Here is a 125,827-nt window from a genome sequence, read left to right as displayed (position 1 = left end):
AGTATTTAATTTTTGTATTACATATATACATGTGCAGACTAATGTTTAAAAAGAACAAACGACGACTAATGTTTAAAAAGAACAAACGACAACAAAAAGTTTAGTTTGAAGGACTAAAGTATAATAAAGGCAAACTTTGTTCCAAAAGAATAATAAAATATATTTTTTTTAAAATACTTTGTGTAGAATAAAAAGCTTCATCTGTTTCCCGTATAATTTTAATGGAGCACAGAGCAACTCATATAAGTTGGAAATTGGAAAAATTTTACGGCACTGTGGCATGAAAAATTAACCAGAATAAAGCCATTATTTGTACCAATATAGCCTGTACCAATATTCAATTAAAATAATTCAGTTCAAGACCTCATTCATTCAAGTAATATTGATAAAGTAATATTTCAATAATCTCCAGATGAAAATACAGTGAACATTCATATTTTAGTACAACATAAGCAGTTTATTGGATTGACTCATCTATTCACTATTTGATTATACTATAACATGGATACTCTATTGTCGATCTATCAATTTAAAAATCAGATGAAAGAAAAGAATAATAGTGAAACAGTAAAACTCCACCTAACAAGATTTATTACTGCTTTTGCTGAAAATGGTAAATGAGCATATGATCTTTAAATTAATCACCCTAAAAGTTCGATAATATAAAACTGTTAATTGAGTTTCTTTTTCATAAAATGATTTAATTTCCAAAAAGTTTGAAACAATGAATCTTTCAGGTATGACAATAAGCCTGAAAAATTGTATAATTAACGGATTGTATCTCAGTTTGAATTATCATATTTTGTGATTTCAACTAGCATTATTAATATAAATAAACAGGTATAGAAATCAGAGTAAATCCGTAATTTCATAATTCACATTATACGTTTGTAGAAAATTAGAAATTCTGAACTTAAACACAAAAAATAAAAATGTCAGATTAAAAAAGCTAAAATTAATGGCACATAAAATAAAATAAAAATTATTTACAATGCTGTAAATGCAAGTTATTAGATTCTATTTGAAAGTAATATGCATATTTACTACATATAACCAATTTTCTTGTACTCGAGTGCAAATGATAAAAATTAAAAAAAATTAATAAAATATTAATAAACACAAAAAAGAGTTGTCAAATCAATGAAATAAATTTTTGAATTAAATTAAGCAAATGCATGGTAATCAAACAATTTACATAATACTTCGTTAATTTTTTTTAAAAAAATACGAAAAATCATTGTTATGGATTAATTCCAAATTAAATATATTTTCAGGCAAGAATAAACGTTTGGATCATAGAAGATGTTAAAAAATGACCTACGCTTGTTCTCGTTGAAAATTCAACAAGCAGTTATACCTGTTCAACAGGTAACATCATAAAAACGAAACGTGAAGGAATCGGGAAATTCCCTTTTCGCACGTCACTTTTGTGTGAAACGTTCATGTTCGCTTTCACCTAACTACCTAGCCATGGAACTGGTCTTCTTGTGTCACGATTCGCGATCGCAACGCTTGAGAGCGTCATCTAGCGGTGAATGAAAATAATTTAAAAAATCAAAAAAAAAAAAAGAAATTTATGTAAAAAACACATTGTTATAACTGCTTTTGTTATAACTGTTATGGATGGTGTTTTCTACACTAGGAAGCGCTGAAAGCTGTATACCGCTTATACCTCCGGGTTACGGTTCCGGGTGTATTTCAAAGCCAATTAGCTCAGGAGTTACTCAAAATCTAGCAACAATGTCAACTTTTTTAACAATATATCTCTAAATAACTAAGACAAATTTTCACTTCAAACTCACTAGAATTGCATAATAACATTAATATCTTATGAAATATGGCGGATTTCAGTTCAGAAATCATCTAATTTGTTTATTTTATTGAAAACAAAATTATCGGTTTGAAAATATCGCCTCGCAGAATAACATGCAGTAAGCAGCTGCAAACTTTCTAACCGGAACTAGAGCAGGCATACAGCTCGAGATTGTTATTGTTTACATTTCTACTGAAAACACCATCCATTGGCGATCGCAACACTCGAATACGCCATCTGGGGAGAGACCGGTTTCATGCCTTTAGACCTTCCCCCTTCCCTCTCCTCCTATTTTCACTACGTGATTTCCCTTTTCTTAATATTTCTCCTTTTTATTCTATATAAATATTTTTTAAAATTCCCGTGATACTTTTCTTTAGAACTTCTTTTCTATGACTTTCCACACGCTAATGGCGAAAGCATGTGAAGTGTTGCCAAAGGTAGAGAGTTCTGATCGACGTCACCTGCAGCTCATTTCGATCACGAATATCTAGAGACAGATTGGCGATCGCAACACTCGAATACGCCATCTGGGGAGAGACCGGTTTCATGCTTTTAGCCCTTCTCCCTCCCCTCGCCTCCTCTTTTCAGTTGCATAGGAATGTTCTACGATATTTTCTCTTTTCTTAATATTTTACCTTTTTACTAAATAAAAATATTTTTTAAAATTCCTGTGATACTTTTCTTTAGAAATATGTTTAATGTAGTTTTCAGTTCTATATAGTTTTCCAACTTAAAAGATTTTAATCTGTATGAAAATCAAGAGAGAAACTAACGTACTTCCTTCCTCTATGACTTTCCACAGGCTAATGGGGAAAGCATGTGAAGTGTTGCCATAGGTAGAGCGTTCTGCTCTACGCCACCTGCAGCCCATTTCGATCGCCAATATAGGAACTCTACTTAGTCCTAACAATATACTTTAAAAATATGAAGTGATTGCATAGTCAAAAAAAAAAAAAAAAANTAAAAAAAAAAAAAAAAATAGTTTACAAAAATAAAATCAATTATATGAAATGAAAAATTGTTTGAATTAATATTATGCAAATGATAGAAACGAAAATTTATCCGGAATAGTAAGATGACAAGGTGTTCTGTAAAGACCTCCTTTAATGTGTATTTTTAGAGAAAAAATGGCATTCCCATTGGGGATCGCAAATTAGTGATTAAGTAAGGAAAAAACAAAAACGCTATTGAAATCAGAAAAATAACAATACAGGAAATCAAATATAATAAACATCAAAACAGGTTTGATTGCGGCATGGCGAGGGGAGCCAAAAAATTGTTTACTATTATCAGAATCCTGTTTTGATGTTTCTTATATTTGCCTTATTTTACTGTAATTTGTCAGTTTTCGAAGAGGTTTTTGTTCCCCGCATTTAATACATACGGTAACAGCTTTACATATATATATGTAAAACTGTTACCGTATATTTACATATATATGCATGCCCTAAATAAGGGCGGGTCGGGGTAAATTCTTCCATTTACATATATATATAGATAAATTATTGCAACCTTTATATATATGCAAAGCTGTTACACACAGATATATATATATATAAAGTTGTTGCTGAGAGGTTGGATAAAAACGGGTCTTAGACAGGGGAAGAGGACATCGATGTTTATTTAAACTTTACAGTCAAAGAACAATTATCCAAGTTACAAACCCTGAGCAAAAATTAGGAAAAATCTCGCAAAATAATCCCGATGCACATGCAAAAAGGGAAGCGTTAGCAATTACGCTTGGTCCATAAAATAGGTCCAGTGTTCATGCATACTTCCAATTATGGAATGAGAAAGATTTTAGTTTGGAATAATAAATTGAAAAGATTTAGATAAAGAAATAACATAAAAAGATTAGTTTAAGCATATATGTATAGAGAGGGAGAATTTTATCCCTTTTCATTTTTGATGAAGTTTTTAAAAATGTACAATAAGAGCGCTCTTTACGCAATACCCTAAATATATGCCACAACTGAATTTACCACCAAAATGATTTAATATTTACTTATAAATGTCACCTATTTTCAGACCATTTATACAAATGTTTGCACTCTAATGTAACATGGTGGTTAAAATAATTTTAAATCTATTTCGTTCAAAAAAAATAAAAAATGTTAAAGCATATAATTACTCTCATTTTAAATGTTTGAATTAGAAATCTTTGAATATATATTTTGAACAATATACATAATGAACTCTTGCGGAAGAGGCTGAAGTTGGAAACTAATTTTCTCATACATTCCTTTATCGAAATGAGATTTCTATGTATACTCATGTAGATCAACAGTGTTAACTTATTCCACACTTGATAAAGTTAACTTTTTTCACTTGAAAGTTTAATTTCTTTTGATAAATTATTTTTTTTGTACATATTTTCTTTTTTTAGTTTTAATCTTTCTGAGCCTTTTTTTTATTTCAATAGGAGAAAAAAGATAAATTATTACAACCTTTTGGATATTAAGAGATTAGATGTAAGGAATAGATCTGAGTTAGGCCAAATGCTCAACCTTTAGAACAAGAATAGATTTATACCAAAGACAGAAAAAACTGAGATAGTATATTTTTATTTATCACCCCTCCATGAAAAATACGACAATGAATAGATTTTGTAACTAAATTTTTTCCTTGGTGTTGCCATCTCCAATCTAATGTCCAACATCATTTGGAAACATCAACCGTATCTTTTTCTATTGCTGAATTCATTCAGAGGTATGAAGTTTGTCAGTAGACCAATTTTGTTGTTTCCTTTTGACTTGCAAAATTTTTAAATCAAAATAATCACGAATTCAGAAAAAAAATTACATTGGCAAAAGATATATTTTATGACCACGTTATAGATAGCAGCACGAAATAAAATGCTCGAAAATTGTGAAATAGTCGTAAAATAACCTACAAGAAAAATTAAAAGAGACAAAGGCAGGCAGAAAGAAAGCTTTTTTCATTTTAATTATGGATTGGCCATAATATACTAAGCATGCATTAAAATATTAAATGTTCATATAATATTATATATATATATTAATCAGAAAAAATTCTACTTAATACTTATATAACAAAAAATTGCTTCCAGGAAATTTTCTGGAAATATTTAAGACATCCATGCTTGTCTCAATATCTTAAACACTTCTATTTTGATTTGATAGAACTGATTCTTTTAAAAAACAATTAATATTTACCAAAAGAAAATATTAGGCAACTTAGCATTGTGGAATGAATTGCTTTTCATTTTCAGAACACAAAACATTAAAAATATTTTTATTAACAGTATAAAATTTACAAATATTTCCTTAATAACAATATTTAGTATTACAAAATTAAGAAAAATACTTAGCATATAGTCACAATAATATAAAAACACAAGTTATATTAAAATATAATCTCAACAAAAATATATAGCTTAGATTATTAACAGTGTAAAATTTACAAATAATTCCTTGATTACAATATTGAGTATTGCTAAATTAAGACAAATATTTAGCATATAGTCACATCAATATAATAAAACAAGTTATATTAAAATATAATCTGAATAAAAATATATAGCTTAGATTATTACCAATGTAAAATTTACAAATAATTTCTTGATTACAATATTTAGTAATACTAAATTAAGACAAATATTTAGCATATAGTCACAACAATGTAAAAAAAAAAACAAGTTACATTAAAACATAATCTCATCAAAGATATAAAATATATAGCTGTTGTAAATATATTTAAATTCATATATAATTTATAATTGTATATTTGCAGGAAATATTTATATTATAGTAAAAAGAGTAAGTCAATAAAGGCAAACAGATAATGTAATAAACGTTCCACAATTAAATTGGTGTGTATAATAAGTCTACTGGCATCACCTGAGATCAAATCCAGGACACTTGTGTTTGTAGCTGTATGTTCTAAACACTGGTGCAAGAGTACATATCTGAGAATTGTAATATTTTTGCTGCTTCAATGGGGAAAACGCTGCAAAAATTGGACCAAAATGCTTAAAATTTAAAACAAATTATAGACAGAGCTCATTCTAGACAGAGAAAAGGGCAGGGTGCAAAAGTTTAAAAAAAGGGCATTATTGTTCTAAAAAGGCAATAATTTCCTTCTATAGGCACTACACGTTCAATTAAAAGACATTGTCAATTAGTAAAAGAATTTTTATTTTACTAAAAGTAGCAAAGCAATCATATAAATTACTAATTTGTATCAATAAATTAACATATATATCGAGTTAATGAGCTAATTAGCTTAGTAATTTATTTAAAATGCATGCATATATTAATAAAATAATAAATGTTTTTAAGTGTCTGTAGTTATGATTTAATAATTAAAATGATTAATAATAATTATGGTTTAATGATAGTGGAAGTAACTGCAAACTTTCAAAGACAAGTGCAACAAGGGGTTGTGATGGATATTTTTCCCTTCCCATATAAATCTATGTATTGACAGCAATGACAAACTAAATAAAAAGAGTTGAAAATAACAAAAGTTTAGGAACTCCATAGCAGAGTTTGGGGGGGGGGATAAAGAAGGACTTAGGGAAAAAAGGGCAAAAAGAGTATAGACTCTATTACATCAGGGCACTAATTTACTTCAGGGGCAACAGGGTGGATTCTTTTGACTAAAAGGGCAGCAGGGCGCTGTGCCCTGCTTACCCTGCCTAGAATGAGCTCTGTTATAGATAAATGTGACATTGAGTCACCAAATCTTAATTTTTCGGTTGGGATTGTGACCTAGAAATTAGGCCGACACCCCTGAACCCTCTACTGTGACGCCTCACTGTCTGCCGACCTTCACGCCTGTGACCTTCGGCAGCCTTTGATGTCAGCACATGGTTTAGTTACTGTATGGTCACCGTTAGTGTTTAATTATGCTTAAATTTAAGGGGTTAGTCAACTCACTTCAATTCTCTCCTTAAGCAATTTTAGTGTTGCTTTTTAGGGAGTTTAACTTTCACTTCCGGCTGTTTATATAAATACCGCCCATTTTTTTGAGCGGGCAGCATTCGATATTTGTTAGCATTCAAAATCTACGATCCTTTAACAGGGATTTTTCATTTCCACCCTTTCCTCTCTTCGAGAGACGGAGTTTTTTTTTGTTTAATTACATGGAGGTCATTATTCCACCCCCCGTGGGTGCGTGAGCTGTCCGGCTCGGCTGTGCTGGAATTCCTTCGCCATGGATTAGTTGGTTTTCTTTCTTCCTTTGGTTTTTTAAAGTAAATCACAAGCGTAGTGAATCCGCATCTCGTGTGCCATGGTGTCTTTGACAAAAAAAAGGCATTCCAATTCATCAAATCAGCCTGGGATCGTGATTGAAAGATCTTGAGTTTCTCGAGTAAAGTGATGATGTGTTCCCTACCAAAGTGTGTGAATTTTCTTGAAAAACCGTGCTGTCTCCATACCATAAAAAAATCGATGTTGTGATTCCCTATGATGTGTTCTATCGAACCTTCTGCAGCAAATAAAAATAAAAGAATCTGTTTCAGTGGTAACCAGAACTCATTTATTCTGTTTCTTTTTTAACAACATTAGTTATTGTTTTTCAACATTTCAGACAGCTCAAAGTAAACCTGCAACAGGTATGTGGAACTCAATTACAATGACATATTGATCTTTTTGTGTGTTTTTCTTATTTCTAAGGGTTATTGCTTGAAATCTTTAAGTACTTTTTCACTTTTGGAGTAGTCACGCGCCATAATTAACTTGTCTTTTTATTTTTTTTCAACCTTGTAACAAAAGTAATTAATTAACTAAATTTATAATGTTTTTTCCAACTAATTTAACTGCAACATTTTGTACCTCACCAATGTGTATTTTTATGTTAGTTATTGAGGCACATCGCATAATTTAATAATATTTTATTTTCGGCCAACTTTTTTTTAAATTTTAACAACAGCAACTTCAAGTAACAATGACCCCACTGGTATTTAAGTTCAGATTAGTCCAATGAATCTTCTGAATAATTTAAATCTTCTGCTTCCTAAATGACAGTTACTTAGGTACAATGTTTCCCAAGGTAATTTAATTTTTTTATTTATCAGAAACTGTAAATAATCTCAACTATTGAAAATATTGGAAAACTCAAGTCAGATTTTGACATTCGTATTGTTAAGTGATACAATTATATTTACAGACTAAAATTATTGATAAATTTAAAAGTTATTTCAAAAATGAATATTATGAAATAGAGCATGACTTTTGACGGCTAAAATAATATCTTAACTCAATAACCAATTAAAATAATTAATAACCAATTATAAAATAATTAATAATTTAAATAACCAATTTAAGTGTTTTACTGCAAAATTTAATTTATTGAATTATGTCAAGAAAAATAGATTACTATATTTTAAATTGTGGGGAAAAAAATTGATGCTAGTAAATAGTTTAATTATGATACAAGAAAAAAAAAATATTTTAAGAACTTTAAAATAGGTTTTTCAGTTACTGTACCTTTTACTTTTTAATAAGATGCTGAGTAATAGTGAGATTTTCATTTAATTCAACATCTATCCCTTTTTTAAGTGAATCCAATTCATCATCATTTATGGAAGATGATGTAATATTGGGATCATCATTTCTACGACTAAAACCAAGCTTATCTGTAAGTTTTTTGCTTTCTCTTGCACTATTTGTTCTACCTGTTTTGAGACCAGGGTCTTTGCAGTTTTTTTCCAGCAACTCTGCTCTGTCATTTCCTCCAGGTTCCTCATCGACATCATCCTCCTTATTATTTTCACTCGATTCTTCTGAAGTATGTCCACTATCAGTTTCATCATTTTTCTTCAATTTTTTCAAAGCTGTGTGAGCACCAGCTACTAACGCACTGCCAGCTACGACAGCAGCTTGTGTACTTCCAGCCAATCCAGCAACTGCAGCACTTTGCATACTAGCAAAAACACTCCCAGATACAATAGTACCCCCAAGAAATGTACTCTGATAAGCAGCAGCCAAAGAACCTCCGACAACACCACCACCAGAAAAACCAATAAGAGGAAGAGCTGCGGCAGTCCCACCAAGAACAGCACCAGATATTGCAGTAGTTTTTAAAGCAAACCCTAAAGAAAAAAAATTATAAATTAACTGAAATGAATGTGGGGTTTAATGGCACTAAGTTTTAGTAAGATTTGCTATGCCAAACTAATAATTAAAAGTAGATAATTAAGTTTATTTAAGTAAGAGAAAAACTATATAACTGCTGTTACTAAGTCTGAGTAGGAAAAAGAGCTTCAGCAAATATCAGGATCATGGGCCTAGTGTTTATCTTATGAGGAAACTATAGCTAGGGACAAATCCTTCATGGCAAATTCTCTTTCATTGACATAATTTAGAATTTAAAGTTTAGAGAAAAGTGAGTTTAAGTAAATCTAAATTAAAATGATATTTAAATGTTTTGTTCAAGTAAACCATTTGTTCAGCATGTGGTTTCAAATACTGAAAAAATGGTTTAAAAACATCAAAATGCAAAAAAAAAAAAAAAATGACAGGATTACACAGTGGGCTCTATTATCACAAAGACCATTTAGCTTTGTGGTTTTACTCATGATATCATTTTAGGTAGAAGTAGAACTGCCTTAATCTAATAAAAGCAGCAAATAAAGTAAGTCTCACTATTATTATTTTTTAAAAAAAGAAAATTTATGGCATAAATAAAATCTACCACAATTTCAACAAGCTTGTGGTAGATAGTTAGAAGTTAGAAAGAGTTTTCAGTTTCATCTACCTTGGTTCAACTATCAATGACAGGAACAATACTAGAAATTAAAGGAAACAAATGTTTTTACTTATACCAAAACTTATTTAAGGACAAACTTTTTATGAAGAAAATCAAGTTGAAGATCTATAAAACAGTCATTAGATCTACATATGGCAGTAAAACTTGGACTCTTAATAAATAAAGAAGAATCAAATCAACTAATAAATGGAAAACTTTGAGAAGAAATTTTTGACCAATTCAAGTAAATAATATATAGTGGCGGTACCATTTAACTCAGGCAAAAAACATAATTTGAATTAGTAAATTCAGATGTCTGAATTTGCTGGGATACATTGAAAGATTAAGTGGTAATAGAAATTGGCAAAAACTTTTGAACTGGAAACTTTTGAACTAGCGATCAATAGGAACACCGAAAAAAAAAAATGGTTTAAAGATGCTATTAAAGATCTAACCACTTTAAATATGAAAAGCTAAAAGTCGAAAACCAAAATGATTTATTTTGGCCAGTCAAAGCTCAAAGCGGTCTGTAGAGTAAATGTAGAAAAGTAAGTAATGTTTTTGACAGGAAAATTATTTACAGAATGAGTTCACTCATACTTTGCTAAACGTTTCTGTAAGTTACACTTAGATTGGATATATATAGGATTGGATATAAGAATACAAAAATTACAATTGAAAATGTGCTTGAAAAGAAATTACAAATAAAAAACTTATGTTTCTGATTTGAAAATTAAACTTTTCATGGTTATAACTTAGTTACAACTAAAATGCTTTTTTTTAAAAAAGTAATAAAATTTTATCGCTTAAAATGAAAAAAAAAACGAAGATAAAAAAACAATGAAGAGTTTTTCTTTATTTTGTATTATTCGTTATTTCTTTAGATTAATATATTGAGCTCAAAGCGAAAATTAAAGATAAAAATAAAATCAAAATAGCATCGATTTCAAAGTAACAGTAGACAACTAAAATTAATTGAAAAGAAAGATTAAATCCCAACAGACAAAAAAAAAAGAAAAAAAAAACCTAGAAGACTNAAAAATCGAAAAAAAAACTTGACAAAATAATACAGAACGATTGCTAAGTAACAGAAGTCCTATTGGAACTAATTTACAAGAATTTTTTATTTATAACAATGGCTTATTTTAAAAACCAATGCAAAAAAAAATCCTTTTCAAACACCTCTCTTGATGGGGCTAATTAAAATTTTTAAACAGTTTATTGGATCAGGGATTAAAATTGCTCGCTATAGTTTACGTCTAAATTTCAGAATCCTAGCACAAACGGTTCTGGAGTTATGAGAGATCTAGCAACATGTTCTCACACCGTGGGCTGACCGAATTACTGAGTAAACACAAAAATTTAATAACAAAAATAAAATAGATTTTCCAAATGGCATGCAAATAATTTAATTAAGTTGGGAAAAAAGAAATTGCAAAAGGATTACAAAAAATTATAGTAACTTATGAGGAAAAAAAAATACCATGCTAATTAATGAAGCCATTAATAAGATATAAAGTAAGTTGTATTTAAAACAATGAGTTTAAACATAGTTTGTTTTTTCCTTGTTAACAAACCATTAACTGACTCCCACGGATTTTAAATAGTTGAAAATAAAAAATTACCCATGAATATTGGCAAAGAGCAGAATTAATTGTGATCCAAATATAAAAGTACACAGTACATTTTTAATTTTTTACATAGAGGGATACCCAAATTAATACTTACATCCAACATCCTTCAAGGTACTACTTTCAGCATCCTGAAACAAATAGAATAATTAGCAAAAATTAATAAATAATTAGTCATACTGATAACAATTTAATTCACATCATAATTTCAGGGCTCCCAAAGGGGGAAAGAGGCCTATTTGTAGTTAAAAAAAGTAATTAGAAAGACCATTTAGGTTTTCAAAATTTTTTAGGATGACCATTAAAATTTTTAAAAATTTAAGAAAATCATTAATATTTAATAAGTCTTCCTTAATAAAATAATAAAAAATAGTTTGAACAGAATTATACCAACAAGAGAAAATTTTTACAATAAGTATCATAAAACAGAAATTTCAAAAAATAAACAGTAAAGTCAGAAATTTTAAAAAATTAAAAGATTCACTGAAGAAAAATTAAATAAAAACAAACCATGTGTAAGTTCTCAAATCTTATTTAATATTTTGCACATTTAAGACTTACAACAGAAATTGAGCAAATAAGAAGTATTAAAAAAAGTTAATTATGTGTAACAGAAAATAGTCAACTTAGAATAAGCGAGAATCAACTTTAGAGAAACTTTTATCGTTTTGTTATAAAGTAAAAAAAAATTTATTAAAGAAACTCTTTTTTATTCTTCCTCTCTTCTACTTTCTTCATCACACCTGGATAATTTCAGTCCCCAGAAAGTAACCATCATTAATAATTTTATCTGGTCTTATCTTATCAATAATCATATTATAATTTTTCAGTATTAACAGATAATGATGTGTCCTAAATTAAGTAGATAATTAACATCTAAATTAAATCATATTACATACATAAATAACTGAATAATCTCTTAAGTTTTAATTGATTATTGAAACCCAAACTGGATCAAACAATCAAATCACAATCCTCCATAAACACTAAAAATTTTAAAAATGTTTTCCTAGTTGAAGATAAGATTTAATATTGGTAATTTCAATAACTTTAGAAAAAAAAAATACATTGCCTAAACAATTATCAAAGATAAATTTCTAAAAGTCCCTTACTTCATCACATTGATAAATTTATGATGATTGATACATTAGTTTTAAATGGTTTTAGATAAAATGAAAACAGGATTGGTAATCAAATTTTTTAAAATGATACATCTTAATCATAAAAGATTTGTCACTACATTTGCTAATAATTTGTATTAGTAGATAAATGAGATATTTTAATTGATAATGCAAAAATATTTAAGTGCTGAAAATTCTGAAAACCACAAATTTGGTCAGATAAATAAAAAGCCTTAATATTCTTAGAGTAAATGGACAGCCCCTTAGGTGCAAATTTTGCGCTTTTAAAATTAAAGCTTAAAGACATGATACAGCAGGTTGTAAAAAAAATAAGATAAAACTTAAAAAACAGTTTTTACAAATTTTATGACATAAAAACAACTTTTCCGTGGAATCATTACGGTAAATAAAATATAAACTAAATTGATATATATTTTTATAAACATATGCTTAGTAATTTTATTTCAAACTGTATGATACTGGCAAATATTAAATCTTGTTGCTAAATAAAAAATTAGTATTTGGACAAATAAGGCATAAGAAAGATTGAAAGTCTTTTGTATCATTATAAAATATAATATATCATAATGAAGAAATAAAATCATTTCATTAAAATAGATTGAAAAAAAAGTTAGGATTGAATTTTATTGTACTTTAATACAGCCTATTTAAGAATTTCTAATCGAAAATTCATTACCACATACAACTTAAAAAACATTTAGTTACAAAAAAACAGAAGTAATTAAAAATTAACGTTTTTATGTGCATTATGCGAGTGCATATCCAGGAACTAAGAAGTGGTTAGGATGGAGTGTCAAATGACAAAAAGTGGTGGTGACGAATTAAGGTAATTTAGGTGGCCACTTTGTTTTATTTATTTGCCATGTGGCATGTGACAACCGCTAATCTTGCATGTAATTCTATTTTTACATTTAGTTTCTTGCCCAATTGTTACCAAAATTCGGCAACTATTTTGACTCGGGAAAAAAATACATTTAATGTATTTTTTTCCCGAGCATTTTTTCAGCAACAAGGTTTTAAATTATTTTAGAAATGCTTTAAAAACAGGTATTAAATTTTTATCATATGAGTTCTCTCCACTGCTGTATTTGTGATTTTTTTTTTTTAGAATATTGTTGTGTTGAAGTACCAATATAGAAATCTTTATATCAAGTTAATTGGGAATCTGTTCAAAAATCTTTGTACCAACCATTTTTTTATTTTTTATTATTATACGAAATAGAGAAAAACTAATTAGTTGAGCAAGAAAATATAACTTTTCAGAACTCTTCAAAGCAGGTTAAATTGTAATATTTTTTTTAATTCATGTAATTTAATTTGAAAGTTCTGCTGGCAAGAAATTTTTTTATTATTTACTTAAGTAGCTTGATAATTAAAAATCATTCATAACTGTTTGTATCAACATATTTTAGCAGAAATTATAAAATCCATTTTGAGAATAAAATATTCTGTTAGAAACTATAAATAGTGATATAACTTCTGTTTAAATAAATGTTCACAAAAAACTTACATTTTTATCTTTTTTATCATCAGACATCTTTATTAGACTAAATTTTCCCCTAAAAATATAATCAAAATTAGGTAAGTTTGTGTGTAATATACATTCACATGAAGTAATATTCTAAACTAATCTGACCACAGTTTATTTTTTATTTTTTCTTTCAGCATACATATGAGTCGATAATGTTTTTAAATAAATAATCTCTACTCATGTAAATTTCTGAAATGGAATACATTTCTGAATCTTTTAAATCTTTAATATATTCTTTCTTACGGAAATTACACATAAAATTATTCCAACAAACTTGATTCTGCATCATAATTTACTTGTAAGTGTCGTTCCTAAATGTAGGGAAAAATGTTGTAATTTTGATCAATTTAAACTTTATATTATTTTTTCACAACAATTTAAAAAACAATACATTTTACATTTACTGTAAAAAATTTTTGTAAAATAAAGAATGTCAAGAACATTTTTTAAAAAAAATTGGTCCAAAGCACAACATGGTACTGCATCTTCGTGAATTACATTTATTTTGATTTCTCTGCTACTGAGCTTGTTTATTAATTGAATGTAGGCATTAAAGTAATTAAAACTTCCTTGGCTTATTTTATTTTAGCTTGCATAAGCTAAAGTAAGTCCAATTAAAAATTCATAAATGTAATATTAAATAATATTTTGTTGAAATATATTCTAAAAATCCTTAATAAAAATTATAAATTACACATGTTATGAGTGTGTGGGGAATTTATTATCGACTATGTTAACCTTCCAATGTGGCGTAACTACCACTACAAATACCAAATAACTAGTATATAAGACATGTTAACTCGATTCTATATTGGGGCACCTTTTAATCAGGGTTGGCAGGTTTTTGACATGTGACAGTTTAAACCATGGTTTAAACCGTCACGTCAAAAACCTCACTGTCAAAAATGTCGAAAATGTCAAAAACCTATATTCATATGTGAAATTTAATTAATACATAAAATTTATATATTTTTTATAAAGGATAGTGTTTCTAAATATGTTCTAGAAAAAATAAATTTAAAATTTTGAAGAAACACTTATATTTTGAATAGTAACCAAAATCTTGTACTTTTGAAAACTCACATCTTTTGTAATATTATGTATTCATTTTCATGTGTTATTGAAAATCTGCAGTGATATTATTAAGAAATTTATTTATAACCAAATTTAGTGTATAGTATAGATTATACTAAAAATTAGACATTTTTAAAGATAAACATTAGCAGTTTTGTACATTAGACATCTTCTTTTAAAGAAAAATCTTTTTAATATTCTTTTAAATCTTCTTAATAATCTTTTTAACATAAGACAATACAAATTTAAGTGCTTTCTGTTAAATACACAGAGTAGTTAGTGTCGATTTACAGTATATTCAGCCTATTCATTTACTATGCTGAAAATTTAGTTTATCCAAATACTTGTGAATTTCATTTTGCTGAATACTATATAGTTTTGTTGAATATCTAAATATTCAGCTGTTGAATAATTACTTCTTGCTTTCAAGATATGCATTATTTGTATTCTTAATACAAGTGGAGAAAAAAAAATTAAGAGATAAAAATTGTTTTAAAATGATAAGTGTAATAATTATAAATAAATATAATAAACAATATGAATTATATTTATCATTATTCACAAATATAACTACTTTTAAATTCAAATTAACATACTGGATAATAAAGATATTCGGTATAACATTAAAATTTTTTTTCATACACTTGTATCAAGTTTGTATTTATACAACATAACTTGTAAGTTCCTTATAAATATTAGTTATATGTTCCTTATATGTCAAAAATGCATAGTAATAAACTTTTAATTTTCTTAAGTATCAAAAAGAAAAAAAATTTTTTTAAATATAAATATTTAAACAATTTTTGTGCAAAATTTTTCTGCACATGCATTTGAATATAAATTTCTGAGATTTTAAATCTGTTATTTTACCTTAATTTTAATTAAAAAATATTTTAAAACCTGCTGATTACCTATAGTATAATTAAATTTTAATATAATGCATGGCAACTGTTGGTAGTTTTGAAGTTTATATATTTTCTTGGCAAACTTCAGTTTTTGACATTTTTGACGGGTTTTTGACGGTTTAAACCAGTATTATACCCTTGTCATGTCAAAAACCACTTTTTGACGTCAAAAACCACTTTTTGACGTCAAAAACCCAACCCTGCTTTTAATAGATGAAGGTTGACATTGTCGATAATAAATTCCCCACAGGTGCAAGCTTGGTAGTATGCAAAATAAAACAATAAATAAAAAAATCAGGAGATTAATTATATTAATATACATGTGCAGACTAATTTTAAAAAGATCAAACAACTATAAAACGTTTAGTTTGCACTACTTAAGTATAATAAAAACAAATTTTATCTTAAAAGAATAATAAAATATACTATTTTTAAATTATATATATATATATATGGATTTATCTCTGTTACACATATCTAAACATGTCATCATAAATCTATGTTAATGTTCTCTGAACAAATTGTAATAGTAATGGCATTTATCATCTTCAAAAAGTTGAGGTAAAATATGGTTTATGATTAATGGTTATGCATGAAGAGAAGTTCATGTCTTTGAATTGTATTTCTTTTTTTAATTTAGTCAATTAAAATTACAATGGAAAATATGATGTAAAAACAAAAACATAAAGCAATGCATTTTTTAAGAAGCATACTCAGCTATAGTCTAAGAAAAATAAATAATGTATACCACGAAATTATTATTTTTTTTTAACTACAACACAGCATGTAATTTTACAACAGGTGAATAAAAATTGGAAATATCTTTATCTTCAAAAGTAAAATGAAATAACTAAACATATTTAATATTCATTATTTTCTGAAAACAAAAATTAACGCAGGAAATAGCTGTCAAACCAATGAAATATGTATGTGAAATAAATAAAGCAAATGCATGACAAACAAACAATTTACATAATACTTCATTTAATTTTTTTAAAAAATGCGAAAAATCATTGTTACAGATTGATGCCAAAGTAAATACGTTTTGAAAAAAGAATAAACGTTTGGATCATAGAATATGTTAAAAAATTACAAGAATATTACTTGTAGTTTAATAGTATTCTTGTTGTAATGGTTTTTGTTTTCGGCAGGCAACGCCAACAAATAACAAAACAGAAAATATCTCCAACTGGGAAGAGGAGGAGAGGGAAGAACCGGTCTTCTAGATGTTGTCCCAGATGACGTTTTCGACCGTTTCGCGATTTTAATGTTGTTTCCTGTTTCAATTGATTTGCTCTTCTTTTTTTATTTTTGAAAGTGCTGTTTCCAAATAAAATAAAAAGTTATTCATACTTTTTGTCTTTAACTCTTCATATACTAATTTTTTATTCTTATGCTGTACTTTTGCATTTTATTGTACTATAATGTCACGTTTTATATTCAAAATATATACGTCTCTACTCATAGAATATCTGTAATAGTTTTGTAACTATGCAATTGATAATGTTTTTCTTTCAAAAATGGGACGTGAGACAAATTACAGTATGAAACACTTGGTTTGCGCTAAAATAGCGTTGTGAAAGTGTGAAAGCGCCGATTTCGAATCAAGTGACGCAGATCACTGATTTGAATCCTGTGATTTTGATTTGTGTATCAAGTCAAGGGATTCAAATCAGTCAAACAATTCAGATCAGTGATGCGAATCAAGTGATTCAAATCATGTGATTCGGAATATTATTAAGAAAAAAGTAATTCGGATCACTATCCGAAGCCATTGATTTCAGATCAGTGATTAAAATCATGCAATTCGGATTAGTATTCGAATCAAGAGATTCAAATCATGAGATTCGAATCCCTCATTCTTAATGAGTGAATTAGATCACTATTCAAGTCAAGTGATTTCAGATCAGTGATACAAATGATGCGATTTGGATCACAATTTGAATGAAGTGATTCGGATCACTATTCGAATGAAGCGAGTTCAGATAATTGATACTAATTATGTGATTCCGATCACTGATTCGAATCAAGTGACTCAACCCAGCGATTTGGATTCGATTATATTCGAATCAAGTAAATTAGATTACTGATTCGAATGATGTGATTCTGATCAATGATTCGAAATAAGTTATTCAAATCCTGTGATTCGGATCACTGATTCGAACCATGCGATTCAGATCACTATTCGAATCAAGTGATCCAAATCAGTGTTTCTAATCATGTTATTCAGATTTCTGATTCAAACCATACGATTAGGGTCGATGATTCGAATCCCTGATTCTTATCAAGTTATTCGGATCATTGATTCGAATAAGGCGATTTGGATCACTACTTGAATCAAGTGATTAAGATCAGTCATTCGAATCATGTGTTTCGGATCACTGCTTTAAATGTCTGATTCTTGTAAAGTGATTCGATTTATGCGTTTCGGATCACAATTCGAATCAATTGATTCATATCCTGTGATTAGAATCAATGATTCAAATCACCGATTCTTATAAAAGTGATTCGGATTACTGATTCGATTCATGCGTTTTGGTTCACTATTTGAATCAAGTGATTCAGATCAGTGATTCGAATACTGCGATTTGGATCACTATTTGAATCAAGTGCTTAAGATCAGTAATTCGAATTAATGATTCAAATCATGTGTTTCGGATCATTGCTTCAAATGTCTGATTCTTGTAAAGTGATTTGATTCATGCGCTTCGGATTACAATTCGAATCAATGGTTCAAATCACCGATTCTTATGAAGTGATTCGGATCATTGATTCGATTCATGCGTTTGGGTTCACAATTTGAATCAAGTGATTCGGGATTTATATTAAGTGACTCAGATCAGTGATTCGAATCAAGTGATTCAGATCTCAATTCGAATAGAGTATTTTAGATCACTAATTTTAATAACATGATTTAATCACTTAAATGCGAATCACTTGATTCGAATGGAATGCTCACAACACTATTCACTTAGATTCTAAGTAAAGTTGACTTACCTAACACTATTTTTCCCTTTATCATATGTCGATAGAAAAAAATTATTAAATTTTTTATTAATGAATTCTTTCAAGTAAAAAAATATACTTATACCCTTCCAATAATTGTTTTATATATGTTTTTAAAGTGCTGGGATAGCCTGGTTGGCAGAACACCGGACTCACGTTCGTGAGAACGGGAGTTCGAATTCAGCCAACATGAAGGACTTTTTTACCCCGACAGATTTAACGTGCACCAGCCACCATTTACTACACTGGGTGTCTTCGACTGGCTGGATTCGAACTCCTGTTCTCAAAACTAATTATACGCCTGGGATTACTGAATTGGACACTGATCATTCTCTGGTTCAAGTAAAAATTACGATCTCTAGATAAATGAATGGGTCTGCCCTATAAACGGGTGTGGCGTGTTTGTGGCAGAAGTCGAATTCTTTACCATAGATGGCACCACTGGAAAAACAAGAACAATCGCACCTCCTCTGCCTTAATAGGCGACGACAACAACAACATATGTGGTTAAATGCTATAAATACTTTTAAATCTGGAATTATTTTTCTTCCCTTTTTTGAAGTGACTACAGATTTCTTACTTAGGATAGATTGAGAAAACTATCAGTACCAGAAAAAAACTAACGGGTGTGTTGCTCATACATTTTTTGTCTGATTATTATATATAATCACTAACACTTCTTTTGGTACATATGAGAAAACCACATTACTCGGTATACTTGACTTGTATTATCTACACTAACTTTTTCTCAAAAAGTTACGGGATAATGCACAGTATCAACTTACACTGTTGTTTTTCAAAGGTAAAGGGCCATTGTTTGGTATTATATATTTAGATATACTTTTAAGATTATGATTCATTGTCTGATCTTTGCTAACATATATTAAAAGGGAAATTCCTACATAAAAGCTTTAGAGTAATAATAATTAAAAAGAAAATAAATGGTTTAACTAAAATTGATGTAAGTACAGAACGCAAAAAAAAAAAAAAAAAAANCCCAGAATAACTTTTGATCTAGTTATCGGGTTCTTCACGCTCTAAGACTTAATAGTATTATACATAACCTATATACAATAACAAATTCGTCATAATAAAATCAAGAAAAAAAATATGAGAAGTTTTAAAAAGATAAAAAAAATATGAAAACGTTTTTTTTTCTATAAGTTAACAGTGAAAAACTTCCATTTGTATACCATATCACTAAGCGATTCTATTGGTTTTTTTTAAAATTTCCTCATTTTTTTTCTAGTGTCCCAAAAACATTTCAAACCTCGTTATTGTTCCTTCACACTTACATATTGATATATACCACCTTATATGCATAATTTTTTACAAAAAGAATTAAAAATGTATATTAAGGGTGGTCATTTATAGTCTGATATTAAGAAAATATATTTAGTTCTAATATATTTTCCCTCATCATCGTGTATTAAGAATTAGAAATTACTGTAACAAAATTTTAAAGGGAAAAAAAAAAAAAGAGAGAACAAGAAACTTCTTAGTTTTTAATTAGAGTTATTTAATAAATAACTCAAACTATCTTAATTGTTAGAAATCTAAACAATCTTGTAGCTTTTGATTAAAGATATTGCAATTTAAAATGTTCGAGCTGATAAATCATTTAGATCAAAAGTTAAACTTTTTAGTAGTGTAGATCATCAATGTTGAAAAAAAAAAAAAAGAAACTTTGATGCTTATGAATTATAACAAGTAACAACAATTTTGATTTAAAAAGAAAAAAAACTTTGTTACATTCACTCTTAGCTCAAAAACAAATGATAAAAGTTTTAAAAAATATTAAAAGTATTTTTAGCACTGTCTCTCCTACACCAAAGAGTCAGTATCTGTACTGAAAATAAATAGCTTTAGTCTCAAGAGCCAACCCCGAGTACTATGCAGCACACAACAGCCCACTTTCAGGCAACGGTCTATGGGTTGGGAATGTTGATTTAGATAATCAGTTAAATAATAATAACTTTTTATTGAGAAAAAGTGAAAATTAAACTAACATAGCACTGAGGAATAAATTTTTTATTTTCAATAACCAAAAACATAAATAATCATTTTTATAATATAACACTTTCCAATAATTTAGAACTTTATTTAGCATTACTAATTAATAATTCAAATATTTAGCAACAAGTTCTAATAATAATATAAAAACAAGTAATATAGTCTTAACAAGGTATAGAAAAACATACAAGATGTAGAAAAAATAGAAGACGCAAGGAAAATATAGCTGCTACAAATATGTTTAAATTCATACATAATTATATATTTGCCAAAAATATTTACGCTGGTAAAAAAGTGTAAATTAATAGACCCATTGCTAATGTAATAACATTTCACAATTAAATCAGTTGTGCGTAAAGTACTTTGGCATCGGCTAGGATCAACCCAAGGACACTTGTCTGCGGTATGTTTTATACACTAAGGAAAAAGCTACACATTAAAGTGTGTCTAACGTTTTAAATCTTTCAGTAGTTATGTAAAAAAGGGTCACCTACCATCATTAAACAGTAAGTGAAAATTTATAACTGAATTGATATTCTCTGTTGCCTTAATGCACCAAAAATTGCAGTAATTAAACTACACACGCTTTAAATTAAAAATATATATACATATATATACATTTCGTTGGAAGTACTTAAAAGTTACTATCTCTTACAATGAAATTCTGTACAAAATTTTATATTTGTAACTTAATATCTCTCAGCGTCATCGAAGCTTTGATTGGCTCAATAAGATAGCAGAATTGAATCTTATGAATAATTTGAATATTCAGTGGACAAAATGGATGGATTGTTACTGAGATACAAATGTTTTTCAATGAAAATTAAACTTTTTTTCCCCATAGAAATTGCAAATAAATAAATAAAAGAAAAATAAAAAAATTATTCTAACAATTTCAGGGGTGAGTAATATTCTTCACTCTTTTGATAGATATTAGGGGAAATAGGTGCCAGGTGCATTTCATTATAATTCGATTGAGAGACTTGTGCATCTAGAAAACTCATTTCTCACTATCAGTCTCATTATTCTTTTTAAATTTTTTAACAGCTGAGTGAGCACCAGCAACTACTGCACTGCCAGCTGTGATGGCAGCTTGTGAACTTGCAGACCAGCCAGCAGCTCCAGCACTTTTTAAAAGCGCAAAAGCACTCCCAGATGCACTTGATTCTTGTGAAGTATGTCCACTATCAGCTTCATTATTTTTCCTCAATATTTTCATAGCTGAGTGAGCACCAGCAACTACAGCACTGCCAGCTACAATAGCAGCTTGTGAACTTGCAGCCAATCCAGCACTTTTTAAAAGTGTTAAAGCACTCCCAGATGCACTTGATTCTTGTGAAGTATGTCCACTATCAGCTTCATTATTTTTCCTCAATATTTTCACAGCTGAGTGAGCACCAGCAACTACAGCACTGCCAGCTGCAATAGCAGCTTGTGAACTTGCAGCCAATCCAGCACTTTTCAAAAGTGTTAAAGCATTCCCAGATACACTTGATTCTTCTGAAGTATGTCCGCTATCAATTTCATCATTTTTCTTCAATTTTTTCACAACTGAGTGAGCACCAGCAACTACAGCACTGGCAGCTATGCCAGCAGCTTGAGAGCTTGCAGCCAATCCAGCAGCACCAGCACTTCGTAAAAGTGCATAAGTACTCTTAGATGCACTTGATTCTAATGAAGTATGTTGACTATCAGTTTCATCATTTGTCATAAATTTTTTCACAATTGAGTTAGTACCAGTAAGTACAGCATTGGTAGCCATGCCAGCAGCTTGTGAACTTGCAGCTAATCCAGCAGAACCAGCACTTTGTAAACGTGCAAAAGTACTCTTAGATACCCTTGATTCTTCTGAAGTATGTTGACTATTAGTTTCATCATTTGTCATAAATTTTTTCACAGCCGAGTGAGTACCAACAACACTGGCACTGCCAGCTATGGCTGCAGCTTTTGTAGTAGCAGCCAATCCAACAGCTCCAGCACTTTGTAGAAGTGCAAAACCACTCCCAGATGCTATAGTGCCACCAAGATATGCACTCTGAAAACTAGCAGCCCAGGAACCTGCTGCAACACCACCAGCAGTAAAACCAATAGCAGGAAGAGCTAAGGCAGTGCCACCAACAACAGCAGATACGGCAGTAGTTTTTAAGGTGAACCCTAAAAATATAATTTTATATATAAACTGAACTAAATGTGGGATTTAATGATACTAGCTCCAAGTAGGACTTGCAGCATTATATAACCTGAATTAGACAATTCCTGAATTAGATTAGACAGAAATAGATGATTTCTTTATCGAAAGATTTACTATTTAGGGATAAAAATTAATATTTAAGTCAGATAAATTGCTTACAAATGGCGAGATAAGTCAGATCATAAGAGAACTAAGGATCATGGGCCTTGTGTTTACCTTAAGATGGCAAACCTCTAAAGAGATTTTTATGCATAAAATTTTTTTGACTGAACTAGTTTTATGTAATTTATAAACTGTCAAGATTTTATTAAATGAAAATTATTTAGAAAACTAAACTATAAGTTCACTTAACTCTGTTACATCCGGATGTTACAAATATTTGGCCACAATTCGGTACTTGACCTTTTTGCTGAATATTTGGTTTGCTGAACGTTTGGCCAAGTATTCTGCCAAATATTTTGCAAAGTATTTATTGTCAATTTTTTTTTGGGGGGGGGGGAATGTGTATAGATTCAATAAATAACAATCTAAAATTGTTTTTTTTTTACACTATACATATACATTATTAGAAATAGTTTCTAAACGTATTTGTTAAGTTCTAAATCTTATCAGTTTATGATCTGAAAAACAGATGGAAATTTGAAGTTTTGAAACTAAGTTACTTTATACTGAACCACGCGTTAGTAAATGTACTTCTGATCTTTTTAAAATTATATCAAGACAAGTCAATTATGTCGTTTTTTCAATACTTTCTTTTTAAGAATTGAGAACTTTTATTTTCGTTTTTGCTATTTTATTGTCACTTTTTCCTAGTGCAGAAAAACAGATAACCTATGACACAGAAAACTGTGATTCTAAACGTTAAAGTTATACTTCAAAACTAAGCACAAATTTTTTTTTCTCCTGTTTCTTTTTTTGCATTTTTTTATATTAACTTTTCATTTTATTAGTATTTTTTATACAACACAAAATATTTAAAGAGTGTTTCAAATGAACGTTATTCATGGACACTTTTTTTCTAAAAATATGGCAATGTGAATAAATGAAATTGATTCAAATTAAATTGATTAGATTTTTAGCGTTACATTTTTTATTTAAACATTAAGATTTTTAAAAACGATTTTTGTTTTAGTTTCTATTCAACTTTTGCTTTTTTAAAATTTTTTTTTTCAATAGAGTTTTTTATTATGATGTGGAAATTAAAATGGTTTTTATTAGACTCTATTATTTTTCTTCACTTTTACTTGAAATTAGAGTAATTGAAAAACTGAGATGTTTAGCTTTTAAATTTTTTTCTCTCCAAAATTAAGATGGATTATTATTTTTTTGACTTTGTTTTTGTTAATAATTTTTTTAATGGGAAATATTTTAATAGCGTGGAAATTTTAAAAGCCTTTATGATAGACTTTATCCCTTTTAACGTTTTATGGGTATTTTTTCCCAGAATTAATTTTACCATTGAAGTTTTGTCTTAAGAATTAAAATACATTTTTTTTCACTTCTCTTTTTTTCAATTTTGCAGTTTTTTTTAAAAAATCGCTGTTAGTTTTTTATTTATCTCAAATATTTCTAATTATCTTAATATATAATTATTTTTATTACTTTAAATGTTTCTATTACATACCTGCCAACATTGAAGAAATAACATAACAGAGATTCTACTAGCAATATTTTTTGGGCTACATTTACAGTTTTGATATACATCATATATTAACATATAATTGAAAAAGAGAAAAGTAAAATTGGAAATAATATAACCATTTACACTTATCGCAGGTAAAACATAATATAGCTATACAGTATTTTATATTAATTAGCTTTATTGTACAGAATTTTTGCATATTTCTATTTTGAACATAAGTAGCTAGTAGTTGATTTGGCTTTGCACAGGAAATTTTTATAAAAGTTCTGTTCATACCAGAAAAATTACTTTTAGTCAAAAGCAAGCTTTCAAGCTTTTCATAAAAAAGTGAAGAGTGAAATTCAGCTCATATTTTTTTTTTTTTTACTTTAGAGAAAATTATCATGCACTTTGTGTTGCTATGCAAAATTCCCTAACATAACAACTGTAATAAAATTTTGAACTGTCTTTCATATAGTTCATTTTCTAGTTGCCTAATTGACATCCACAATGAATGATACTGAAAACAGAATACATTTTTGTTCTGACCCCAGTGGCAGAATTTTATCGAGCTTTCTGCGTCAAAATTCTCTAGCACTAATATCTTTCTGCAAAACACTTTCAATAATAACAAAGATGTATGTTACTTATTTAAGGTAACAAAAACGCTGTGTTTACAAAAACAAAAAAACAATGTAATTTTTTTAATATGTTAATTGAATAGGTAATACTTTTTGATTCAAATATTATGGGCGATATTCTCGCATTTTTCTGGAGGAGAGGGGTGCACTAATTATTTCCTTTTTCGCATTTTGTAAGTCATCATCACATTAAAAAAAAATTAAATATCATGAAATCCGTAGCAGTAATTACTGTAAAACAGATCGACGAGGAAATCGCGAGAATTAGTCTCTTCAGAAAGAAGTTACTCAAATGCATGTTTCGTTTTAGGATTTGACTGTTGCAATAAACAATATCGTATAAAAAATATTGGGTTTCAAAAAAAATAAATAAGTGAAAATTAAAAGCAATAACTGACAAAAAAAATAATAAAAAGTAAATGATCAAAAGCATGATTCCAACTTCCCGTATCGCCTGAAATATATCGGGATATCTAAAAGCTACGTGAAAATCAATGTAAATAACTGCTAAAAATACAATTAAAATAGATTTACTATATTAGCATAAATTGAGCACTTCAAAAAGTAATTATTTAAATGCGCGATTCAAATTTTAAGTGTAAATTTCTGCAAAAAGCGAAGCAAATTATTTTACTTCCAAAAAGAAAAATCTTTCTGCAAGAACTCTATTAAGTTCTGCGACAATGTCGCCGCGATTCTGCCACGGGGGTTCTTACGATTGGTAACAATACAGTGCAAACAAACAAACTTATTGCTGTTAGTAAATAACATACTTGTTATCAGAGAAAAAATTATTCACTGCATAAACAACTCCCAGCAGCATTCACATTAGATCTTGTTTGGTCAGCATAGCAGCGCACAAGAACTACGAAACTGGCCAAATTTGTTGAGGAATAGAAGTATTTTTGCTATTAGAGGATATTTAATCTTTAAAAAAAAAATTTTTTTTTAAATTTCTCCAGAAAATAAGCAGAAATTTGAGTAAACAGGAGATAAGTGTAAAATATAGGAGTCTTCGTTAAAAAACAGGCAATTTTGGCAGGTATGCATTGTGCCCCATATAAATAACATAGCTATGTTTTGGTTATTTTTCAATAAGGTCTAAACTTATTTTTCTATAAAAAATAATCATTAATGCTTTTTTTTTTAAAATGCTGCTATTTGTCAGATTTTTTTAACCTAATATTCGGTATCTAGCCGTTCAGCCAAATCACTATTTGTTACATCGCTAGTTAAATATATACTCTATTCTATAATTTGATGACATGTTGGAAGGACAACAATTTACAAGATTTGTATTTATTTATAACCAATCTATTATATATAATTCTCTTACGTGGCTCCCAAATTTTGGCTGTATTTCTTTTCTGCCGGTGGCAACGTTTGCTTTGTTTTGTTTACGTTTTGAAAACACCAAAGCAGTCTGCCTTTTAATGATGTGTTTCTGATCTAATCTATTATACATAATTCTCTTACGTGGCTCCCAAATTTTGGCTGAAGTAATTTGTACAACTAAATAAGATTCTTTTCACAACACTTAAATATTTACTTTATTTTCTTCATATATCAGTCGGCAAGGAATTCTGTTAGGTTAAAAAACATTTTTCTAAAAAAATAACGAATTCTGAAAGAAATAAAAATAAACAACTTAAAAAATAAAAATGCTGTTGCCAGCCATAGAATTTTTTGAAAGTTAACTTAGCAACATAAATCAAAATGACATAAAAGCGCAACTATATCAAAATTATGACACCTGAGAGCTTGACGTAACAAATCCTTCAGTTCTATAAGTGTTGTATCGCCAAATGCCCTAATTAACAATTGTGTTTTTAAAGAAATTCTATAAAAAGTTTTAAATAAGCAACCTACTTCTACAACTGCTTCTTGAAAAACTTGGCTCATTGATTAAAAATATTGTTTAAATTTTACGATACTAACTTTACTTCTACTTTCATTATTGCTATGACCCTCTTTAATTACATTTTACAACTTCAAGCTAAATTTGAGGACTTTAAGTTGTTTTGTGGTTGAATACTGACATTTAGAAATGTGTACATAAAAAAAATAATATTTAGAGGTTAAGAGTTGCCTCAGAAAAATTTGAATTGTTGACATTGAACTTAACAATGGAAACAATCGTTTTTGTGAAAAATTGAATTGTATTGTTGACATCAAAACTAAAAATATTGTGTTTCAACTTAACAATACTACCTTAATTTATACTTTAGAATTGCCTCGGAGAAATTTGAATTGTTAGCAATGACTTAAACAAAAAGTTTTATTTTAACTGACAAATACTATATTATAATTTTAACTTTTTCTATGACTATACTCATTTTCTTACTCTTTTCTTTGTTTTTTATACATTTTATTTTTTTGTGATAAAATAAAAAACTTATAGTTGTTCTGCTTCTGAACACTGATGAAAACACAAAATGATGGGCTTCATCAACAATCAAAAATATATACATTTATTTTACAAATTCCATATTATTAAGGTGGCGCCCTTCAGAGAATTAAAAATACAAAATTATCTTCATCAAAGCCGATGCTTTACATCCGGCGTTCAGTGGCAGACTACTATTTCATATTGTTTTACAACACATGGCTTTAGCCCTCTGGTGGGAAAGACTTTAAAACAAAACTTACAACAGTTACTTTTCTCAACAACTGAAATTTAGGATAGTGTGATTAAGAAAAATATGAGAACTGCTTGCATTTTCAAATTAATATTGAAATGTACAGGTTTAGAATTTTTTACAGTGAAAAGTTTTCGGAAAAGTATGCAAAAGCTGGTATTCAAAAAAATATGCAAAAGCTAGACATTAAGAACGTATCCAATGAGCGAGCAAGGCGAGCATTGGATTGCGAAGCAATCCGAAATGAACTGCGAAAGCAGTTCCGGGGATTGGCGAGCGCCAGGGAGCAGGGGGCGAAGCCTCCTAGTATTTATAAATTTCTATAATGAAAACTCTTCTCATTGACCACGCTGAAGTAAGTCATATTATGAAGAATTATTATTTAAATTGTTTCATAAACAACTAAACACATAAAAGCAATCATTTATAATATACATACTTAACTTTAAATAAATAGTAATATATCATAAAAATTTAGTTTATACAGTGATTCTTACAAAAAAAAAAAATCAAAACTGAAAATGCTATCACATTTAAATATGAGGAAATTAACTCCTTGTAATGAATAAAAACATTCAGCCAAAAAGCAAGCTAATCAGATATTACACCAATAAAAGAGGTTTTCAACTAGCTTCTTCCATGTTGTTACGTAAAGCTAGTGCACATTGTTTGAAATTTTTTAAAATCCGTTTACAAGTTTTTTAATCCGTTTACAACAGACATTTTTGCGAAAAAGGAAAGGTCTACAGAACTGTTAGGTCTGAGCAAAAATAAAATGAAGAGGAATGTGATACAAACTAGAAAAATATGAATTCAATGAACTCTTTTAAAAGAAATGTACAAAGGTTATGATATTTTGCTATCTTTTTGAAGATTGAATACGCCCAGGATTCTCTAAATTAAAAATCGGAGGTTTTGTTAATCTTACTTCATTCATAGAGAATTTAGGATGTTTTACGTTTATTGAGCGGTAACAGCAAAAGGAATAATGATTTGAGTAACTTCTTCCAGACTTATGTTAATCATTGACTCACTGTCAATGGGGAAAAAAAGGTTTTTTTTTTTTCAAAGCATAAAAATGTGTGGCTGCAGTTTTAGGAGTGATTTTGGTGAATTAAAAAAAAGAAACAAAACTTCAGTCACTATATCAATATTGGAAGGAATGGTTCAATTTGGTGTTAAAGCAGTCTTAATGGGTGCTGAAATAACATGGGGTCTATGGAACAGCAAACAAGACTCCATTATAAAGGAATGGTTGCAGTAATGGGACATCATATTAAAAAGCGTATACTGTATATATAATAATAATTGTAAATTTTACTGAGTAAATTTACAGTGGAACCCGCTTAAAAAGTTCCCTTTTAAGAAGTTTTCCCGCATAAGAAGTTATTTTTTAAAAAAACCAATTACCATAATGTTAAATTTACTTTTATAAGAAGTTTTTTTCCTGTTTAAGAAGTTTCCACTCCTAATTTCAATTTTTTAAAATTTTATTTAAAATGTCTTATTTAGTTTTAACTTGCCCTTACAAACACATGTATGGGTACTGACCACTGACCTTCATCACTCCTTTGTTACAAAGAAAGGTGACTTATCAGGAACAGGTGTGAGCAAAGGAATGTGAACCTTTAGATGAACTATGAAACTGATAAGAATGTAGGGAATAGCTTTGTCATTGTGTCCACCTTAAATGAATAGCCTGGTGACTCACGAACTTCACTGCTGTCCACACCCATTCAATAACTGAAGAGAAAGATACATCTAAACATTTAGCAGCATTTCGTTGAAAATTTTCTTAGTGTAGGCGCTTATGTTATCTTAAAAATCATCGTAAAAAGTTTGATTTTTGTGGAAAATGTCCTGTAAAGGCATTAAGCGTAAAGCTCTATCTATTGATGACAAAGTAAAAATTTTAAAAGCTGTTGACAGCTATCCTCAATTAACACGAGTTCAAATAGCAAAAAATTTAGATCTTCCTGTTACTACGTTAAATGGCATTATTGCTAAGAAAGACATCATCTTAAACTCTTCTTGTTCCGGTGCATCCCAGAAAGTAAAAAAAGTGAAGAAAGGAAAATACGAAAATATTGAAGAGAAACTGATGATATGGTTTAAACAAGCAAGATCCGCCAACATACCTGTCAACGGAACTCTTCTTAGAGGAAAAGCATTAGAGATTGCGGAGAAATTGAATGTTGATTTTACGCCTTCCAATGGATGGATTGATCGGATGAAAAAAAGAGCTGGTCTAGTTTATAAAACAATTAAAGGAGATTGTAACAGCGTTGATTTACAAGAAGCTGAAGAATGGAAAGCTAAATTACCTGAAATTATTTCAGGGTATCAACCAAAGAACATTTTTAACATGGATGAATGTGGACTGTTTTTCAATCTTTTACCAGATAAAACTTTTGCCTTTAAAGGTGAACCCTGTCATGGCGGAAAAAACAGTAAAGAACGTTTGACAATTTTAGTTGGGGCCAGTATGAATGGTATAGAAAAATTACCGATTTTAGTTATCGGTAAATCGAAAAAACCAAGATGCTTTCGAAATGTTAAGTCACTGCCTTGTGATTATGACAGTAATCAAAAATCCTGGATGACAATTAAAATTTTTGAAACGTATTTGAAAAAATTAGACAGTAAGATGCGAAAAGAAAAACGAAACATCATAATCTTCGTAGACAACTGCGCTGCTCATTCCAAGGAGAATAAGTACACTAACATCAAGTTGCAGTTCTTACCACCAAATTCTACTTCTGTTCTACAACCAATGGATCAGGGAGTTATTAAGGTATTTAAGCAGCATTATAAAATGCGACTTGTGAAACGGATGCTGGAAGGACTTGAAAATACTGGAGAGCTAAAAAAAGTCAATATGTTAGAAGCGATTGAGTTAATTGTATCAGCATGGGAATTAATAACACCATCTGCCATTGCTAACTGTTTTCGGAAAGCTGGATTCTCTGACGGAGATACAACTGAAGAATATCTCTTAGAAGCTGAATATGAAATATCAGATGAAGACGAAGAAACAAACGTAAATTTTGTTAATGATTGGAAGTCATTCAAAAATAAACTTAATTTCACAGCATCGTTTGAAGAATATGTATCCGTTGACGACGAAATTTTACCTTGTGATATGCTGACATTAGAGGATATTTGTGATGTTACAAATGATACAGAAGAATTCAGTGAAACTGAAGAAGATATTGCTAAACCACCTAGCTTTTCTGATGCCAGGAAAGGGCTGGATACTTTTAGGAAATTTATTTACACTGTTGAAAATGTAACCCCGGAAATGTTTAAATTTTTACAGCAGTTGGACAATTTTTACTTAAAGGTAGGTGAGAAAAGACAAAAACAAACCACTTTACACGATTTTTTCTCACAGAAATCTAGTCAATTATTGTAACAACGTATATTACATTGTAAGAAACAAAAAATAAAGTAGGTTACTTTGTTTTTATTTATTAGCAATTTTTTTTCTAAATGAATATTAAAATTCAATATTTATTTCATTAGGCTGAGAATTTAATATAAGTTACACAATTTCAAATTTTTTAGTTTTTTATTAATGTGTTTTTAAGTTTCACCGTTTAATAAGTTTTCCCGTTTAATAAGTCGTTTCTTTCCACTCCCTTGAAAAACTTCTTAAACGGGTTCTACTGTATATTGTAAATTAACATGTACAACAAAGAACAGAAGGACAAAAAATAAACACAGACTATTGTTAAGTTCTACACCTCCATCTACAAAATTAGATTTGAATTTGCATACCTAAACAAAGAAGAATAAATTAACTAAACTTCATAATTAACTGAAACATGTAATAATTAAAATCTGTGGAAAATATCCAAGCTGATCGTAACGAGTTAAGTAAGTTAAAAGCTGATGTTTCAGTTTTTTCTCCTTCCAGATTTTGTATAATTTTTTTTTTTTTAAAATTAAAAGGGTAAAAATTTTACAACATGTTGTTTCCATAGCATCTAATTTTGGAATACTAAAAAAGAAAAAAAAAACTTTTTTTTTTCTTCCAAAATTGCATATAAAAATTTTAATGAAGTGGAATGAAAAAAATTTATAAAAATATTAAATTGTAGTAACTTGTGGCAAAAATATCATGCCAATCAATGAAGCCAAAAATATAAGTTGAATTTGTAACATTGAGTTAAAAACATTAGATTTTGTTTCTTGCTCAACTGTACCTCCTGGGCAAGTAGAAATTGTACTAAAAACCACCCCACACATGCTGGCAAAAAAGCAGAATAAACTGTGATCAAAATCGGTGGACCTATTTTTGAGTTAAAAAAGTACACATAGATTTTCTATTTTATATATATAGAGAGATGTTCAAATCAATACTTACATCCTACATCTTCCCAGGTTATGCTTTCACCATCCTGAAACAAATAGAATTTTAAATAAAAATAACAAAAAAGAATGATTTGTTTGGATCATAATTCAATGCACATTGTAATTTCGTAAGTTGTTATGTTGTTTAAAATTAAACACAGTAATGTATATTAAAAGTACGCACTAATCCAATTCAAGAAGTCATAAAAAACTTCCCAATTACAGAAGCCTAGGGATGCTAACTTTCAAATTATCTATCCATAATCATAAGCACATAAAACATTAACAAAATTAAAGTTAGAGTAATTTCAATTTGATTTTAGATACCTCTTGATAGTTAAGGGGGAAAAAATACTTTTAACAGATTACTACAAATATGCTCAAAAATCACAATTTTTATAGCTTAACTGTAATCTTGACTAAAAAACCATGATAATTACAAACAAATCGTAACAGTTGGTACCACTGGATCTCAAAGTACACTGATAAAAAAAATTAAAGGAAGAAAATTTTTTAAAAGAAAAAAATAATAAGTAATGCCTATATGCAAAAAAGGTATCAGATGACAGCCAAGCTAGCACTTTGCCGACATCTCTGCCTGTGACGTCGTAAGGCATAGGCCCGTTTGTGTAGAGGTAACTCATATGCTAGTCTAAGCTTGTAACATATGGGCATTTTGAAACATCATAGCTTAGCCCAATCCTTGTTTATTGAATTTCTTTGTTAGTATAGCTAGTTGTCATTGCTTAGACCAGTGGTGCGCAAACTTTTTTCGACTGCGACCCCTTTTTGGAGAGAGAAAATTTTTGGCGACCCCTAGAGAAAAATGTTCACAAATACGATGTATATTTCGCGCATTTCTTTCGTTTCATCGAATAAAAACATCATCATATTTGACTCATATTAATTTTATTTATGATTTTAAGAAAATACTTTTTGTATAACACAAAAATCAGTAATTGCCCTTTAATGAGATGTATGTGGCTGCAAGTTTCTAATTATCTTATCGATGTTTGGATGTATGTTGCTAATTGCAATTCCCATATCATCCTCAGGGTTTAAGCGCGAGTGGTATTTAGTTTTTATTGAAACTAGTTTGCTAAATCCAGTTTCACATAAATACGTTGATGCAAATTGTATTAACACTCTGATGGCATTTTTGCATAAAACGGAATATTGTTTTTCCACAGATAGCCAGATGGAGAATACATTACGCATTACAGTCAAAGAAAGAGTGGACAGCATGAAATTGCAATTAAACAGTGAATGACGGCCCTTCACTCTTTATATGTACACTGTATATTATGCAGCATGCAGGGATAATGTATTTCAAAAAAACTTGGCGACCCCTAGTTTGCGCACCACTGGCTTAGACGATGCCACAAGATAGCAGATAGTTGGAAGTCTAAAGGTAGATCAATCACAGGCAAACTGATGTAGGGACTTTGGGGTTTCTGTGAAATCTGGTGTTTATTCAGTGAAAACAGTTCAGAGATAGAAACCTGGTCAAGGCCACAAAAGAGTAACAACACCTACTCAAGACAGTTATTTAAGACTTTTAAGAAAAAAAAAGAGATAGGTCCACAGCAGTGACCTAACTGTCTCACAACCTGTATATTGCAACAAGAACATTTATTTCACAGAAAACAGTCATCCAGAGACTTAATGCAGGTGGCCTGTATGCCAGGTGAAATGTAGTCTGCATCCAGCATTGACTGTGAACCACAAAAAGGACTGACGCCTTTTAATAATACACATAATTATTAGAAAGACATTAAGTGTTTTTTTTATAGATATCAAATATTTTATTTATTTTTCTTTTTTTGATATTGGAACACCTTGTTCTTCTACCTTCAGAATTAAATCACGAATTTTAAATATTTTTTTTAAGCAAAATGTAAGCAAAGTTCGCCCAAGGTCAAGAAAACTGAGATGGGCACAGTCGGCCTTGGCCCTCTTAATGGGTAAGCAAAGTTCAGACTTCGGAATATCTTTAAGCAATTTCGGATTTTAATGTCATTCTTCTCTTTACTTTTCTCAAAATTTTAAAATTCTATTCTAAGGGCATATGCTTAATTTGTTTACGAGCATTCAGTTTTGCAAAAATTTGCCAACTGTTAAGTCTAAAAAAATAAAATGAAGGAAAATATTATTACAACATGTTATACCTATAAAATAAACCACCTCTCATGTCACTTCACAAAAATTTTTAAGCAAGAAAAGTGTATTTGATGAATTTATGGAACCCTTTGAAAGGAAATTTACGAAGGTTTTGAGAGCATAACGAGGCAATCAGGGTTGGCAAGTTTTTGACACATGACAGTTTTTACTGGTTTATACCATGGTTTTTACCGTCATGTCAAAAACCCCTCTGTCAAAAACCGGTTTTTTCCGTTTATACCATGGTTTTTACCGTCATGTCAAAAACCCCTCTGTCAAAAACCCATAGTTTTGGTAAAACTGTATTTTTATTTGAGTTTAACTGCTTATAATTTAAAATTAATTCATTTTTGGGCAATAAAATTAGAAAAAAAGTTGTTAAAAGATATTTAAGAACAGATTCTTGCATTTTCCCAACATGATTATATCAAAACATACTATTTGAAGTAAAATATTAGGATACTAAACAAAATTTTCAACATTTCCAAGCATCATTTTGTTTGGCATATTACATTACTGAAGAATGTCAAGTCATTCTTGACTTAGAGTTTGTTAGTAGTTACAAGTTTTGAAAGTTTTGTTTAGCTTATTTCTAATATTTAAGAAATGCCAAATTTTAAATTCTTCTTTTTAGTTCTTGAATTTATTAATAGTTCCAAGCTTTTTTGTTTGTTTGTTTATTTCTAACAATTAAGAAGTGCAAAATTTTGAATCCTTTGCAAATCAAGCTATAATAATAAAAGTAAGTATCACTATTTTCAATAAGTATATTGCAATCTTTCTATATGAATGTATATCCTTCTAAAGAATACGTGTATATAGTTGCAAAATCAATAGCAATCATTTGCAACATTCATTTATAAAGGCAATTATGTGAAAATAATATATTGTCCGCTATATGCCATAAATTAATGAAAACAGTAGGTTTTTGACGGTTTTTTCCGGTAAAAACACAGTTTTTACCACTGTCATGTCAAAAACCCAACCCTGGAGGCAATATACAAATAAAATCTTCAATAATCAAAAGTAATAGATATTTCACACACGTTTTAACCATTATATACAGGCCCCCTTAAGTTAAGAACAATTGGTGGTCTTGTCATTCTTTCTTTATTCATAAAATAAAATTTTCCATAAATGCTTACTTTCTTAACTTTTTCATCATGAGGCATCCTTGTTAAGCTCTGTTTTTCGGCTAAAAATATAATCAGAATGAGGTTATGGAGAGTCTGTAATATATAACTAAATAAAAAATTATTTTAAAAGAAATTAAACTGCACTTCATTAAACATATGAATATATAACACAAAAAATTAGTCGGATGATGCATTAATAAGTACCCTTGCAAATTTCCGAACTCTTTAATATTTTATGTATTTTTTCTACCTATTACAGTTTGCCATGAATAAATTACATTACTCCTACAAACTAGTTTCTTTATCAAAATTTACATTTAAGAGTTGTTTCTAAATGTAGAAGAAAATTTTGTACCCAGACCAATTTCAACTTTTCATTACTTTTATGCAAGAAAATATAATTTAAAAATTTGGACTTTTAGAGGGAAATACATTGTTCATCTGATGATATAATTTTTTTTTTTAAAACGAGTTTGGTAATACACTTCAGAAAAAATGTACTTTCATATTTTAAGAAAAATAGGTTAGTCTAAGCTACGTAATTTATAGAAAGACATTCAGTTTTTTTTAATAAATATACATTGAAATTTTCTTTTACGAGAATAATGGCATGATATTGGAACACTTTGTTCTTCACTCTTAAGAATTACCTCACAATTTTTAATTATTTTAAGTAAAGTGCAAATGAAGACCAGAATTTTGAATAATTTAAGCAGATTGGAATTTCGATGGTCTACATTTTACTTTTCTCAAAATTTTAAATTCTATTCTAAACAATATGCTTAATCTGTTTACGAGCAGTAATTTTCATTAAAAATCACCACACCTAGAGAGAACTGTTATGTCTAAGAAAAAAGAAAACAAAAAATATCAAGAAAAATATGATTACAACTCAAAAATGAACCACCTCTTATGACACTTCAAAAAATTTTTAAGCAAGAAAAATGTAATTGATGAATCTATGGAACCCTTTGAAAGGATATTTACAAAGGTTTTGAGAGCATGCTGGAATCTCCTCTGTGGTTCGAACATGAGGATTCAATATATAAATCAAACTTTCAATAATTAAAAGCAATAGATATTTCATAATCTTTTTTACCATTATATACAGGCCCCCTTATGTTAAGTACAATTGGTAGTTTTGTCACTCTTTCTTTATTCATAGGGAATCCAAGAATTTTATTGAGCAGAAAATCCAAAAGAAATGGTTTGAATAATTTCCTCGACACTTTTGTAAACCATTGATTCACAGTCAATGAAAAATTATTAGCTTTTAAAGTGCAACACTTATTTTAAGAGTGATTTTTTTAGAAATTTCGAAAAAAAAAAAAAGAAACACAACTTTTGGTTGTTGCATTGAAATGACAATTTGTTCTGACGTTCTAATGGGAGTTAAAATAACATGATGTCTATGAAACAGCGAACAAGACTTCATGTACCTATTGGTCATTGTAATGGAAGGGCCATAGTTAGGGTGTAGAATGTATTACTACTCAAAATTTTAGTTATTATTTTAACATCAAGTAATTTTAAGAAAATAAAAAAAGGAACAATTTTAACATTTCAATTAAATATAAAATTTAATTAAAAAAAATATTACTAAAATATGAATTCAATTTTTAAGTAAGTATTAAGTGCTGCCATCAATTGGTTCAAAATGAAAATTCCAAGTACATAATGAAGACACATAAAAAGTATAAAGGAATGATAAATTTGAAATAAATGATTTTCAGAAAGCTGAATAGATTATGATCCAAATTGGTACTCCAATTCTTGAATAATTATAGTACACATAGACAGAATTTCCATTTTATATCTAAAAAAGATATTTTCAAGTGAATACTTACATCCAACATCCTTCCAGGTATCACTTCCACCATCCTGAAACAAAGAACATCATTTATGAAAGTAATAATACAGAATCAATGATTATCTACAATTTATCTACCATAATGATTATCAACAATTCAATGCATATTATAATACATATAAGTTTTTATGCTGTTTCAAATTAAATTTGGCAATGTATATTAAAAATAAGGACTTTTTAATTTTTTATTAAAAGTGTTGGCAAAATCACTTGTCAATGCAAGTATTGTTTACTAAACTGTGGTAATAGATACTAATGGTAATGTGGTAATTGGGTACATAAACTATTAAAATTGGTAACATCATAATAAATTTTTCACTGTTTCTGAAACAGTTTAGTACATAAATTTATGATACTTATTGATACCTAGTGATATTATAGAAATCAGGATGATGCTAGAAATTACAGGTGAAAAATATTACAGAAAGTTCAGAAACAATAGTAAGACTTCAACTAAGAAATTTATTTGAGAATCAATATTAAAATCTTTGTAGTAAGCAGTATTTTTTTAATAGAACAAAATAGAAATTAATGATAAACTGAGCAATAAAATTCAGAATATAGGGTTTTCTAGCAGATCTAATTATATTCTTTTAATCAGGGTGCATAGCCAAATTAATCAACAAAAAAAAAGCCCCTTTTAAGCACTCAAAAAATATTATTAAGCACTTTGAAAAAATATCATAATTAGGCAGGGTTAGAAAGTTTTTGACAATTGATAGTTTAATCTTGTTTTAACCGTCATGTCATATAAAAAAATTAAAAAAAACCTTTGGCATGGCTTTTGACAATTGTCAAAAATCATGAAATTTTGAATCATGTAAAACGAAAGTCGTTTTCATACGCTACTGACTGACTATTTGTCGAAATAGATTGGGGTTGAGTTTATTATGAAATTGTTGAATAGAACAATGTGAACTGTGTCTTTTTGCATAATTTGAAGCGAAAATCAACATAGTTNTGTTTGAATTGTACAACTAAGCTCATTTTCGAAAAGGGAAAATTAAGCACTTTTTAAAAACACCCAATGAAAAAAGCACCTTTTAGGGCTTTTAAAAAACAAAAATAGAAAATAAGCACTTTTTAAAAAAGCTACGCACTCTGTTAATGTTATTTAATCTAAAAAAAACTGTTGGGAAGAACAATTTTGCCTAAATAGCTTGATATTTAAATAACATACTAAACTATGATATATCAATGATTTGTAAACACACTTTGAAAGAAATTTGAAAATTAATAGTGAGAATATATAATTGCGAAACATTCATTTATATAATTATTCATAAGCTAAAATAGTACTATTAAACACTATAAATAGCAATACAAATAATTTCTGATGAAATGAATTTCAACAAAAATCTTACTTTCGCATCCTTCCTATCTCCACACATCCTTGTCAAGTTCCCTTATTCCAGCTAAAAAAAATAATTAAAATGATATCATAGTAAGTAAGTCTGTAATATACATCAACATGAACAATTCAAGACCATGGGGAAAGATTTCAGAATCACCAAGGTAGATAGTGGATCACAAGAAACTAAACAAGAAAAAAATGGGAGGTGTCCAACTGGAAGGGTATAGCTCACATCCCCCTCAGAAAAATCTCAGCATGATTTTTTTTTTTGAAATTTGCAATTCATTTGGAGTCTTAGCATTTGTAGTTGGAGCAACAGATCTTGATACAAAAATACTCATAAAAACCACTTCAAAGAAAAGCTGATTTTGCATGCAAAAAAAAAAAAAAAAAACGGTTTTTCTACAGAACAACACACTTTCACTGTGTAATAACTCTAGAGGAGTACCAATTTTTAAACTAAGTAATCCGTAAATTACAAAAAAATGTCGATTTAATCCTCAATTTTGCGAAAAGATAAACTGTTAAACAGTTTAGTTCGGTTAAACTTTTGATCATTTCACATATGAGTAGATGTCAAAAAAATAAGTAGCCTGATGATGTATTAATATGAAGCTAAGCAAATTTCTGAAATGGAATGCAATTCTGAAACCTTTACCCACTTATTTTTACATATGTAAGTATAAAATGAATCAATAACGGTATTTACTTTAATTAATACCATCAAAAAGTTGAGGTAAAATATAGTTTAAAGTAAGAGGAAAAAGAAGGTAATACTTTTTAAAAATCTTTTCTCTTTTTAGAATGATTTGCAAGTTTAAAATCTAATTTGCACATTGGCGATTGTTGTTAAAACACGAAAACAACGTTTTATTAAACATAAACAGTTAATATACAGTCACAGTTAACCTAGCTGATGCGTCAGAAACACGAGCGATTAATCCTCACTTCGGACAGATCACGCTATTGGTCGAAAATGACATCCCTGCTTGTGGGAAGGGAGATGGTATTGGCTGATGTTTGTATGATTTTGGCAATAAATTTCGTACTCACATGTGTACGGGTGTTGCATGTGCTCGCTTGGAATTTATTTCTTCCTTGTAAATGTTTACGTAATATTATGTCGTCGTTAGGATGGGAGAGATAGGTAAATGTCCACTTCAGCATTTCAGACAATATTTATGGTTTAANGAAAAAATAATAAGACAAAGTAAGACTACTCGAATAACGAATAAAATAAAAATGATAATAACTGTCCGAACATACGACAATTCAAGCATAAACGAGCTACAACTGCCAATGTTTTGAAGTAAGTAAGATGGCCGACGGTTAATTTCGCGGTTAACATTGCCGAGCTTTCGGCTTCACGAATTTCTGCTAGTGTCTCCTCCATCTACTCCTAGCTCCATGAATACGCCATCTGAGGAGAGACCGGTTTCACGCCTTTAGCCCTTCTCCCTTCCCTCTCCTCCTCTTTTCAGTTGCATAGGAATGTACTACGATAATTTTCCTTTTCTTAATATTTTTCCCTTTTATTTAATAAAAACATTTTTAAAATTTCTATGATACTTTTCTTTAGAACTATGCTTAATGTAGTTTACAGTTCCATATAGTTTTTTAAGTTAAAAGATTTTAATCTATGTGAAAATTAAGAGAGAAACTAACGTACTTCCTTCCTCTATGACTTTCCACACGCTAAATGAGGAAAGCAAGTGAAGTGTTGCCATAGGAAAAGAGTTCTGCTCTACGCCACCTGCAGTCCATTTCGATCGCCAATTCTGTGCTTAGCCCCCCCCCCTGCATTTCCAGATCTGTTTAAATATTTTTTCGCAATATTCCCAAATCACCTGATTCATAATTAATTATAACAAAAAGCATTAATAAATAAAAACAAGAAAACATTAATAGATAAAAGTAAGAAACATTAATACCAGGTGTAAACAGAGCGCTACTGTCGCCAAATCAAGATCTGTCGCCAAAATACTATGCAATACACAGCATGTCACTTCCCCCCAGACAGTGATGTCATTTTCGACCAATAGCGTGATCCGGCCGAAGTGAGGATTAATCGCTCAATAGTTACGAAACATGGTGTTTTACCGCTTATACTTCCGGGTTACTGTTCCCGATGTATTTCAAAGCCATTTGGCTCACAACGTGTCAATAATATATGCCAACTTTCAAATTTAAACCTAAATTATAATGTATAAATTAATCTTGCTCCTCGAACAACATGCTAACACTAACATAAGATGGTGCACAGCTTGCAACGTGAACTAACAGTAATAAACAAATGGAAAGATGGCCATCATATCAAGACTGCCGAAAAAGCGAATTATTCAAAATCTAGCAACCATGTCACCTTTTTTAACAATATATCTCTAAATAACTAAAGCGAATTTTCACTTCAAACTCACCAGAATTCAGAAATTATCTAATTTATTTCTTTTATTGAAAACAAAATTATCCGTTTTAAAATATCGCTTCGCAGAATAACATGTAGTAAGCATCTGCAAACCTTCTAACCGGAACTAGAGTAAGCATACAGCTCGAGATTGTTATTGTTTACATTTCTACTGAAAACACCATCCATATTTTTTTCCCTTCATACTAATGCAAATATTTACTTCGGTTGCTTGTTGTATCTCGAATTATGTAGATGGCGGCACTGAAGTTCAAATTTAAAAAAATGGCATACGAGAAAAAATATTTTAAGCATGAAAAATGCCAAAACACACTTTGCGTACCTAAGTTGTATTATCATTTTTAATTTTTACACAATCACGTCAGAACTGAATTATATGTAGTTTCATAGTTGATATTGTTTTGGAAGCATTCACGTTGATAAAATCATGTAAATCTCAACTCTATGTTTTATATGTATCTGAAAAGTAATAGGAGTAAATAATTAGAATAGCAGATATTCGAGTTTATGGCATAACTCACATTACTCAAGCTTACAAATGATACTAAATACATTATGCAGGCAATAAACAGTTTTGAAAATCCCCTAAAATTTCTAATTTTAAAAGAAAAGAAACTGTTTTATATAAAATTACATTAAGACACAAAACAGATAGTTTCTTTTGCTCAATTAAAAAATCACGATCTTTAAAAAAATTATTTAAAATTATATTATTAATAATATAATTATTAAAATTATATAATTAAGTATTTTTTTTAATATTTTTCGTATTTCAATCGTATTTTTTTTATTACATTTAAGATTTATTTTTCATTCATGAAATAATAATTTAAATCAGTTAATCCATTTTTTTGGTTTAAATCTATGTTGAACTCATTGTTAAAAAAAAAAAATTCAAATCATTTATTTGAAGAAATTTTTTTTTTATTTCCTTTTGAAAAAGTTATAAAAATTATCATTTCATTTCAATCAGCTTTTTATTGACCTTATTCATTAGTTTTAAAATTATTTAATTTATAAATTAAAACAGTTTGTAATGGAAAAATGGTGCGGTTGGTCGTGTAGATGGTCTAATTGAAGCAGATAATGAACACAGGATAAAACAGAAAATAAAATATTTATTTCGTTGCAGACCTCGAGGTACAAAATAAAAAGAATGTTATCCAAGTGACATATCAAGTAAAATAACAAATTTGGTGTAACATGAATAAGGAAGATCTATGGGAAATAAATCTCCATTAACCTGCCGAACCAAAAGCTTAATTAAAACTCGTATTTAATCAACGTTTTGTAGTACAGAGGAAATCAATTATAGTTTATAACAGTCGTTGAACAGCCGATCCAATTTTGAGTTTAGGTCATCAACACCCTAGCCTTCTAACTTTGAAAACAATCCAGTAGACAAGGAACTCCTGGATCAAGTATTGGAAGTTTTTAAACATTGTGGAGGTTTTTTATGGAACTAATCTGCATTTGCGTTACATGGAGAGGAAAACCTCCCACCGTTTGACTGATGGCAAGGAGACTCTAACCCATGATCCGTCTACCACTAAGTATATTTTACATCAGCACTGTGGTCTGTGCTTGCTGAATTCGTATCGACAAGACATCGTTAGGATTCAAACCCGATTCATCTGATCGATCGGGAGGCTAGCACTCCATTCTTTAAGCCATCACGGCTCGATGTATTATAGGCGCATTATCGAAAATGGACACTGCCGAGGTCGGGATAGCTTGGTTGGTAGGGTGTTGGGCCCATGTTCAAGAGGTCGTGAGTTCGATTTTCACTCCCCTTGTAGTAAATGGTGTCTGGTGAGCGTCGAATCTGATGGGTCACAAAGTTTATAGCAGATCATACCTCTGGGGTTACTGAATTAAAGATTGATCGTTCTCTGGTTCTGGTCAAAAATACGATCTGTTGATGAATAAATGGATGTATGAATACGTCCGCCTTTTAATACGAGCTGTGACGTGTGTGTGGTTGATGTTGTATTCTTGGTCATAGATGGCACCACTTAAAAACAAGAAAAGCACCCTCTACCTTAAATACGCTTGCAGTAAGCAGGCTTGCTGGATTGGCAAGTGGCATTAGAAACAGAACACTGCCAAAAAGATGAGTCAATTCAGCCAACCACACGATATCTCTTATTAATATTTAAATAATTTAGGCTGAAAATTTAAGACCAAAAAGTTTGTTGAAATTTAAAGTAAACCTAATAACGTAAATTTCAATGCTCAATGTGGTTTAAGAAAGAGAGGTTAAAAATAGATTGAGATGCTCACTTGTCGCGACATTGAATAATAATTAGTTATACATTTGCATTGAAATGAAAAGTGAACCCTTACATTTAATGATTAACAATATTTGCATTCGCTCTTTATAAAATTCAATAAAAATTAATTAAATTATTTATTATATAAAGAGCGATTGGGAATGATTAAATTTATGAAATAAAGGAAATTTAAAAGTTATATAATACGTAATGGCATCACACAGCTAATTGAGCTGGTGTGCAAAAATTAAGGATGAAGTGGTTCTTCGAATGTAAGATTGAGCAGCAGTGTTGAAAATCGATAAAAATCATACCACAGGATCTTCAAAATGTAAGAATATGAGAAAGTAAGCAACTTGCAAAAAAAAAAAAAAAAAAAAAAAAAAAAAAAAAAAAAAAAAAAAAAAAAAAAAAAAAANCATTAGAAACAGAACACTGCCAAAAAGATGAGTCAATTCAGCCAACCACACGATATCTCTTATTAATATTTAAATAATTTAGGCTGAAAATTTAAGACCAAAAAGTTTGTTGAAATTTAAAGTAAACCTAATAACGTAAATTTCAATGCTCAATGTGGTTTAAGAAAGAGAGGTTAAAAATAGATTGAGATGCTCACTTGTCGCGACATTGAATAATAATTAGTTATACATTTGCATTGAAATGAAAAGTGAACCCTTACATTTAATGATTAACAATAATCTTTATAAAATTCAATAAAAATTAATTAAATTATTTATTATATAAAGAGCGATTAGGAATGATTAAATTTATGAAATAAAGGAAATTTAAAAGTTATATAATGCGTAATGGCATCACACAGCTAATTGAGCACAATATACACTGGTGTGCAAAAATTAAAGATGAAGTGGTTTTTCGAATGTAAGATTGAGCAGCAGTGTTGAAAATCGATAAAAGTCATACCATAGGATCTTCAAAATGTAAGAATATGAGAAAGTCAGCAACTTGCAAAAAAAAAAAAAAAAAAANAAAAAAAAAAAAAAAATTAATCCACAGGTGCACAAATAACCAAAACATCAATGATACACGGGATCGGCAAGGAAATTCCAAATTTTTTTGGGGGATAAGATCACCTCTGACTGCTATGCAGGATTGACATAGTTTGCCCAGGCTGAGGACCAGGTAGTTACGAAGTTCTTGAGGAATTGCTGCCCATTCCTGCTGTAGTGCTAATCACAGCTGCGGAATTGCTGCTGACGGCTGGGGACATACTGTCAAGCGTCTACCTAGAGTGTCCTACAAGTGTTCAGTCGGATTAAAATCCGGGGACTACACCGCCCATTCTATTCGGACTGGGCGATACATCGATACACCGGAAAACATTGATGTTGTGTAATCATCGCCGATCCGATGTTTAGGTTGGCGTCTTTTACGAAACATCGAAAATTCCGATGTACGCTCGATGAGTACGATGTTTCCCAATGCATCGATGTTTCCCGATGCCGCGAAGAGCGATTCTTCAGATTCAACATCGATGTTCGCAAGCGCGCGCGGAGAGCATTTCCCCCGATCACGAGGTGACATCGATTGCCGTGACGATCTTTTCCCGTGTGTTTCTTCCTTTGCGAATTATCAAGTAACGATGTGCTGATACGATGAATTCCGATGTGACGAGGAGTGAAACTAACTCATCGCCAATGAAAGATGAAAAAATGCTTTCTTCAATTCGTGCAAATCCAAGAAAAGAAAGTGATTCTCTGAGGATTATTTATGTTTTGTTATTTGATAATACTTTGAGATCATTTTTGCCCTGTTGAAGAAAAGATCGTTTTTGATCTGTTCCGATAAGACTTTTTGTTTATTTATTTTTTTACCTATTTATTTTTCTTTGTTAAATCTAAAGAATTGCATTCCTTCAATATGGATAAAATGTTTTCCTCAATAATTTTGTATAAAGCTGCAATTTTGCATATTGATATTTGCATATTGATATAAATAATAATTATTATTATTGTTAGAAAATATAAAAGAATCTAATATTTTTGCAAAAAGTTTTGACAAACGAATTTTTAAACCGACAACTTATCAAACGCAAATTTTCTTTTTAAGACAGTCGTTTCGTTTTTATTTCTTTAGCATTTTCTTTTTCGACTTGATAGCTTTTCGATCTTTCTCGATCTTCCTTATTTATAATGATTTTTATAAGAGTGTGCAGTTAAATTTTATTTTCACGAAACATAGTTTAGCAATATAATAATACATTAGGCTAGCAATAATTTTGAAAATAAATTTTTAAACAATTGATTTTTACAATATTGAAGCCATAATAATTTCCATCGCATCCTTTTCCAGGAAATTTTGTTTTTATTCTAGTTTTTCGCTATTTCCTCAAAAATATTGAAGGTGTTTATAAATATTGAAATATTCCTTCAATATTTCTACTGCCTTCAATAAATTATTGAAGGATATTCTTCAAGAAATTATGGAGAATGAAAGGTCAAGAGGTAATACGCATCGGCTGTTCTAAGCTTTCTATCTTTCTCAATCCATAATTTCTTTTAAAAAATCTTTTTCTGTTATGTTTTTTATTTTTCTGTTTATAAAGATTTGTAAATTGTTGGCTCAATGCGCATTTTAAATTTCATTTTATTTTTATAATTGTATCTATTTTATTTTTACAGTTGGTTGACATACTTTGCGGCAGGCTAATACTTTTGGTCTATTGATCTGATTTTTACGTATTAGGACTTAATCTTGTGTGGTTTAAGGGAGAGACCTCAAATATGCTAATTAGTTTAAGCAGACAATGTTTTAAATGACAAAGTTAGGCACAGAAACGTACTTATCTGAATAAATTTTTTGACTGATTATGATTCCTGACCCTCAAAATATAAGGCGTAGCCGTAATTTGAAAAATATAGTCCTAATAATTTGGTCAGGAGAGCGATCAAAAGTTAGGATCTCTTGATGCTAAAGCTACTTTTTGCGTATTTTGTCATATCTCGAGAACTTTTTACTCGAATTGAAAATTTTTAGCTCAAAATTATAAAATTATCTAACCCAAAGATAATTTTATGCAAAAATGATTTTAATTATTTTTTTTATTAGTAATAGTCGAAAAAAGTCTGAATTTTAAAGATATAAATTTTTTTAGAAAAGAATATAATTTTTTATTTTAAAATAAAAAAGTTAAAAGAAAATAGTTGAATAGTTTCTGAAAAATAAATTTTAAAAAATCAGACTTTTTGAAATCCGATTACTGAGTCAAAAGAAATTTTTTTCCATGCACTACACTCTATCCACAAATATAAAATATTAATTGCTAAAATATTCATGTTAAGATAAATTTATTACAATATAAAAGCTGAAAAAATACACCAATTTCTTCTAATTTTATTTTCTAGAAAAATTATTTCTTAATGTAATTTTTTAATGTGTTTTTGTCTAAGAAACCCAACGATCTTTAAGAATGTTGAAAATTAACAATAATTTTTGTTGGTCAAGGTTGAAATACTATTCTTTTATTTTTACCCTTCTTAATCCCTCCTTGAAAATAATTTACTCATTTTTTTCAAAGCTGTATGTAAAATTTTAATGAATTATTCATTTCGATCACTAGTTAACTGTTTATTCAATACCCTCTTTCTTTAATTTAAAAACTTCCGATTTTTTTCAACAAAATCTGAAGGTTGAACAGATGTGCTTTGTTTAAATTGAAAAAGACAGTCCATTGAATTATTTTAATCCAAAAGAAGAAAATAATCAAAATAAAAATAATAAATAAAAAAATAGAAAAAATCCATCACAATAAATCTTTTTTACTAAACATTGATATACCAGGCTTTAATTTACTCCTATCTTTACTTTTTTTCCCTATTGATTATATTTTTTATAAAACTTTATTGAAATTAAATACAACATTCAATTATAAATCACTTAGTTGTTTATATATACCTATACAATGAATATAATTCGTATAATGTTAGTTTGATGAATTTTGACAGATTTTTACTTTTTATAAATTTTATCTGAATATCCCTCTCTTGAAATCTTACTCTCTTTTTTCCCCCAACACACGAAGTTTAAATTCTGAAAATCTAATATATATATTTAAAATTTCAGTTTTAGTCTTACTTTACAGTAGCATCAAGTAAATAAAAAGCAAAGTTGCCCAAGAATACAAAATCTGGCAAAACCAAATGTGAAACAGTAACGTGACATCGCGATGTATTGAAACATCGCGATGTTTGAGTGGCGATGCATCACGATGCTGAAATCTTAACATCTCCCAGTCTTAATGCGTCCAATATCTTCACTCTCCAACAGTTCTGTGACAGCCACAGTACGATTAGGTACAGCATTATCGTCCATGAAGATGAATTTTAAAACCACGGTACTTCTAAGAGGGGCACATATGGAACCTCGTTTCAATACCGAGCACCAGTGACTGAACCACCTTGGTAGATATCTAGATAAGTACGGGTACCAAGCATGATACCTCTCCACATCCTCCTAATCGGTCTCTTTCGATGATGTCAGAGGGATGATTGCATGTTCCTCCTTCTCTCCAGATGTGCATGCGTCCAGAATCACTAGTCAGATTTAATCTACTCTCATCCATAAAGAGTACTCGGCCCAGTTGAGTATCTGTCCGGAATTTGTGTTACCGGCATCACATTAAACGGCGTTCCGGTGAACTGGCTTTATGGGAGCACACCGTATTGGCCATCGTGTAAACAGACCACCCTTGTTCAGTCTCCTGGCAATGGTAAAACGCGATATCGGTCGTCCAATACTTTTCTGTGTGTATCGAGCAATTTCTCTTTCATTCAGCAGTCCAGCCAGTAGAATTATAAACCGGTCGTCTGTTGTCATGGTTGTGCGAGAATGACTTCTACTAAACCTCCGGACAGCTATTTTTGTCCTTTGAAATGTGCTCCTAGCTCGTGAAACGATACTGTTTACGACCCCGAATTCCGCAGTCGCACTGGTGACCATTTCGACCATCTTCCAACTTCCCAATGATTCGATCTCGCGTAAACTCATCCAGACGACGTCTTCTGCGTCATCTGTTGGCCATATGACACCGTGACAACAAATTCACTTCGTTTAAACTAATGTATATCGCGTAATACCTTTCACATAAATGATTAGCTTCAACCACAAGCTCGTTTTATTTTTTAACGACACGCCCCTCGGTACCACATTCTGCATATATACAAATTTTCTACTTACCGTTTAGTCTTCTGAATGATCTTTCCCTCTGCCTGTTTTGTTTTTATACCAGTTTTTCCAATTTGTCCTTAAATTTAGTACACAAGTGTAGTTTTAAGAAGAAGAAAAATTAAAATAACAGATAGGGTAAAAAAAACATGTTCAACGAAATAAAATAATTTAATGTAATATCGTAATGTAATAAAATTAAATAAAATGTTAGGCAATAGAAATAAATAAAAAGATCTCATATAAAAATATCGTCTTATATTGAGCACCTGGCAGTATTTACTGCATAAAATGAAAAGAAGCAACATCTTTGGGAATTTTTTATACCTTTTTTTAGCGTTTTATCACTTCTTTAATGGAGTCTAATGAAAAAGTGTTTTTCATTTTTCCTTTATTTTTCTTTAAAGCCATTCTTTTCGCTAATAAGAACCTAAAATAAACATTTTAACTGTTTATTTTAGTTTTGTTATCGCCCCTTTAGATTTTTTACGATATTTGTATTATCAGTAATTGGTACAAAGTGTTTATAAGACAACTACAATATTATAAGACAACTTTTTGAAGCCTAGTTTTAGTTTTTGAAATTCAGTTTTTCTATCTGTAGCAGTCCCACTTAGAAAATGAATAAGTGAGTGCTGATTTACTGTTTTTTATAAAATCGAAAAAATAAAAATTTAGCAATTTTGAATCCACAGTTCTTTGTTATTATGTTTTTTTCTTCCTTTAAGTGAATTCAGAGACAATTTTAGATAAAATATTTCAGTGTAGTTGTTTCTGTCAATATAGTTTATTGCTGTCTATATTAACTAACCCCTTCTCTTTTGGGCGTTGCATCTCATACGTTCGGCGTTTTTCTGCCCTTAATTTTGGCATCGCATGTCATGCTTCGAGGAGAAAAATCGCGTCATTGAAATTGAATTCCTCACTACTTACAAGTCTCTTTAGTTCCCGTGATTATTTCCGAATATTGCTAAGAGATAGCAGAACCATTCCTACTTCCTTCACAATTTTAGTGGTGAGATTTCCCGCCTTAGCTTGAAATCAAAATCAATTTTGCAATTTCTTTAATTTCGCTTTCTGTTGCATGTCAAAATAGTGATGATGTATTCAGAGAGTGAGTCCAAGGACAGTCAATTTATTATCTCTCAGCGGGAAGAATATTTTTACCTAATATTGTTTAACTAATAAAATATTTCATTTCCGAATTTTAATAATTATTTCCTGCAGCTATCTATTCTAAACACCTTACAGCAGTGTTTCCCAAAGTGTGGTACGCGTACCCCCAGGGGTACGGGAACAGTTTAGCGGGGGTACGCGCTCTTATGCGAAATATCTTGCAACAAACGAAAATTTCAAAATAGTATATTTAAAAACAAAGCTAGCCATGAAAATTTGAGATTGCGTATTTTCCTATTGGCTATTTTTTGCAGAGTTAACAGTTAATAATTAGTGGTGTCAACAGCCAGTTGTGATTTTTAACTTATGTGTACTTCATTTTTTATTAGTGGTACACAGCGTTGCGAAAAATTTAGAAAGGCTACACAAAAGACATAAGTTTGCGAAACACTGCCTTACAGCAATAGATTTAATAAATGTGTTTATATTTTTCTTAAATGAAACTCGGGTGCATTGCAAAGAAAATTAGAGACCAGTGAACGAGACATCAAATATTTTACCTCCAATAGATCAAGCAAAAAACTGATTGCTAATAAAAATATTTCGCATTTTGGAATAAAGGATAGAACATATATTAATTTTCAGCAAAGCTTCTTTTAGGTAGTAAATTCGAAAAAAAATCAGACAAGGAGATGAAGACCCAACAAAATATGGAAATTTTTATTCATATTAACTAAAAAAAAATATTATATATTACGAATATTTTGCATTTGTATCAAAGTTTAAAAACCAAATCAGTTAACATTTGAAATAGTTTTAAATATAACATGGGAAAGTTTTGAGCAGTTTTAGTACACTACATAAATGATGGAATAGCATAAAAAATTCTAAAAAATGCATGAAATGCATAAAAAATGAAAATGTTTGCTGCTTTCCAGCCTTTAAAGAAAACATAAATTTCAAAATATGTTTAGTTTGCAGTTGAGAGAGACAATCTGAAAAATAATATTTGTCATATAAGAGTAATATGAAAGTATATATATATGATATGTATATATATAATATATATGGGTCATTCTCACAAAAACAGTCATTTTCATGTCCCCAGTATATTTTATGTTTGTTTTACAACTTACGAANATATATATGATATATATATATAGTATATATATGCATAGTATATATATATATGATACATATATAGTATATGATATTTGAGTAACATGAAATCTCAGCCCATACATATTTCGCCTAAATTATCAAGTAAGTAAATAAATAAAAATAAATAAAAATTTATATTTCCTTGATACAAGTAATCAAACTCACTGCTGCAAGTTTCACACAAGGGAAAGTTTTCTCGTTTTATTTCGTTACGTTTACAACTTTCTTACTCTCGTATTATTATCCGATGAAATTTTTCTGCTATCGTGAAAGACAAGATCTTGAAAAATAAATCTTGATTCTAATAAAATCTAGAAACTTTGACTAATATCGAATTGAGACTAGCCAAGTCGGGAGGATATATTTTTATTTAATAAGAATGGGTTTATCGCGTTTGAATTTTGATCATGAAGAGAAATATGAAATGTAGGTTTATTTGAAAAAAGTTGATAACAATTCTTTGAAGGAATCCCAAAATTATTAAAAGAACAATTAATACTATCATGGAGTAATATAAAAAAATATTTATATGCATGTGACAACTGCACCAAACATTTCAAATTGCTACCCCCCCCCCCACATTCCGAATCCTAAGTACTACTAGAAATTTTCTTTTTTTAGGACTATCTAGATTCGAAGCAAGTTTAATGTTTTGCGCCATGCTCATCAAAATTATGCAAATAATTATTTATTACATAGTTTTATCAGTATTGCAATGTATATTGCCTTTTCCTGATATTATATAAATGGCCTTTTCTAATGAGTTTTTTTGAAGAAAACAAAACTTATTAAGTTATAGCAAAGTGAACATTTTGTATGAAATATTTCCCTGGATGAATATAATTTCGATTATAATTTAACTAATGTAAAAAAAATGTCAGTTTTTAAAATTGAGATTATTTTCAACATTGTACTTAGAATAACATTGTGTATATTTTGCCATCATGTACTTTTTAGCAGAGTTAATTTTTTTCAGAATGTGTTTCATTAACAATGTAAACTCTTTACTAAACAAAGCTTGATTTATTCGAGTTACGTTTTATTTATTTATTTATTGTTATAGTTACATTTCACATGGTAGTAACAGTAATGAAACATTTTCGTTAATGCAAAAGCACGTTTCATAGAACAGTTTATTTTGTTTATTTTATTTATTTTGTTTATTTTATTTATTTCGTTTATTTTATTTATTTTGTTCATTTTATTTATTTCGCTTATTTCATTTATTTTGTTTATTTTATTTATTTATTTATGTTGTGTTTTTTCGCTGCTTTTTCAGACTTTTTCCTCTAAATTTTTCGTATCATACATTTGAATCAGCTGATGGGACAGATGGAAGTTTAAATCCAGTAATTTTCCTTCATGGTTTTTGGGCCACTAAAGAAATGTGGGAAGATATTCCCCAAATTATAGCAGACAAAACAAAGAGAAAGGTACAAACAATATTCATCTCAATGTAATTTTCCTTTATTTACTTGAAATTATTATTTTCTGTTTACTTATTATATGCTAGAAAGTTAGACCTGCCACGTATGCTTATTTTATAAAAATTTTTTTCCATTTCTCCAGCACAAGCAAATTAAGCGATTTTATTAGTTTACTAGCCGCCTAAGGCGGCCAGCTGTCCGCCACACGAAATACTTCTTGGGCTCTAGAATTGCTTGTCGAAATTCGGTCATGTTCCATCTTTCTTTAACGTTCCACAAACGTTTCTTGGGCCCTTCTTCTCTGAGAATCTCTTAATATCTTTTTCTTTGACAAAATACAAAGTTTTTTGGAAGGCGGTTCTGCCATGTCAGTAATCGGGTTTTTAAGAAGTCAACGAATACTTTAGAACAACAATTACTATGAAAGCAAATCATGAAACTTCAATATTAAAATCTAAGTGCTTACCTGCAAACTGAAACTTTCTGAAAATAACTAATTACATTTAATAAAAACTGTTAAAATAAAGAATAGAAAAACCAAAGAGATCCAAGGTAAGTGTGATCGTTCCTTCAAAAACAATTAAATTCCTATTTTATATATTATATAGCTACAACGCTTAAGAAAAAAAAACTAAAATGCTAAATACATGAAAAGAACACGAAAACGAATTAATTTTTTATGGTATCAATTTCTATTTCTATATAATTTTTTATGGTATCAATTTCTATTTCTATATCGCTACAAAAATTATCGTCTTCGCTTAAGAAAAAAAAATAGAGCGTGGAAAGAAGAAGAAAAACTTATTATAACAATTATGAACAGCGACAAATATATCAAAGCGAAGCGTTCTATTTACGTATCGAATATGTTGCCACATTTTTAATACAAAAGTTAAACTTTTCTCCACTTTAATAAATGTAAACTAATGCGAACTTTACAATTAAATTATTAATTCCTTCGTATATTATTGGTTTAAGTTGTCGAAAATTAATATTTCAATTGTGAGGTTCGCATTAGCATACATTTATAAGAGTGGGGAAAAGTATATGCATTTTTTAATAGTTTTTTGAATATGGCTCTTTGAAGACGAAAAAGCAGACGAAAAGCATAGACTTACAAAATGACTGATAACTAAATAACTAATCAAAATTTTTGAAAAAGAAAAAAAATACTTCTTCATTATGTCAAAACACAATTATGGGCCGAGTTTCGTGCCTGGGCGAGGCTTCTGGGGCGATATATTGTGATTACACACACACACACAGCCGCGTTTATTATTATGTATAGATGTATAGATTTATGTTTTTTAAAAAAGAAAAGTCGTCACCTAAATAAAATAAATTATAAGAAAAAACTAGTTAAATTTATTAGCTCCCGGTAACCTCGAATTGGCGACTTAATCGCTTGCGGCGGCGAAATAGAAAAGTGCTTTTTTTTTTATTAAATAAATAAATTTTTTAAAAGTGATCTCGATAGCCAGTATTTTTTAAAATTTTTTTTCAGTTTTTTTTTATAAAACTCTTTGAAAAAACCGGAATACCGTTTGTTTAAAAAAATATCCTTGGATTCCTGTTATAGTCGTTGTGTTCATAGATAATAAATGTTTTAAATCAGCTTTACTTATAAGTCATTCATCAAAACACATATAAAAAATTTATATGCCTCTTTCATCAATTTTAGATACATTTACATGCATTGTTAATTTTAGAAGAGTATCAGAGAATTTTTATTCTCTTTTTTGTTTTCTTACTAAACGTTGATCGCTTTTATATAATTAATTAAAAAAAATAGTGCAATACACTTCAAAAAAAAGAGAACATGACTTTTCCTCACATTTTCCATTGTTGTAGTTGGTCGTCATTATAAACGTGCAATATTAATACTAATGTACATCTCTTATTCAAGGTGCTCTGTGACCAACGCTTTTGATGTATTTCTAGATTTGTGAAAGATGATGTAAAAAAATAGGTGATTAGGGATCACAAATGCTTATTTAAGCGAGGGAAAACAAAAGTGCTAACGGAATCTGGTGAATTATTGTTTAGATATTTTATTTAAACAAAAAAAAAACGCTGTTTAATTGCAGGAAGAGAAAATGAAGTTGAAAGGCGATTATTAGAAAACACCTTCAAGTTCCATGCTAAAACTAAATAAGTTAACGATTTTATTCCTGCTTTCCTATTTTGCCAGACATCGATATTAATTTTCGTTTTTTTCTCTCTTAAATATAAAATGCACTTTTTGAAAGTGGAATAGGCGGTACAAGGTTGCTCGATTTTTCCCTCTCTTCACGCTTTTTTCCTTTCCAAAATCATGGTTTCAGTGACCATGATAACCTTTTTTCCCTGCAGCAAAACGTTTCATTAAGGAAGTTGGAATATAATGACTGTGGTGAGAATACGCAAGGTTTGCCGAAACCATGGTAACGGAGAAGAGAAAAAAGAGGAGAAAAAAAGAAACCGAGTGACTTTATAGCGCAAATAACGATCAAGGTAGCGCTAATTATAATTACAGCAATCTCATATGTGAACATTTTCAATTTAGGAAAAGTTTCTGAAAAAATATTGAAAAGAGGATGATTCAGTATCATTATAAGAATTTGGCATAAGTTATATTTAATTTAAAAGAAATACTTTCTTTCATTGAGCCAATAAATTTATTACATAATCGTTATTATGAAAACAGAAACATGAGTAATTGATCTTTTATTATACTGTGTTTCAGACATATGCATATGATGCCAGGAATTTCGGCGGCAGCGATTACGGCAATATCATGAATTCCGAAATAAATATCGATGACCTCTTCTACTTTATGGATACCATGAATGTTTCGAAAGCAATAATAGTTGGTCACAGTATGGGAGGTATTACAGCGTGCAGAGCAGCTTTAAAGAAAGTAAGAGTACTGCTAGTGAAAATAAAAAGAAAAACAGCAGCGGTCGTCATAGCAACGCATGCAATGACGACGCATGCGCACTGTTTACTATTCTATAACTCTTGAACACAGTTGAAAAATGTGTGCACTTTATCAAATCCAAACTAAGATCCATTTGCAAATGGGCAATAAAATAAATCAATCAAACTTAAAATAAATTATTTAATTGTTTTAAATCTCAATCGATGTTCAAAGGAAGAGAAAACAAGGAGAATTGTTCTAGTACCCGTTTGTGTTGTCTTTATATTATTCAAACATAAATAAAATAAAAAACTAATGAAACTTAGGAAAATCAATATTTTAATTTATTTAGAAAATGAAAATTCCTAGAATTAAACAGTTAACAACAATTTTGTAAAAGTTTTACTAAATATGAAACTAAGGCTTTTTTAAAATCTGAAAAATAAACCCGCTATAAAATTATATCCATTCCATTATCTTTTTCAGTAAATGGCTGTAATGATGGATATATATCACAGAATATCAATCAAATAATTTTAGATTTATACTCGTTGGAAAAGTAACGTTTAGCCCTAAAAATTATTAAAGCGTTTTGCTCTAAAAATAATGTTTTTTGTTTGGTCCATTCAGTTGCGAGTTATAGGGTGCTAAAAATGGAACAAAGAGAAAATTCGGTACATGTTACAGATTTTCTTTGAAGGCGAAAAATGCAAGTTAGGTGGCTGAGATTGTGAATGGTGTTTATGTAACAGTCGAGATTACGTGCAAATTTGGTTTCGATGATTCAATCCAGAAATTTTTGCTGTTGAAGATGCAGTTCAGCAGAAGATGTAGAGTGTTTTGATAAAATCACAGAAATGTTCGAAGTTGACCGGCATGTTAGCAGTTAATAAGTTTCAACCATAAAACAGTTTTAAATCATTTGCACAAAGCTGGATTCAAAAATAAGGCAGAAGGTTTAAGTTCTATACCAATTGATGGATTAACATGATGGTTCGAATTTTCATCTGCGAAGTCTTAGCTAAACAAAATGAAACCGACCTATTTTTTAAACGGGTGGTGACTAGGGATGAGAAATGGGGCAATAACATGCAATAACATTCGGTTGAAGCGACCGTGGTCAGAGCTCGGTGAAGCAACTCACGTTGGCCAAACCTGGAAGCTTCTGCTGTGCATTTGATGGGACTGGGGAAAAATAATTTATTATGAGTTGCTCCCATATGGCCAAACACTAAATTCAGATCTTTATTGTCAACAGCCGATCCGTTTAAGGCTAGTGATTGACCAGAAATGGCCAGAATAGGGCTACAGGAGAGGTTTTGTATTTCATCAAGACAACGCTAGGCCACACACGTCTATAGTGATTAGTCAGAAACTCAGGGAGCTTGGTTGGGAAGTTTTGATGCATCCACTATATAATTCAGACTTGGCAACAAGCAATTGACATCTTTTTCTTGCATTGAAAAACTTCCTCAGTGATAAGAAATTGTCGTCAAGATGGGAGTGTGAAAATCGATGACTAGAGTTTTTTGCCAATAGGAACAAAGACCTCCATGGGGTAGTGGTAGCGTCATGTCCATGGAAGATCAAATATAACCATGTGCTTAAAGCACACAGGCAGCAATCTCGGCGATCTTGTTCGAGTAGAGACACCACGAGAGGGTATTCCCCAAGGAGAGCCAGGGGGCATGAAATTGCAGGGCAGTCAAGCACACGGAGAAGAGTTAGTGGTGTATCTTTTGCAGTTGTTGCAAGATCAAAAGCTCTTACTCCATCTGTGCTGATTTTTATACACCTGAAGTGCTCGGATCTTAAACAATTGATGGATTGTATAAGATCACTCTTGACATTGATTTCGTAGATTTCTTCACTGGTAAATTTTAAGGCAATGTGACCAGATTTCTGCAAAGATTATGGTTGTGCCGTTCGGCAGGTCAAAGTGTACGCCTGCTCTTCGATTTTGGATGGTATTGTAAGAAACAACTTTTAAAAGAAAAACAAAGCAATACTTTTATTAAAATTTACACACACCGTTATTCCTAAAAACTCAAAATCTAAATCGTACACAAGAACTGCTGTTGCCAAAACATGGAATACTAAATATGCAATAAGAATATAATTAATGTTCACGTGCACACTTTTACACTCGACCATGCTGACTTTTGGACGACCTCGTCCCTTCAAAACAAGTTATAATCCAAGTTATAACAAGTTATCAAGTAATGCGGCACTTTTTTACATCTCTTTGGTCTACTGTTATCTTGGCTTAAATTTTTATTTGGATCGTCGTTGCATTGATTTGTACTGTTGCTGTCGTTTATGGGTTCACAAGCAATGAAGTTTTCCTTACTTCCAGTAATATTGTCCCCATCATCAGACAGATCTTCGTCGTTGACCAGATGAAATAGTTTCATTTGCGAAGCGTGGGCGGTAGTCGTATAATTATGTTGCCTTCTTCTTCCTTGTCCAACTACGCGTAAATCAGTAACTTGATAAGTGTCGGATGGTAATATTTTGATGACTGTTAAAGGACCTCTGTACTTAACTTGGGTTTTAGTGTTAGATAAGGCAGTTTGTTCAGGTAATCGTCTTACGACCACAACGTCACCTATATTGTACTTAAATGCATCACATCGATGTTTGTCATAATTCCTTTTCATCTTTTCTTGTGCAATGATAATACTTTCTTGGGCATTTCTTTGCAGTTTTGTTGGATTTACGTAGTCATTTGATGTTGGTAGTAGATCTTGCGTTACCAATTGAACTGTACGCGGTTCAATCACGAACTTTTCGAGGGTCTTCAACACAACCCTATCAGGCATTTCATTAATCTGGAAATCATGCAAAAAATCCAGGTCTTCCACATGAACTAACTTGGACCTGCCTTGATTTCTAACCATTATTATCTCGGGTGCGTCAATGATGTCCTTCCCGATGAGAACATCCGGGCCTTCAAATGTATCATCAGTCACTACATAAAACAGAACTTCCTTCAGCTTTACCCTGTCTATAGTCACATTAAGTATGATAATTCCTAGTGACTTCCTTACACCTCCAATACCCCGAATTCGTGTAACTATATTTTTATGAATATTTTTATTAAGCGTTTGTGCAAAACTATATTTTAACATAGATATATCAGCAGCGGTATCCATAAGAGCACTTGTATTTACTTCTTCTATGATAATATTCTTCGTTGTACTATTACTGGAACTGGGTGAAAACGAAACTGCATTGACTAATGGGAAAGACGCTATCTTTGGACATTCCTTTGTACCATGTCCTTCTGTTTTGCAGGCAGTACAAAACTTTGGACGTTTTGGATTTACACAATCACGGGCAAAATGGCCGGTATCATAACAATTGTAGCAAACAGTTTGATTATTAGTTGTACTTCGACTTGGCTCTGTTTGTTCACCTTTGGCGACATTTTCTTCTTTCAAAAACTTATTGTTACTATATTTATTATTATACTGAATATGATTCTTAAAAACATCTTTGAGTTCAATAAATTCATCTACCTTTTCAGCTAATGTATAAGGTGAAATTATATGGGTCCACTGATCCAAGTAACGTTCTCGTATATCTGGCGGCACCCGAGCTTTCATTCGATCTGTGATGATCAGGTCTTTTAAACTCTCAAAACTACTTATTTTAAGTCCTGCAGTCCACCCATTAAAATACGTTTCAAGCTCGTGGTAATATTCTTTCCATGACTTTCCATCAGTATTCTCATGAGAATAAAAAAGTTGTCTAAATTTTTCAGGACTTAGTCTGTAGCACTTAAGCAAAAGAGATTTAACATAGTCATAATTTTCTGACTGTTCTTCTGGTTCTCTCATTATCATTTGGACAATTTCACTTGGTAACTGGTTAATTAAACATGCCATCCACAATGAACTTGGCATTTGTACTCTTTTCATTACTCTCTCGAAATGTACTAAATAAAGGCTGATATCCTCATTACTCGTAGAAAACTTTCTCAGTTGTGACTGCCAATCAACTTTTGGCGACGATGTTATTACTTCAGTTTCGACTACTTCTGAAGTTTTAGCAGCAATATCTAACTTCTTGAGTTCCAATTCATGTTCCCGATCGGCTTTTTCTTTTTCCAATGCATGTTGGCGATCGGCTTTTTCTTTTTCCAATGCATGTTGGCGATCGGCTTTTTCTTTTTCCAATGCATGTGCATGTTGGCGCTCGGCTTTTTCTTTCTCTTCTTGACGAAGGCGCTCGGCGTCTTCAACTAAATTTTCTACCATTCCTCGAACCATTTCTTCATCGTAATTCTCGCTATTCAATATTAACTTTCTCAAGTCAGGGATTTTCAAAGTGGTAGACGAAGCATCTTCAGAAAACTCATTAGCTACGTAACGTAACTGATCTTTACGAAGTCGCGATAAAAATGCCATTTCAAACTCAAAACTCAAAATTAATTACAGTTGCCTGTTTATCCCACTTCTGATAATGTAAGAAACAACTTTTAAAAGAAAAACAAAACAATACTTTTATTAAAATTTACACACACCGTTATTCCTAAAAACTCAAAATCTAAATCGTACACAAGAACTGCTGTTGCCAAAACATGGAATACTAAATATGCAATAAGAATATAATTAATGTTCACGTGCACACTTTTACAGTATTATTAGAAGAGACATCTATATACGCACGGACTATGTCACTTTCTGACCACGTGTTGATAGTCTGCATGTCCTTTTCAAGGATAGTAGCAGTTAACTCGTTTTTTAGCACAGGATAAGGAGATTGGTATTGACGGTAACAGTTATAGGCCGTAAACTCTAGATTGATCCTATGTGGAAAAATTGCTGCCAAAGCCGTAAGAGGTTGGACTTCTACCTATGGGTCCATGAGAGGTTTTCTATTTCCCTCCCACCATCCAATGGAAGCATTCTCCGATGCTCTTTCTAGGGATTACAGGCTCCTCCGAGAACAAGATTTTTATTAGAGGAGCATTACGAGGCTACCTTTTAAATGGCAACAAATTACCAAACAAAATGGTGCATTATTTAACAAATTGGCAATTTAAAATATGTTAAGTCTTAAATTTTATGTAAAAATAATTTATTTTTCCTGAACCAAATATATTAGCAAGGCCTGTACATAACGAGCCGCTCCTGTGGCTCGTCAAGTACATAGTACTCGTTAAATACTTAGTACATAATAGATACGTGAGTATTACCATGTGTAAAAATATTGTGTAACTGTGCAAAGACGAGTATTTTGGATATGGGCATGAAAGCTACCCAATATCTCCTTTTCATTAAAAAAAAAAAATATATCAAAAATGTAGAAAATAAGTTAAAATTTTTCCGAAGTTTAGTTGAAACGTAAATTATTTTGAAATTCAATGTCTGCATAGAATCTTCAATTTCTTCTAGTAAAATGAAATAATTATATTGCACAAAATAGAAATCGAACAACCGTAAATAACTTTTGTTCTATAGATCGGATCTTCACGTTCTAGGATTCAATGTTACAAAAACGATTTTTTTTAAAAATTCGATTTCTCAGGAACGTTTCGACCGATTTCATTCAGATTTTGTATTGTGCCATGAAAAAGATACATAAAAAATTACGTCATAAAATTCTAAATTTTTCGACTATTACTAAATTAGATAATGAGAAATAATAAAAATTTTTCTTTCGTGTGGAATTATCTTTGAATAAACAAATTTTATAATTGAGCGAAAAAAAAATTCAAATTTCTTAAGAAGTTCTCGAGATATGGGGAAATGCTAAAAAATTAAAATTAACATTAAGGTGCCCAAGGTTTGGACCGCTCTCCTGACCGAACTATTTAGACTATATTTTCCAACCTATATTTCGGGGGTCAGAAATCCATGTCTGTTGAAACAAATATGTTTATTCAGAGAAAGTACGTTTTATGTCTAATTTTGTAACTCAATATATTGTTTGTAATAATTCATTATCATATTTAAGGTTAGCCTCTCGAACCATTAAGATTGAATCCTTGAACGAAAAAATCCGATCATTTGATTAAAAGTTATTTAGGGAGGTCCGTTTATTTTTCTGCGCACTGTACTTTGTTGTATCTAATTATTGTATCCAATATTATATTTAAAGCCAGAAAGAGTAGAGATGTTTTTCTCGGAAGATATGTATGTAAAGAAATTAACTGAAAAATTCGTTGATCTGTTGGCTTGTGCTACAGATATGCTGATAAGAGCTGTTAAAAGTATTCCAGATTCAATGAATGAAATAGAAGCGAGGAAATTTGTATTTACTCAGCTGTTCAGTCAGGCTCAAATTAAAGATCTTTCAGTAAGTATAAAATTAATTTTTGTTTAATATAATTTCGGGGAATTCAAATTCATTTCTATAAAAAATAAAATTTATTTTAATTTTAACAAATTATTTTTCTCGAAGAAAAAAGATTTTTCGACTAAAGTTCTTTATTTTCATTTTTTGAAACACGAATAAACACATCCTAATTTTTTCGACATATTCTTAACGTGCTGAGAAAACTTTTCAATTACTAATTTGATGGATATTATTGTATATTTATTAACCATTACTAAACATCTATATATATATTTCTCTTACACGGCGACAAAAAAAAGTCTCATTACAACTAAAAAAGTCTCATTACAACTCTCCGAATGGCAACGCTAGAAAATCGACCAATGATTACCGCTAAAAATGTCACATGTAAAATCTAGCTGTGATGGCTCAACATATAGCGCTTTTAAAAACGGAAACTGAAATAACCAGAGAGAGCATAAGCTAGGCAGAAGTGAGTAGTCTTTGTAGATAGATCTCTATTTTAGTATTCTGTCGAAAGCGCTTTTTTCACGAATTTATANTTATTGTGATTAGTTATTCATTGAAAAATGAGTCTCAGTCGTGCTGTTACGCTTTAAGATTTTATACTGTAGCACATTTCTAATAGGTTTAACGAATTACGTGTCATTTATTTGAATTTAAATTTATTTTAACGACTTAGTATTTATGATAAGGAGTAATTTAAAAAGAAAAGTTGTTATATGGGTTTGAATGATTGTTTTGAATTCTTAGAATTTTGTGCATTTGCAATGTAGCTAAGTTAGTAGCGAACGAAGCGAGCTTGGTTTAGGTTGGCGAGAGTTAGCGAGCAGGGGGCGTGGTCCACTCGTTTCTATTATTAATTAAGACTTATGTGCTGATATTTGTGGACTAGAACTGGAATACGACCTTAGTAAAAAAAAAGGTTCAAGTGGTTCCTCCATTTCATTACTTCAGGTTTGTAGCCAACAACACCTTACATTATGAACTAATTTCCGTTAAGTTTTTAAATACCTTCTTATTGTCCCTTTTATAGTAAATTAATCATGATTCTTATCGTTAATTTTATAGTGCTATTTCTATCATAGGTGAACAAAATTCAGGGCGTCTTATCAATGGACGCATGCCACATTCAAGCAGCGTGACCATTCCACAAATATTTGAACTATTACTATTGGAGTTTATGCTTTGGGCGTTCTCTACTTTGTTTAGTTTGATCTTTAGGGCATTTTTCGATTAAAAAAAATTCAGTTTTTTGTACTAAGGTCATTGATTTTTGTATTAAGGTCAACTGATCATGGTTTAGAGTCCCATTCCATCCGTCTAACCAAGGGAGCTCTTCGTAATTTACCTCTCCAAGTAATGCAAATGAGGGTTAGTTCATCACGAAGGCATATTTCTCCCAATACTTGATCCCCGACTTTCCTTGTCTTTTATATTGGGTTTAAAATTACAGGGCCACAGAGTTGATCATTAGTAGTCCTAAACCTAAAAAAATGGGTCGGCTGTTCAACGACGTTTATAATAATATTTCTAATTCTCATTTATTAAATTCTTCTTTGAACAAATGTCTGGAGAATGTTAAGTTTTTATATACATTTAAATGTACCTTTATTTTATAGAGTAGTCTTTACGTGTGCCATCTTATTTTACTATTTTTATTTTATTAATCTTAAACCTTGTCTTAAATACTTTTAATGTAATAATTTCCAGGAGATGTTAAACACATACTTATATTTTTTTCTCTTACATCTAAATGAAATTGTAACAGCAGTATGACGTCAGTCAATAGTATTTTTTAATAGTTTTACACGGTTAAGGTGCTCGTAATACGTTGTTCTCTTTAAGCACCTCTATTTCCGAGCATTTTTTTTTATATCGAATGCATGATTTCATTTTAGTTAGTCAAAAAGGAATTAGTCATTGAGTTTTGAACACCTAGTAATATAAATGGATTTATTAATTAAAAATAACAAATTTAAGCTAAAAGTAAATTGATACAAAAAAGCCATCTGAAATTAATGAAACTGATCTGGAAACTTACGATGAATCAGTAACCTTCATCGCTATACCTTCTCTTCCAGATTATTCTGAAGGTCAAAGCATTTTTAAAAGCTCATAATATGAAACAGTGGAAATTTAAATTGGGAGAGTTCTGATTGAGGCCCGCAGACGTTTATATTTTTCCAGGACCCTTCAATAAAACCCCTGCAGGCGGACTTTTATTTAAATCAATTTTTAACTGGCCACAGGGTGTTTGGGGTACACCAACACAATTTATTTAACAAAACTCCTAACTATAATTATTGCCAAATTGAATAGTTAATGGACCACCTCGTATTTGACAGCGCCCACTTCCAGACACTCCGTGGAGATCAATTTGAAGGTAAAAACCGACACCAGTGTTATGCAGAGTTGGCCTACAGGAATAAAATCAAAACAATCATCAAAACCACGCTAGAATAGGTACTGGCAAATATAATCACCTAGCATCAGAGCCTGCCTGCTCCAGACACTTAATCACTTATCTTGTCCACTTAGGTTTTACCAATTTCTCATTTTATTCGGGATTGTCATTGTTTGTATCATGCTTTATCACCTTTTATCCTACTGAATTTTAATTGTCTACTCCGTTTTTGTTTTGATTGTTTTTACTCGACTTTTGTACTTTTTAGGCTGATTTAACTTTGAATTTTAGCCAATTTTCTTGTTCTTAGCATCCGTTTTTTGATTTTAATTGTTTTTATCTTGGCCTTATGGCTTTCCTTATTTTTAACTACTTCTCTAATTGATTTGAACTATATTAGATTTTAAAGCCCTTTTGATTTTAACTTTTTCTGATTTAACGAGCTCTTTTGGCTTTTGATTTTACAATTTACTTGATTTTTTCGACTTATCAATCTCAACCCCTTTCAACTATTTTTTTTCTTCTCGTTTTTAAAATAAACTTTTACACTTGGTTTGCCTTATACTGGTGATTTATCCCCTTGCATGATTTTACTTTTCTATGATTCATTTACTATTGATTTAATTTTGCAGTTGCCACCAACCCACTTGCAGTGGTGAATTATTGTGTAACTTGCTTGTTTGTAGCATTGGCTATTTGTTGTAATTTGTTTGTATCATTGCCCATTATATTGGGAAACTTAATCTTTCTTAAATTGCGAATTTAAAAAATTACTCCGTGTGCCCAATTTATGGCAGTTCGGTTACTTTATTTTATTATTCTGAAGATAAGAAATTAATATCACCTCCAGATTTAATCTGGTAAATAAAGGATGGTGACTTTAATTCGACTTTTCCATTCTAAGACATTGGCAAACTAGATATCCAGTTCTCCGAATGTTTTCCCCTTTATTTAAATAATCATATTCGATTTCAAAAATGCATGCTCTAATGACTTCAGATGCTGAAAACATTAAAATAGTACTTAAGAAATACACGGTATTTTATTGTTCACATGGACGCTTATCTGACCCACACTCTGCAGCAGACTTAATAAAACGGTGGAGACTTAAAACATGCAAAACTCTGTTTAATTTTGTTCAACTTTTTAAGTTTTACCATGAGTTAGTTTGAACAAATATGGATTCTAAACATTCATTTGAATTACACCGACGAAAATTTTGTTTATTAATTTTTTCTGCTGCCGAAGATTTTTTAGCGGATCTTGGATATTTTCTAGACGCTGATTTCAAATTGGAAATCAGTTTTTCTCTCCAAGCTACAGTTTGTTTTTTCAATGACAATTTTATTCTATTTTTTGTCGAAAAGTTGAAGTCTAAAAACGTTATGTATAACAAAGAGGTCGCATAAATGTGGCGACTAACTCCTAGGGGATGTAGACCGGCAAATACCTGAACCTGAAAGTATCTCCAACCTTAACCTAGACAAGGTTAAGTATTTGCATAAATGCAACAAAAAATTTGGTTTTCCAGTGCTATCTGAATGTACTGAATACCAAAATCGTTTATAATCAAATTTAATAAATCAAGAATCAAACATTAAAAATTAATTGTATTATTGCAATATAAAATTTACCCTGAAAACGAATTCAGCTGGCATTTTTACGTTCGATTTAAATGTGTATAACCTACATTCAATTTTATAGTTCTGCTTTCAATAAAAATACTAAGTTTTAAGAGTTATCTTATGTCGCATTGTTGGCAAATGTCTCGAAAAAATGGTTAAATAACAATTTATTTAATTGTTATTTTACCATATTCAAACAAAACAGTCAAGTAACCATAAATGAGATGGTATTCAAATTGTTAACTGTGAGAAAAATCGTTTATTAACTGCTTTTACCCAATACGGTTGAACAACTAGAATTTTATCGCACCAACAAGGCCCACCTGATGAAGTCACTTTTTTGATTGCAGATGGGTACACATTATAGCCGAGGGGGCTAATCAGTGATTCGCATGACTGGCAGAACAGAGATTCGAGTCCCTGCCAGAATTTCTCCTCAGCAATATTTGTTTCATTCCCTTCAACATGTGAAGAATTTCCAGTGTTCTGAACTCTCCTATTTACGACTCTATACTATTAGAAAATGGTTCTCTCATTCACACAAAGATGGCAGCACCATAAAGCTGCTAAATTACCTCGAATTTCCAGTAAAATTTCTTCCTTACAGTTTTGAAATTATGATAGTTCCAAATGGTTAAAAAACCAAATAGTTTTATATTCATGGTTTTTAACCATACTAGATGTAAACAGTTTCAAACCTATAAGGGTTAAAAAAAAGTTCTTCACCTTAAATTATGCTGTAAATTGGATGGACAGACTGATACCGGTTATTTTACCAAAATTTTGAAATAAAAATTTCACCAGTATGGATGGGTGATCGTGTAAAGCTAAGGGTGGTGGCGCTAGTGGTAAAATTGCTCTTTCAAGACTTCCGGGTTACTGCTTCCGATATATTTTTACGCCGCAGAATGAGAAAACGCGCCATCATATTATTGCATCTTATCTTTTGCAGTATTTCACATGTAACGAGTTCTTTCTTTCAGCCTTTAAACTTCAGCATTATCATATTAATGTTATAATCATTAGAATATTTTCTAATTAGGCTATCTTAAAAAAATATTTTTAAAGATATTTTTGGTGACATTTTATTCATATGCAGCCAAATTAGGGATAAAATACAAAACATGGCAAACCTTAAGAATTATTCACAATGAGATATTAACTTTCCAAAATTTTTCTTGGCCTTACGACCTCTGAAAATCAATACATTTCTGAAAGCTCTAATGAATGGTACAATTATGTTTAGATTTGAACCCAAATTACAATAACAAAAACTGCATAGAATATTAGGCTTGTTCACACATCGCCTCGTAGTCATAACATAAGCGGAGGGATACATCTGAAATTTTCTAAATTTCTTCCGGTTTAAGGACGCTTGTTATTGTTTACATTGGACCACCCATCCATACAAAGTGCATTTCCATGCTTATTTGAGATTTTTGTTTTCAAGGTTCACTTTGATGAAAAGGGTAGTAATTTCCACACTGATTATGTTCTTAAGCGTAAACCAGATGGAAGTTACGATGTCAGTTTCAACAAAGATGTAATTCTTAAAGCACTTAAAAACTACGATACACTAATGCCGGATCCCAGCGGTGTGTTTTCTGGACCGGCTTATTTCTTGTATGGGAATCGTTCTTTCATGAACGTGTAAGTACATTGTGTTTACTTTGACTGTTCATTGTTTTGTTTTTGCTTGCGTCAGTGTGGAAAATAAATCCTGACGCATACAAGTAACATTTACAGGAATATTGTATGGATCAAAACGGTGTCTAGGTACAATAAAATAACTGTAAATAATAACTCTGAACACTTTACAGCGGTAACATTCAGTAGTTGGTTTTGGTATGTATTCCAAGTCAGCATCGCTGTTTTGCAATCGAAAGAAATTCATAAACGTTATATTTCAAAATATAATATGGATATCTTATTGGCTCTTGGCACTTCCGGCAAAATTAAATTCCTAGTGCACTTTAGCATCCAAATAGAGTCTCGGTGCTGCCATCTAGTGTGGCAGAAACTAGACGTTCAAATCAACATGACCAACGGTATCTCATCCATTGTGGTGGTCCTGAAAGAGTGGATACCACCTCTGGAGAACGCACTAGGTCTGCTCATCGGCAAGACCGATTTTGTAGCTCATTCGAAACAAAAAAATAATATGGATACGTTTAACGTACAAACATGGAGGCAAAACATTTGGCGACAAAACATACGTGACAAAAATTAGTAAAAACCAATTTAAAATGACTTAGAAAATCCATGAAACATGCTTGTTTCTCCTTCTTCGAAATATTCTTTCAATTCTAAAAATTTACAAGTTGTGAACACCCTTTCGGAAATTAAAAGCTAAATAATTTGGTAATTGGGAATTTGTTCAGAAGTTATTAACGTGTTCCCTACCGTTAACGTGACCAGCAATGCATTTATTATGTAGGCATTTTATACAATTACAAAAAAGCATTGAAAAATTATGATTGCATGAATAAAGCGAAAATCGAAGTGAATAAAGCACAAAAAAAGTTCTGTATTTTGTCTGTGCTGTGCTATATTAAAATTGCTATTTTGTGCTTTAGTATGCGTAACACAAACCATACTCATTTTGGATATGATAGTATGTTTTGACTTACATAAATTACAGAGAAAAAATAGTGATTTATTTTATTTAATTTTTTATGTTACTACTTTGACAATCATGCTATAAAATTTTCTTTAAACCGTAAAACATTTTTATGAAACACCCATTCTTCTCTCATTGGCTTTTTGGATCATCATTAATAATGTTCACTGATTAATTTTAAAAATATGCTATGGAGCAATCGCTCGTGGATTAGAAATAAATATTTACATTACATTAGTTCGCGATGACTCTTTATTTGAAATTTAAAAAAAATCAGTATATGGCATCAGTAGTAGGCGCCCCTCTTCGTGCGGCGGAAGTGACGCCATCATGGAAAGTCAATTGACTTTCCATGATGACGTCACTTCCGCCGCACGAAGAGGGGCGCTTACTACTGACATCAATACCATACCGGCCAAGCAAAAAATTCGCTCCATAATTAAAAAAATATGGTCAGGGAGAATATGGTCAGGGAATACCGAGAAAGTGTATAACCGGGCTATGGTCCACCCATCCCTGCCGATGCTGATTTATTAATTGTTTAAAAAATAGTTATTAAAGAGAAGAAAGAGGAAACATTAAAATCCTTCTGGTGGCTAGAGGAAAAAGAGAGAAATTGAAAGGTTACTATGGGAAACGCCTGCAAGTCTCGTCCGAAAATAAAATAAGATTTGATGTTTTTAATCCCAACTTCCTACCTAGTAATTCATTATATATCAGAAGCAATTTCTCTTTTGCTTAAATATTAACTTTGAAAGTCTATACTGTATTTAACGCAATCGTTTTCCGTAAGGACAATAAGCAGGTTTTACATCTACATGACTATGGAGAAGGAATTATCAGGGTGCCATTTTATGTTGAGATGATATTATTTCCAGTGTGGATGGAGGTTGTATTGGTATAGTGGGCCAGTTGAATAATACATGAAAACAGAAGGGTGATGAAAATAATAGTTGAGCTGGATCAGAATTAATAAAAAAAAGCTTTTATTTTATTATTTGCAGAGCTCGAGTTACAAAATATAAAAATCATTCATAAGAATTTCAGTTGAATCAATTTTGCATAATAATATTAAAATAGGTCAGGCCATGGGAGACGAATCCCCCACAACCTGCCTAGTCAAAAGCCAAATTAAAAAGTACATGTAATTTGTTCCCAACGGACACAGAAGCATGGGTAGGAGATCCAAAATTGGCGATTTATTAAAATATAACATAGCCAAAACAAAGCCAACCAGCATATCAATATTGGGTTTAAAATAATACCTTGGCGATCACGAGTCGCCAACAAATTTATGAGAATTATTACAACCATGCAACTGAAACATTTTTGCGGTTAGAAATTAGAATAAAAAGTTATAAATAGATTTTTGTTTTCGATTAGAGGCGACAGTGAATTAATAAGTCTGCATTAGTAATGAAATAAAAAGAAAGTATCCGTTACATTAATCTGGAAGAGAAGAAATAAATATTTTATGTTCGTTTTAAAAAGATTAAGTTTGTGCTTTATTTTAAATATAATTCTATTAATAAAAAAAATCAGCTTAAGAAATCAAAGATATTTTAAAAGATAGAAAATAAATATGTGTATGCCAATTGTGGCATCACAATGACTTTGAAAAAAAAAGAAAAAAAACTACTTTTTGTTATTTTATATTTAATTTGAAAAACAAATTGTTATATTGAAAATTTGTAAATTTTTTTTTGTCTAAATAAGTACCTTATTGTATTCTTATTTAGTGAAGCTGATGAAGAGAATATCAAAAAACATTTTCCGAGTGCTGAACTCATAAAATTTGAAGGAGTTTCTCACAACATTCATATAGAAGATCGAGAAAAGTTTTTAAGTATTATTTTGGATCGTTTGACACAACGAAAATGTTGATTAATATCACGAAGCTATTTTAATGTATTCATAAGAAATAAATTTCAATAAAAAATATTCTTACTTTCACACAGAGAACAAAAGTATGCTTACAATTACCAGAATATGTTAAAATTTACCGTGTTTCTGGCTTTAGGGGAACACCAGTATGTACACCAGTAAGTGTTACCGAAGGACTTAGTTAATGATTTTAGCAAAATTGACAGTATAAATATGATTTTAGATTTTTTAATATATGAAAAAATTTCTTAACTGAGGCAAAATTTAAAAATTCTTTCATGATATCTTTGAGCATGGCATACGAACCATTTATTTAGTTTAATTTACTTCTCGGTTTTGTATTTTCTATTTATTAACCAAAAATATGTTGTTGTTCTTTTTTTCTTTTTTTTTTCTTCACATGATAAGTTTTTGCGAGTTAGTACGATAATTTTACCAGAATTTTTTTCTCCGTGCGGTAAGGTAAAATCATTTCAGTAAAAAATGTCTCATTATTATTTTGTGAATAATTTTAAAATTTATTTTTTGGGCAGTTTGAATTCCAAAATTTTTTTCATATCGTTTTTAAAATTGTATTCTTCCACACAAAACTTAAATCCTCGCGTAAAATTCCGTCATCTATTTTGCAAAATTTAAAAATTGTGCCTATCAACTCGATTTTTTACCAACAATGATAAATATCGTCTAAGGTTTCTCACTAAAATAGTCTCTTTTTTGTTACTAAAATTATATACATTTAAAGTGAAGTGAAAAAATTTTTAAGTGAAATTTTTTTTTAATTACATGTTCTAAAATATTAATCTCAAAAATTTTTTCCCCAAAAAAATTTACTTTTTTTAAAATTTTTCATTAAATAAGCCCTGGTTACAATATGAAACGATTTGATTTCACCTCGATGGAATTTGAGCCAACTTTCCTGGTCGACATGATTTTACACTTGCACCAAAATTTGTTGCCTGAAATCTATGCTATTGAATAAAATGAACAAGTGAATTTTTATTTTTTATTTGGCGAATCAAATAATATGTTAATTTACAGGTTTGTTTTGGGCATAAAAATTGATTCTTTATGAATCAAAAGGGTAGATTTATCCAGAAAAATTTGAGATTTCCTAGTTTATATGCTGTTTATAACATAAAACAGTATTATTTCTGTGAAAGTAATGAGTACTAGTGTTGTTACATCTTAGGAAAACACTTCTTAAAGTTGAAATAAAATATCCACCTAAGGACACATTACCAGGAAACGCTTTTTAATCTTTTCTCAAAGTCATTCTGCAAAGTGTGTCATCATTTTTGAACAACTGAAGTATCATTCATATAAATATTTATTGCGAGTTAAATAAAGAATAATTTCTTTATTTATGTATTTTTTCAGTGTTTTAACAGTATAAGAATTAAATAAATAATGTCTAAAATGACGTGGGAGAACAGGATATCCACAAAATATGGAATTAATCGATCTGAGTAAGAAAACATTTGTATAAATTTAGCCATGGAATATCAAGAATTAAAATTTTGCTAAAATCTTAATACATCTAGCTAATGATGATACACTTTTGTTATATTTCATATTTTCAATTATAAAGAAATTGAAAAAAAGTTAGTTTTTTTTTTAAATTAAAAGAAAAGAAAACTTCGTTCAATTCTTTTAAGAATTTAGTAAATGTTCCAGAAATGTTTAATATTTTGTTTTTGATGTAACAAATGTAATAATGTTTTGATGTAATAATGCATGTAGTTTCTCTTGTTATTATTTAACCTATACTCTAGAGCAGTGTTCCACAACCTTTTTATCACCGCGGACCTGTCAACGTTTGATAATTTTACCGCGCCCCACTAGGGGGGGGGGATGTTGATTGTTTACATTTTAGATCATTTTGATTTCTTAATTTTAATTTAATTGTATTTAAACATGCCTTCAAAACAAAATACAGTTACACCAAGAAATTAATATAAAGTGATTTAGCATTTTAACTTACTAGAATGTTAAATCAATTAGAATCCTGACCTTGTTTCTTTGCAATGAGACGGTTCCATCTGGGGGTAATCGGAGACAATGATGCATTACAAACATTACAAAAATTTATGTCACTACCTTCGGGGCCCCCTTTTTTTAAATAAATAAAATTGTAATGGAACAAAGATGTTTTTAATTTGGGGTTCAAATTCAGTTTCAATGAAATGGGTGGCCCGGTACCATTTCATCCACGGACCGGTACTGGTCCGCGGACCGGGGGTTGGGGAACATTGCTCTAGAGGATAAGCTTTTATTTAGCAATAATTGTTTTAAATAGTTTGAGAGACAATGCATTAAACAAAATGAAGAATCTCTTTTGATTTTGCTTCTTTTCAAATATATGTCGATATTTTGGTGACAATGTATTAAACAAAATAAGAAGTTTCCTTTAAATATTGTTTCTTATTAAATTTCTATCCATTTTCGTGTGACAATGTATTAAATAAAATGAAGAATTTCTTTTGAATACTGCTACTTACATTTTATGAAAATAAATTGTAGAAAAATTTTATGTCACACTACCAAAGGTTTTCACAAACGTTACTTTTTTAGTATCATAATCTAAATATTGAACATTTAGAAGGGCAACACCTTTGCATTGTTATTTATTTTCCTTGAAACTTAATGGAATAAAAATTAAAATTGAATAAAAACCGCTGAAATCGAATAAAATTTTTAAAATCATTTCATTAAGCAAAATGAAGAATCTTTTTTGATTTTGCTTCTTTTCCAATATATGTCGATATTTTGGTGACAATGTATTAAACAAAATAAGGTGTTTCCTTTCAATATTGTTTCTTATTAAATTTCTATCCATTTTCGCGTGACAATGTATTTATATATTGTTAGTAAAAATAAAAAATAACAATTCCGTAATACAAAAAGTTCAATGTAATTTAAGGTATTCGAAAGAAATTGATTATTCTGAAGATATAAATATTTTATTACTCCAAATTTTCTTTTAATTTACAGGAATAGTTTCTGTTTGAAAATTAATTTCAACCGAAATATTTGTGAAATCAACTGAAATAATCGTGTGTATGTATTGTCGTTATACTATATTTCGGCAAATATTTCTTCCTCTTTCCTTATAGAAGAACCTTATAGAATTTTTTCTCGTTATTTGAATTTTTTTAGTCTTAAGCGAGGATAAAATCTTATGGCAACTTTTGAACAAGTAACTTATGAAAATATCCTTGAGCGCGAAGATTTGTTTACGATTTTTGCAAGTGCTGTATTGAGGCTGTAAAAAATAATTGAAAGGGTACGAGAATATTTGATTAAAAATAGCTTAAAGGTTACAAGCTCATTTCCTTAGGTCAACAAAATCAAAACCTTCAACTTCAACTCACATGGCTTTCCAAGATTCCAACTCCAATTTTTGAAGCCAAACTTTCATCACCAAACCCCTTACAGTGCGCATGCGTGAGCTGATGACAATAGGAGCCGTTTTTCAATCGACTCTACATCGAAAAACTAGTTTGTCAGAATCTACCCTACAAAAAACAAATAAACCCCACCGGAAAACTTTTGACTTTCCATGACGACATAGCAAAACATGGCTATTTCTTTCTCTTTACTTCTCGAATTTGCTTGTTATTTAAAATTTGTATTTCGCGATCACAATTCGCAACGCTCGGATACGCCGTAGAAGAAGACCGGTTCCATGTCTCGCCCCTCCAACATTTCTCCTGGACGTCTAAACTCGCAGCCTTCGAACGCCGACGGAATGTTTGTACTAAAAACCTTTTTCCAATGAAGCAAAAATATTGCAGTTTCAAACCTTTCATCCTAAAAGGAGTAAAAATTATTTTTTAAAGCTTTTTTAAAAAGTATTGTCACTTTTTAGGTCCATAATGACGTTTTAGCTGATGTCACACTAGCGATAGGATCAAGTAGCAATGCCCGTTAAAATTTCATGACAAGGTGGATTTTAGCTGAGAATGCAAGATTTTGCAAAACGAAACCTTATAATTACCTAGATTAAAGATTATTATCACCTTTTTTCACGCTTGAAAACCCTAAGTCAACCTCGATTTAAGGTTTTTATATAGAAGGTGGTTTTCCAAGGTTTTGGATTAGGATAATGTGCGTAGAATAGAGCAGATAGTCACATATCTCGTTTTAAGGTTAGAAGGTTTACACGTAAACTGTATTACAAACCTTTCTAGGTTTACATTAAAAGGTTTTTGTTGAGTGAAAATAAACCTTATTTTTTATTTTTGCTATCTAGGATAAAGTTGACAGGAAGAAAATGATAAATGCTTATGCTGAGCTAAAAATACCAAAAAAATTAGACAAACTAATTGAATTAACCCTAATTGACACCAAAGCAGTATCCATATAGCACAAAACCATCCATTGTATACCCACTATACGTCCTCGCAAGCATCCACAAAGGTCCATGTCGTCGCCAGGTAGACGTCCACAAGACACCCACGTTTGATCCAGGGAAGATCCAGTAGAAGTCTAAAAGTCGTCCATTACATATCTTTTACACCATAGCTTTTACGTGGATGAGATAAGGATCTATAACCTATCCGGGGATGATGGAAATCTCATAGACAGTCCCAGGAATTATTCCTGATTTTCCGGAAGACGTGTAACGAACATGCTCTTTGTATATCCTTCAAACAAGAGTTCTGTAATTTAGTATTTCGCATTTTTATGTCCTCAATAAATGTAAGAGTGTCTAAACCAAATTAAAGTTTTTTAATTTTGTTTTTTCACTCTTACATCGATTTTACAACTTTAAGGGCATAAAAATGCGAAATACTAAATTACAGAATTTCATATGAACGGTGTACAAAGGACACTGTGCCGAATTAATTTGCACAAGGCGCTTTGGCGCACATTCCAATGTTAAAGGAGCGAAGTAAGCAGCTACCGGCTGCCTCCCCTAAGTATGTTGTAACACAGTAGTTGTAGTCGTGATTGTCATGTAAAAGGATTGCCTGCGGTCTTCCGCAGCTTGTGTGAACTTACCTCTGTTATGTAAATAAATGTTATTATTATTATAGTTCATCGTAGTTCAATTCGTCGTAATCGTGCACANATTTGTTCTCTAAAACACTGGTCGACAATAACAAAATCAATACAAATTCAAAATAAATATTTGTTTACGTTATTAACGCATGCGCAATGAGAGATAATGTGTGCGTTGGACTGACTGCTCACGCTGAGCTAACAAAAAAGTATTTTTTTGGCGTCAGCTCTACGTCAACTTTACGCTGACGCCCAGATAAGGCGCTAGTCCTAAGATACCAGACCTTAAGTGACATCAAAGCAGCATCCATAGAGCATAAAATCATCCATTGTATACCCACTGTACGTCCTCGCAAACATCCACGAAGGTTCATGAGGTCGCCAGGTAGACGTTCACAAGACATCCACATTTGATCCAGGGAAGATCCAGTCGAAGTCTAAAAGTTGTCCATTAGATATATTTTACACTATAACTTTTACGTGGATGAGATCCATAGCCTATCCGGGGATGATGGAAGTCTCATAGACAGCCCGAGGAATTATTCCTGATTTTCCGGAAGACGTGTAACGAACTTGCTCTTTGTATATCCTTCGAACATGAGTTCTGTAATTTAGTATTTCGCATTTTTATGTCCTCAATAAATGTAAGACTGTATGAACCAAATTAAAATTTTTTAATTTGGTTTTTTCACTCTTACATCGATTTTGCAACTTTAAGGGCATAGAAATGCGAAATACTAAATTGCAGAGTTTTATATGAACGGTATACAAAGGACATGTTTGTTACACGTCTTCACTTAAAATTTTTTTTAAAAAGACTCTTCAGTCATACCTAAACAAATGCGCTGGGATTTTTTTTAATACGAAACTTTAAGTAAATAGAACGTTTAAGATGATTTATAAAATTTTTCAGCCTCCTAACTGCACAGCAAATGGAGGAAAAAAATCGTCTCAATTATTAGATTTTTGAAATTAAAATGGCCTTTCAAAGCATAAGCGTGATGCAATTGGCTTTTACATTTTTTTAAAGTCTTGAATTCTATTTTAGATAATATAATATGAACATAAAAAAAATTATTTAAGGTTTAAGTTAAATCAGTAAAAAAACGCCTGTATGATGATATTTACTATATGATTAATGACTATATGTTTATTTATTGACTATTTAATTTAATGAATAATTACATTAACTGATAAAAAAAATCATATTTGGCCAATTATCTAGACTAATTTCAATACAATTAGTGAGTATAATTAACTTAATGTAATCATACTTTGAGAATTAATGTGTTTAAAAATTAAATTACAAATCAGAAGCATACAAAAATTCCTGATTTTTAATTCTAAATATTGTTCGAAATAAAACTGGATACAACATAAAATATTTTATAATAAAAAATTCACATTGAGCACATGGAGCGTTCATAGATTCTTTTTTCTCATTATAATGGGAAACAACGTGGATGCATTACTTATCTCTAGTAACGTTTAAGATCTCCAACACGGGTAATTTAGTCTCTAACAAATCATAGAGCCCTCTCAGTGATTTTCTTTGTTTGCAAGCTTTTTGGAGGACAAGAGAAAGTAGATCTCTTACATAAGCTTGAATGCATAGCTCCCCTATTCCTAATCTACTTTTAAGTTGGCCTATAGGTTTATGGCTATCTCCAGTGGCATGCCAACTTTTCTTTGACTGGGGAAGGGGGGGGGAGCCAACGAAAACTGCGCGAATCATAAGCTTGGCTCATTTTACTATTTTAAAATTAGTTTTGTTATTTAAATATTATTATTTTACAGAAAATATTTATTTTTCACGGAAAATAATTAATAACAGTTGTAATTTCATTGAAAATAGTTATTATTTAATAGTTATTGTTAAGAATAGTTATTTTTTAATTTAAAATAGTTATTATTTAATAAATTTCATTGAAAATAGTTATTATTTAATAATTATTGTTAAAAATAGTTATTTTTTTAATTTAAAATAGTTATTATTTAATAGAGTTCTTATTAAAAATGGTTATTTCATTTTATTTATATGTTATAAATGCATAAATTATTTCCGGTGATTATGATTTAATTATTTCATTCGAGCTATCAAAACAGTGAAGAAAAGAAATTCTAAACTACTATTCCTTGTACAGATTTTGAATATATTCTAAACTACTAATCTTTTATGGTATTTTCTGTGAATGAGTGAAAATATCAAATTTAACTTATATTATTCTACTTTTAGCGTAATATAAGTAGAATGCGATAATTATAAGCATAGAAACTAGCTTATTTTTTCCCATTAAAGTAATTAAGAATTTTTTAAATAAAGGTACTTATATCAAATATTGAAAATACGGCAACAAATAAATATTAATAACATACATTTAGAGCCCCTTCAGACAATGTGCCCAAGCACGTGAGACAAAAAGGCCTCTGCCACCAACAAAGCCGAATGATATTGAATGGGAAAGAGTTGGGGTTAGACAAAGACTTTTTAGCTCGAGTAACTGCTGCCATTAATCAGAAGTCACGTGAAACAATTACAGACATGTGAATAGTTAAAGATAACTCAACGAAAATGTTTTAATTTTAATTCCATCGATTTAGTTTCGAATTGATTTATTTCAGGAAAATTCAACGTCTGGTATCTTCAATATTTGGTCAATAACCATTAATCCATCGAACTGTTTCAAATATTCTGCTATTAATAGTTTATATAATCTTTTATTAGATAATTATTATTATTTTTTTAAATATTTTAAGAAGCGTGTCCCAGATAGTTTTCATAAACGATGCCATAACTGCTTGTAATTCAATTATTGTTTTGTTTTTTCAATAACTTAATTCATATTTTTCCAAAGAAAAATATTTTTTTAGCACAACACAATATTAAAATTTTTAAATAAAAAAAAAGTAAAGCCTGCTTTTTATTGAATTTTTTTGCATTAAATATTGGGCAAGAGCAAAAGTGTTCGTACAGTGAATGAATTATCTGTTCACTTTTAGTTTTCGATTAAATAATTAATTTGAAATAATTTTTCGAATTAGTAATCTGTAACTAGTTAATGATAGTATTAGATTTAAAAATATAACGTCTCAGAATGGAGAATATGACACGCAAAAAAATTTTTTAGAAATAGTTTAAAATAAAAAAATTGAAGCATTTAAAAGTAAAACATAATTTGTGTGGTTTTTCAAGCACCCATTGTAGATGCCCGGTTACAAATGCAAAATTACTCTTGTGTTTCTTTGACTCCCTGTCTATTTATCAGTGTTGAAAACCCTTCTTAAATTAATAACCCTACGCTGTAAAGGATTATCTCAGTAGGATTTTAATAGTTTCAATACATACCCGGTTTTATTCATAAAACCGGGTGCAAGCATGCTCCTAAAAAATAATTAATTTACCAATTAAAATATAGTTTTTTTTGCATGAAATATTATTTTTCATTTGTTCTCGGAACTAAAAATCTAATTTATCATTCAAATAAAAATTGAATCCATTTTTGTAAAGTATGCGCCTGCGCATAGCAGGAGGAGGAAAAAAAAGTAGAAAGGGAAGAAAGTATAAGGAACCGGTTTTGTCCAAATTCTCCCACAAAATTTTTATTGATCTGATAATGTAAAGTATCCAGGAAAGGCAGCAGACCATAACAATTAAAAAAAATTGTTGCATTGGTACATACCTTCATGCTTACTACATGGATGCGTAAATTAATATCAATTCATTAATTCATTGCAATTTTTTTAAAACGTTTTGCAGGAAAAACGGGCATTCAGCTAGTTTCAAAGTAAAATTGTAGCAAAAAATTCTCTTCGTAATTATTTTTGGATAAACGAATTTTCTTTCTGGACAGATCAAATGAAAAAAACTTTTTATCTTAAAACACGTGCCTGAAATGTTAACGTTTTATGAAAAAGTTATATTTAAAGAAATATGACCCAGGCTACTTAAATAGTGTTTTTTTCCTTCTTTTAAGAAGTATTTATGCTTATGGTTTCATAATCGATAAGAATCTATCGTCTGATATTATCATATTTACGTTGATAAGATGCTTCTAGATTTAACAGCGCGTCTATCAATGATCAATTGCCTCATCCACTTAGAACATTTTGGTGGCAACTTCGCTGTCCTTCAGGGATTCCTTCTTGCGTCCCTAGGTAAGTTTTTATTAAAGGATGATATTTATACCAAAATCCGCATTTTTGTCAGAAAAATTAATACCCAAGATATTTTTTGACTGCAAAATTTTGTTATGTTATTATAAATGATATTCTCCTCTGTATGCTCCCCCTCTTTTTTGGAGGGGGAAGAATTGAACTTCTTCTAGACGGATGCATATTTTTCACGCTGTATTGAATGAGACTAATCTCGGGACACTTAGACTTAAAGTTTTTAACTAATAAGTGTCTTGCGTACTAAAAATACACATTTGTACTTGTGCCCATTACAAGGGAGACATTGTCTCCTAAATTCATCTCTCCGTTACTTCGAATGAGAATAGTTTAAATGCTCTTAGTATTTTTAAGTACAAAAAGAACTGTTTTTGACATATGTCCACGTTTCACTTGTTATTTTAGGGCTATATGAATATGTAAGATGTTACATGTTCATGAAAGTGTAAGTTTCGATAAAATTTTTTACGTTGTACTGAATGAGATAAAATTTAAGTGGGCAGGGTAAATAGTTTTGTAGTTATAAGGGTTTTCTTCCTAATAAGTGCTATTCAAAAATAGTACTTTTCATGAAGAAAAAAAACATTTCAACTTTTAAAATGTCAGTCTTTCTGATTTTTGTTTGGTTTCATTCAATTCTGCGGGAAAAAATGCAATCTTCATTCGCGTGCTAAAATAACAAATCACTTCATCAAATATACTCCCTTAAAAAGGAAAAGGAATCATAGCAAAGCTTTTTTCGAGGAAAAAAAATTAAAAAACCTAAGTATCAATTTTTCCGATGAAGAAGTCTAATTTTACTGGTCAGTGATAAAAAAAATATATGGGTTCGGTTACCAGCATTGTTTTGATTTTAAATATAGACAATAAGAATTTTGAACTAATTATTTAAAAACTATTATTTCAGTTCCAAGCTTCAAAGTTTAATTTTTTTAAAAATTGTTTTTAGTTACAAAAACTTTAAAACATTTATTTTTATTTCAATACTGAAGTCACCGTTTGGCTCCGTTACTATGACCAAACGTTTGGATTTATTAATTTAACGAAGTTCTTTGTTTTTCTGAAATGAACAATTTTTGGATGAAAAAACGATTTCAAGTATTACATCTTTCGAAAGAAATTTTTTTGCTTTTATATTTTTTCTGTCCCATTTTAAATCCCACTACATTATTTCGCTGCATCATTTTTGGACTATCTCATGGCCTAGAGTTCGTGCTATTACAATTAGACCTTAAATTCGCGCTTTTAGCTATCATCGTTCTTGCCATAGTTTGGTGCATTTTCAAGTAAAATTACTCATGAAATTTCTGGAGCTATCTCGGAAAATGTGTTTGTTCCTCAACTTTTAGGTGTAATAGTGTATTCAAAACCACAATTCTTAGGTGGTCCAAAATGTAGCGAAATAAAACATAACTGATTATTAAAAGAAAACCGTTGTACGAAAACTAACAACTACCCTTCTTTTGGAGTCTTTACTTATGATCCAATGTCTGAGAAATCGAGCATCATGGAAATGAAAGCATATTGTTCCCCGTGTCTTTGAAACGTGTGCTGTTACGAGTATGAGTATAGAGATATATTCTCGGAGTCCTACGTTTCCTTTTGTATGGAGTTAGTTGGTTCTGTTGCCATTTTAATGGATCGAGCATCATGCCAGAATTTTCTGGAATGTGAAGATATTAGCCGAATGGATTGGCCAGACCTGAATTCAATAGAGAATGTTTGGGGGCTATTTTGGCATACTAGTTGCTGCTTTGAATCATCATCCACGGTGCAAGACTACAAGAATTGGCTACAAGAACTGGAAGAAGATTTACCTGTGTCCCCATTTGGTGGCCCGACAACTTCATTTGGCAGCATGGAAAGTCGATGCCCCCAATGCATTGCGTCTTAACGTTACAGGGGACTATTTAAAAATTAATTTCACAAATTTTCCAAACGTAACCTAGATTTTTTGTTGTTGTTGCCGGAATTAGAGTGTCATTTCTTAAAATGGTGCCATACATATCATATTTAGGTTGTAAATTATTGCAAATCGGGAGTAGATAATCAAATCGTATGTACCAACTATGATTACAATTAGAACTAAACATTATAAACTAGTTGTAGGAAATAAAAATATTGTTGTTAAGTTTCATATGTATTACTGATTAAAACTTATAGTTTGTTATCCATATTTTTGATAAATGTGATCATTATTCCTTTAAACTTTGATAAGAATGATTACGATGATTTAATATTAGCACAAATTAAAACTTGAACCTTTCCCTTAAGAACCATTCACTAAAAAAAGTGAAATTTATTGGCTATTACGGCAGTTTTGCTCTAAAACAAAAGCGTGTTTTTTTCAATGATTTTTAGGATCGCGTAATAAGCAAACGCATGCATTGATTTTAATATTATTATGAACAGATTATATAATTAATGTGTGTATACTAAACTAAACTCAGTGACTCAACAGCCCATTGAGGGCCAATGCCTACTGTGCCCATTTCAGTTTTCTTGACCTTTGGGCTCTGGGGTGCAAGAGCAGATGTTTTGGTTGGGTAGTCAGATTTACGGGGAACCCCCAGTGTTTAGCCCCCAAGTATGCTTGGTACTCATTTTGTCGATCCACTGAAGGGATGAAAGGCTGAGTCAACCTTGCTCGGTCGGAGTATCGAACCAAGGACCTGTGGCATGACATCGCGAAGGGTTACCACTCATTCACCGGGCGTCGTATATGCAGTAAAGTCATATTATAAATTCTTGGACAAACTTAATTTTTTTACTTTTCTTGCGGAACTCACAATCAAGATACAAATTAAATGGTTCTTAAAAATTACTATAAATCCTCACATACTAGAAATTTTTAAGTGCTTTAACCAATAATAAAAAAGAAAAACAATTTTATTTCCGTGAGTCGCGGAGTCAAAGAGAGAACTGATACCGAATCTAATATAAGTAAAATAGCCGACCAGCTAATCCGCCTTAATGAACTAACCACATTTCCCATCACCTGCACGAATTCACGGTTTAATAGTACAAGAGACGGAATCGGCTATGCTACGTCAAGCAAATTACCGTCAAAATACCNTGCAGAGTTAACAGTTAATATTTAGTGGTGTCAACAGTCAGTTGTGATTTTTAACTTTATTCTCTACTCTAAATAAACATATTTGTCAAAAAATACGTTAATTTTTTTATTAGTGGTACACAGCGTTACGAAAAATTTTGAAAGGGTACACAAAAGTCATAAGTTTGGGAAACACTGGCCTATATGAACTAACCATATTTCCCATCACCTGCACGAATTCACGGTTTAATAGTACAAGAGACGGAATCGGCTATGCTACGTCAAGCAAATTACCGTCAAAATACCTCGATAATTACAAATTGGTAAAAGGAAATAGTTTTTACATTTTATATTTATCTCATAAAAAACACATGGTCCAAATTTTAACTTTCTAACTTCAAGGGGATAGGGGAATTATTAATGTAAATGAGTAAGGACATTTTAGAAATTTTTTAGCCTCATGAAAATTTATTCCTGAAAGAGAAGAAAGCTTAATTAGAGTAAAATGTAAACTAGATCACTGTAGAACAGGGTTTCTTAACCTGTGGTTTATGGACCCCTAAGGGGTCCATGAGTCATATTTTGGAGGTCCGCTGACTGCTCCTAATTTTTAAAATGTTTGGAAGCCTACCCATTGCTTGTGAAGTGAGCTATGGCAGCTATAATTCCATTTGCTACAGTGAATCTTTGCGAAGAGGGATTTTCCACACTTGTGACAATAAAATCAAAATATCAAAATCGATTGAATGTTGAACATGATATGCGCGTTGCTTTGTCGAATACCATCCCCCAATCCAATTTATTAATTAAGGAAAAGCAGCAGCAACCTTCACATTAAAAATTTAAATTTTAAAAATTTTGTATACTATTAAAATAATAAAATTAAATGTTTTTTAATAATTGATGTTTTTTGTTATAATTTTTTTCACAGGGGGTGGTCCGTGACTTCTTAAAAATTTTTAAAAGGGGTCCATTATACCAAAAAGGTTAAGAAAGACTGCTGTAGAATATTGAATCGAAATTTGTTAGGGGTTATAAGCCAATTCTCCTTCACGAAATAAAGATCATTGAACTGTAAGTCATTTTACACCAATAAGTATACAGGATGTTTCGTTATTACGTAAAAAATATGCGCATTGAAATTCCGATAATAATAATTCAATTAAAAAGGTGTTGTAACATTCTGGCCATTTTTCATTACAATTTTAGAAAAGGCGGTGTACAAAACATCAAATTTAATTTTTTTGTGTGTGTGTCAGTTAAGAAAGATTTAAGGTCGTGTTTTTTTCACACCCAGATGAATTCTGTGTAATTTAATGGTTAATGTACGCTATAAATAGGTGATCAAGTTACAAAGAGTTTATTTTTCGAAAATTGATCCATACTTAATTATAGAGATCAACTTGGTCAGTGGTAAACTTAATGTAGTTATCTTGATAGGTTTGATCATGAATCTTACGAATGGTCAACGAATCTGGCTAAAAATTGTTAGCAGTTTTATGATAATTATTTAATAATTACAAAAACCAGTTAAGTAAAGGTACATACTTATTTTTAAAAGCGCATTGGTTCTTAAAAACAATGACGTGCGAGAGAAATATATCTCGCTTTTCCACGCCCTCGAGACACAAATGACCCTTGATGATTTTAAAGATAAGCAATCATTTCATGTGTCTTACAACGAACCGATTTGTTTATTCGAGAAAAATCACGGTCTTCCTCTTATATCGTAATATTTTTTCTTTCTTTATCGAAACTGATGACAAGACATTTTAAAAGAGTTGCATTTCAGATTTCGTTGAGATTGTCGGAAAATATTAAGAAACAGCCCGTGACTTGAAGGTCACACATACATGAAAAGTATGCAAATTCAGTAACAGTGATAAAGGCAGGGAGTGATGCCTTAATTGGTTTTAATTTTTTTTGTGATCAAATTTTAACGCACTAGGATTCAATCCTTACGGTTTGAAGACCTTACGTTAAATTAGAGTAGAAGATATTTTAACTTACGAAATCAGTCAAACACGTACTTTCTCTGATCATTTTTTTCCCCGGCGGATTTTTATTCTCTACCCTCAAAATATGGAGGTAGCCGATGTCTGGAAAACAAAGTCCCAAGAGTTTAGTTGTTGTTGTTGTTGTCGTTGGTCATGAAGGCAAAAGGAATTGCGATTGTTCTTGTGTTCCAGTGGCGCCATCTATAACCAAGAATTCGACTTTTACCCCAGACGTACGTCACACCCGTTTTATAATGCAGGCCCATTCACTCATCCATTCGGTTAAAGTTTGAGCCCGAAGGGGCAAAAATTGGATACTAATTTTCTTTCTTGTTTATTTCACCATAAAGAAGTATTTATTCATTTTTATTTCTAACAATTCGACTGATTATATTCAAATTTTGACTTTGGTTTTTTAAAATTACATAGACTAAATCAGTTAAAAAAATTTTAAGCCACACAATTTGAATTTTTTTTGACCGTTAGTAAATGAAATAATGAAATATAATAAATTAATATAAAGCTAATTTCTCACATTGAATCATCTTAGGAAAAATTAATTTTACAATTACGTGCTAAATTTTTTATTTAACTCATTAGTTCTGAAAATATAGTAAAATACGGAAGTGAAAAAAGAAGATGAAATTAACATGAAGGGCATGACTTCATTCTTGCCTAAACTACAAGGACAATATTTATCAAAATGAGGATAACCCTCTTATTTTAAGGATAAAAAACCCAAATATGTCGAAGAAATGTTTATTTCAGTAAAATTATGTTTTGTGTCTTATTTGTAACTTTAAAAATCATTTGCACAAATTATTTGGAATATTTAAGGTTGGGAACTTTGAAATATAATCCTGAAACTGTATATAAAATTATTTACATTCGAGAAAAATAATTTTCTTCCAATAATGAATTTTGTTAAAAACTTAGGAAAACTTTTCCCCCCCGATATTATAAAGCACCTACAGAATTAATTTACAAACAAACCTTACCATATTTACAAACCAGACCAGACCAGACCTTATTTACAAACAAAAATAATAAAAAAATTTTTTCATTCGTTAAAAATGTTATTAACTACATTTAAAATTTCGAGTTTACATCTTCGCCTTTTTGCTCTGGCTTAAAATGATTGAGAAACAGACATTTAAAAAAAAAAAGGCAAACACATCAGTATCTTCTTCTGTTTTAAAATAGCTTTTCATTACATCTTCCATGCTATCCTCTATTTTCCCTTTTTTAGAGGCTGGTTAACTGTAATATTGACTGATTCCTCAGTAGTGGTGGTCATAGACATGTCTGTGTCATTAAATGACACATGCGTGCCAAATCTCTGAGTGCCACAGTCATTTTTTTCCTGTGGTAGAGCCATCACTTCCTCCATTACCGCCACAGAAGCTGTTGTTAAATTACTTTTCAATCTTAAGTGAGAAAAAAAAGCAATAATTAAACATTTATAGCATTACAAATTTTTGTAACCATTTGTAGACAAAGATTGTTGAAGATGAAATACTCTGTAGTTAACTATCCCTAACTTATCCGTTTAATATTTTTACTAACACTTAAAAATTTTAAATATTTAGTTGCATGCTTGATTAAATTTGTTTAAATAATGTTGAATACAAAATGATATATTAATGTTTAATACACCTACGTTTAATGCATACGCTTAATACATACATACATACATGAGCCGCGATGGCTCAGGAGATAAAGCGTTCGCCTTCCAATGAAGCGTACCGGGTTTGAATCCCAGTCGATACGAATTCCGCATCCGACTTGCACCGACCACATTGCTGACGGAAAATATCCTCAGTGGTAGACGGATCGTGGGTTAGAGTCCCCTTGCCGTTAGGTTAACCATGGGAGGTTCTCGTGGTCTTGTTCCCCATATAACGCAAATACGAGTTAGCTCCACCAAAAAGTCCTCCACGAAGGCAAATTTCTCCCAATACTTGATCCAGGAGTTCCCTTGTTTTCTGGATAGGGTTCAAAATTACAAGGTTACGGAGTTGAACATTAGTATTTGTGAACCTATAAAATTAGGTTGGCTGTTCAACGACGGTTATAAAATATAATACATACATACATACATACTAACGTTTAATATTATTAACACATATTACTAACGTTTAATACATACGTATGATTTCACAAATTTTAAAAATTGTAGACATTAGACATAGACTGTTGAAAAAAATTTACAGTGCTTATTAGTTTTGCAGGAGCAAACATTGCTAACCAGACTTTATCATCAATAATCTTTTTATTGTTAGAACTTTTCTGTTAACTATTAATAAATAAAAGATACCAAAAATATAATTAAATTAAATTATAAACGCGTATCGTATTCAGTTGTATTACTTTTGGCAAATTTATAGTTTTTATCAGTGAACTGAACAATTTACAAGTATACTTAAAACGGAACCTATTAAATATTAAAACCTTTTAAAAATTAAAAAAGTTTTTAAATTAGACAAGAAAATTACACTACTGTATTACATTTTAGAACCTATATTAAATTTGAAATGTATCAATCATTTTTTGGTCAAATGGTCTCTAAAAGAAACAAATTACAAATATTTTTATAGTAAGACTTGGTGAGATACCATTTTTTAAATTTTTTTTTATTGAACTTACCTGTCATTTGTTTTGATGTATGGCAATACAAACTCCAGATAGGGGCTCAGATAAAATGGATTTCTTTGCTTAGCTGCAGAACCACTTGGTTTATTGCTGCAACTGAGTTGTTTCCTATAAACTTCCTCTGATATTTCTCCATTTACTTCTGCAATCATCTTCTAGTTTCAAAGGAAAAATAGGTGGGTTATTTCCGAAATTTAACACACCAAAAAATTACTTAAATTAGTTTAGTTTAAATTAAAATTTGAATTTCTGCTTGATAAGGTGTTTCACATTTTTTCCACCTGTAGTTAATTCAATCACACTCAATAAGCACTTAAATTTTAAAATATGGCGATAAAAGTTTTTTTAAATTTATATTTCAAAAAGCCTTTTTGATATTAGTCATTACATGAGCTTTGCTAATACTATTATGATATCCTATAAGAAAATAATAACTCCAAATTTATTTGATCAATTAGTAAAAGAATACAAAATATTAAATTCTAAATTGACAAAACTGTCTTTGAAAGAAACGCGCTTAAAAGCAGCAGAATTTTCAAAAGAATGAATAATTGAAGCAATAAAGAAAACAATGGAAATAAAAATTTTTTGATCAACAGCTCAGATTAGCCATGTTGTGGTCGAGTCCTTGCGTGTGAAAATCGTATAACTAGATCAAAAGTTATTAAGGTGTACAATACAGATATCTATATCAGGAATATTAAAATAATGAAAAAGACAAACTTTTTAATTATTTGATCCTTGTTTTATTATTTAAGTTGCATTTAATGTTTATATGCATACATCATGGAACAATTATTTGTTAACCTGTGTGGAACTTTTGCAAGTAATTCCGCCTGATAAGTTCCTTTGGTAATGCAACACACTTATTTATTTTCATTTCTTCTTAAGTTTCTTCAACTGAATTACGTATTGCGCATTATTGCAGATCTAAAATTACGGTATTTATACATTTTAACTTCTTTCTCATTTAAATTCTGTAAAAGAGAAAAATTCTGTAAATTCTTTCTCTTTTAAATGATCATGAACCACGTACTATAGTGATTACGGATGGTTTTAAATTAGGAAAACTTTTTCGTCAGAGTAAAATAAGTCTTTAAAAGGAAAAAAAAAGTTTAATTATAAACTACGACGAAAGAATAAGCATGTGCTATTTAAATGAAACTAAAGCTTTTGGTTCATGATCATTCAGATATTACATTAGTAATATGGTTCTAGAAAGCAATTAAAAGTAGGCAATGAAAGGTTTATTAAAGTTTTTGAAATCAGCCTTTTTAATAATAAATTTAAGTTAGACATTTTTTTTTCCATTTCGTATTTAGAAATTTATTTTTGAAGAATTAGAATGAGCCCTTCATTATATCTGGGCTTCATTCTCATTCTTAATTTTTTGAATAAATTAGAATCTGGATTAATTTTTGCCCCATAGTATAAAACCTACTTTCTGACCTTAGGTACTACAATATCTATATAGCAGTCTGTGTCTAATAGTACGAAACATATAGTTTTTGTCCGTTGTCGCAAAATCTATGCCTAGTCTTCGTCTAAAGGTATACAATCAGCATAAAGATATATAATCTATGTAAAATCTTTAAAGGATATTTATTAATAACTCCATATTTGTTAATAACTTTTTGCACTGGGATTACTTTCGATAGTTAAAACAGTGGCTTTAAAATCTACAAAATAGAGCTCAGCGTGTATTCCCTTTCCTTGGGACGATTAAATATTAATTTTAATAACTCCTCATTATACCAGGACATCAACCATCCTAAAATTTTCAAACGAATAAGGATCTGGATAATCTTGCCCGAGGGTGTATAACTTGTATATATCATTTGATTAAAAATCTATTGATAGTATTTTTCCATTAATACAAAACTTGCAGATAGTCTGCATTCGACGGTGCAAATTCTGAGTAGTGTTTGTCTAGTAATCTAAGTAAAATGTTTTAAGGATTTAAGCTCTTTCTTTGAAAATAACTTTTCGCTCCAAAAGTAGTTGCAACAGTTAATTAAAAATGGTTAAAATCAACGAAAATTTAAGAAAGTATAACTGGATGTTTAATCCTGGAGTTCCCTCGTCTTCTGGATTGGGTTCAAAATGACAAGGCTACTGCGTTGAACATTGGTAGCTTTAAACTCAAAATTGGGTCGGCTGTTCAAAGACTGTTATAAAATAAAATAACCCATCTTTATACACTTGGCATTTCTCTTTCAAAATTTTTAAATGAATTAGATACTGGATAATCTTTGCCTGATGGTACTAAATCTGCAGCAGTCTTTTTCCCCGATGGTACGGGAACTTAAAGATAATTTTTGTTCGATGGTATATCACTTCTATAATAGTCTTTGCCGAATGGCATAAAATCTGTATAGTATTTGTCGGGTAATTTTTTTAAATTTATTTTTTATTATTTATTTTTTTTTCCTTGGGAGGGGGAGAATGAATTTTTTGTGCAATAATTTTTATCCAAAATCAGACAACTACAATGCGCATGTTATAGGAAATCTATAACGTGTCTTTATCTGATGCTACAAAATCTAGAAGTCTTTGTTTGATGATCTGAAATCTAGATAGTCGTTGTCTGGTAGTCTATATTAAATTCGTTGGTACAAAATTTGAATAATCTTCATCTTATGATAAAAAATCTAGATAGTCTTTGTCCTGTAGTTTGCATTAAATTTTCAAAGGATTTACTTCTTTTTTTTAAAGGATTAATTTAATTTTTCACAGCGGACACACTCTCAGTGGTTAATTAAATGTCTGCAACCACTCAAAATTTGCAAGAGAAAATTCAGTAATTGCTCCCTTTCTGTACAATTTCTAGGGGTAGAGCCGTGATGGCTCAGGGGATAGAGTGTTCGCCTTCCAATGAGGTGAACCGCATTCGATTCCCAGTCGATACGAATTCCGCATCCGGCTTGCACCGACCACAGTGCTGACGTTAAATATCCTCAGTAGTAGGCGGATCACGGGTTAGAGTCGCCTTACCATGAGGCTATCCGTGGGAGGTTTCCGTGGTTTGTCTCTCCATGCAACGCAAATACGGGTTAGTTCCATCATAAAGTCCTCCACGAAAGGCAAATTTCTCTCAATACTTGATACAGGAGTTTTCTTATTTTCTGGATTGGGTTCAAACTTACAAGGCTACACAGGGGTCTGTTTAGAAGAAATTTGGGTCCGTTAACGGACCCTTCACAAAATTATTTTTCTTTTAATCGGACCCTTCACAAATTTTTTTATCTTCATTATTATTTTGTTAATCGAATAAACCCTTTCCAGGGCAGAAAACAAGAAAGATGGATGTAAAAGAATTAAGTTTTGTGTTCGGCAGACGATTCTTCCATTATTCGTCCGAAATTAATATTCTGCGTTCAGCAGTATAGGCTAAATACCAAATATTTGTATGTTGCATCTCTTATTTAGAAACAGAAATTGTTGTTTATTTTTGAAAATTCAGTTTTTTTAATTATAATTTTACAATGTTGAGCATAATCTTGTATGTGTTTATAATTTAAAAACTCCTTGAAAAGGTTTTTTTTGCAATAACGGACCCTATTTGCACAAATTCATNCACACACACACACACACACACACACACACACACACACACACACACACACACACACACACACACACACACACACACACACACACACACACACACACACACACACACACACACACACACACACACACACACACACACACACACACACACACACACACACACACACACACACACACACACACACACACACACACACACACACACACACACACACACACACACACACACACACACACACACACACACACACACACACACACACACACACACACACACACACACACACACACACACACACACACACACACACACACACACACACACACACACACACACACACACACACACACACACACACACACACACACACACACACACACACACACACACACACACACACACACACACACACACACACACACACACACACACACACACACACACACACACACACACACACACACACACACACACACACACACACACACACACACACACACACACACACACACACACACACACACACACACACACACACACACACACACACACACACACACACACACACACACACACACACACACACACACACACACACACACACACACACACACACACACACACACACACACACACACACACACACACACACACACACACACACACACACACACACACACACACACACACACACACACACACACACACACACACACACACACACACACACACACACACACACACACACACACACACACACACACACACACACACACACACACACACACACACACACACACACACACACACACACACACACACACACACACACACACACACACACACACACACACACACACACACACACACACACACACACACACACACACACACACACACACACACACACACACACACACACACACACACACACACACACACACACACACACACACACACACACACACACACACACACACACACACACACACACACACACACACACACACACACACACACACACACACACACACACACACACACACACACACACACACACACACACACACACACACACACACACACACACACACACACACACACACACACACACACACACACACACACACACACACACACACACACACACACACACACACACACACACACACACACACACACACACACACACACACACACACACACACACACACACACACACACACACACACACACACACACACACACACACACACACACACACACACACACACACACACACACACACACACACACACACACACACACACACACACACACACACACACACACACACACACACACACACACACACACACACACACACACACACACACACACACACACACACACACACACACACACACACACACACACACACACACACACACACACACACACACACACACATACATACATACATACATACATACATACATACATACATACACACACACACATACATACATACATACACACACACACACACACACACACACACACACACACACACACACACATACATACATACATACATACATACATGAGCCGCGATGGCTCAGGGAATAGAGTGTTTGCCTTCCAATGAGGCGAACCGGGTTCGAATCCCAGTAGATACGAATTCCGCATCCGGCTTACACCGGTCACAGAGCTGACGTTAAATATCCTCAGTGGTAGACGGATAATGGGTTAGAGTCCCCTAGTCGTTATGTTAGCCGTGGGAGGTTCTCGTGGTCTTGCTCTCCATGTAACGCAAATGCGAGTTAGCTCCATCAAAAAGTCCTCCACAAAGGCAAATTTCTCCCAATACTTGATCCAGGAGTTCCTGTGTCTTCTGCATTGGGTTCAAAATTACAAGGTTACGGAGTTGAACATTAGTAGTCGTAAACCCATAAAATTGGGTCTGCTGTTCAACGACGGTTATAAAATAAAATACATACATACTAATTTTGAATACATACGTATGATTTCACAAATTTAAAAAATTACAGGCATTAGACATAGACTGTTGAAAAAATTTGCAGGGCTTATTAGTTTCGCAGGTGCAAACATTGCCAACCAGACTTTACCATCAATAATCTTTTTATTGTTAGAACTTTTCTGGTAACTATCAATAAATAAAAGATACCAAAAATTTAATTTAATTAAATTATAAACGCGTATCGTATTCAATTGTATTACTTTTGGCAAATTTATAGTTTTTATCAGCGAAATGAACAATTTACAAGTATACTTAAAACGGAACCTATTAAATATTAAAAAAGTTTTTAAATTAGACAAGAAAATTACGCTACTATATTGCATTTTAGAACATATATTAAGTGCTCGACTTCGCTTGCAGGTCGTCGGGCTACCGAAGCGGGGGTGCCATCCCCTCTGCGGAGGATCAAAATTGTGATGGCATGTCTTCGGATCATCCTCAGGGATGTTTCCCAGACCGTCGCCAATAGCCCATTGCGCAGCTCTAGTGCGACGTAAACGAACAAAACAAGCAAACAAGAACATACATTAAATTTGAAGTGTATCAATCATTTTTTGGTCAAATGGTCTCTAATCGAAACAAATTAAAAATATTTTTATAGTAAAACTTGCTGAGATACCATTTTTAAGAATTTTTTTTTATTGAACTTACTTGTCATTTGTTTTGATGTATGGCAATACAAACTCCAGATAGGGGTTCATAATATGGCTTTCTTTGCTTAACTGTCGAAGCACTTGGTTCATTACTGCTGCTGAGGTGTTTCCTATAAACTTCCTCTGATATTTCTCCATTTATTTTTGCAATCATCTTCTAGTTTGAAAAAAAAAATAGGTGGGTTATTTCTGAAATTTAGCAAACCAAAAAATTATTTAAATTAGTTTAGTTTAAATAAAAATTTTAATTTCTGCTTGATAAGGTGTTTTACATTTTTTCCATCTGTAGTTAATTCAATCACACTCAATAAGTACTTAAATTTTAAAATATGGCGATAAAAGTTTTTTTAAATTTATATTTCAAGAAGCCTTTTTGGTATTAGTCATTAAATGAGCTTTGCTAATACTACTATGCTATCCTGTAAAAAAATAATAACTCCAAATTTATTTGATCAATTAGTAAAAGAATACAAAATATTAAATTCTAAATTAACAAAACTATCTTTGAAAAAACGCGCTTAAAAGCAGCAGAATTTTGAAAAGAATGAATGATTGAAACAATAAAGAAAACAATGGAAATAATAATTTTTTGATCAACAGCCCCGATTAGGGCGACACCAACTTTTTTTAAATATAGTTGCGGGAAGAAAATTGGGCTTTTGGAGGCCACATTGAATTAATTTTTTATATGAAGTAACACAATTACCAATTTTTAGAGTTTTTCATTTAAGATAGTAATTAAAATAAGTGTTTGCAAAAAAAAATAGTAGTAAAATAATATTAATAAAAAAAATAATAAGTGAATTTTAATAATATACAAGTTAAAAATTATACACAGGTTTTACAAAACTTAAACTATTAGGGATTAATATTAGTTTTAAAAGAATATTTTAAAGACAAGTGGGGGTAAAAATTGAAAAAAAAATAATAAAAATAAGTGAGTTTCAATTTTATTATACAAATTAATAATAATACGCAAGGTTTACGAAATTTTGACTATGAATGATTAATATTCCTTTTATAAGAATATTTTCTAGAATTGTAAAAATATGAGTCCTAAATTAATTTAAATATCTTTGTGAATTATTTACAATATGTAAATTAAAAATAATTACAAAATTTAAGACCATGAGCGATTAACATTCGTTTTAAAAGAATATTAGCATGATAAACGGTTGTAAGAATTGTAAAAAAAAAATTATGAGTGGGTTTTAATTACAATATACACATTAAAAATAATTGCAAAAACGAGACCAGCAGCGATTAAAATTAATTTTAAAACTATATTTACAAGATGATTTTGTACGGAAATTTCAAAAAGGAAGGGGAGATAAAACTACAGAAGTTTTTGATTACTAAAGTAAAAATTCCATAAATCACACTATCATACATCGGAAAAAATAGAAAAATCTATAAAAATTACCAACCAGTGGGCGTAGATAATAATCTGGCTTTTAATAATACATTCCTATTGGAATAATCTTTGCAAGTAATATTTCTTTTCGATTTCTGAAATAAATTTTATGTTAAATTCTGGATCGTCCCGGAGATGTTTGCCTCCTGGAGGGAAAAAACTCCTCACTCCCTCAATTTGCGTTTGTAGAGTGCAATCAAATAGGAAACAAGTTCCCGCATCCTCTCGCTTCCCACACTTCCTACGGCCTTATGGTTCCAGGGCTAAAGAGATTCTCTTTTATCCTATTCCCTTTGTAGCCATGTTATGGTTGAGTCCTTGCGTGTGAGAATCGTATAATTAGATCAAAAGTTATTAAGGTGTACAATACAAATATCTATATCAGGAATATTAAAATTACGGAGGACTGTTTTTTTTTTTTTAAAGTTTAATTTATGGAGTCGCTGTTATTAAAAATATGAAACAAAATTAGGAATATTTATATACCAATGTATACAAGAGAATAACGTGGCATTTTAAAATAGATAAAATAAATGTTAAATTTGAAATAAATCAAATAAACATTGCTCTTGAGATACGAGCTGGTAATGTAAACAGTTTTAAGCGTACATGAGAAAAAAAAAGCGCCTTCCCTAAAATTTTGCAGTCAATCAACAATATTATGAAACTAATAAAATAAATCTAGTTTGAACGAAAAATGAAGTAAAATACATTGGCTATTTACTAAATCCTTAAAGAAAAATTAATCGCCTAAATAAGAAATATCGGTATTCTCAAAAGCTGTGGAACTTTTTTTCGCAAAGTCATTTTACATCATAAAACAAAACACTTTGTCTAACACCTTTGCATAACAGCCCATTATCAGATAATACCCCCATTATTGTATAGCACCATTATTGTATTATTATTAGATAACAGACCAGACATAACAGAATGTTTATTGTAGTTGTCTATTGTTATGAAAACATAATTTTTAAAAAGCGTCCTTTTAAAAACTATATCTACAATTCCTTACCACCAACTTACCTTTGAAATTCTCAGACTTATTTCTACAAACCCGATTTAAACTTTTGCATATTTGTTCTTAGAAACCGACAATTTACGAAAAAAAAACAACCTATTTTGGTCCAAAATTATCTCGAAACGCAATGGCTCTTTCAACATTTGTTTTTTTTCTTCTATAATATGCAACGCCAAATAAAATTTAATGATGCGCAAAACATGACACTTGCTTCATTCTTTCTCTTTTTTGGGATCATACTTCACATCGATATATTTATAAACTACGCAGCTAAAAAAAGGAGTTAACAGAGCGTTGAACGTCACAAATTGCTCGCAAACTTAGTTCGAAGTTCTATCAAGATTATTCCATTTATTCTAATTATACATCACGAAGAGCCGTTATGAACGTGAATGGCCAGAAAGGTTTTTATAAACTTTCTAAGATTAAAGTAATGTTTTTCTGGAGTTTGAATCACGCGAAGATCAAGGACATTGGTCTTATGATCCTCATAACTATAGTTACTTACATGTTGATGAAACATTTTTCATTCATTCACTTTCATTGATATTTGTATATTTAAACTCTAGATATAGAATGAATGCTTCGTTGTTATGCAGCTTTTTACTGCGTTTTTATTAATCTTGTAACTACGTTTTAGAGAAGGGGATCTCACATGCGAAACTCAAATTTCTACTGTATGTCTAAAGATTCAATCGTTTCCTGTCCGTTACATTCAGAATTGGTAGCCATAGCGTTGATGAAGGAAATTTTTCGTTAATCAAACTAGTTTCGTTAATCTAACTAGAACACTTAAGTCTTAACTGGAGCTCTGTGTTGGATAAGCAGTTAAAAACGGAATCGTGGCAAATAGAACTTCGCACTAAAGAATTTATTATTATTATTTCACATTGCTAAAATGCTCAAATTTCAAAAGAAATCGGTACCCGATGGCAACATAAGTTACAATTGCTTTCTAATTGATAAAAATTTGATTTTTAGCTAATTGCAATTTCGATATATCTCCCGCATAAACTAAGAGCCCAATAAATAAATAATTAAATGAATAAAAAAAGAAAATTGCGAAGTAAAAAGTTTTGAAAACTATGTTTTTCAAATAGACTAAAAAGAAGAAAAATAACAATAGTCTACATTTATTTAATTCTTTTCGCTTAAAAAATTCAAATGATCTGAATAAAATGAATAAATTGAACTGTACTGAAAATAGTTTTACACTAAAGAGTAAATTTTTTCGTTATAATTTAGTTTTCTATTTTCAAAGAAGAAATGTAGTAATTAATCAATCAATGCAATCCTTACAATTCTTTCTTAAATTTTGCAGTAAACAACAACATTAGGCAAAAACATGTTGAATCAAACCAATGTAAAAAAGATTTTTCCTGTAATGAAAATGTACTATAAAAGCTGAAGTCGTTGAAATTTGGAGGGTCTGGTTTTCCAGAAATCTATTATTTTTGAAAATAAAATTTTTCAAATAACAATGAAAAATTATAAAAAGCATTAAATTCAATATAAAGTGTACATTAAAGGCAATGTAAAGTTTTAAATTACATAATATTAATCTACATAGTCATTTAAATGTTAACATTAATTTTTATTCTTGAAATAATTTTAGTTTCTCCGGTGGGTGGTACCTTCACAATTTCGATACATGAACTATTTCTGTATTTTTCTTAATTAAGAATATTTTTTTATTTATTTCATAATTAACATCAGAAATTTTTTCAAAAATGATGAAAGGTCCAGTAAAAGTAGGGATAGTTTTCTAGTATTAGGGTATTTAAAAATCTTCATACATTACAATATCGTTGGGAGAAATTTCGATATGAGTGAATCATGGTAGATATTTTTTTCTCATGGTTGTTTTGTTTTATAAACAGCAATTTTTCTAGCTTCTTCCTTTAGTGGATAAATTTCTTTTGATGAAAGGTGTGCAAATGGGAGAGTGCCAAACATTAAATAAATTGATGGAAATTTAGTTACTGAGTTTGGAATCGAACTATATTATTCAGTTACTTCCTTTTAATTATTTAGGCTGAGGAATTTTTTTTCCATAAGAATCATTAATTTTGTATTTTGTAATGTATGTAACGTATTTTGTAATAATGTAAACGAGTTGCAATAGTTTGTCCAAATTGTTCAACTTTTCCATTATTTTCAGATCCATGGGCTGCAGTTAATAATTTTTTAAATTTTGTAATGTTTAAGAATGTTTTTCGAATGAGAAGAAATAAAGTCTGAGCTTTGATATCAGAATTCTTTTTGGAGTTTGAATTTAAAAAAAAAAGTTAATGTAAATTTCCGTTATTATATATTTTGATGCAAAAGGCCATATATATAGAGTGAGATGATCGATTATTAAAGTTAAATATTTATTAGTAGAATTATAGTAATTAAAATCACCTAAGCTATCTACTGCAATTATTTCATAGGGTAGTCAACTGGTGACAGTGCCAGAAGTAACCCGAATAATTTTTTTTCTAGGCTTTCGAGGTTAGGACATCATAAACTATTTTAGAAACAAGCTATTTAATTGGGGTTTCTTTTAAAACCAAAAAGGTTCTTAATTGACCCATCAATCTAGTCCGTCAATGATATTGCTTAAATTTATTTCTTCTATCCAACTCTCTTTTTCTGTGAAATATAAGTTAAAAATCTTTATTTTGAAAAAAAAATTTTAAATTTTGGAAATGACTGAAGCCGGTGGGATGAAATAATGTTCCTAAAAACCTTCTATTATTTGACAGAAGATATCAAAAAATTTACTAAAAGGTTTACCAAAAATCGTCAAAGATTGACCAAAAGATTTACCCAATTTAAGCAGTTATTTACATACAGTTTTAATACTGAACTCTGAATGAACTTTTGAATTTTTTTAAATTTTCTACCCTCATACCGATTGAAATCTTAGACTGAACACCGATGTCAGGTGCAAGCTTCAATATGTACATTTTTTTTCTTCGCAATTTATCTTCATTTAAGTTTTTTAAAATTAGTATTGAATTTCATTTTCAGAATTTCTATTATCAATCACAATTTTCTCACGCTCTAGTATTTTCTCAATTAGGGTTAAATCCTAACCAGTGTTATTCATAATTATTTTGTGATTTTTACTTAAGATATCAAAATCTAAAAATAATAACAATCATAATATAGATTTTAAGAGAAAAAGAATTCCAATATTTCAATTGCTAACTACTTTATAACCTTAACCGCAATACTTGCGTAACGAAAATTTTATTTCAACTATTTTAATTATAATAAATTTTTGCCTTTGAATATATTATTTAATAATGCTATAACATATTTATAAGCATCAAAAATACTTTTGAAGGTGCAAAAACTTCTAATTATTACAACATATTATCTCAATTTTAATAATGTATATTTTTGAATGAAGAGAGAAAAAAAATTCAAAAATAACTTGTAGTAAATATTAGAAACTATTTCCAAAAAAGTAAAGCCCATATGAAAATAAATAAAACCGTTAATCATCAATATAATTATTCATTGATATAAATATTTAGTAAATCTTTGTTAAAAATATATATATGAATAACGAAATAAAACTGATTATTAAGCACAATTGCAACACTGTTTATGAAATAAAAACACTGAAATTATTTTGAAAATTTAAAAACGTACAAAAATTATGCTAAAAGAAATTAATCTTTCATCCAAAAGCATTGAGTAAAATACATGAAGTATTATTATCCTGAAAGGCATACTATTTTACTAGATTAAAAACTTCATTCGCCTCAAAAATATACAAATGGATAACAACAGACAAGTTTCAAGCGCTTAAAAACAGGTGCCCATTTTCTAGACTCGTCAGACGTGAATAAGAGGAAACAAAAGTGATTTGAAGTAAAAGTTTTATTTCCTTTAATTACTTTTTTCCCAAGTTTCGAGACAATTATTTTGGTTTCGTCGGGAAGTGAAAGGAATTTTNACTTGGTATTAGGTTAATATTTGCTTTCCCTTTTTGCAGTATTAGCAGTTAAAAAGAATTTCTGGTAACACTTCAATGCCCTGGCATTCATAAGCTAGGAAAATAACAGCCAGGATAATGACAAATTCGCCATTTTATAGCATATAACTTTATTTTAATTTAATATTTTGGCCGAAGACGTTTAAATTCTGCAGAAAACAACAGTATTTCTTAAAATGACTCAGATAAATCTATGTAGTTTTTGTTATTAATGATTTTAAGAAGCCAGGAAAATGACAGCATAAAAACCTACTCCCCTTGAAAAAATTTTTGAAATAGATTTTGAGCCAGAAAATTGGTTCTTTATTCATGCAACAAGACATGTTCATATAGGAGGGTATCTAATCAATCTATTAACATAAGATATTGATTCTTGGAGCAATCTATTTGGTTATAAATCACTAAATAAAAGTAGCCAGGAAAATGACAGATTTTCGTGGGACAAACAAATTATTGACAGAAAAAATTATACAATACCCTCTGCGTACATTCTAGAAATGCTTACACAGGATAGGATAAAAGACAATTAGATTTTGAAAAATGTATAGGAAGTTTTGAAGTTAGTTATTATTGGAAGTATTGTTTGGGACATGCCAGGAAAATGACATTTTGATATTCAATTAAATTTTTAAGTATACAAAACAGTCAATGCTAGTGCAAAGTCATTTTAAAATGCTAACAGCAATGCTATTTATTAATTTTAATTAAAAAAAATTTCTTTTAGAATTATAGCACTAGATCTTGGAGTAAGGGACAGTGAATTGTCATGTTTCGTGAGAATCACCCTTATTCATAATTATTTTGCGATTTTTACTACTCTTTAAAGGATATCAAAATCTAAAAATAATAACAATAATAAAATATTAAATTTAAGAGAAAGAGAGTCCCAATATTTCAATTGATAACTACTTTATAACTTTAACCGCAATACTTGCGTAACAAAAATTTAATTTTAACTATTTTAATAATAATAAATTTTTGCCTCTGAATATATTATTTAAAAATGCTATAACATATTTATAAATATCAAAAATACTTTTGAAGGTGAAATAAACTTCTCAATTTTTATAATATATAATCTCAATTTTAATAATGCATATTATTGAATGAAGAGAGAAAAAAAATTCAAAAATAACTTGTAGTAAATTTTAGAAACTATTTCCAAAAACGTAAAACCCACATGAAAATAAAGAAAACCGTTAATCATCAATATAATTATTCATTGATATAAATATTTAGTAAATCTTTGTTAAAAATACATCCATGGATAACGAAATAAAACTTAATATCAAGCACAATTATAACACAGTTTATGAAATAAAAACACTGAAATTATTTTGAAAATTTAAAAACGTATAAAAATTATGCTAAAAGAAATTTATCTTTCAGGCAAAAACATTGAGTAAAATACATGAAGTATTATTATCGGGAAAGACATACTATTTTACTAGATTAAAAGCTTCATTCGCCTCAAAAATATACAAATGGGTAACAACAGACATGTTTCAAGCACTTAAAAACAGGTGCCCATTTTCAAGACTTGTCAGACGTGAATACGAAGAAACAAAAGTGATTTGAAGTTTTATTTCCTTTAATTACTTTTTTCCCCAAGTTTCGAGACAATTATTTTGGTTTCGTCGGGAAGGGAAAGAAATTTTAAATGGTAATAAAAAATATTTTGGTTAAATTTTGCATGAAAATTTTAGGAATCAGTTGTAGCATGTATGACAAAAAAGTTCCGTTTAAAATTTGAGTAAAACGGTCGAAATTGCGATAGATGATAAACTTACTGAGGCGATAACATGATGATAAACTCTACTCGTAGAGGTCTGAAAAATAAAATAAAATTTGCTTTTCTCAATTAGGCATATAGCTTTATCAGGGAAGTTACGCTTTCTAGTCATTCAGAAAGTGAGAGAAGACATTCTATATTTAGTAGAGTTTTGAGAGAAGACATTCTATATTTTAGGATAAAAATTATGATAAATTCTGCTAGTAAAGTGTAAGAAATGATTAAAACTTACATGGTAATCTGGCTCCAGTAAACATTTGAATGCTCTAGCTTGTCAAAATTTAGATTTCAAGATTCTGCCAATTATGGAGCAAGACATTTTTAATATTAAAAAAATAAATATTTTGGATAAAAAAAACCCAGTTAAATAACACAAACTTACCAGATTTGCCTGCTCTTATGTTTTTAGTTAAATTTAAGTAATGAATTTTCAAAGAAATGCAGGAATTATTATTTCTGGGACCTATAGCGTAAATTGTTATTTAGTAAAAAGCATTCCCGCTTGTTATGGGGATCATGTAGGTTCATAATCAACGACATGATTGTGGCAACATGGTTAGCATTGTGTTTCCCCCTTACTTCCTAGACCAGCTGAATTGTTGTTTAGATATCCTTTTTTCAGGAAAATAATCTAAACACAATTTGACTCTATATTTCATGTTACTCTTGTATTTTTTGCTGTATTACATTTTAATTACGTAAGTGTTATATGAAAAAAAAAACATTTTATCAAGGAAGTTGATGTAGCTGTTATCAATTTCATTCCTTTGCATTAACTATATAATATCAGATGTTGTGATAGAGAACAAATTTCATGGTCAGCCTATTGACCGCAAATTTGGGAACAGTTTTCTGTTTATCTCAAAGAAACACGTGCTCCACTCGTGGACAATCCATAATCGCGATTTATATTCTCAAGTTTTTCACAATCTCACTTACTACTCGCTTGATGTTCTTCACGTTCCTTTTCAGTTCTGGACAGTTCTTCAACTCTTTGTAAAAATTCCTCGATGTATCTGTATATGAGTGTGTGTTTCAACAGTTTGTGCGGATGCTGGATTGGAAGCTCTAACGGACTCATCATTTTTATGCTCGAATTGTCAAATCGTAGGTGATTATTATTATTATTTTAAATCGAGGGAATCAAAAGTATCAACATGGCCCTGGACTTTTATGCTGGATGTCTTGGAGGTAAGTTTCATTTACTTTGCATCAGGTAAAAATTCGCAGATTAATTTTACCTGCTTGTTGTGTGAATGCTATAAAATGCGAATGCTTAGTTCTTTTTATATTATATGTCACTTTATGTGGATAATCAGTTATCAACTTTGGTTCCCGAATAACTTGTTTTGAATAACTTGATCTGAATAACTTGTACTGAATAACCGTTCATGAATAAACTCAATTGATAAATAAACTTGAGAGATAAAATTTAATTGTCTAAAATTAATAACGCACGTACTCTAAACATAATCTTTTAGATTAATTTAATTAATATCTAGATTAAGTACAATTATCAGAAATGGCTTATTTGATGGGGATGAGGGTGGTTAACTGTTAAGTGATCTGCCGTTAGTTTCAACTGTGAATGCACAATGAATAAAAAAATTTTTTGTTCATATTATTTATAAGCATTGTGAATTTAATAGTGAACACTTAATTTTTTTTTTTGGAATTATGCTCTAAATTATGAGCAATACAAAAGATATAAAAGGGTGAAACATAAGAGATTCTCAAAGAACTAAAGGGCGGTCCTCACGAAACACAGTATATTTTAATTTATTATAAAAAAATTTTTGTTAAAAAAATCTATATTTATTTCAAATTTTTTTTTGAATACACAAAGCTAGGTGTCATTGTTAATAGTTAAAAAAAGTTATGATTCAATATTAAAATTTTGATCAACATTTCGAAAATTACTTAATTCGCATAAGATTTCAAAATATTAATTATTTACTTATAAATTTTAATCGAATAAATTTGAATTATCTTGAATATGAAAGGAAATAGAATTCATTCAATATATATGTCAATCAATACTATTTTATTTAAATTAACTCATTTTGTAAGTTTTGCTGCAACTTTTTAAAAAAAGACGTGCAAAATATCTTTCATTCACTTTTTAGTAACAACAGTTATAATAAGAAAAAATATTTTACAGAGTGAATTGTAAAAATAATAAAAGAAATATAAGGAAAAAAATTTAAAATATAAAAATTTATAGTAACATAAAATGTTTTTTAAATAAAAAATACAGAATGAGCTAAACATATATTACAATCAAAGAAATTCTATAATAAACAAATATATAGTGGTTGAATCAACCTTAAATTTTAAACAGATTTTGTACAGATATGAAGTCTAATCTCGTGAATGAAGTCTAAATCTTGTATTACAAATCAATTTAGAAAAAAAAATATTTTAATTATGAGTCATGTAACTAATAAGCTAAAAATAAGCGAAGTACGTTTAATATTACTAAAATTATAAACTCATTAATCATATTGACAATAATGATTTTTGATCATAGTATTTCAATAAATAATTTTTACAGAAGATTATAATGGGGAAAAATGTTTAAAACAACGTTTTTCCACTTGGAATATTAAAAATAGGTATATACTTCTAGTAAATCATACTAATGCATGTACTTAAATAATGAAAGAAAAGTATTAATAAATATAATATTGTTACTAACAGTTTATTGTTAATTGTAATTTAAAATAAGCAATAAATTCCAGTTTTTTGTTGGAAACTTTTAAAAATAATTTTTATAAGAAAACAAGTCGTAATTTAAAAGCCTGTAGTATAGATTTTATTTTACCAAGATAAGATAACAAATTGAAAAGAATTTTTCCCACAATTCAGAAGTACGAAAACTCTGGTTTATCATTAACTATACATATTATTATCAGTTAAAGTGATTCTTAATGATTGTCTTTTAGCTATCTTATCTTACAATTAGCCAAACACGAAAGCCCGAACCTTATTGAATGCGTAAATATTTAACATTCATTCACGTGTCAAAAAGTAAATACTGAAACTTAATATAAATACTTGATACTTAAATAAAAACTTTAAAGCTGCTGTAATAAATGTGATAAAGTTTAAAAAGTTTTTAAAAAATGCTTAAAATTTTAAAAAATTAAAATTCGGCAGCTAAGTTTCAAAAACTACATTTAAATAAATAAGATCGAATGAGAAATATTCTTAAATGATGAGTTTGTGATTTAAATAGAGATTTTTATGAGTCTTCAGAGGTTAACACGAGGGGGGTGGGGTGACGTAATTAAAATTTAACTCCAGGATACTATTAACAGTTTCGGAGCAACTAAATTAGTTTATAGGATTGACGTGTGTGGAGAAATATTTAGCTTATTTTCGAATTTTTTTTTTTATTTAGCTTATCTAATATGTCATGATTCTCCTTTCCCAATCTGTTTATCTGATTGATTTTTGATAATTTAGAAACATGCTTAACATTTGTTTAAGGAAAAAAAAAGAAATATTTGGCTCATAGCTTTAACTCTTTCAGCAGGTAACTAAAAAAAAACTTATCATTTCGTCATAATATTTTTTATGTTCATAATCAAGAACAGTTGAGGAATTTGTTGAATTTTCTAACTAATGAATGGAAAACAGTTTGGTTCGAATCGAAACGCTTGTTTGCTCTTGTGTCCTTTAAATAAATTTAAAAATGGAAAAAAAAAACTTAAATCAGCATCCTCGAAGACATTTTTATGTATAGACCTCATGTGTTCAAAATAAATAGCCTTACATATATATTGTTAGGATACTTGCCAAAAATGAAATAAATTATGCACTCACAGTAGGGACCATAAATTAATAATAAAACAAGGAAAAAGAGAAAACAAATAAACGCCATCGTAATCTTGTCAATCGCAATTTAGGCAGGAGGTTTCAATTGAGGAAGGCTAAACCCATTTGATTGCCATTTGAAATTTGGAAGTGTTCGTTTCCAACCATTTATGTCTTCTCTAATATTCAAAGAAATTTGTTGTTCTAGTTTTATGCAACCTCCTTCCTCAATTGTGATTGACCAGATTTCGGTAGCATTTTTTGTTTTTCCTCGCTTTACTATACGTGGGTATATTTTTCTTCTTCTTTTTTTTTCTTACAAGAATTCTAAAAATGCATACTAAGGGTGGTCAGATATCACTGTGAATGTTTAGAGAAATTATATACTTGATTTGCCGATTTCGGGCTATTCCAAATAGACATATCTGATTTATTCATTTCGTACAGATTTTGTAACACTGTAGTCTCGTTAATGCTTTTTATTTTATTTTATACATTATTATGTGCACTATAGTGTGCCAGTTTCACTAAATTCTATGTGTATCACTTTTTGAGTTATAGTCATCTTTATGATTTTCCCTTAATTTACGATAATCAGAAAAGTAAGAATTAGATACATAGCGCATCTTCATCCCGATAGGGCATTACCATTTGAAAAAGGCAGAGAAGTAGTGCAACAAAGAATAAATGCAGTTTTTATAATGTTATTATTTTTATCGTCATGGAGAAATCTTCAAAGGAAGGCATTGGCTCACATTGGGCTGTCTGGCCAACTATGATGATGATGATTATTATTTTCATCTCTCTATATTAAAAAAAATTTAAATAGCTGTCAACAGTCGACCCGTCTTTTTTTGAAATGTTCCTCTTAACATTCTACTTCGCTTTATTGCGAAATAAATATAAAACTTGAAACTGCTAAGCTGTATAGAAGAGTTCACAGGAATTAAAATGGAATAAAAAAATAAACATTCAAGCAAACAATTAGTTCGAGAATCATTAACTGTTGAACTTGAGTGATAAAATACCATGCAGGCTGCTCTACAGCCCGTAGGAATGCAACTACAGAGTTAAATTTTGGCATACTAAAAGGATGATAATAACTTTTCTTTTTTAGCTAAACATAACAAAAATAAACTAACATTTTAAACTGAAAAAAGCTTTACTTTTATCTCTCCATCGTTTTATTTGTTGTTCTACAGGTTAAAAGATTTTCAAAATACATTGCAATTTTAAATGTTGACTCAAGGAATACCAACTTTTAGACAGAGGCTAATTTAAATAATTCATGAATAGACTCATGAATTAGATAGGGAATGAATTTTCAAAAGAACTAGAATGAAATCTGACAGGGTGTGCTACTTTATATAATTCAATGTAGTTTTTAATATCTAATTGTATTTATTATGTATTTCAAAATTATTCAGAAAGAAATCGTTTAAGTATAGTAAATTGTTAACATTCTACGTCGAAAGTAAATAAATAATTGTTTTACAAGTTACATGACTGATTCATTTTTATTTAATTTTTTTCTATATATAACTTAAAACAATGTAAATCTCTTTAAAATACCAAAAAAACTAGACAAAATAAAAGCGATGTCTTCCTAAAATTAACTTATATGAACCGATTATATATTTATTTTTAATAGTCTCTAAATTTAAACTTTCTACTCTTGGTGACCAGCTTGGTCACCCTTTAAAGTTATTGCTTTTTCATATTTTAGTAAAATATCATCTTGCATTTTAGGTTGTGCTGGAGTATTAGTTGGACACCCATTTGACACTGTTAAGGTAATTTTATATCCGATACATTTTGACGCTTTTAATTTCTGCAAAAAATATGAACTAAGTTTAACATTCCGATTTCTACAATTTTATCAACAATTGTAATTTCATGAAAGCACAGAACACATTTAAATTCTCCGTTGATGGGTATTTTGAATATTATTCACCCCGTGTGAGTGACTAGATAGGACGCTAAAATTTAGATAGCCGAAGACAGCCATAAACGATTTTTCCCACATTTATCAGCTTGAATACCATTTTTTTCATGATTGTTTGACATTTTTGGCTGAATATGGCAAAATGGCAATTAAATAAATTGTTATTTAACCATTTTTTTTCCGGAAATTTCTAGCAGTGTATGCAACATTTTATGATTAAATATTTAGCTATCATTTTACAATTATTAAACTGTAACTAAATTTTATACTGACTTCTATAATAAATTTTATACGAAGCAGTGTCCAGTCAATGTATGTAGTTTAAATAATAAATGCAAAACTGCAATTCAAAACTACTTAATAATATTAAGAATTAACTTATTTGACAGTCACTAAATAATAGCTTCAGCAAAAACTAATTAGCGACGAGGTTTTAGAGTATTCTAAAATAGAACAAGAATTTTAAAAACAAGTTAAAAAATGATGGTAACTAATCGGAATGATAAGGTTTAAATTTTATCGCAATAAAATCAGAAACTGAATCTGTGTAATAATAAAATATGTGTAACTGAATAAAAATTTAAGATATTTTTTATTGAATAATTTTTAATGTTGTTATTACAATTTGTTAAAAGTCAAGAAACATAAGTTCGCGAGCAGGTCGTCGGGCTACCGAAGCGGGGGTGCCATCCCCTCCGCAGAGGATCAAAATTGTGATGGCATGTCTTCGGATCATCCTCCGGGATGTTTCCCAGACCGTCGCCAATAGCCCATTGTGCAGCTCTAGTGCGACGTAAATTAACAACAACAACAAGAAACATAAGGCGATTACTAAGAACGCGATGAAATGAGCGACTTGGCGGAAGTAGCAATAAAAATAAAATTGAGCGAAATATCTTTCTTTATTATCTATGTTTATTTGATATATATTATTTATTTATTATTTATTTATTATGTATGTCTCATAGAATATTCATTATATCAGCTAGGTAGTTTAAATTTTTCAGGTCCGGCTTCAAACGCAGGACAGCAAGAACAAAATTTATCGAGGAACTTTCCATTGCATATCAACTATTATCAAACAGGAATCCGTAAGTATACACATTCATCTCTTAAAGGTGTATTCCCATTTTCTACGCATAAAAGTTTGAGAAAATGTATATATTCGCATATATTGATGGTGTTTTCTACACTAGGGAACACTGCAGGCTCGGTACCGCTTAAATTTTCGGGTTACTGTTTCCGTTGTACTTTAAAGCCATTTGGCATCATCATCATTGTGTTTTGAGATTCTTGCAAACAATGTATTTGATTACTTATTACTTGTGTTTACAATGCTAACAATACTTGTGTTTACAATGTTAAAAGTGCTAACACTAACGTAAGATGGTGCGCAGCTTGCAACAAGAACAAACAGTAATAAACTTATGGAAAGAGGCCAAATCAAGACTGCCAAAAAAGCGAGTTATTCAAAATCTAGCAAATTAACCTAGGCATAGAAAGAGTTCAACTTTAATTAATAGATGTCATAAAACAGAGAAACATGCAAGAAAATTTTTTTTTTCTTTCGAATTTGAATTTTTTTTAAATTTTTTTTTTTTTATGAAAATGATATTACGTGATTTTAATTGAAAACGGCGAAATTTCTGTCTATACATTTAAAAATCGAAATAACCACAAAAACTATAAAACTTAGAAACTTGCAATTATACAGGTGTTTAGAAAAACACCGTCTTACACAAATTTTGTAATTGAAAAAATATGTATTCCGTGGAAATAGAACTATACTTTTTGATAAAAATAATTTTCACAAAATTCCACATTAAACTAATTTTTACGAAATTCCGCAAACAGGATACCATGTAGCAAGAAATTCTGGTTTTTTCCAACGAAATTTTATATCTTTATATAAATATGTGTCAGTCTCCCAAATTCACATATTAGCATAAAACAAAAGTTTGAGACTAGCTTATTCTTACAAAGTTTTCGATATTGAGCACTGAATTTAGATCATAATAATCATTGTTAAGACCCAATCTGATCTAATCCTGTGACATCAAAATAGTTTTATTTTCCGGAAAACGCTCCTATTTATCTAAATTTCTTTTTCCTGTATTACGGACCTTTCACTATAAAAAATTATATTGCGGTGCAAACTGTTTTTCTTATTTGATATTGAGAAAATTTTTTGACGAAAATGTTTGACCATGGCTTTACAAAAAAAATGTCCACACACAGTACAAATGTAAAAGTTAAAAAAGAAAAAAACTTTAAATAGAATTCAAAAATTTATTTTAGGAAAAATCTTCATATCGATGTCCCATTTTGCTTTGTTCCAAAGTCAAATACATAAACTACTTTTTTTTTTCGTTGAGTAAAAGAAAAAATGTGAAATCTTTATTACTCAGAAATTAACAAATAAATTTGCTCTTTCCCTTTCTGTAATAATTAGTATTTTTGAGGAATGGCTAAAAATAGGTTCTCTTTTAGCAGAATTCTTCTGTTCAAAACAAAATAATTATAAATACTCTATTTTTTGTAAGGCGTTTAACAATATGCTCTCTTTTTTTGGAGATTTTCCTCTTTGTTGTTGGTCTTAATAAAAATGTAAGTTTTAATTTGTTTTAAAATTTTAAATAAGAAAAACGAAACAAGGATTAAATTTTGATTTTATTTTAGAAAATGCCAAACAGAAGAGCTAATCGTTAAAAGCCGCTGGTTTGGAAAACTGGGAACAAAAATAATTGTCCCCCTCTCCTTGTATACGGCTTTGACTAAATCACATTTAAATTACATTGTCATAAATAAATAGTCAAAAAAATATAAATGTCTGCTACTTATTCAATGAAATTCTAGTATTTCTAAATTTCCCATAGATTAATAATGTGTGTATCCGATTTTACCCCACTAGTGGGGTAAAGCCGCTTTATTTTACAAATTCTTTGCAATAAAAAAGTACTACATCATGGATTTTTTAGGAATGATACACAACTAAACATTATATATCTTGAATAAATCTGACAGTGTCTAGGTCGAACAGTTTAGCTCCAAAAGATCCTCGAATCTTAGGTATTTTGTCTTACCCCACTTTCCCCTATATTGGCATCACAGGGATCCAATTTTTGAGGGAGATGAAATTAAAATATACAGTCAAAATCATGTTCGAAATTTCACGCACATAAAAAAAAATTATAAATCTATTTAATATCTGCAAAAGTATTAATTATTTTCTTGTTTTTAACTTTGATAAATTGAAACTCATGAAAAAAATTTTTTTCCTCAGAAATACTGAGAGGGAGTTTTAGCGGTTACTAATAATTGAAGGGGACCCACCGTCTCCCCCGCCAACGTGCTATAAGTGCGTCGTGAACAGTTGCGAAACGAAGTAATATAGTTTAGTGCCGAGGAATAAGGTACATGAAAAGATCTCTTCTCTTACACCAATGAAGCAAATTCCATGTCAAAATTTTTCGCCCACATTGTATGAACTGCTTTTATCACGGGAAATTCCGATTAGACGCAGATTTTAAATATTCCGAAAAGGGGTCAATGTGAGGTCTTGAAATGAAATTGTTGAAAACAGACATGTAGATTGTATATCTGTATTTAAATTAATTTTGCAATGAAATTTCCCTGCATTTAAATTTGTTTAATTTTTATATTGAAAATATACTAAACATTGATTAAAGCTAATTCTGGGTTTTTCTTACAGTATCAGGGTTTATATAAAGGGATGTCTTCACCCATGGCCGGACTGGCCGCAGTCAATGCCATTGTTTTTGGAGTATATGGAAACTTAGTCAGAGCCTCAACATCCGATAATCTTCTTTTGAATCAATTTTTGGCTGGAAGTACTGCCGGTGTTGTGCAAAGTCTTGTGACAAGTCCAATGGAGCTTGCTAAAACTAGAATGCAACTTCAGGGACAAGAGAACCGTCTCGTTCGGACAGCCTACTGGACAAGAAACAGTGTGACATATAAAAATCCAGTGGATTGCTTAGTGAAAGCATTCAAGATGGAAGGCACTCGTGGTCTTTACAGAGGATTGTGGTGCACCATTCTCAGAGATGCTCCAGGATTCGGAGTATACTTTTCAAGCTATGAGTACCTAACTAGTAAAGTGACCAAGGGGAATACTCTATCTTTACTATCTGTTGGCGGGTTAGCTGGCGTTATTTCTTGGATAGTCATATATCCTTTCGATGTGATCAAATCTCGTTTGCAAGTTGATGGAATGGATGGTAAACCGAGAAAGTACAATAATTTATTCGACTGTGTGCGAAAGAGTTATAAAGAAGAAGGACTACAAGTGTTCACAAGAGGACTGAATTCCACAATAATTCGTGCTTTTCCCACGAATGCTGCCACCTTTGCTGTGTTCACTTGGGTGTTCATGATTTTCGAATCTCCTTCTGCCCCAAAAATAAGTGTGGAACAAGCAAAAGGTGTTTTAATGCTAGAAAAAGAAATGCAAAATTACGCCTAGTGCAACGTTCTGAACACACCTTCGAGATTCGGTTTTGTATATATATAGCGTGACTTATGTGTTATAGATGATATAATGTAAACTACTTTTGTACATATATTTATATTAAAGCTTTTATTTTACTTTTGCTTGCAATTTACAAAAGTTGTTTGATCTCTCTAAACATATGTAATTAAAAGCTATCTGCGTTTATGATTGCAAACTAGTGTTTACTCTAACCCCATATAGGTAAAGCAAGGGCTAAAACAAATATATATATAAAAAAAAAGAATTATCAAAAAATATATCTTCAAATGAGCTTTTACACTATTCACAATTAAGATTAAATTTGAATGTATAACAAAACAAAAGAACATAAATTTAAAATTATGCCTAGAATGCGGTTTTGCCAAGCTTAAAAAAAGTACTATTAAAAAATAAACTCGTTTTGAAATATCTCTTTAAACGAGTTGAACTTAAAAAAAAAGAGGAATAAATAATTTTATTTGTAAGGAAGTCATGAGTAAAAAAATGAGCTTTTTTTATTGCATATTAGCTGTACCCTGCAACGCCTCCATTATGAATTGTATTTAACACTAAATTTACGGACGGTTCTTATATACCTATCTCTACGGACACACGTCAATTTGACGTATGAAAGAATTGTGATTCTTAATTTAAAAAATTCAATTTAGTAGATTTTTATCCACTACTATTTCTAAATAATTCGTAGGCATATATAATTCACCACTTCATATTTCAAAATTTACTTTGTTGTTATTTACCATTTTTTTAAATTATTTTCGCGTGTCCGGAGCAGTTGGCATCTCTGCACTTAGAAACGAAATCCGTCAAAATGACGTGTCCCGTAAACCTAGTGTTAAAGGAAACAACGTATATCACAATGAAAATAATTTACATTACATCATTTTAATTAGGTTTTCCGTTAAGAAAAATTTTTTAAAAGTGAGGACATCTTTAAATGAGATTGACTTGAATGAACATCATTGAGGCTCCAACAAAAGACCCAACAAGAGACGGAAAAACTGTGTGGATGATCCTGAAAGTGAAGATCTCGAAATCAATTTTTGGGGCAGATTGAAAAAAGCTTCCAGGGCCCCGAGTCACTGCTGCTGCTGAAAATTTTAAAGAACAAAATTTAAGCGAAGTTGATCAAATAGTTATTGAGAATTTAACGCTTAAAATATTATGACTTCTTTGAGATGGAGAAGTACGCAAAGAATTGAAATTAGCATTTACAGAAGTATTTCCACTGTATGTCATTGCCCTAGATACGTAAGGGAATGTTTAGAAATTACAAGTATGACGAATTGCTCGCGTGTCCCACAGTGGACTGATCGTAAAGACACGGTTCCCAGTAGAACACTGAAGTCAAGCATCACTAGCTGCAGTCAGTAAGCGGGTGGGTGACCACTTTGATCAGCCTACGTAGGGACCGAGGGTGCTCGGTATCGGTCCTCGTAAGCTGTTTGGTAAGCCGGCGTACGCAGGTCGTCGGGCTACCACAGCGGAGGAGTCATATAACCCTCTGCAGAGGATCAAAATTGTGATGACATGCCTTCGGATTATCCTCGGAGTATGTTTCCCAGACGGTGGCGTCCCGCAGTGGACTGATCGTTAAGACACGGTTCCCAGCAGATCACCGAAGTCAAGCATCACTGGCTGCGGTCAGTGTGCGGGTGGGTGACCCACTTGGATCAGTCTGCGTAGGGACCGAGGGTGTGCGATATTGGTTCTCGTTAAACTGTGCTACCGTAAAGTGCTCGACTTCGCGTGCAGGTCGTTGGGCCACCGAAGCAGGGGTGCCATCCCTTCGGCAGAGGATCAAAATTGTGATGGCATGTCTTCGGATCATCCTCAGGGATGTTTCAATAGCCCATTGTGTTGCTCTAGTGCGACGTAAATGAACTACAACAACAACAACCCAGACGGTGGCCAATAGCCCATTGTGCAGCTCTAGTGCGACGTAAATGAAATACCTACATACCTAGCTAGCCTGAGTGTGAACGAATCGTATTGACGTACTATCACCATAACATATGCGAATCGCATGCAGTGAGAATGTTCCATTAAAAGGCTAACTTTTGGTTGATTTCCAAATTGCAGCTACCCGGTCAAAGTTCGGTTTGTTTATGGATAGCGTTTTCAATATAAATGTAAACAACAACAATATCGAGCTCTTGACCTACTTTACTTCCAGTTAGAAAGTATACAGCTGCTTTTTACAGCTTATTCTGCTTGGCGATATTTTCAAACATATAATTTTGTTTTTAATAAAAGAAATAAATTAAATAATTCCGGGCTCAAATCAGCTGTATTTTATAAGATATTACTGATATTAAGTAATTCCAATGATTTCAAACTCATTGGAATTACTTCACTCGTTTATTTCACTTTTATTCTTCACACTAAACATGGGTCTTTTCTATCATTTAATGCCGAATCGGACATTAGCTTATAAAGGCAAATGGAAAATTATTTCAGTTATTTAGAGATGTATTGTTAAAAAAGGTGACATAGTTTATAGATTTAGCAAGAACTCGCTTTTCTGGCATTTTCGATTTGGCCTCTTTTTATTTGTTTATTACCGTTGCAAGCCGTGTACCAACATATGTTAGTGTTAACATATTATTCAAGCAGCGAGATTAAATTCATTTTGCAAATTATTATTCAGATTTAAATTTCCAAATTGGTCAGTGGAGCATCATTTATACGACGATCGTTTATGCGACGTTTACATTTATACGACGTATTAGTGTGGACCCAATTCATTCCTATTCATTTTAATGTAAAAATATATCGTTTAACCGACGCACAGAATCGGTTATACATCTGTTTTTAAATTTTGTTTACGTTTATTTCACTTTTATTCTTCACACTAAACACGGGTCTTTTCCATCATTTAATGCCGAATCGGACATTAGCTCATAAAGGCAAAAATGTAAAGGAGGTATAAAAGAAAAAGATCGCCTTACTGTGCTGCTTTGTGTAAACTCTGGTGGAAGTGAAAAGATCATTCATTTAGTGGTAGGAAAATCAAAAAATTCCAGATGTCTAAAGCATATCAAAACGCTTCTGCTGAATTATGACGCCAATAAGAATGCGTGGAAGACGACCGAAATTTTTACTAGTTATCTGAAAAAACTAGAGAATGTTATGCAGAGGCAAAAACTAAAAATTTTGCTATTTATCGACCAATGTCCAGCTCACCCACCGGTTACTAATTTTTGGGAAAATGTAAAAGTTCACTTTTTTTGCAAACTGCACAAGTGTGCTTCAGCCATTAGATTTGGCCGTGATTAGGAATCTAAAATTTTGCAGTATGGAGAGTAGTTAGTTGAACTCACTATTCGAAGCATTGCAGAGCCTAATCCCAATGAAATAAGTGTTCTCCAAACAATGAATATGATTTCGTTGGCATGGTCTCAGGTAACAACGACAACAATAAAGCTCAACGTCAATCCTCACATCAAACAACCGTCAATAATTTTTTCTGTAAACGTAACGTGAAATGATAAAGTGAAAAAAAACAAACAAATTTGGAGTATTAAAGAAAAAAAATAGTAATAAATAAATAAAATAAATGTAACGTACATTCAACTTGCTTACTGTAATTTTTTAAAATTTTTTTTTAACGGTTATTTGTTTGTTTTGCTTTGTCTAATTTAGAAATTTATGTAAATCAATACGCTAAACATTAAAATTAACTAAAAACAGAGTTAGTTACGAGTTTTGAAAGAAAAAATCGATTATACGACGTTTTTCAGTGGTCCCTTCGGCGTCGTATAAGCGATGCTCCACTATAACGCTATAATGTTATATATACGGCTATAACGTTATTTACCCGATCATAACCCGTTCTATTATTTAAACGATAGTATTCAAGAAATACTATTCAAGAGAGTCTCAAAACACAACTATCTCGTTGTGAGCCAAATGGATTCGAAACGCACTTAAAACAGTAACTGGGACGTATAAACAGTCAACAGCTTGCAGCGATCTCTAGTGTAGAAAATATCATCCATTGGTGATTGAAATGAACCACAGGTGGCGCAGAGCAGAACTCTCTAAATATGGCAACATTTCACATGATCTCCCCATTAGCGTGGGGGGGGGGAGGATAGTCATTGGAGAAGGAAGTACGTTTGTTTCTCTTTTGATTTTTAAATAGATTAAAAACTTTTAAGTTACTAAACTATATTGAACAGAAAACTGCATTAAACATAGTTCTAAAAGAAAAGCATCTTGGAAATTTTAGAAAACATATTTGACAGTTAAATACGAAAAATATCATGGAATGGAAAAATATCAAAGTACAGTCCATCGAAAGAAAAGAGAGAGAAAAAACTCACCCTGAATAACTTTTGATCGAATAATCAGATTTTTACGTTCTCAATCTTAATGGTTTGAAGGGGTGACCTTTTTAGCAAGAAATGATACGAAAAAATATATAAAAGAAGGTGACCTGATAATTATTTAGTGCAGACGATATTGTAAGTTACCAAATTAGACGCAAAAGCGCACTTTCTCTGAATAAACGTAATTTTTCCCCCATGGACTCAGATTACAGATCCCCAAAATATAGGGGGTAGCCACAATCTGAGAATCCCGTAGTTCAGTCAGGAGAGCAGGTGAGTGGCTCTAGTAGGGGTCAGGGAAGGCAGTACTGTCCCCTATCAGGCATCGTTTGCTCCCTCTGGGGCATCGTTTACCCCCTATCTGGGCGAACATAAATATCATCGGGAAAATGCTTCTGTCTTGCAAAGAAATATAATTATGTTCTTAAAATATTCGTTTTTTTTTTGTAACTGAGAATAACTTAAAAACATAAAGACGAGAATGTGTTCTTTTTACTTACATTTTAACACCGACTTCCTGCTAGGCATCTTTTTCTCAGAAAATTCTGTGGGTCTAGTCTTGTTTGTGTCCACTCGGTAAGTTATTCTACACCCCTGAGGGATTGTTCGAGACAAGAACCTACCTCATCGTCCTTCTGTGACCACAACTTCTGAGACAAACTATAATACGTGCACATATTCTCCGCATTCAATAAAATAAAAATACGAATTATGTAAAACGTCGCATCGTTTAACTTGAAGAATTCCATTTTTAAATTATTTGTAAGAAATGGAGAAGTAAGTAGATTAGTAGATTGATGATTAATACTTATTCAAATTAATGTGTTTTAAAACGCATTAAACTGAAAATACACAAAAAATTAAACAATGTAATTTTTTTCCTAGAAATTTTTGCAACACAAATAATTATTTTAGTATACTTTTATTACACTTTCCACAGATGCAAATATGTATTCCTTAAATCAAAACTTCAATTCGTCTTTTTGCAATATATATATATATATATANTGAGTATAACCACCAGCCAAATTATTCTCTTATATAAAAATTAAAAAGATTTTTGCTGGTACCAGCAATATTATCATATACTTCAAATGGATGTACAGTGCGCAAAAAAATAAACGGACCCACCGGAATAACTTTTGATCTAATGATCGGATCTTTATGCTCAATGATCATTCTTAATGGTTCGAGAGAGAGACGTCAAATATATTAATTAATTAGAGCAAAGGATATTTTAAGGTAGGAAATCAAACACAAAATGTACTTTTTCTGACTAAACATACTTTTTTCGACCGAATCGAATTTCTGATCCCCAAAATATACGAAGTAGCCGCTATCCGGAAAAAATGGTGCTAATAGTTAGGTCAGATGCGCGATTTAAAGTTTGGACCCCTTAATATTGACTTAACTTTTTATATATTTCACTATATCCCAAATTTTGTTTTAAGCGAATTGAAAAATTTCTGCATACATATGTAAAATTCGTTTTTCTAAAGATAATTTCATGCAAAATATAACTTTTAGTAAATGTTTATTATTTTATTTAATTATGATCGAAGAACTTTTGTATTGTACGGTACAAAATTTTTACATCATTTGAAATAATTCAAATTTACATGACAAAATACAAAATTTGAGCAAAATTGGCAGAATAGTTCTTGAGAAAAGAAAAAAAAAAAAAGATTTTTCGATAATTAGTCCCCCACCTCAATTTTTTGTGTCTTAAAATTCATAACTATAAAAGCAAAAGTAAGTGTAAATCGTACAGGAAAGAAAGTTTAGCGTAATGTGTGGTAAACAATAATTTATTACCGTTGTCAAAGGTAATTCGCTGCAGGCGCATGGAGGCGTTCTGCAGAGCAAAACATTGATCTTGGTGGAGAGTCAGCTTTCAGCTCCGCAGAGAAAGGAAGACACAGGCAGAGAAATAACTGCTATACGTGACAAATTTTTCAAAATGTAAGTTGGTTGATATTTTCTCCGATGTCATTTCTATGAAATATTTTAGATTGAAAAATTATTATAAATTTTAGCAATATTGTTTAAATATTCTCAAATGGTGAAATTACCATTTGGTCAAACACAGGTGTTCTTCGCTTTAATAGCATCTTAAAAAAAAAAAAATATTGGCGAGAAAACTACAAAAGTCTCTCTATATTTATTTACCTATATATATTAACATCGAACCTCCTGATTAAAATAATCCTTTGTTTTGTCTGTAAAATTGTAATATGTAACAATTTTAAAAAACAAATTTCGCAGTTTGATGGGCAAAATCATTTCGAAGTTTGTACAAAACGTTGCATGTTATATTTTGATAGAATAGTGGTTGCAAAAAATGAACTTAAAACTTTATTTGAAAAACTGAACTTTTCCTCTGTGTAGAAGAAAAAATGCAAAAGGATACATTAATAACATTTTCATTTCAAAATGTTCTTTAAACTTTTCGTAAATGTAGGTAAAATTTCAAATTTTTATTATCGAATAATTTTTGCGCTGTAAGAGTGAGTAGCGAGAAAATTTTCTGAAAGAGTGGTGTCTGCGACAATAATTTTTCTTTATTTTAGAAGTAATTTTTAAGCTTACAATGTGTTATAAATTGCACCATACAGCTCAAAACACATCGATAACAAAAAAAAAAAAAAAAANAAAAAAAAAAAAAAAAAAAAAAAAAAAAAAAAAAAAAAAAAAAAAAAAATCGATTTAGATTTATATTAAAATGAATCTGATCATCACGATAATAAAATTAGCGATTTCAACTTCTTAGAAACACACGTCTGAAATAATCAATGTGAGAATAGTATAAAGTATAAAATATGTTTTAATTTAAATATTTAGAATTAATTTCTTTGAGCCATCCTGTAGGGGGAGACTTGATCTCCTGTCGGGCAAAGTCTGGCTCCATTCTTGGGAGAGCTATCCAAAGTTTGGAGCCCCTAATGTTAATTATATTTTTTGCGTATTTCGCCATAACTTGAGAATTTTTTAAGCAAATTGAAAACTCAATTCTAAAATTTGTTTCTCCAAAGAAAATTTTATGCAAAAAAAATTTAGTAAATATTTATTGTTTTTTTTATTTTTTTATTTAATAATAGTCGGAAAAATTTTGACTGTAATATATAAAAATTTTTACATAATTTTAAAGTACCTAATTTTAAATGGCGAAGTACGAAACGTGAGTAAAATTGATTAAATAGTTCCTGAGAAATCAAATTTTAAAATAGTATATTTAAAATTGAATGAAAAAAAGGTATGTTTATACAAGAGAAAATATGTTTTAGTGTCTGATTTCGAAACTTAAAATACCGTTTGCACTAACTAGCATATTTGAGGTCACTCCTCAAATCATTCCGATTGAGTTCTAGAAGGTAAAGATCCGATCTTTAGATCAAAAGTTATTTAGGGTGATTCCTTTTTTTATTTTCCGCTCTTTACATTCCCTTACAACTGAGAAGAGAAAGGTCAAGACATGGATCTGGTTTTCTCCCCTAAGGCATATTCCCCACAGATGGCGAATCGCATATGCGATTGGATGCGAATCACGCATGTGTTACTAATCTATCCAAGGGAGCATTCACACTACATGAGTTAACCATAACTCTCCAAGAAAAAGTATTTTTTAAATGACTGCAAATGGAAATAAGAGTGTTTTCGAGTGTTCTTTTACTAGATTTGGATCAAAATTTATTCCGTTTGTTTGATTTTTTTGACTAAATTTTTCATTTTTTGTCTGAGGCATGCATTACGAATGCTAGTCGGAATGTTAAATGTGAATGTTATGAATTAGAAAAGGCTATTAAATATTGAAATAACCAGTTTATTTTCCCAGAATATCATGCTTTTTTTGCCTATAAAGCTTTATTTTTCTTAAAAATTAAACAATTAAAATTAAAATAGCGTAAAAAACGTGTGAAGAAGACGTTTTTTTCAGACGCAAAATAATTTTATTTTTATTCTATGATGTCATCGAATGACTCATCCAGTGATCTCTCCAGAAACGAACTATGACCATAAACGTGATGATGTAATTTTTCTGTTTGTTTTTGTGAAAACAAGAATCTAAATTTTAATTAAAAACATTATAATCTTATGTATTCTCGAATTAATGAAAAGAATTTATCAGCTGATCGTTTAAACGTAGCTGATATTTTATCATCTATGGCGAATGGCGCAGAAGATTCTTCTCCTTCTGTTAATGTAAGTTTTGAAATTAAAATTAGCTGATCAGTTGTTAAAAATTAAATATTTATTACTCATTAAAATAAATCATTTGTGTCAGAAATCTATGATAATAATTTGTCTTGCTTGCTTAAATATTTTCTTAATTATTTTTTCAGTAGGCATAAATAGTTTTAATTCATTTATCTGTGTGTTTACTCTTTTATTGTTTTAATTAGTGTTATTTCTGGCATTCTCTACTTTTGTTCGTTCTTTTTTGATATTAGTTTATTTACTGTGATTGAAATAATAAAAATATTCATGTTTGCTTATAATGCTGAGCTATATTTTCACTAAGCATAATTTATTCCAGCTCAGTTATGAAATGAAAATTCAAGTTAGTTTTATTAGTAAATAAAATGTGTACTCATTACACTTTTCTTTATTATTAATCTTTTTTCTTTTAGTTTATAACATGTAGATTTTTTCATACAGCTTCAAAATCAATGATTAATTCAATCTTAAGTTGTTTGTTTATCGCAAAATTTGTGAACAATAACCATCTAGTGGGTTAATATAAAATATAGATTTCATCGAGCCTATAGAGTCTTAGATTTGTAAATTATGAAAATTTTATGTTGTGAATTATTATAAATTTTTACTATATTGTTGTTACACTTTGTTGTTCAATGTAGATATTTTTATAGCTCTTAATAAATTATATATTCTTGCATTATTTGGTGCTGGTCTTAAATTAAATTGAAAATAAAAAGAGATAAATTAACAAAAAAGCAGAATGAGTCAAAGTTGACATAAAAGCTTCAGCACTCGATCTGATTTCCGTGGTCCAAATGAAAACAGATGATATAACGTGAGGTCACTATATAGTTACTACATAAATTTTGCGCATAAATTTACTTCGAAAATACAGGGTTAATCTTTCTAAGCTTTAAATAGAATTATGAAACTGAATAATACTTTATTTTTAATGTCAATAAAGTGCGAGTATTATATACCTAATATAGTTCATAACGGCTAAAAATAGATTTAAATTTTCTCCTATGACATCTTTTAAAATTGCTCTTAAATTTTAGTCTATCATTCAATGCTTTTTTTAGATCTTAAAATTTTGCTTCCGAAGAACAATGTCAAGAAGTTAGATCACTTTATATTTCTGCTTTTAGAATTACATTATGAATTTTGATTATTGTAAACAAATTGCTGCACAGCTGCCCTCGGCTGAATAAATTGCGAGTTCGAGAGGTGAAACTTTTTGAGCTTGATGTGGCACTTCATCAATATTTTTTATTCATATAACCTCAAAGTTATTTTTTTTTTAAACTTGTGTTACTTTTCTTGCTTGGGTGTGATATGTCAAGAGAACTGAACAAAACTGATAATGCTAATTATGCCACATGTTTTAAACTCCAAAATAAACTAAACCTTATAAAACACTTCATGAAAGCAGTAAATATAAATATGAAAAATATGATAGAGGAGTGTCTTGAACCCTATGAAAATTTTTTTTTGAATGGTTATGAGTGTGCAGAAAACTCAAGGTACAGAAAATGAAGGTGCAATACACAGTAAGATTAAAAAATAAAGTATCTGCACACAATTCAAAAGTATCTGTAAGTTCGTAATATTTTTGATACCACAATAATTTTATTGCATTGCAAAAACAGTTAATTATTTAACATTTTAATTTATTACCGACAAAAATAAAATAGATATGTATCAGCATGCACATTAACATTAAGAACATTAGTTGAGGCGGGCACAACCTTTTTGAGTGAAGGGCCACTTGCATAGCAGGTTGACTAACGAAGGGCCACACGCATATTTAGTCATCTTGGCAGCAAATATGATAGGTACTATTTATGTAAAGGTTAGTGTGCCAAGCACAAAAATTTTATCAAAAAAATCAGCAGCTAATATGTTTGTATAAAGTTATATACTTATATATATAAATATAAATAGGGGAAGAAATATATATTCTAAAAAAGAACTGTAATACTCAGATTGAAAGTGTAAAAAAACTACATGCATATTTTAAAGTGTAATATATATTTGAACTAAATATTTTAATTAAGGAAAATTTATAGGGTTTAAGCAAAAACCAAAAATTAAAGCAAATCCATTATATTACAAAAAAGGATTCAATATTTATTTACAATTATACTTCAGGCATTATTTCTATTCCTTGAATTAGAGATTTTGTGAATTTTTGAAAGGGAAATGTTTTTTTCCTTAAGAAGGCACACCAAAGCTAAAAAAAATTTTGAATAAAATATAAAAGCTTGTGTGTTATAATAACTTTGTAGTTAAAGTGATAAAATTGTCAAAATCACAAGGAAAAGCATTGTAATAATTGCCCAAAAAAAGGCTTACATTTATGATAAAATCAGCATGAATAAAGCACATAATGATTTAAATGCTTGATTTAAAATTTGCATGTCATAATAAAAATTGGAATTTCTAAAACCTTGGGGTAATGCATCACAAAGATTGCCAAAAAACTGATTGAAAAATAACTTGGATTTATGTTAAAATTGGGAAAAACAAAGCGTGTCAAAAAGTTATTGTTCAAATATGGGATTCAATCAGGGTTGGCAGGTTTTTGACATGTGACAGTTTTTGACGGTTTAAACCATGGTTTAAACCGTCACGTCAAAAACTTCACTAGTCGAAAATGTCAAAAACCTATATTCATATGTGAAATTTAATTTATATATTAAATTTATATATTTTTTATAAAGGATAGTGTTTCTAAATATGTTCTAGAAAAAATAAATTTAAAATTTTGAAGAAACACTTATATTTTGAATAGTAACCAAAATCTTGTACTTTTGAAAGCTCACATCTTTTGTAATATTATGTATTCATTTTCATGTGTTATTGAAAATCTGCAGTGATATTATTAAGAAATTTATTTATAACCAAATTTAGTGTATAGTATAGATTATACTAAAAATTAGACATTTTTAAAGATAAACATTAGCAGTTTTGTACATTAGACATCTTTTAAAGAAAAATCTTTTTAATATTCTTTTAAATCTTCTTAATAATCTTTTTAACATAAGACAATACAAATTTAAGTGCTTTCTGTTAAATACACAGAGTAGTTAGTGTCGATTTACAGTATATTCAGCCTATTCATTTACTATGCTGAAAATTTAGTTTATCCAAATACTTGTGAATTTCATTTTGCTGAATACTATATAGTTTTGTTGAATATCTAAATATTCAGCTGTTGAATAATTACTTCTTGCTTTCAAGATATGCATTATTTGTATTCTTAATACAAGTGGAGAAAAAAAAATTAAGAGATAAAAATTGTTTTAAAATGATAAGTGTAATAATTATAAATAAATATAATAAACAATATGAATTATATTTATCATTATTCATAAATATAACTACTTTTAAATTCAAATTAACATACTGGATAATAAAGATATTCGGTATAACATTAAAAAAAATTTTTTATACACTTGTATCTTGTATCAAGTTTGTATTTATACAACATAACTTGTAAGTTCCTTATAAATATTAGTTATATGTTCCTTATATGTCAAAAATGCATAGTAATAAACTTTTAATTTTCTTAAGTATCAAAAAGAAAAAAAAAATTTTTTTAAAAATAAATATTTAAACAATTTTTGTGCAAAATTTTTCTGCACATGCATTTGAATATAAATTTCTGAGATTTTAAATCTGTTATTTTACCTTAATTTTAATTAAAAAATATTTTAAAACCTGCTGATTACCTATAGTATAATTAAATTTCAATATAATGCATGGCAACTGTTGGTAGTTTTGAAGTTTATATATTTTTTTTGCAAACTTCAGTTTTTGACATTTTTGACGGTTTAAACCAGTATTATACCCTTGTCATGTCAAAAACCACTTTTTGACGTCAAAAACCCAACCCTGGATTCAATAGAGTGTTGTAATGATATCGTAGTAAGAATACCAGATTTTCGAAATCATGTGAATAAGCGTTAGCAATAACTGTCAAAAAAAGTCATGATTTACGATGAAATCTCAGAAGTTGTAATTTCGTCATAAACATATTGGGATTTTAGAAACCGTATCGAAATTAGTTGTTATAAATTTTAAAATAAAACACAATTGAAGCGTCACTTGGATTTATGATGAAATCTGAAAAAATAAAGACAGTTGAAAAGTTATTATTCAAATTTGAAATTCGCTCGTGATAATATTGTATTAAAAATATTAAGTCGGAAAAGCAATATAGATTTTCAATAGAATCTGTGCAAATTGAGTGGATTAAAAAGTGATGACTGATTACGATTAAAAGTTTTTGAAAATTTTTTATTTTTCAAAGAAGTTATTGTGTTCAAAAGCTTTTATGGGTCGCATGTGGGTCGTAGGTTGTGCACCCCTACATTAGTGGCAGATTAATGTGTGTTTCAAATTTGGGCTGCAGCGTTAATAAACGAAATTGCATAGCACTAATGATGGAATAGCTACTCTTTGGGCTAAAGAAATAGTTTTATATTTTCAATTCGGAAACATTTGCATGTAACTAGATATTGATTTTCATAAATACTTTTTTTATATTACAATAAACATCAAAAAAGTATCTGAGAAATAGAAGAATCCCGCTGATATGTCCGCACGCGACATGCATGCTTTTATATTATTCAACTATGTTGCAATATACATTTCAAATTCTCAATAATACTTTATCCATATTCATTTGACCATAGATTGCGCTCAGGACCTCCAAAATTGAGAATAGGTGGTCCCTCTCTGTCATTCATAGAGATGTATCATGTTTATTGAGTGGTAGAGTCAAAAGAAATAGTGGTTCAATAGTTTTCTGGGAGCATCGAATGACTCATTGTCAATAGTTACTTTTTGGAGAATTTTAAAAAAGAAAACAATTAAACAAAATTTCAGTTGCTATATTGGAATGAGGAGATCAGTTACGATGCACGTTAAAATAACATTGTCTATGAAACAGCAAACGGGACTTCACATTGCAGTCGTTAGAATGGAAGGGTTGCATTAATGGGAAGTCGTGCTAAAGAGTAGAGACTGTATGTATATTTTTTTTATTTGTTAAACATTCTAATTTCTCTTTCAAATATTTTCTTATAAATTTTTTAAGGGTAGTTTATGTATGTTTGATGAAAGAATTTACCTAAGCTTTTTGGGAGAGGCTGCCTGGGAGAAAATATTTTAGTATTCAATTAGCAACTTGGTTAGTCAATTATTAACTTGGAATTAACATTAGTAACTAGATTAGTCCATTAGTAACCTGAGTCGTCTACTAGTAATTATTCTATTTTTCATTGGTGTGAAAGAAATGTAAAATTAATTGGTATTTATTTTGATGCAATTTATTTTAGTTCCATAAATCTAAAAAATATAAGGTCCTGATTTTGAGTGAAATGCATTATTTTGGGAAAAATAAAATTCTTATTCATTAAATATGTGATCAAAACAAAATTTCAATCGCTCTTGTACAGGCTCTCTTGAAATTAAATGTAACAAGTTTTTTAAAGCATTACTTTAGCTCTTAAATTTTTGAAAATTTATTTTTTAAACAAAATTATG

At 30.3% G+C, this 125,827-nt stretch overlaps 5 protein-coding genes and 1 long non-coding RNA gene across 13 annotated transcripts in view; 3 read left to right on the top strand and 3 right to left on the bottom strand.

Annotated features, from left to right (window-relative positions):
* Nucleotides 1-5,054: 5,054 nt before the first annotated feature.
* On the bottom strand, nucleotides 5,055-17,087 carry LOC107454833 (interferon alpha-inducible protein 27-like protein 2). Its single transcript, XM_071177205.1, has 5 exons — nucleotides 16,920-17,087; nucleotides 13,816-13,864; nucleotides 11,261-11,294; nucleotides 8,460-8,876; nucleotides 5,055-5,785 (listed from the first exon to the last, which is right to left on the bottom strand). Exons 2-5 carry the CDS (start codon nucleotides 13,840-13,842, stop codon nucleotides 5,673-5,675), a joined length of 591 nt encoding a protein of 196 aa, XP_071033306.1. The 5' UTR covers nucleotides 13,843-13,864; nucleotides 16,920-17,087; the 3' UTR covers nucleotides 5,055-5,672.
* Nucleotides 17,088-20,837: 3,750 nt separating this feature from the next.
* On the bottom strand, nucleotides 20,838-48,765 carry LOC107454831 (streptococcal hemagglutinin). 6 transcript variants are annotated; one of them, XM_071177203.1, is made up of 6 exons: nucleotides 48,694-48,765; nucleotides 38,813-38,863; nucleotides 37,426-37,459; nucleotides 35,588-35,637; nucleotides 32,296-32,329; nucleotides 20,838-22,988 (listed from the first exon to the last, which is right to left on the bottom strand). In XM_071177203.1, the coding sequence occupies exons 2-6, from the start codon at nucleotides 38,837-38,839 to the stop codon at nucleotides 21,835-21,837; spliced, it is 1,299 nt and encodes a 432-aa protein (XP_071033304.1). In that variant the 5' UTR covers nucleotides 38,840-38,863; nucleotides 48,694-48,765; the 3' UTR covers nucleotides 20,838-21,834. The 6 variants fall into 6 exon arrangements, with proteins under 6 accessions (XP_071033304.1, XP_015927632.2, XP_015927631.2 ...); XM_016072146.4 differs by lacking the exon at nucleotides 48,694-48,765 and adding an exon at nucleotides 39,580-39,728; XM_016072145.4 differs by lacking the exon at nucleotides 48,694-48,765 and adding an exon at nucleotides 39,580-39,689 and having other exon boundaries at nucleotides 35,588-35,671.
* A 418-nt stretch (nucleotides 48,766-49,183) lies between these two features.
* Nucleotides 49,184-70,757, top strand: LOC107454825 (sn-1-specific diacylglycerol lipase ABHD11-like). 2 transcript variants are annotated; one of them, XM_071177201.1, is made up of 6 exons: nucleotides 49,184-49,309; nucleotides 52,238-52,391; nucleotides 55,111-55,284; nucleotides 61,393-61,590; nucleotides 67,073-67,272; nucleotides 69,982-70,757. In XM_071177201.1, exons 1-6 carry the CDS (start codon nucleotides 49,302-49,304, stop codon nucleotides 70,124-70,126), a joined length of 879 nt encoding a protein of 292 aa, XP_071033302.1. In that variant the 5' UTR covers nucleotides 49,184-49,301; the 3' UTR covers nucleotides 70,127-70,757. The 2 variants fall into 2 exon arrangements, with proteins under 2 accessions (XP_071033302.1, XP_042907216.2); XM_043051282.2 differs by lacking the exon at nucleotides 55,111-55,284 and having other exon boundaries at nucleotides 49,198-49,309.
* Nucleotides 70,758-79,160: 8,403 nt separating this feature from the next.
* On the top strand, nucleotides 79,161-111,863 carry LOC107454840 (mitochondrial basic amino acids transporter). 2 transcript variants are annotated; one of them, XM_016072160.3, is made up of 5 exons: nucleotides 79,161-79,285; nucleotides 102,442-102,660; nucleotides 107,038-107,081; nucleotides 108,241-108,324; nucleotides 110,946-111,863. In XM_016072160.3, exons 2-5 carry the CDS (start codon nucleotides 102,627-102,629, stop codon nucleotides 111,717-111,719), a joined length of 936 nt encoding a protein of 311 aa, XP_015927646.1. In that variant the 5' UTR covers nucleotides 79,161-79,285; nucleotides 102,442-102,626; the 3' UTR covers nucleotides 111,720-111,863. The 2 variants fall into 2 exon arrangements, with proteins under 2 accessions (XP_015927646.1, XP_015927648.1); XM_016072162.3 differs by lacking the exons at nucleotides 79,161-79,285; nucleotides 102,442-102,660 and having other exon boundaries at nucleotides 108,227-108,324.
* Nucleotides 85,533-93,498, bottom strand: LOC139425073 (uncharacterized). Its single transcript, XR_011636276.1, has 2 exons — nucleotides 93,250-93,498; nucleotides 85,533-85,779 (listed from the first exon to the last, which is right to left on the bottom strand). It is a non-coding gene; the product is annotated as an uncharacterized lncRNA (long non-coding RNA).
* Nucleotides 111,864-119,616: 7,753 nt separating the features above from the next.
* Nucleotides 119,617-125,827, top strand: part of LOC107454837 (transcription factor kayak) — a 15,991-nt gene continuing 9,780 nt past the window's right edge. Inside the window, exon 1 of the mRNA XM_016072154.4 lies at nucleotides 119,617-120,277. Within this exon, the coding sequence (XP_015927640.1) occupies nucleotides 120,170-120,277 (108 nt within the window). The 5' untranslated portion in view covers nucleotides 119,617-120,169. The remainder of the gene's footprint in view (nucleotides 120,278-125,827) is intronic.

The sequence above is a fragment of the Parasteatoda tepidariorum genome, chromosome 2 (assembly GCF_043381705.1).
Source record: "Parasteatoda tepidariorum isolate YZ-2023 chromosome 2, CAS_Ptep_4.0, whole genome shotgun sequence".
NCBI lineage: Eukaryota > Metazoa > Arthropoda > Arachnida > Araneae > Theridiidae > Parasteatoda > Parasteatoda tepidariorum.
Note: the sequence above shows the minus strand (reverse complement) of the source record. Positions and strands in the feature narration are given on the sequence as shown.

Coding starts and splice junctions, on each gene's coding strand:
- LOC107454825 (XM_071177201.1), top strand. Junction 55,285..61,392: donor GCAGAGCAGCTTTAAAGAAA/GTAAGAGTACTG, acceptor TTATATTTAAAG/CCAGAAAGAGTAGAGATGTT. Junction 67,273..69,981: donor AATCGTTCTTTCATGAACGT/GTAAGTACATTG, acceptor ATTCTTATTTAG/TGAAGCTGATGAAGAGAATA.
- LOC107454831 (XM_016072145.4), bottom strand. Junction 32,330..35,587: donor ATGATGAAAAAGTTAAGAAA/GTAAGCATTTAT, acceptor TATTTGTTTCAG/GATGGTGAAAGCATAACCTG. Junction 22,989..32,295: donor AACCTGGGAAGATGTAGGAT/GTAAGTATTGAT, acceptor TTATATTTTTAG/GGTTCACCTTAAAAACTACT.
- LOC107454840 (XM_016072160.3), top strand. CDS start 102,627: ATGGCCCTGGACTTTTATGCTGGATGTCTTGGAG. Junction 107,082..108,240: donor ACCCATTTGACACTGTTAAG/GTAATTTTATAT, acceptor TAAATTTTTCAG/GTCCGGCTTCAAACGCAGGA. Junction 108,325..110,945: donor CTATTATCAAACAGGAATCC/GTAAGTATACAC, acceptor TTTTTCTTACAG/TATCAGGGTTTATATAAAGG.
- LOC107454833 (XM_071177205.1), bottom strand. CDS start 13,842: ATGTCTGATGATAAAAAAGATAAAAAT. Junction 8,877..11,260: donor TACCTTGAAGGATGTTGGAT/GTAAGTATTAAT, acceptor TTTTTTCTTTAG/GGTTTGCTTTAAAAACTACT. Junction 5,786..8,459: donor AGACCCTGGTCTCAAAACAG/GTAGAACAAATA, acceptor CAATTTTTGCAG/CGTTTTCCCCATTGAAGCAG.